The 141,277-nt window shown below is 37.9% G+C and overlaps 13 protein-coding genes across 20 annotated transcripts in view; 7 read left to right on the plus strand and 6 right to left on the minus strand.

The window, feature by feature from the left end:
• Positions 1-5,114: 5,114 nt before the first annotated feature.
• Positions 5,115-8,442, minus strand: ccdc86 (coiled-coil domain containing 86). The gene is made up of 4 exons (XM_053334061.1): positions 7,850-8,442; positions 6,527-6,656; positions 6,349-6,423; positions 5,115-5,636 (listed from the first exon to the last, which is right to left on the minus strand). Exons 1-4 carry the CDS (start codon positions 8,383-8,385, stop codon positions 5,490-5,492), a joined length of 888 nt encoding a protein of 295 aa, XP_053190036.1. The 5' UTR covers positions 8,386-8,442; the 3' UTR covers positions 5,115-5,489.
• Positions 8,443-10,024: 1,582 nt separating this feature from the next.
• On the plus strand, positions 10,025-19,645 carry glb1 (galactosidase, beta 1). Its single transcript, XM_053334133.1, has 16 exons — positions 10,025-10,202; positions 11,475-11,644; positions 12,284-12,434; positions 13,949-14,009; positions 14,612-14,706; positions 14,782-14,962; positions 15,350-15,408; positions 15,498-15,619; positions 15,909-15,949; positions 16,077-16,189; positions 16,680-16,754; positions 16,929-17,018; positions 17,109-17,222; positions 17,605-17,736; positions 17,964-18,203; positions 19,075-19,645. Exons 1-16 carry the CDS (start codon positions 10,149-10,151, stop codon positions 19,327-19,329), a joined length of 1,953 nt encoding a protein of 650 aa, XP_053190108.1. The 5' UTR covers positions 10,025-10,148; the 3' UTR covers positions 19,330-19,645.
• A 627-nt stretch (positions 19,646-20,272) lies between these two features.
• On the plus strand, positions 20,273-25,826 carry cldnd1b (claudin domain containing 1b). Of its 2 annotated transcripts, none has more exons than XM_053334090.1 (5): positions 20,273-20,351; positions 21,124-21,684; positions 22,445-22,570; positions 22,837-22,974; positions 24,304-25,826. In XM_053334090.1, exons 2-5 carry the CDS (start codon positions 21,393-21,395, stop codon positions 24,522-24,524), a joined length of 777 nt encoding a protein of 258 aa, XP_053190065.1. In that variant the 5' UTR covers positions 20,273-20,351; positions 21,124-21,392; the 3' UTR covers positions 24,525-25,826. The 2 variants fall into 2 exon arrangements, with proteins under 2 accessions (XP_053190065.1, XP_053190073.1); XM_053334098.1 differs by having other exon boundaries at positions 20,275-20,351; positions 21,296-21,684.
• A 120-nt stretch (positions 25,827-25,946) lies between these two features.
• On the minus strand, positions 25,947-30,473 carry LOC128373824 (N-acyl-aromatic-L-amino acid amidohydrolase (carboxylate-forming) B-like). Of its 4 annotated transcripts, none has more exons than XM_053334022.1 (7): positions 30,361-30,473; positions 29,369-29,595; positions 29,083-29,275; positions 27,790-27,883; positions 27,418-27,525; positions 27,089-27,201; positions 25,947-26,881 (listed from the first exon to the last, which is right to left on the minus strand). In XM_053334022.1, exons 1-7 carry the CDS (start codon positions 30,382-30,384, stop codon positions 26,687-26,689), a joined length of 954 nt encoding a protein of 317 aa, XP_053189997.1. In that variant the 5' UTR covers positions 30,385-30,473; the 3' UTR covers positions 25,947-26,686. The 4 variants fall into 4 exon arrangements, with proteins under 4 accessions (XP_053189997.1, XP_053190003.1, XP_053190016.1 ...); XM_053334028.1 differs by having other exon boundaries at positions 29,369-29,599; positions 30,361-30,392; XM_053334041.1 differs by lacking the exon at positions 30,361-30,473 and adding an exon at positions 30,238-30,318.
• A 5,365-nt stretch (positions 30,474-35,838) lies between these two features.
• Positions 35,839-40,072, plus strand: tacr3l (tachykinin receptor 3-like). Its single transcript, XM_053326283.1, has 5 exons — positions 35,839-36,206; positions 37,003-37,191; positions 37,321-37,471; positions 39,567-39,763; positions 39,853-40,072. Exons 1-5 carry the CDS (start codon positions 35,839-35,841, stop codon positions 40,070-40,072), a joined length of 1,125 nt encoding a protein of 374 aa, XP_053182258.1.
• A 2,323-nt stretch (positions 40,073-42,395) lies between these two features.
• Positions 42,396-45,070, minus strand: si:ch211-145b13.6 (T-cell ecto-ADP-ribosyltransferase 1). 2 transcript variants are annotated; one of them, XM_053334072.1, is made up of 4 exons: positions 44,864-45,070; positions 44,500-44,596; positions 43,545-44,215; positions 42,396-43,284 (listed from the first exon to the last, which is right to left on the minus strand). In XM_053334072.1, the coding sequence occupies exons 2-4, from the start codon at positions 44,557-44,559 to the stop codon at positions 43,209-43,211; spliced, it is 807 nt and encodes a 268-aa protein (XP_053190047.1). In that variant the 5' UTR covers positions 44,560-44,596; positions 44,864-45,070; the 3' UTR covers positions 42,396-43,208. The 2 variants fall into 2 exon arrangements, with proteins under 2 accessions (XP_053190047.1, XP_053190054.1); XM_053334079.1 differs by having other exon boundaries at positions 44,500-44,599.
• Positions 45,071-47,868: 2,798 nt separating this feature from the next.
• Positions 47,869-53,849, plus strand: primpol (primase and polymerase (DNA-directed)). Its single transcript, XM_053334143.1, has 14 exons — positions 47,869-47,920; positions 48,815-49,140; positions 50,022-50,116; positions 50,228-50,366; positions 50,706-50,853; positions 50,939-51,019; positions 51,124-51,270; positions 51,437-51,599; positions 51,674-51,771; positions 51,907-51,993; positions 52,543-52,651; positions 52,791-52,867; positions 53,438-53,484; positions 53,601-53,849. Exons 2-14 carry the CDS (start codon positions 48,967-48,969, stop codon positions 53,832-53,834), a joined length of 1,599 nt encoding a protein of 532 aa, XP_053190118.1. The 5' UTR covers positions 47,869-47,920; positions 48,815-48,966; the 3' UTR covers positions 53,835-53,849.
• Positions 53,850-53,938: 89 nt separating this feature from the next.
• Positions 53,939-74,428, minus strand: acsl1a (acyl-CoA synthetase long chain family member 1a). 2 transcript variants are annotated; one of them, XM_053333961.1, is made up of 21 exons: positions 74,350-74,428; positions 64,569-64,781; positions 63,009-63,123; positions 62,855-62,919; positions 62,658-62,759; positions 61,189-61,288; positions 60,889-61,064; positions 60,540-60,572; positions 60,267-60,318; positions 60,099-60,172; positions 59,015-59,092; positions 58,055-58,189; positions 57,736-57,870; positions 57,242-57,337; positions 57,066-57,138; positions 56,819-56,907; positions 56,364-56,480; positions 56,115-56,258; positions 55,906-56,007; positions 55,746-55,817; positions 53,939-55,186 (listed from the first exon to the last, which is right to left on the minus strand). In XM_053333961.1, the coding sequence occupies exons 2-21, from the start codon at positions 64,761-64,763 to the stop codon at positions 55,046-55,048; spliced, it is 2,094 nt and encodes a 697-aa protein (XP_053189936.1). In that variant the 5' UTR covers positions 64,764-64,781; positions 74,350-74,428; the 3' UTR covers positions 53,939-55,045. The 2 variants fall into 2 exon arrangements, with proteins under 2 accessions (XP_053189936.1, XP_053189929.1); XM_053333954.1 differs by lacking the exon at positions 74,350-74,428 and adding an exon at positions 67,127-67,216.
• Positions 74,429-81,691: 7,263 nt separating this feature from the next.
• helt (helt bHLH transcription factor) lies at positions 81,692-83,411 on the plus strand. Its single transcript, XM_053334109.1, has 4 exons — positions 81,692-81,718; positions 82,300-82,404; positions 82,580-82,676; positions 82,936-83,411. The coding sequence occupies exons 1-4, from the start codon at positions 81,692-81,694 to the stop codon at positions 83,409-83,411; spliced, it is 705 nt and encodes a 234-aa protein (XP_053190084.1).
• Positions 83,412-107,481: 24,070 nt separating this feature from the next.
• On the plus strand, positions 107,482-109,566 carry slc25a4 (solute carrier family 25 member 4). The gene is made up of 4 exons (XM_053334052.1): positions 107,482-107,692; positions 108,409-108,895; positions 108,993-109,133; positions 109,253-109,566. Exons 1-4 carry the CDS (start codon positions 107,582-107,584, stop codon positions 109,408-109,410), a joined length of 897 nt encoding a protein of 298 aa, XP_053190027.1. The 5' UTR covers positions 107,482-107,581; the 3' UTR covers positions 109,411-109,566.
• Positions 109,567-110,059: 493 nt separating this feature from the next.
• Positions 110,060-117,021, minus strand: cfap97 (cilia and flagella associated protein 97). 2 transcript variants are annotated; one of them, XM_053334005.1, is made up of 5 exons: positions 116,298-117,021; positions 115,724-116,004; positions 114,510-114,710; positions 111,676-111,838; positions 110,060-110,329 (listed from the first exon to the last, which is right to left on the minus strand). In XM_053334005.1, exons 1-5 carry the CDS (start codon positions 117,013-117,015, stop codon positions 110,205-110,207), a joined length of 1,488 nt encoding a protein of 495 aa, XP_053189980.1. In that variant the 5' UTR covers positions 117,016-117,021; the 3' UTR covers positions 110,060-110,204. The 2 variants fall into 2 exon arrangements, with proteins under 2 accessions (XP_053189980.1, XP_053189970.1); XM_053333995.1 differs by having other exon boundaries at positions 110,060-110,332.
• Positions 117,022-120,001: 2,980 nt separating this feature from the next.
• ufsp2 (ufm1-specific peptidase 2) lies at positions 120,002-125,807 on the minus strand. Its single transcript, XM_053334018.1, has 12 exons — positions 125,707-125,807; positions 125,386-125,473; positions 123,965-124,121; positions 123,824-123,884; positions 123,251-123,405; positions 122,971-123,163; positions 122,526-122,672; positions 121,634-121,798; positions 121,406-121,530; positions 121,237-121,313; positions 120,605-120,729; positions 120,002-120,520 (listed from the first exon to the last, which is right to left on the minus strand). The coding sequence occupies exons 1-12, from the start codon at positions 125,707-125,709 to the stop codon at positions 120,434-120,436; spliced, it is 1,383 nt and encodes a 460-aa protein (XP_053189993.1). The 5' UTR covers positions 125,710-125,807; the 3' UTR covers positions 120,002-120,433.
• An 8,512-nt stretch (positions 125,808-134,319) lies between these two features.
• gucy1a1 (guanylate cyclase 1 soluble subunit alpha 1) overlaps positions 134,320-141,277 on the plus strand; it is a 7,915-nt gene continuing 957 nt past the window's right edge. Inside the window, exons 1-6 of the mRNA XM_053333972.1 lie at positions 134,320-134,559; positions 134,794-134,861; positions 135,534-135,622; positions 135,734-136,449; positions 138,361-138,846; positions 140,395-140,538. Coding sequence (XP_053189947.1) covers positions 134,320-134,559; positions 134,794-134,861; positions 135,534-135,622; positions 135,734-136,449; positions 138,361-138,846; positions 140,395-140,538 — 1,743 coding nt within the window. The remainder of the gene's footprint in view (positions 134,560-134,793; positions 134,862-135,533; positions 135,623-135,733; positions 136,450-138,360; positions 138,847-140,394; positions 140,539-141,277) is intronic.

Below are 141,277 nucleotides of genomic sequence, written 5' to 3' on the forward strand. Positions count from 1 at the left end.
ATGTATGGGATGTCCCTGCTGTATGCCACTGTGCAGCTACATGATATAAAAACAAAAGATAAACAGGCTTTTTTGGGTGTGCTTGTTCACACAATGTCACCGGACGATGGGTTGTACTGACACACCTGTGCAGGTACTTTCACACTGATGCATGCATTGACATGTCCTATACAACTGCCATGTGATTTAAGACCCACATGTGACCTTCAGTATGTACTCTCATGTCATTTTGTACAGACTATACTTGTGTCTCTGTGTTTCTCCTTCGCTGCTGCAGGAAAACGCCCTTTATGAACAAATGAACTGATTGATTGATGTCAGAAGCCAGTTTGCTGCCTATGTAAAGGCAGTAAGTATTGCATAGAATAACCACAAACTAAGTGACACAAGAAACATCAGGCTCAGTAACATTGTTGTGAAGGTGTACTGGTTTGTTTCTGGAGCTCAAGACAAAATATAACAACAGCCAAGTTTTTGTTCCAGCCATGCTAGTCTTGACCTTACACAATTCTTTAAAGGTGACTTTGTTCCATTTGTAATGTAGGCACCTGATGTGAGTCTGTGTATAAAGAAATATTTGATTTGTGTTTTCATTTTATATTTATAAAATGATTTGTTTAATATAATTGAATTTGAGTCACAGGGAAGAATAATAAATTATTGTCTCCAGCCGTTTATTTTGTGTGGGTGAGGCCTGTTTTTTGACACTTTGGTAACTTGTCTCATTCAACAAGTCATTTGGATGTACGGAGACACACCCAGGACACATTTAAGGCCATTAATTAGAAACATTGCTCACTGCATAATAGAAATACACAGCAGAAAGAACTTATTCATTTTGTAGGATTACAAAATTAAACTGACTGAAAATCAGGATGGTTACAAGTTCAAAAGCTATTTTCAAGATTATTAAACAGTCTATGAAGGCATTCATTATCTTTTTCTATTTTGGCTGAGGCATTTATGTTTGGAAAAGTCCATATCATGGCCTTTAATTAAAAGTTGATTATTTATTAACGTTTTCAGCTTTATTCCAAGGAAGACCAGCTGTTCACTTTACACAAGATATGGAGAGTTCGAAGCTTCACTCAGATATCCCCTAAAAGATTTAAATTGCTGGTAAGTTTAAGTTTAGCTTTCTTGAAGTAAAATGGGAAATATATAATTTTAACATAATTTATAAGACAAACAATGACTTTGATGAATGACAAAAACTTTATTTAACAATAACAATAAATAGTGGAAAGGTAAAGACATAAATCAAGATATGTTGAGTACTCACAAACTTTTATTATCACATTTGAACACACTGTATCATCTAGATTATTTTAAACCTATCAGCAGCAGTATTACTGTGTGTTTACCATGAATGCCATGCTAAGAATGCTTAAGCATGGCTAAAATGAGTGCAGACATTAAAATAAATAGACAAAAGCAACATGGTGAGGTTACACGCTCAGGAACTTGAAGAGAACTACACTGAAGTGACACATAATAACCAGACAGTTTGTGTATGCGATCCCAGCGTTTGCAGCATTGTTAGTGGTAGCTTTGGCAGTCGTGGCTTTGGCAGTCGTGGCTTTGGCTGCAGTGGTTTTGGCAGCGGTGGTTTTGGCAGCGGTGGCTTTGGCAGTCGTGGCTTTGGCAGTGGTGGCTTTGGCAGTAGTAGCTTTGGCAGTAGTAGCTTTGGCAGTAGTAGCTCCGGCAGTAGTGACAGCATTGGCAATCGCAATTGATGCTATAAAGCAGCAATATATATGGATTGATTAGATGACTGTATTTCTTTTCCAAAAATTGCATCATTCTTGTTTCATTCTTGAAAACTCTTGAAAAACACACTTACCGATGATCAGGAAAGGTATCAGGATTTTCAGATGCATTTTGATTGCTGTTTGAATCTCTATTTAAAAAGAACATTTTTTAAATTAATTTGATCACATAGTACAGTTCCTTCCATTTAACATTAAAGTTAAAGATCAACACAGTCTATGAAAACTTTCTGACAGCTGTATTTAAACACATGAAATTATGAAAATACAAATAATAATAATAATAATTTAAATCAGTAAAGTGTATAAAACAATACTCTGGATAGGAAAAGATTTTACTTACAGAGTGTGTTTGAATTTTGGAGAGTTGAGCTGTGATGCTGCTGTTTCTTCTTGTCTCTTGTCTTCAGTGATTTCAACCTCAGGTGTGCTTGTTTAACTCAGTTTGTCACAGCCTTTAAATAGTCAACACCAGACAAGAACTAATGATGTCAGATTTACAAGTGTTCCACCTTTGTCACTTAAGTGTAACACATAATTTATCTTTGCATTTTTGAGATGCCATGTGAGTTTGCTTTTGTCAGTCTTGAAAGAAAACAATCAGGTTGGTGACGAACTCAAGGTGTTGTCCTCTTACGTGACACAAAGACAACAGTGTGTGACTGAGTTGTACATCAATTGTGTGTGGGCTCTACATCAACAGTGCATGTGTATTTTTTTTAAAGCATGGCATGAGACAAATGGGTAAGGGATAAGGGAGTCTCTGTATTGAACCTGTTTTTGGTGAACCCACATCATGATGTATTAGACTGAAACCACATCTTGTGATGTGTTTATGTACGTAGATGGAGTGTTTGTATCACACCAAAGTTATGTGACAGTGATGTAATTATTTTTTCTGGCAGTATACCCCTATACCCACCTATCAGCTAAAATCTATTGAAATACTGTATACAGGAGACTATATCCTGTTTCTTCTTAGTGATCTATTTATATACCTACCTCATCAACTGTCACTACAGCCCTGGTACAGTACCAGAATGTGGTTGCACTGGTCAATGAATGGTTGGTTAATGATGATATTAAAGCTTGAGTGATACTGATACTTTCAGTCAGGTTTTGCTTTGTTTGTTGTTGTTGTTGTTGTTTTTTTAAGCACAAGAGTTCATTCTTGACCACTTTCCTCTTTTTGTTTTCCAGTGCTTTCAACTACATCACATGGCCTTCATGGAGTTTGCTCTGCTGTCATGTAGATGGATATTTTATTCTTTATTTGGATCTCCAACAGAAACTTATTTTTTTCATGTAAATTTGAATTGATCCATACAACAAGAAAAGTAAAGCAAGCCAAATATTGAGATCACAGAAATAAGAAAATATAATAAAACAAGTGAAATACCTATGAGAAAATAAATACAACAAAACAACAACATTGTGAACATAAAAAGAAAAAAAGAAAGTGAAAAAAATAAATCTAAAAGGTTCCTGAACTGCAATAAAATGAACATCTATGTTTAAGTCTTTGTTATTCCAGCTCAGTAGCTGTTGGGAATTCATCCAATCAGCTTACACTAAATGTGGTGGATTTGCTTAAAAAATAAGGATGAAATTTCATCCTAGACCACTGGAAATATCAGGTTGTGTGACTTTTGTTTCACTTGATCTCTGAGTGTTGCCACACATGTAATCAGCTTAAATCAACAAAAAAACTATCCTCTGTTGTGATTTTCAAATGTAAGAAAATAATTTTTCACTGTTGCTGTAAAACAACAACTAGTGCTGAACTAACCAGTAGTTTTAAATCCTCCACAATTAGAAAACTATAAAAACAGGGGCTGCAATAAGACGATTCATTTTGGTTCATTGGGTGTGGATGTTAATGCCCTCAAATTACAACAGATTATCCACTGTTCTTGAGAACAGTGTCTAACCACCAAAAATGTAATTATGTCAGTGTCTGCATAATAAACACTTAGAACCGGTTGCCCCAGAAGACACTTGGTCCAATGTCAACAGCTTCTTGCACAACACATCTGAAAATGATGAGTACATGACTGACTTGTGATACAGACACCACACCTAAAACTCTTTACATCTGATCGTCATGATGATGACAAATATACGATATCTGGTCTGCTATAATGGTGGGTGAGGTCTTCCCTGACGTAAAGGCTTGGACGCAAAGGTAGTAATGGAATATACTAATTTTTAATAACAAATGATGCAGATACAATGACATAAACACTTATTGGTTTAGCTAAGACTCATTGAAAGCCAAAGAAAACAAGTGTGTTTTTAGATGCAAAATATTCAACGGTGGGGGCCACTCCAAAACTTTGGCACTGCCACAGAAAAAGCGCACCTTTATGCCTAAAACAACTACCTGGGATAGCAAGCAGCTGCAGCACCTTATCAGATGACTTCATGGTTGTAGGAAGACAGTGGGGGTATAAAAGGTCACTAAGATAATGATATGCCGGAGCTAACCCATTCAAAGCTTTAAAAACAAAAAGTTAAATCTTGTAGTCAGTAACCAGTGAATTGATTTTAAAATTGCAGTAGTGTGGCATAATTCTTTATTTAGTTAGCAAACGTGCTGTTGCATGTTGTACTAGCTGAGCATGTCAAAGTTGTAGTAACACACGACTGTGTAGTATAACATCAAAAACTGTAATCTCTCATATATATTCAAACCTTTTCAGTAACGCTTTGGCAACAGTTAGAGCTTTGAGTCTGCTTGAGTACATCTCTATAAGCTTTGCACTTCAGGATTTGGGCAGTTTATCCTCCAAGTGAAAACATGTTTTTAGACATTTTTGCAAATAAAAAAAAAATCCCTTAGAGCGAGAGATTAGAAGATTTCACAGATGTATTTTATCCTATCTGGTGAAGTTAGAGAGGACCTGTTGGGAACAATGATAAACTGCCAAAATCTGTGCAGCGCTTGTAGAGACTGAAGCTGTGACTGCTGCCAAAGGGGCTTCTACAAAATATTGAACTAAGGGTCTGGATATTAATGAGGGATTTCAGCTTTCAATTTTTTAAAGAAATGTACAAATATTTCTAAAAACGCTTTTTTAACTTTGTTGTTATGGGTTATTGAGTGTACATTGATGGCATCCATTTAAAATGAAATCTACACAACAATGAAATGTGCAAAAACCAGTTTCTGAATCCACTGTTTGAAGTTGAGTTATATAACATTTATAATTGAGGCTCATCATAGCAGAAAATCTGCTCCTACTCATCAGCTGTCCAGATATTTCTGTACAATTCCACCTCAGTATCATTGTTGTCTGATAATACATTTTTAACATACATTTTAACCTCAATTAATATGACAACTTGTTTTTTAGAAGATATTTTTATTCAATAGAAATCCTGTAAGTGAGACAAAGTTTCACTTATATATTTTGTTTTTACAGGCACACAAGCACCTTTCAGAAAACACATCAGGGCAATGCAGCAAATCATAACTATGATACGTACAATCTAAAAAAGGACAACATAGAGAGTTGAAGCTTAATGTTCACTGATGATGATACAATTTACCGTTAAACACTCCTTTATTAAAACATTTCATTGGGTTGGGTTCTTTTGTGAATAAATCCTCTATGATTAACTAGTCCTTCATGTTTTGCTTGTTGTGTTTTTAGATGTCACAACATGCAAACAAAGGACTGGGCAGATCCATTTTTAGTATCAGTCTTAAGTGAAATGTTAACTTTGGTCAGTCGTGTTGGTTTTTTGCGCTTTGGCTTTTGCCTTCTGCTTCTGAGATTTCTGCAGAAGTGCCAGAGTGTCTCTCTTCTCGATCTTCCTCAGTTGTTTCTTCTTCATCCTCTTGATCTTGGCTGTGTTACGGATCTGTGAAAGCGAAGGGGAAAAAAAGGTCAAATTAAGGGACATAAAAACTGCTTTTAAAAAACAAAACAAAAAAAAAGTTGATTTGGTTTGATTTTTACCGATTTACAAATGCCTGGGGCATTATTATCAGAACTTAAATGAAGGGTTTGTTGGTACATTTAATGCCTTACTTATTCAGTTAGATAATATTAGAGTTGAAACGATTAGTCAATCAACAGGAAATTAATTGGTTACTATTTCTTAATAATCAATATTTTTTTTGCCATTTTAAAAGGAAAAATGTCTTTTGCTGGTTGAAGCTTCTCAAATATGAAGATTTGAAGCTTGTGTGTCATGTGACAGTAAACTGAAAATCTTTGGATTTTGGCTGATCAGACATTTGAAGACAACAGCATGGTCTCTCAAATTATAACAGCATTTGTCATTATTTACATAACAAATGGTTATTTGATTGATTGAAAAAAAAGCAGATTAATCATTTATGGAAATAATAATGTTGCAGTACAACACAATATAGCCCATTATACTGACAATAAAGACTATTCTTGATAGATGATGGTGCAGAAGTCAATAGTTCTTTTACTTCCCTAATGTTTCTCTGTGCTTTGTCACATCAAAGAGCCACTGTGCAGCCTCACAGACTAACTTTTGTACAATAATGCAAGCATTTGTATTTAATTCGTATTTGTTATTAGTGTGACCAACAACTTACCACTTGCACAATCTCTGATTTGCGTTCGTTCTCCGCACGTCGTTTCAAGTTGTCTTCTCTCCTTTTCCTCTTGTCCTACTCAAGCAGAAAAAAAACAGATTTTGTTTAAGAAAAAAAGGGTGCAAATGATTCGATATTAAAAGCTCAAAATGACCTGCATGAGACAGTTTCAGCTCACCTCTTTCTGTTTGGCTTTCTCGTCTTTAAGCTGCAAACAATACTGTTTCACCAGGTCTTTCTCACGCTTGGCCTCCATCTTCTTTTCCCATGAAGAGCACACTGATTTATCTCTTACTACCGCAGAAAATCTGGGAAAACAAAAAACACAAATGGTAGGTTCATAGACGATCCAAGACACTTTATAACGGAGACACCATTCATAAAACACTGTATGCAGAGGTGAGTTTTATCATAAATGGTCATTACAAGTGCTAATATGTTATATCATTTCACCAAATCAGTTCTCTTCACCCACAACACTATACTTTGAAAAAAACTATTTATTAGCAATCCCTTGTTTTAGATTGTGGAGATTGTTAAAAAATGAGTTAGCAAAATTCCTTATACCAGGAATATGATAGTGTACTGTGTACCAAAAGCTGAGATTACCATCTGGTTGATATATTTCTAAACATGTTCTAATATCAGTTAATATATAATCAAAATAATTCAAGTATTTTGATAAATTAAGTGTACTGATGAAGCAGCTGACTTGAACAAAACTAAATAATACAAAAATAATGATTCTCAATCCTGACTAATATTTCAGCAGCAACCTTACAAATAACCTTGAATTTGTGCTTTTAGTCTTGCTACTGCCTGTCATGATGACCATCGTCTATAAGGTGACACATATTTCACTTTCAAAAGTCGCAACAATTTTCAAGCCCACTGCCAGAAACCTCAAATCATAAGTAGACTTGAAATGTCTATATGTAAACTCTAGACTTCTGTTCAAAGAGGAAAATTAGAAAGGGGAGGTTCACAATTTTTCAATCCATATGATCACTGAAAGAGGTTTTCTTCTCATCCCTCCTGTTCATACTGATCATTATAAGATCCCCTTCAATGCACTTTCAATGTAAGTGATGGGGCCAAAAATCCAGTGTCCCCAAATAGACATTTTGTGTTAATCTGAATCTTACAAGAGGCTTCAGCAGTCTGGTTTAGTCATAACAAATGGAGCTGCGGTGGAAGTATATTAACACAAAGAGGAACTTTGGCACAAGATTTACTTGATTTGACTCTTTTCTGTTAAACTTTTAAATTCATGTTTGCACAGGAGGAGGTGAGTTGTTGAGTTTGGCCTCCATCACTAAACATATTTAGTGGGATCTTCTAATGGTCAGTATGAACAGGAGGATTATGTTTCAAAGTACATTTGGGCACTTGACTTGTTTTAGGTCAGACTTGAACAATTGTGACGCTGTTCTTTAAAAGGTTTAGTCTAGTTTACACATGTTAAGATACTGGAGTGAATGATCCTAGTTCTGGTTTTCACCTCTGCTTGCTGCGGTCCTTCCACACTCTCCCTGATTTGGGTTTTCCGAGCGGAATAACTGGAGTTGGTTTTGGACCCAAGCGAGGCTTCTTGAGTGATGGAGGGTCGCTCTCTGAACTCGCGGGCGCCGTTTCGGCAGCTACAGGCTCGGATACATGACCGTCTCCGTTCCCGGTAACCGCACGGGATTTGACTGTGTTTGCTGGAGCCGAAGTGACTGGCTCCGGCTCCTGGTCGGCACACACGCTAGGCTTCTCCTCCACCGGTGTCAGCACTGGCTCCTCCACCGGTGTCAGCACTGGCTCCTCCGCCGCTGTCTCCTCCGCCGCCGGCACCTCCTGGATGACGGACCTCCTGGTCCTCCGGCTGGGGGTCCTCACCGGAGCTTCAGAGTCGAGCAGTGCGGCCGGAGTGCGCACTCTGCGGCCGCTGCGGGTCCGCCTGGTCTCCGGCGGTGGCTCCTGAATCTCCTCCTCTCCGTGTCCTTCATCACAAGCGACATTTTTATCTGCCATAGCTTTATCCCTCTTGGACATGGTTTCTAATTAAACCACATTGATAAACTTCTGGACCCACGTGTGACCAGTAGCAGCCAGTTCCGTCTTCAGTTTCTGAGGCGGATGTAAACAACTCACATGTGAAACACCGCCACCCAGGGGTCCGGAGTATGAACTGCAGGTATAAAAGTATAATAGATTCTTGTAACTTGTACATAATATAAAAACACATTTATGAAACTTAGAATATGATACAAGTTGATTTATTGAACATTCTGCACAAATCTAAACTCATTCAAAAGTTTGTCATCAGGAAAAATGTAATTAAAATTTAACTTCTTTTATTTGAAAAATATCTGGTACAAACTGGTGAACCTTTGTGTAGCTTCTTCTACACATCTAGTTTAAATACATTTATTTATAATACTTATAATTTCCTTTCTTTAAAACCTAAACTTGTGTCAAAAGTTTGTCATAAAAAATATTGTCCTTTAAATGTAAATGTTCACCAGTTTTTAGAGAAATATCTGGGGGAAAACAGGTGAAGCTTTGAGTGCCAATATTTTCAAAATGTACTTATAATCTCACATTAAAAAACCCTCAATAGATTACTTTTACGAAACCAACACGAATAACAAGTTAAATCTATTATGTTGGAAACGTATTGCAAAAATATATATTTAAAATTCGTCTTTAAATGCTCATACTTCCTGCTCAGTTTAATGGTCTATGGTTTAACTCAGATGTGCTGTTCCCAAAACTGTAAATCTATAAAGGCCTTGTGTACAATAACATAATGTGTCTCTTCAGCTTTTTGTAATGTGAGACATTCAGTTTCACCATTAAAATGTATGTGTTACTTGTCATTCTTATTATTTTTTTAATTTTATAATGAATCTTAATAAAATTCAATCATTGCTAACATGTTAAAGTGAAATAAATTATTGAATTGAAACACTTCCTCTGAAATTTAAAACTGGTCTCTGATTAATCTTTTCTGCTACTATTTACCGTATTTTCAGACATATTTTCATTTGTCAATTGCAACACATTGAAGCATGTGTATGTTTTAAAGTTTGTTTTGGGCAAACATCATATTCACACATTTAGTTATTTATTTATTTATTTATTTATGTTAATTTAGTTTGGTCATTAGATGTATGCTGAATGTTAAATCTAGATTTATTCAGTTTCTTCCACAATTTTATGCTGAACTTCAGGTACTATTCTGTCTTTAAAGTCTCTAAAAACAAAAACAAAAAGATATAAATCCATACATATTTCCAGAAACAGTGTGAACAGCACTGCCAGATGATTTAAGATGGTTTTCAACGTTGCTTATTTAATCATTAAGTTAGATTCATTTTCATCTCTTATTTTCTGTGTTTATCTTTTTACACTGTTTTTGTAATTATTGTATCTGTAATAATACCTGTACAGTTTATTGTATTATAACATTAATACATTAAATAATAATAATAATACAAAAAAAGGTCCATGTGTTGTCCCCATAAATGCATTATAAGCTCTTATAATACATCCATGGCTCCCCCTTTGCCTGTAAGCATATTCATTTTGCTTAGTCTCCATGAATAAAACGCGCAGTGCTGCCACCTGCTGGTTTAAAAGCGTAAATGTGAAATCACATGATTTTCACTTCCGCAACCCATGACGCCAGCCACAATCATTCAAAACATCTATGGGTGTTGAGGGAAGTAGCTGCCTGAGTGTTGCTGCTGAATTCTTCATGAAAAGTAACTTCAATTAGTGTTGATCTTGGAAAGGCAGCAGAAGACTCCGCCATGTCTCCGGTCAACGCTGGATGCTTCCTGCTGCTGCTGCTGTGTGCACAGTCAGTAAGTAGCTCAGTTTTTAAAGGGTTTTAATGAGGATACTAGCTGCAGCATTTTACACACATTAAAAACAGATCAAATCAGATGTTACAGTCGGATATATAATATTTTGCCACCATAATGCCACACATTTAGGACCTGCTGTCAAAATTAATAGTCAAATATACAGAAGTAATCTGGACACAAACTAAGATGGGTTGTTTATTGTTAACACTGGAGGCCAATATTTCCATTTATTCAGTCAGTTCAATGAAATAAAAGCTTGTTTTTCATCTAGAAGTTACATTTTTCAGTATATGAGCACCATAATAGTAATCTGATTAGACCTAGATTTTTGTTGTATGTTGTGGAGTGTCTTTATTTGTCTTATGTATTTTGATGTCTTGGAGAGGCTGAAGACACATTTCCATCACATTGTCCACAATAAAGTCTATCTATCTATCTATCTATCTATCTATCTATCTCATCGACGATCGACCAACTTTAACATACAAGGACTAACCATTGGGATCAAATAAACTACTTTACTATACAACCATCATCGAAAAATGTCTTATTAATGATGTATTTAATGTCATCTGAAAACCACCATTACTATTATTATTTGAAGCAAGTTATAGTTACTTTGCAGAATATGCACTTTTCTTTAACACAAATTGCAACTTTTATGTTAAATACAATCTTTCCACAAAGCCTTCAAATGACTCACAGAGGGCCCCATACTTCCCCTGATAGTGTGTGATTATTTAAATTAGGACCCATGGCAAACAGGAAGTTAAGAAATAGTTCAGTCTAGTAAAATTAAATAAAATTAAATAGACCAAAGTCCTCCAGGACCCCAATTAACTATTTTTTGTAAAAAGCATAGATGAATAGAAAATAATGATATGAATGAATTAGGAACACATTGACAAAATAATGAAAAATTGAAATGATAGAATAAAGCACCTGTGAGATGTGACAGTAAGTATACCTCTGGGGTCTGTAGGTACCCAGGTCAGTATGATTAAGGTTAAGAACACAACTGACAACTGAAAAAAACAAAAAATAACTGGTTGGATACAGTGTTCACATTGAAAGTATTATTCACAGCCCTGAGTAGACAGTCATGGTTGCCATGTCTGAATGACATGTCAGTCAGCTGAGATGTCAGCCCTGTGCCATAAAAAGATGAACCTTCAACCAAGCATATCTCTAATGTGAGGATCACTGCAACACTAAAAAAGTCAAAGTCAAATGGTGTGTTGTAACGGTTTGTGTTGTGTTGACCTTCAGCTCGGCGCACCTCCTTCGTTCAGTGTGGATTACAAGAACGACTGCTTTCGTAAAGATGGCGAACACTTTCGGTACATATCTGGAAGCATCCATTACAACAGAATCCCCAGAGTCTACTGGAAGGATCGTCTGCTCAAGATGTACATGGCAGGACTGAACGCCATCCAGACGTAGGTTTACCTCGTGTGCTTAGCTTTGGTTTGCTGTTTCAGCCACTGTGTCATTTTAAAAAAGCCTTCAATACAAACACTGAAACAGATTTTTATGTTTACATCAGTTCAAAGCTGTAAGGAGCCACATGTGGTGCAGTATGGTAGTGTTTGGAAGGTTTAAACACCTGCTGATATTTTGCTAGATTTATTGTAAATCCATCATGCTTCTTCCTGCTAGATTAAAAAAAAACACTGATGTGAGTAGGGCTGAAACAATAAGTCAATTAACCAATTAATCGTTGGACAGAAACATAATCACCAAATCATTTGATAATCGATTGTCTTTTTATGATGGAAAGCTACCAGATATTCTCTGCTTCTAGCTTCTCAAATATGAGGATTTGCTCATTTTCTCTGTTATTTATTTGGGGTTTTTGGCCAACTATTTGAGAGCATCCGTTTTGGCTCTAAGAAACTGTGAATGACGATGAGTTAAAAAAAAATAAAATAATTCAATACACCTGTTGATAAGTAATTGAATGATTGCATTCATATTCTATTGTGTTTATGGGCCAACCAAAAGATATAAGACCCTTCATAAAATAACCCAAGCACTAGCTGCGTTTGGACGACGCTGACACTTTGTTCATTTTGCAGGTACATTCCCTGGAACTACCACGAGGAGTCTCCAGGTCAGTACAATTTCAGTGGAGACAGGGATGTGGAGTACTTCCTTCAGCTGGCTCAGGATATTGGATTACTGGTCATCCTTCGGCCGGGACCCTATATATGTGGGGAGTGGGACATGGTGAGAAACACATTTTGTCTATGGGTATTCAGAGACACTTATTTGAAGTATTACTGCCCAGTTTTAACCCTTAGTGTATAATATAACAGACTTTAATTTACCTTTTTTAAAAAAAAAAAAAAAAAAAAAAGTTTATCAATGCTGTTGGATATTAGCCTGTATATGTGAGAGATCATACAATGCTAACAAACATACCTCTGCCTCTTCAGTGTTTTGTAATAGTCCCACACAGTTTCATACAAAGGGATGACTTGTATTACTTAAAGGATATGACTGCTGATTTCTCTATATTTTATTATTATCAGTAAATCTTGTGCAGAAACCAACAATGAGTCCATACTACTTACAAGTAATGTGTACAGTATGTATCCAAACCCTGATATATCTTATTTCTCTGTGCCTATTAAATACATGTAAATGAGCCACAACGCTACACTGGTTGACACATTCCTACATTATGAAGTGTTTGGGCAAGAAAAGAGCTCCAAAGACTAACAACAGCGATCATGTTTCAGCCTACGGAGGGATATTCTGTGTAAGGCAGAGACTGCTGTGCATGAACAACAGAAGTCTATGACACAGAGAAATAAGATATATGCATGCACACACCCGCAGGATCAAATCATTGTTGGTTTGGCTCTGTGCATGAGATTTGTTGACAATGAGTTAAATAGCCTTATCCTTTAAGGAAATGTTGATTCTTTCTCAGCCACTTTGGTCCATTGGCTCAAAACTTACTGTTGAGAAAACTATGAATCATGTGAGTCATGGTTAAAGTGATGGTGACTGTAAAATGTTTGCACTTTGGTCCTCTCTAAGGAAGTGTCAGTTAAAAATGGATTTATGTCACAGATGGAAAAAAGGAGCATCTATAAAAAGGCATAATCCACCCTTGATTGATTGATTGATTGATTGAAGGTTTTTTTTGACAGTATAAAAGATAGACAACAAATATGAATAGATAAATAAATAATATATGCACACAGCCTCAACCATGAACATATCATATCTTTGTACAGTAGTTATCACAAGCTCTCTGCTGTCTAGCTCTATGCTCTAAACAGCAATAGTTTGTTTTTTGTCTTTTGGGGGTTTTGGCGTTCTTGTTTGTTTGTTTGTTCCTAAAATATGGCAAAAACACTGTTTCCATGTTATGCTATTACTTGCCTCAAAGGAATTATGTTTTTAGCAACTTTTGAGAGGAAAATATGTTTGTGTTATGGATTTTGCTGCAGGATGGTTTTAGACATGATTTAAAAAAAAATCTGTATACAAACTTCTCACTATTGGAATCAATTGCAGCTGACATTTACACAAGATGACAGTAAAGCTCTGTTCTTTGTGAAGGACAAAACTACAAACATTTACTGCCACATTTCAGGTGTATCATGGATGTTTGATACTCTAAAAAAGTAGTTTAAATTCAGTTGTATTTAAATAGTATGTGGTTTGGTTTAATAGGTTAATAGTACTGTGTGTTATACTAAAAGACTTTGTATAATTCTGCCAACCAGGGTGGACTGCCTGCCTGGCTTCTCAACAAGAAAGACATTGTGCTGCGGTCTTCAGATCCAGGTGAGAGTCAAAGATGAAGAGGATGAGGGATGAAAAAATATGTATTACATGCTGCCGTATCACCAGTCAAACCCTTATTCAAGGGTTTTACTTTATTTTTTTTTTTTACTGTTTTCTACATTGTAGGACAATACTGAAGACACCAAAACTATAAAATAATACATATTGAATTATGTAGTAAACAAAAAAAGTTTTTCAAATTTTTTGACGTTCATGCTGTAAAGTAATAATGGACAGTCATTTCTCTTTATTTAGCTGACCAGTTCTAATAATAGGGATTCCTGCAGTTGTCTAACAGGGCTGTTTGCTTTGTTCCAACACTACCCCAGGACAACACAACTGATGATCTTAACTCATTAAGAAGGCAACAAATTCCACTAATTAACTTTTGACAAGGCACATCTGTTAATTGAAAACAATTCCAGGTCACTATCTTATGAAGCTGGTTAAGATATTGTCAGCAGAGTGCAAAGCTGCAATCAAATCAAACATATTTTGGTTTGTTAAACACTTATTAGTTTACAGCATAATTCTGTGTTCGTATGTGAATGAATGAGTGGCTATGTCTGGTACTGAACAACACTGTAATATGTGTGTTTCAGATTACATTGCAGCAGTAGATACATGGATGGGAAAGTTACTCCCGATGATGAAGCCTTATCTGTATCAGAACGGCGGTCCCATTATCACTGTACAGGTGAGTGTGAAGTTTCTGTGAACACTGCAGACAGTTTGATGCTGATCTCCCTCCTGACATGTCTGCATTCGGTAGGTGGAGAACGAATACGGAAGTTACTTCGCCTGTGATTACAACTACATGCGTCACCTGACCAAGCTGTTCCGCTCTCACCTGGGCGAGGAGGTGGTGCTTTTCACCACAGATGGTGCTGGGCTTAACTACCTCAAATGTGGCTCCATACAAGGTCTCTATGCCACAGTTGACTTTGGGCCAGGTAGGTATCAGACACAAGGTGTGAACTAAAGGGGAGCCAAAGGGGGCTAGATGAAAGGTGATCTGACATTTCGTTTAATGCCATCATCAGTTCAAAATTTGTCCAATATTTTGGATTATGACTACATTCCTGCAAAGACTTAAAAAACAGCATTCCCATCTGCCTCAGCCTACTCTGTGTTTAGTGCTAATTAGTAAAATATGGTGAATATGGTAATCCTAATTCCTGCTAAAAAATCAGCCTGTTATGTGATGTTAGCATTTCAAGTACAGCCTCACAGAGCTGTCAGTATGACTGAGGACTCTTGGGTTTCTCTATATCTACTCATTTTCACATTCTAAATTAGTCAGACGTCGAGTGTGTTTCTTTTATTTGTTGTTCTTTTAGGTTCAAATGTAACCGCTGCCTTTGCTGCACAGAGACATGCTGAACGACAAGGACCTTTGGCAAGTATTTCCCTCGACACAGTTTGCACTCTGATTTTAAAACCACATTTACTCTCTGACGTTTATCGGTTTTCCTCATGTATTAACAGGTGAACTCTGAATTTTACACCGGCTGGCTGGACCATTGGGGCTCCCCTCACTCTGTTGTGTCATCTGCAATAGTGGCCAAGACCCTCAACGAGATGCTGGCCCTGGGAGCAAATGTCAACATGTGAGTCCACTGAAAGGACATCTTTATACTGGGATGAGCAAAGTCATGCATTTCCTTGTTATATGTGTAGTTGAATTATATGCATTCGCTCTATTATCATGATTATTAGTTGCATGAGGCTTGCATGCTACACAATGAGTAACACAGTTCTAGTGATTTCCAGTCAACAAAATAACATACTGTACATTTGCAACAACAACAAAACATACATGACCTACAAGAGAGAACATGTTGAAGAGGGGAGGAGCTCATGTGGTTGTTAAAATGTCTACATTTCATTATTTTACAGGTACATGTTCATAGGAGGAACAAACTTTGGATACTGGAATGGTGAGGGCACTTTGATAAACCGGTTTGATGAGCTGACAAATTTCATGCATAGTGACTCCTAGCAAAGTGTGTCTGTCTCGTCTTAATGATAACCTGTGGAAAACACTCCTTCTGATTGTCTTGCCAGGCGCCAATTCACCGTACTGCCCACAGCCCACAAGCTACGACTACAATTCTCCACTCACGGAAGCAGGAGACCTCACAGAGAAATACTTTGTTATCCGAGAGGTGATCAAAATGGTACGCATGCAAGCAGGGGTGTCCTGCAGTCAAATGTTATGAGTATTGTATTGGTAAAAAATCTCCTTATGCCCATCTCCTGTTTTGTAGGACACATGTAAAATTTAGCGACTAATAATAGCAAAGCACAACAGGCTAACACAAATGTTAATTAGTTGTGGGCTACAATTAAAATCACTGATGCTGAAGTCACTTTAAATTGGGAAATTTTGAAGTTTAATTTACACTTTACAATTCATAAAATATATTATTAAGGTTAATTAAAAACACAAACACACCATCTAATGTAAAATATTTGACAGGACATGTGCCTTTAAATTGAATGGACACCACTCTGCTTCAAGTGAAGGGTGTGATACTAGCTAGGGGTGTTATTAGGGGGTATTAACATGCAGTAACAAAATAGACTTGTTTCCTTATTAAATGGGTATTTTTGAGTTTATGTAGAATATATGTTACCTGAAGGAACTTATGTATCTTCCCACAACAGTACCGTAAAATACCAGAGGGACCAATACCACCAACAACTCCAAAGTATGCATACGGAGCTGTCAAAATGAAGAAGGTAGGTACTGTAACTATAATCTCTTCTAGTCCAGTAATAGTCTAATAATCTAATATAATAAATCTTTACTTTGTAGCACTTGAGTAAAAAATGACACATTGTTTATTGCAACTTGTCTGAATATTGAAAACATTAGAAAGTTAAATACTAAAATGCTACTCTCTGCCATCGCAGCTCCAGACGGTATCAGATGCCTTAGATGAACTTTCCTTCTCTGGTCCAGTCAAAAGCTTGTATCCTCAGACCTTTACTGATCTCAAGCAGGTATCTTTTGATATTTTTCTGATATGATGAAAAAATATGACTTATATGTATTTATTTGTTTCAAAAGCATCTCTTCCTTCTGTCCTGCAGGCTTTTGGTTATGTGCTCTACAGGACTAAGCTGCCTGTAAACTGCAGCAAACCAACTCCACTGTCATCCCCTCTGAACGGGGTCCATGATAGAGCGTACGTGTCAGTGGATGGGGTGAGTCTGCAGATTTACATCTGACTGTATCTTATCGAATATCACACTCAAGTCTGCACACTGCGATGAAACAGATTTTATCATTGTTCATCACTAAATCAGAGAAAAGTAGAACTTTGAGTTGAACCTCAATATGTGTCTACGGTATATGAACATCATATTTTTGCTAATTTTAGAGGAATGTATTCACACTTGGAAGGCTGTTTGTGTGAAGACAATATTTGAGAAAAAATGTTTGATTTTGTCATTGGTATTGAAACTCAGGTAGCTTATGAACCTTAATATATTACATTTTTACATTTTTGCATCCCTCAGTGAAGTCTGATTATTTCAGAAATGAATGGAAAGTATACCCACATTACCCTGCTGATTTCTTTTCAAGGTGGCTGTTGGGATTCTTGAGAGAGATAAAGTCATAAGCATCAATGTGACTGGGAAGGCTGGCAGTCAGCTGGACTTAGTGGTGGAGAATTTGGGCCGAATCAACTATGGAAAATACATCAATGACTTCAAGGTTTTTATTGGCTAAATTTATAAGTTACTGCCTGTTGGTTGGTGTACAAATGCAAGTTGAAAAAAACTAACATTTGTTCCGTTTGTCCTTGTGATCTGTCTAGATTGTTGGATTATGTGACTAATGACTATATATATATATATTTTTATGAATGTGTACACTCCCGCTTCAACCAAATTTAATAATAATAAAGTTTAACTTAACCCATCTCTGTTTTCTTTGCACAGGGCTTGGTGTCCAACCTGACTTTGGGAAAGGACATGCTCAACAGCTGGACCATGTACAGTCTCAGTATTGATGAAGCGGTCAGTCAGGGCCTCCTCTGGGAAACAAAGCCCAGTCCAACAGATCCACCTAAGCCTGCTGCTCTCTTTCCTCCGACCTTCTACGGGGGAAGCTTCGTCATTCCCGACGGCATTCCTGACCTGCCCCAGGACACCTATATCAAACTGCCCAAATGGAGAAAGGTATGTCACTTATATGGGACATTTATATCACAAAAAACCTAATCAATGAACTGCTTACGTCATTAATCAAATAAAAGGGTCATACATTTGCTTCTCAAATAACAATAAATCCAGGCATTCAACTTGCACATAATGGTCGTTAAACAATAACCCTCTTACTTCAATAGTCTATTTTTTTTACTTTCCCATTCACTTAAGGAATTAGGCTACCATAAACTATAGTTTATATTAATTGTGATTAGTTTCAAAAATGCAATCAGTATGAGAAAACTATTACATACATTTCAAGATCTTTTAAATGAAAGATCATCTGCTTAAAAAGGGGACATTCTCACATAAAATGACCACTAACTAGAATCATAGTTAACATTTTCATGGTCCATCACTACCGAAAATTTACTGGAAATGACATACAGCCCTGCTTGACTCAAATCATACACTGACCTGTGAGCAAAAAACTTCAATTAAGGACTAGGATTGCACTGAAATTTGCAGACAGTAACTTAGTCAAGCGCAACTCTTAATTAATTTAATAGAAGAATTAACAGATGAATTGATAGATAATGAAAAAGAAATATCTTTAGCTGCACCTGCCTACTCTAAATGCAGACAATGTGCTGATAAAATACAAGCTATGTTTCATTTAGGCAACATATTCTCCAGCATGGAGTCATGCAGATAATCTCCTCTGTGAGTGTTTGACACTTTTTTGGCAGCTACATGCAGCCGAGTATCTGGTTACATCTTTTACATGTTGTCTTTTGTTGCATGCTTTGGTTGCAATTGCTTTGGGTGCAATTTGGTCATTTCATAAAAGATCTGAAGTCTATTGAAAACCACTAATCTGCTTTTGTAACCATATCATTTTCAGGGGCAGGTTTGGATTAATGGCTTCAATTTGGGACGTTATTGGCCAACTCGAGGCCCTCAGGTGACGCTTTTTGTTCCTGCCAGCATCCTCAGCACGGCCTCACCCAACAATGTGACGGTGCTGGAGCTGGAAGGAGCTCCCTGCAGCCCTGCGCCATGCACAGTGGAGTTTACAGCCACCCCGATCCTGAATGCAACAGTCCAGTCTGACTACAAACAGCACAGGAGAATCTTCTCTAGAGTGGATTTGTTGTGATGAAAAGGGAACTTGCTGCTGCACGATTTGCACTACTCATTGATATGCAAATATCAAATCATCACTGCTGTTAGAGATAAATATGTGACTGATTTTGCCAATTGAAGCACTGCCAAAACATGCAGCCTGTACTATCTGAGAGAATGTTTTATTTGTTTTTTTATGTGAAAACTAAAGAACACATCAGGGAAATAATGTATGACATGAGCATAAATGTATTGTGGGACTGCCACCTTCCTTAATGTCAAAATTATTTTGCATGCACTCAAAATCTGTGATCTTATAAAGCCTGTGCCTTTTTAAGTGAAGAATAAAAGCTGTGATTTGATAATACTTCAATTATCTCCTCCATCTTTGTGTCACAGCTTGTGTGACACTGGCCAGATGTGTTTATCACCATAGCATCATTTATCTGGATAAAGCTATATTTCATTTGTTGTAGTAAAGATGCAGAATCACCCCCCCCCCCCTCCCCCCCCCTTTTGACAATGTGGGCACAACATTCACAACTAATATTAAATGAAAAACAAAGAAGAGGAGGCAGGAGACAAACAAGCATATTATTAGACCTATAAGCTTTTTAATAAACATGAAAAACACATGTCACTGTCAGTAGATGATAGCAATACACTTTAGACATCCAGTCAAATGGAAGACTAAGTAATCATAATTTTGAATATAGAAACAGATGTAACAACTCCAATACTAGCACTGAATATGTGTGGAAAAGGCCCAAAAAACGTACGAAAGTGGAATAATAAGATAAATAATAACAGCCAGAAGTAATCCCACGATAGTATTAAAATTTATGCTGCAATTTATTCTTGGATTAGTGGTGTACATACACTTTGAAGCAGAGGGTGGCGGTAATGCGCCAAATACATGATTTCATAACGCCGTTAAACTAAGAGAGGAAGAAGAAAATTGACCAAAACCGTAGAAGAAGAGGTGTTAGCTCAGCTACACAATACTACACGGAGAAGAAAACACGCTTTTTTGGAGACATTTTGTTCAATTATGAGGTAAAAAAATCTAAATAAATACTATCGAATGCGAACTAATATGAAAATGAAAACATTAAAGTATATTAATTAACTATGATTAGCTTGAGCTAGCTGGCTTAGCTCAGTGAGATGCTAAAGGAAGCTGTGATATGAAACTTATATTTACGTTATTTACTTTTAAATATGTATGGCTTAGCAGATAAGGTGATCGGCCAACTTAACAAGATTTAAAAAACTTAATATGCATTTGCTAGACATTACAAAAGTCTGACTTAAAACAACAATCTAATCAGGAACCCAAATGAACATTAAATTAGTTTTCATGCTGCATTTATTCCTCCTTTTCATACTGACCATTTGAAGATCCTTTCATAATGCACTTATAATGTAAGTGACAGGCCTGATGATGTATTTAAAAGTTTATCTGGAACCAATATGAAGCTTGATTTATCTAAATGAGTCAAATCAACTAGATAGTTTTCAACATTACAGTCTTTTTAGTGACATGGTCACGGTTACTATACTTCCAAAACAGCTCATTGGGAAACACAAATCTTCAGATAAACTTTTAAATTATTTTTTTTGGCACAAAATGAAAGCATGGACACACTGTGGATGTTGGTCCCAATCACTTACATTAAAAGCACATTTGAATGAGGATATGTTATCATTAAGGATGCACAGGAGCAATCATTAAAGAGAGGAAAATCTCTTTCAGTAATCATTTGGGCACCTGACTGTTGTGAACCTATCCTTTTAACCTCTGTGTATGTTTTGTTCTCCTCTGCAGGTTTTGAACACTCCTCTGTTTGGGATAAAATCACTTAAAATGCAGCACAGAAGCTGTATGATTGAATAGATTTAAATGCCGACATAATCTGGCACTATTTTACAGACATGCCGTAGTGCTGAAACACCAAGTGGAAGTATATTCTGTAAACAGTCGAGGCTTCATCATACAGGAGCAGCGAAAGCCGAACTACATTTGTGGTTTTCATCAGAGAACAGTTTCTCCTCATAGACGGAAGCTCAAATTGAGCTGTCTTCATACAGACCATCATGGTAGATAATCGCTATGCCACAGCCCTGGTCATCGGCTCTGTGCTGAGCCTGCTGGCCACCGTGTACCTCTCTGTGGCTGTGGGAACGCAGCACTGGTACCAGTACAACAGTCCGTCAGTCAAACGTGATGGGGGCAACGTTACCGAGCTCAAAGAAGATTTCATCAATGGGGACTTTGATGAGAAGATGTATAGCAAGACCATGTTCCGCCTGAACGGCACCCTGGGTCTGTGGTGGAGGTGCATCTTGGTGCCGGTGCCCAGCCAGTCACACTGGTACCAAGAGCCAGGTATGAATTCCTGCTCTGAATATCACATACAGCTGCAGCACGGTGCTTTATTTTAACTAAGAAACTTTAAAAAAGCCATCTAATAACATTACATTCTATTTAATGTATGTAAAATGAGTGTTGTAAACTGTGTATAGCTTCAATATAACAAGATCAAACAGATAATCAGCTAATCATTGCAGCTCTATATAATAGTTATTGTTAAGTTGGTTACATAAGGTTTGAGTGAAGTAGATTATATGTATTTTTATATTGAAAAACTGATTTGTCTGGTAATATACACATAACATACACAGGATATAAAACAAAATGCATAGATAAAATAACCAGATGTTAAAGTTTTTCTTTGGGTAATCCAGTAAATTAATTCCACGTTTTTGTCAATATCATTATAAACTTACTTTCATTGTGTCATTTTGTCAATTTTTCCCTGGTGCATAATATTCTGCTAGTTGTGGCTATATTTCAGATAACACATCTGTGTTAGAATTAGGAGAGTTTATTTATCAGACTTGGTCAAATATTGCTATAAAGGGTTAGCTCATTGATATAATTACTTATCACTCAACCAGAGATATTAAAGGGATAACTACCTTTTGTATAAATGGCACAGCCAAATCTTTGATAGTGAAAATTCTCTCTTGTCTTATCATGGAGTACTTTATATCAGCAAACTGCACAACCTTAAATCATATCCTGTATATTTGTAAAATGATAGACGTTGATCATTTGAATTTCTCTTTCCCAACTCTGACTTTAGATCCCAAGACTTTCAATCCCAAGATGGAGACCAAGTGTGTGAGCTTCACTCTTCCTCAGCAGTTCATCCCAAAGTACAAAAACCACGAAAACATTGACAATGCTGAAGAGGATCTGCTGAGAACATGTGAGTCCAGTCTCAACGCCTCCTGAGAAAAATCTGTGACTCTGAGGATTAAAAACAAATAAATGTTTCCTTCTTTGTAAACGCTGAATTACTTTTTAGCATGCTTGTATTTTCTCAGCTGTTGTCATCAAGCTTGGAAGCCAATACAGCAGTTTTAATTTTATTGGTCACGAATATGAATTAACCGTACATTTTTTCTGCTGTAAACATTAAGTGGGGAAAGTATTTCAGACTTTTCCTGTTGTTATTATTGTATCTTTGTTCAGACTTGTGGAGGTGCCAGTTTCTCCTGCCTTTGGTCTCATTGGCCTTGGTGTTCCTCAGCGGCCTGATTGGGGTCTGCGCCTGCCTGTGCCGCAGCTTCACCCCCACCTTGGGTGTAGGAGTGCTCCATCTTCTTGCAGGTGAGACAAGTACATATAAACTCCCCATGGTCTAACTATAGACTGTACAATAAGGAGGCACATCTGTGACCTCACCACTATTGAGGCAGACACATAAAAAGAAAGCACTAATTTAGGCAAAAGTTGGGGGATACCTAAACGTCACCTGACTGCATCAAGTCTGTGGTAAAGGATGTAGTGTTGTCCAATCATGTGTCAAGTTCAAGTTTATTTATTTGTCATTCCAGCCATATCTATTAAATACATTAAGCGGAATGAAGTTGCGTTTCTCAGGACCAAAGTACAAGAAAAATAGAATAAATAACTAATCATAAGATCACATGAGAACAAGTAAAAGACAATAAGGTAGCAGCAGTTAAAAAAAGACCAGTGCATCTGGTGTTCGGCCGCCTTTAGACCAGCATGAACTCTGTGTGGGAACATAGCAACACAACACAGACCGACTTGAAGTTGAACATTAGGTCACTCAGCAGGGCACTGTGTTGGCCAGTCACAAACATCCAAGTGCTCATTGTGGGTGGATCATGTTGTAACATGAACACTGTTTCTGCTCTTGACTTCGCAATTGTTGCAATGAAAGATAAACTGTTTGCTGCTATGCGATATCTCTCCAGATTTGTGATGTTTTGGTATTTAAACCCATAAATCCAGTAACTTCAACTGGACGTCGAGGATCGTATTTCATTGTCCCACGTGTACGTTAAACAACACGTCCTCACCAATGCAGCCCCCTGCACTGTTTTAACACACAACTGTTTTCAGCACTTAGACCAGCAGTGCTTCTTGTGAAGTGAGTTTTTCTGAACATCTACTAACTGTGACTGATTTCCCCAACTTATAAAAGAATGATGATGATCTTTGCACCTAACATCACGACATGCTGCTGATTAATTACTGCAAACCAAATACGCAATGTAATCTATCAGTTATTTTCACCTGCTGAGCTGAATCAGACACATATATACTTATCAAAGCATGATCATATCATTGTTAGATGATGTAAAAAAATCACCTCACTCATTAAGTACGCTTTGTGTTGTAAGGCCTTGGTTTGTTTCTCCTCTGAAGATTATTGAAAAGGGATTCTTTTGATGTTAGTGGGAGCTGTCTTTATTTCAGAAAAGATATGGCGCTGCAATATGAAACTCTACTTTTGGGTTAAACTTCCAATGACACACTAAACCATTCTTGTGTCCACTTGTCAGAAGACCGGTAGTTTAGATTTTTTTAAGCTGTGGTGGTTTCTGGTTGGACCACAGTCTACTCCATTTACTGTCTTTACAGTCTTTTGTGGTGCTAATCGCTGATCATTTCTGCTCTGTTCATCAGGTCTGTGCACTCTGGGGTGTGTCTGCTGTTTCCTGGCCGGGGTGGACCTGCTCCACCAGATTTCGTCACCGCCCGAAGGAGTGGAGGGCTCACTGGGCTGGTCCCTCTACCTCGCCCTCATCTCCTTCCCTTTGCAAATGATGGCAGCTGCTTTATTCCTCTGGGCGGCCAGGAGTCACCGTAAAAACTACACCCGCATGACTGCTTACAGGGTAGCCTAAACAAGAGAGACTACTCTGAAAGCGTACCTTAAAGCCGTCTACTGCTATGAAGACTTCAAATGGTTTCAGATTGGATGACTGTAAGGGTTGTAACTTGTCACTCCCTCTACAGTAATCTTCAGATATAGAAACATTTTCCTATTATCACAGGTCACCTACACGCCTAAATGCAGGGATACACTAAACCAGTTTGTAGCTAATTATCATAAGTGCTAAATGAATAGAAGTTTATTATCTTCTAGTTGTGATATTTCATCTTAATTTTCTAGCATCCGTATCCTGTATTTTACCCAAAGCATGTTTCTTACTGTGATCATTTGTTACTTCTGGTGTGAACGGTGTTGTTATGCATTATTTGATTGCCTTCTTTTTTGGTTGCCATTGATTTTAAAGCCTCTCATCACCTTACCCTTAACTGAGTTATAGTTCATGAACTTGCACTGTAGCACATTTTAGACCTGCGGTTACCCAAGTAAGGGTAGCGTTACTCTAATGCTGCATGAAATATATCAAATAAGCCTGTTTTTCCTTATTTTCAGTTCTATTTTTACATAATCTGAAATATGGAGCATTTGCTGTGCATGCCTTTTTTTTAAGCTGACTTTTCAGTCATCTGTAGTACTTGTTGATTGAGTCTGTGGTATGTATTGACTAAATGTCACAAAATGTCTCACTAAAAATGTAACCACTCATACTCCATTGCTATCCATGTTTATACATGTAATATTTATTAAAGCAGTTAATTTGAATGCTAAAAACTGAATTGATTTGATTGCCACTTCAGAAAACCTGTGACCTTTTTCTAATATTTAAATTCTGATGTTTCAGTCCCAAATTACTACTGTACTACTGTGATTTGTTGAGATGAAAAACTACTTAAAATAGTTTTTCTTTGGCTGCAGTCTCCCTTTCTTTAAAGTGCAGTTTCATCAATTACTCAACTGACTGTTTTGACAACCAAATATAATTACATCAATTTAAGTCTTTTAAATGTTTGTTGTTGGTACTGCTGACGAATAATGGTGGATTTTTTTCAAGTGCAAATTAATATGATTTCACATTTGTGTGGAAAATTAATGAATTTCCCATTTGTGTGTGTGTGTGTCAAATTCTAATTCACTCAGATTGTGATGTTTTTTGTGTCACAACGTTTTGTTACATGTCTAATGTCTATACACTCTGGCTTTTGTATGTTTCTATGTATTCAGAAGCACAATGTACTTGTTTCTGTATGAATAAATTTGACTTTTTGCTCACTTTGGAAGATTGTGGCATTATCCTTGCAAGAGAATTGGTGAAACTACATCACCAGCTGTCATAGTACAGTTATTTAACTATTGCAAATATTGTTTATAAATACACATTATTTTAGCAGTATCAAGAGTTACAATAACAGCTGCTCACACTGACACCAGAAATCAGTTTAATCATAAAACCTTTTAATAAACTTCATTATTGATTGTATCATATCAATCATATGGTTATTTTAATACTCTTTGTCAACAATACCCTCTGGACATGTTTTAAGTTATTAAAACTGTTTAATTTATCCACCTGGATGAAGACAATGAGAAGCAATTATGTTGTGAATTTCATTCCTATACCAGACCTTAAGTCTTTCAATTGTTTTTTCCCCTCTGTCCTACATAAGCATACAATCACAAATCTGTTGGCAACTGTTTGCAATCTTTTGACCTTAAAAAAGATCCAATTCAGGTCAAAACACTCAAAGTGAACCATGTTTTCATTCATCATTGTTTTGCACCATTGATACAGTGCAAAAAGATCAGCGTCCTTAGGGTAATTGTTTCCACTTAATATACAGTCAGGAAGAGAAGGATTATAACTCCACCAACTGTGCAATATTATTAAGTAAAGTACAACATCATCATTTCACTATGAGCTCTCACAGAGGAGGCTTCAAACATATAGTGAGGTGGTACACAGTATAACGAGGTAATCATGTTATCATGCCCAGCACATGTAGAACATTTTATCATCATTGCATAGTGCTGTGTGTTTTCTCCTGAGAATAATATAATAATAATGTGATTCATTGTCATTTAAAGTGTGTTTATACATGGAGCAGCATACAAATCATTTCTGTACTTATAATATAAAGTCTCTCCAGTACATCTTGGTCTGATTCCATCTCTGTACTTTCAGTCCTTCTTCACACTGATGGATGGAATGGTCAGAGTTTTCTTCTGAGCTAAATGGAAAGCAATCTTCTTCTCATAGTAGGCGCACTCATTCACAAAGAAAGGGTAGAGTTCTTCACCCTCGTGTTTCACCGTCTCACCAGAAAATGACTTGAATATGGGGTCGCCCGGCTGGAGAAGCTCGAAGTCATTATCCTGGAGAAAGATGGAAGATGTTATAACGGGTGAATTATTATGCACCATGGCAGCTATTGAATGTAAATATGGCATTTACTGTTTGGCATGAGAGGAGTACTGAATAGGTTCTTTGCTTTATTGAATTCATTTATGTTAATGTAGGTCGTGCTGTTTAAGTGAAGACCTACAGCTTAATGTATGGATGCCTCTTGTGTTGTAATGTACCTGTAGGTCTGGATGTATGGCAGCAGTAATTTCACTGGTCGTAGGATCCCTCGGGTAGTCAATGCTCCTCACCAAACTGAATGCTTCCACCTTACCGCCTTCAAAAGTGGTTCCTGCAGGTACAGAAAGTAGTAGAAGAAGTATTCAGATCCTTTACTATACGATATTATGTATGGCATCATTAGATTATTAATACTGAAGCATCAGTGTGCAAGCAGCATGTTACTGTTATAGCTGCTGTAGGTGGAGCTAGTTTGAACTGCTTTATATACAGTTAGGTACTTAGTCCACTGGTTCTGGTTCTGTTTTTTTTTGGGGTTGTTTCTCACCAGAATGTAATTTTTGAAGCCACTCTAGTGTGAGGTCCACCGCTTCCTTCACAACGTTATAGATATCAGCTCTGAGCACTCCGTGGGGTTGAGGGCCGACTTCAATCGCTGCAGAGAACAAGAGAAACAGCTCTAATATTTATCGTTTCACTTAATTATGTTTATGCAATAAGTTATGCAGACACAGACAGAAATACACACACACACACACACACACACACACACACACACACACACACACACACACACACACACACACACACACACACACACACACACACACAACACAGTTTGGAGCCACAGGCCAAGCAGAGGTTCATAACAAGTCCTGACAAGTCAACCGTAGTTAACTTAACACACACACACACTTACCAAAGCCATGTTTGCCCACTGATTCTAGGGAGTAAGCCTCAGAAATTGGTATATCCAGCTGGATTGCTCTCACGGGGGCAGACGTCATCTTGCTCTGAAAAACAAACAAGTTTTTACAGCACAACCCTCGGATTCTTACACACAATGATGTGCACCTTAATTTAAGATTTAGATTCAGACCATGATTACATTTGAAAAATTGTTTCTGGAGTATATAAACAACATAAACACACAATAAAATTCAGACAATATGATAATACCTTGCAGGACTAAATTATAATAAAAGTTGAAACAGAAAGAGACAAAAACCACCTTGTTTAGATTTAGCTTTCTGACTGTAATAACTAAATCAACATACTGTATATGTATGATTAAGTAGTACTTTGACAAGCACATTTCCCTATTTTTACAACCCATTACAACTCAAAGATTTACTTTTAATACTTACATTGTAAAGTGATTGTCATTACAAAATGTACCCTTTGGCCCTGTTTATACCCAGTATAAACATGCATCCTGGGTAATCTGGTCACAAATGTACCGTTAAGACACATTGATGTCCCGAGGGCAAACAGCCCTGCTCACAGTTATTATGTCAGTCAGATTTGTTTTTAGTGTAGGCTACAGAGCTAAGAGTTAAAAACATTTTAAGAACTAATATTGGGGCTATTCCAACTGTTAATACCACCGCGTGAACGTATGTGCCTGTGCTTTCAACCTTTCACCAAAACAACTGTCCTTGCCAGCGACGCATCAGGACACGTTTGCATTTGTGCTACAAAAAATGTGTTCAAATGTGTCCCAGACCACTTTATGAAGCGGTTTGACTTGAATTTAGTGCTATCTACTTGTGATGTTAATGCCAGGTGTAAACAGAGTCACTGATTCCTAGCTTTTTGTGCTGTATGTATCTTTTCATGGTGTTTTTAATTGAATCTGTGTGTGGCATTTTTTAAAAATGCAGCATTTTCTATGATGTTAAACATAACTTAAGTGGAAGATTTTGCATTATGAGCATCTCAAATATTTTCTTTCTTATAATGGATCTTTGGCACCTTAAGAAAGTCATCTCAGGTCATGAAGTTACTGTTTTTGTATTTGTGTCTATGAATGTGAACGAATGGTTAAAATTCCCTTTGGTGAGCAGGTTGGCACCCTGCGTGGTAGCTCCTGCCATCAGTGTGTGAATGTGTGTGAATGGGTGAATGACATGTAATGTAAAGCACTTTGAGTGGTCGCAAAGACTAGAAAGGCGCTATATAAGTACAGTCCATGACTCCATAAAGCTCTTACCTGTATATATTTAAAAATGTGCAGGGTGATCCAGTCTAAGGAGTAAAAGATGAGGCACAGGCCCATGTTGGCAGTGGTGTTGTGAATATCGCAGACCAGATCCATAGCCTCTGAGCTTCCTTTAGGCCCAAGGAGAGCATTCAGCTCGTGGGCTCTTCTCAACTCAAGGGATGTGGAGTCTGTTATGGGGCCACTGGAGGCCAAAAGATGAGAAGAGTTTTCAGACACATAGCTTTGGTTCTTTAACAGTTTTACTCTCAGTTTTGGTACCATTTTTTCAACTTACCTCAGTAAGGCATTTGTGAAACAGCGGTTGAGATCTGTTTCTATGTATCTTCTGCAAGCATCGACAGCTGCTGGATTTGATAGGCAGGTGGTTACAGAAACAGATCCAGCAATATCCACCTTCTGTTTCTGCATTTCCCTCACCATATACACGCCTGACATCTCATTTCCGTGGGTGCCGCCACAAACGGCAATACGGGACAATGGTGGGACAGAGACGTGCTCCATCTGTCTCCAGGAAAAAAGAAGTTTGCTGTTAAAAAAGTTCTGTCCTTTGGTGTGCTCTATACTGCCTATATGCAACTTCTGAGCAAGCCAGCATGTTTGAAGGTAAAGGTAAACATTCACAGAGTCAACTGGAAACCTCTTTAAAATGTAAACATGCTCTACATAAACCAGTTAATCCAGAGTAATGTGTGACTGGATGGTGAGATTAGGTTTAGCCAGTAGTCAGAAACTGGGGTGAAAAGTACAAAGTCTGAAGGACAATCAATGAATGATTTCATGTAATAAGTGACAGACCCAGAAGAGATCAGTAGATTCCTTAATCTCTAAGTAAACAAATGTAAATAACATTAGAATATATACAGGCACTGTTTAAATATTTAAACATTGTTTTTATGTGAATGATTACATACAAGACTTCCTGAACGGCAAAACACTGTAAATGGCAAAGGTCTCTGCTTTTGTCAATAGGAAAGACTGCTCAGTATATGAGGGGATAACACACAAGAGCAAAGAGCTACTCTGCACAGATCAGGTTATATGATCAGCAGAGAAACATTAACATGTAAATGAATTCACAATTCCTCAAAAATTGCAAGAAATATATGAAGGAAACTACGTCCAAGGCTGTTTTAGTTGTCTTACCTTTCTGCAAAGCTCAGCCCTGTTTGGCACTCACTAAACTTTAGTAACCTTTGAACTTAAAGGGACGCAGCAATAGTAGTGCAGTATTTATAACTTGCAAGCAAAGCAATTCACATTGCTTACCTTCCAGTCAGGCCCATTAACCATTCACACGCACAGACATGAATGAATGATTGTCGAGTAGATAGCAGACCAGGTCCAGGTTGTCCCAGTCTACAGCCGTTCCTCTTGCCGACTTGTTTTTCTTTCCCATTCATGAGCCCCTCCTCTTTCTGTTGCTTCAGCTCAAATTTCAAGCAGTTAAATAGTTTTTGTGAAGTAGCAGGAACTCATTCTCTTAAAATGATATTTATAATAACAATCTCCATGTTAACATAAATGTGTGTTAGTTTCATTTAACATATGTAGGTTTTAATTGAAGAGTATTTTAAGTTATAGGTCACCATAGGCTCCTTCACTTCCACGTCATGCAACATTATGACACATTTGCACACTGATATGCACACTGATATGCACACTGATATATATTAGTTATAGCATTTAGATTGCAAGCATTGATTTTCTTCTATTGTTATTTTCTTATTCCTGAATTCATATTCATAATATATTTATGTAGGTCGCAAAGGTTGATGTGGATCTACATATTTTCACCTGACATTCATCTGGTTAAATCAAATTACTTTCTATGACTCCTTGTCTTTTATCATCTACTAAGTGTTAAAGTATTAATTACCTTAAATAGCCACGTCTTTCATTTATTTTCTTCCATAAAACCCTTGCAGTTTCTTCTATTGCTGTCTCTCTTTCTCCCTCTCCCTCTGCCTCTCTCGCTCTCAAGTCCTAAGCTCCATGAAGACATGTAATCCTGCCGGATCAGTCACTTCATCATAAGCTGCTTGCTTTCACTGTGTAACTCTGTCTTTCGTTCTTTCTTTCAGTTTAGTTTAGTAGTAAGCATCATCAAAAAAATAGGAGTGAGAAGCAACTGGAAGGGCACATTTCCTGTTTTTGTCCAGTTATAAAGTATAGTATATATATAGTTACATATAGTATATGTAACTATAACAAGTACAGTATAATAAATGCCTGCAGGTGTTATGATCAAACTACATTTTAAAGTTTTAGAGGAGAATCCAAATGCTGAGTTTAAGTGGTTAGTTAAAGGCTAAGTTCCATGTAAAAGTTTTGTTTTGTGTGTGCTCTGGATGTGTTTATATAAAGCTGGTAGGCACTTTACAGACACAAACACAGACAAACAACTGTGCCTTCTTGCTTTCTGCCAGAAGATGGCAGAAAAGCTTGCAAGTTCAACACTAAATGAACAGATTTTCACCAGTGGAAGAATTACAAAATCGACAGAGGAGGAACTAATGGCATGGCAGTTTATTTGTAACACTTGCTTCACATATTTTGTCTCTGGGTAATTTATCATTGGTACACGCTGAGGAATGAGAGGGAGAAAGTAGGTCAGGTGTGTTCTCTGAGAGCCATATTCACCTCAAAAGGGGCACATAGGACTAAACTATGACATTTAACATCTTTCTTAAGACCAAAAAAATTTTTTTTATGATCCAAACTGCCTTCATTATTATTGCATGTTTCTGGTGCCTCTAACAAACTATGAAATTTGTAATTAGTGCTGAGTTCCAGGTGTTATTGACGACTGCATACCAGGTATAATGGAAATCAATTTGGCCTATAGATTTCAATGTGTTTATAGATTGCTTACTTTCTAAAAATAGTATCCGTATTAACTCCAAGGTCAGATTCACAGACTGAGTCTTAATCATACAGCTTGCTGAATATTACACGTGATCATAGCGTCTTTCAAATTAAAGTCAATGATTGCTCTGATTTTTAGGGCTGATCCATATTATTTTGAAACTGACACAAGGGGGCACTTAACTTTGACATTTTTAAACTCTGCAGATGAATTGGCTATTTAAAGGACCAGTGTGTAAAATATAGTGGCATCTAGTGGAATAGACTTGGCAGAAATAGAATAAAATATTCACATGTGTTAATGAGTAAGAATTGTAATGTTGTCATTATCTCAGAATGAGTCCTTTATATCTATATAGGAAGCGGGTCCTTCTCCACGGAGACTTTGTGACTTTGTTTTTAAAAAGAAACACCTGTCACTTTTGTGGTATTATGGATTTAAATCATAGTATTCCATTTTTAAAGTATCTTTACTATCTAACCCTAACCCTCACACAACCTTGTAAAAATACATTTATATTGTGTGATCACTAGCATTTACAGCATTTATAACAGAATGCCTTGCGTTCTCTTTTCATCATGAAATTTGAAGGTAAAATTATCATTTTAGCAACAGTCATGAAAATGTGGCCTCTTCTCTGATGTGTAACAACATACACATAAACTATCAGACCTCAGAGGTTTGTGTGTTCAGCTCAGTGCCATCATATTGTAAACGTTTCAACACAGTTAGCCATCTTTTAAAGATATGAAATGATGTAAAACATCTCTATAAGTTTACTTTTCTGCACTGCTGTATCAAACTCTCCAGGTCATGTTTTACTGCTATTTGCTTTACACAGATTAAACTACATGACGCACAGATCAGACACCAGACAAAGTGTGACACTCATCTTTCCTGCTGTTTCCCCCTGTGTGATTAAATGATGCCTGAATTATTCATATAAAATAGAGGGGAAACAGTTTTTAATACAACTAATGATATTATCCACCATCACTTAATAGCCTGTGACCTTTTTAGCTTTAGGGACAGGAAGTGTTTAGAGGAGGTTTAAATGGTGACATTTGAGACAGGGAGTGGCCCAAAAAGAGTCCTCTGGGTAATGAGGTCTTACTGAGAGGAAACAGACTTTTTGACCTTCTTGTGGTCTTTCACCAGTGTGCACAACTTGTGTTTATGTGCTCTGCGGAGAATGACCCAAAGACCCGCTGATAAGACTTTGCGGTGTTGCCCTTTCCCTCAGAAAACAGTGAAGGGGAAGTAAAAGTTTATATAGTACACGTATGGAAATAAAACAACACATGAAACAATGCAACATATAAAAACAAGCTCAGCAGGTACACTTTCAGCTAATTGATAGTAATGTACACAGCGGGAGCAAGAGACACTATTTATTCATTGTTTTCTGAGACAGATATGTTCATCAGCTTGAATTTGGATTATAACAACGTTTAAAAAGTATCTGAACTTTTAATAAGGTGAATCTTGTGATGCTTTAAAATTTGAGGTTCAGTCAAGACATACAAATAATTATTCTAACAGCACCAAGGGTTGTCATGACTAAGAGTTACGTGTTGAATTTACACTTATCTTGGTTTGGTGGGTTTGGATATGTTAATTAATAGCTCAGGCAGATAATTGAAATTGTGGATCTAATTCAGATTAAACTTTTCATTGGACACAACAAACTTACAGCTATAGATGTGCTGAATGATAATGCACAGCACTGTTCTTAGGGATCTGATTGTTATACAGCAGTAGGGAATTAATTCAGTACTAACCTTTGTCATGGTTTGCATTATTTTAACTGCGATGAAAGAAACAATCATGGCTTATCTTAACATTTTGTTTTCTTTTTTTAGGTTAATTGGTGACTCTAAATTGCCCATGGGTGTGAGTATGAGTGTGAATGGTTGTCTGTCTCTATGTTAGCCCAGTTATAGACTAATGACCTCTACAGGTTGTGCCCTGCCTCTTACCCAATGTCAGCTGAGTTTGGCTCCAGCTTCCCTGTGACCCTTTGGTGTCTCTGGTCTCTGGTGAGTTTTAGCTACAGAGAACTGGAGGATAACTAGATTCAGCGTTGGAGGCAGGGCCAAGTTCATTCTCATGAAAAAGAAGTAAATGACACCAAAAAAGCCACTTCCCACGATAAAGACATTACCCAGATGACAACTGCATATGACTAACAATTTAATCTTGACTTTCCAAATGTTATCGGACTGAACGAATCACATACTGATCGTGAAATGAATCATTTCACAGGGATTGTGAGCCTTAAAGAAATGTATTAAACATTTTAAAGCCTTTCCTTTTCCAATGAAGTGTACAGGAAGAATGCGTTTTGGGCTGCTGGTGGACCCTGAAGTTGTAATTTCACAGTTTGGCCACTATGTCAAATTGGCTTCAAAGCCCAGCACATTTCTTGGGGGGCTGCTAATCCACAAACTATGTTTCTTTAAAAAAATGATTTAATGAATTGAGTGAACTCTCAGCAGTTCATTCATTCAACTTATCATTTCAAGTTAAAAAACGAAATGACAAATATGAGTTCTGAAATGGTATTTAATTTAAACTGTTTTAAATGATATATATATATATTATGATTATTATTATTACAAAATGTGGGGTGACTCCAGTAAATTACTGTATGATGTCTTACAGTGTGATGTGATGTGTGTGATGTGCCCATAATGATGTTTTGAAGAATCTGCATTTTCAGACTTTTAAACATAATAGTAATGTTACAAAATGTTTTATTTTCAAATTCATTTTTATTTTTGTGTCTCATGTTTTCAATGAGTTTGAGTGTGTATGTTCGTTCTAGACCTCCAGAATAGTCATCTGGCAAATTAATCTTAACTCCATTTACTACCTTTTTTATTTAATCTTTTAATTAATTTGACTGATCTCCAGTTGAACATGAATGCAATTTCGTGGGTTATTTCACTAAAACATTTTCTCTCTGTGCAGACTTCTCTTTTTATCCCAGATCATCTGCGCAACTGGCACAATTCTGACCCTCATGTCTGTCAGAACTAAGACCAGACTGAAAACAGACAAAAAAAACTGTAATCCATTTTATATGTAGAACGTTTATTTTTTTTATATGTTACACTGAGATACACTAACAGACTTCTCCATCACTTTATGGCCCTTACACTTGATCTGTTTTACTGAGCTTATAGTTGCATAATGCACGACCTTAAAATCCTGCAGCTATAAGCTTTGCTTTTGATGGCACTTCTATTAAGGATTAACTGTATCACACTCAGACTGATCCAAGGCTTCTGAGAGCTCTAATGCACCCTTTTTTGAATTAAATGACATTTATCAGAGATTTAACCAACATATTTGAATCATACTATAAGAGTAACAAATGTGAGCAGAATAAACACCTGTTGATTAGGTTTGGGTCATTAAAACATATCAGCTTAAAGGAGGACATTCAATGCACTTAATGTAAATTGCTTTGGACAAAACTACCAAATGGATCCATGTCACATAAAGCAAAGTTGTAAGCAAAGCAAAAATCATAAACCTGTGTAACAAACAGAAAAAGGTTGGATTTTGCTTCAAAATACCATGCAGATATTATTCATGTGGTCTTTGTTGGATTTATGTGGTAAGGACATTTCCCAGAAATTAAAAAAAAAAAAAAAAAAAAGCCTTATCTCTGTTGTGCTTTATTTATTAATTTATTTTATTCTCCCTGTGAGAGATAACACTGACTGGCTGCACAGTACCTCTCTCTCTCTCTGTCTCACTGGTCACATGTTAACACTCTTGCGCGTATGTTGGGCATCAGAGGTGCCAAAGTGATTTATGCCGCCTGTCAGCAGCGGCCTGAAGCAGATGTGACTGTAGATACTTGAGAAATGGCCTCTGAACGGGATGGATCCAACTCTACCAGAAATCTGACGAACCAGTTTGTGCAGCCGGCGTGGCGCATCGCGCTGTGGTCGGTTGCGTACAGCTATGTGCTCTCTGTGGCTGTTTTCGGGAACTTGATAGTGATTTGGATTATTCTGGCTCACAAGCGGATGAGGACCGTGACCAACTATTTCCTGCTCAATTTGGCTTTTTCTGATGTTTCGATGGCTGCTTTCAACACGCTCATCAACTTCATCTACGCGGCTCACGGAGAGTGGTACTTTGGAGAAGTGTACTGCAGGTTTCACAACTTCTTCCCGGTGACTGCGGTGTTCTCCAGCATCTACTCCATGACTGCCATCGCTATGGACAGGTGGAGACTCTGTGTGTGTGGGGGGGAAATGGGATCACACAGTTTACATACTAGAAGGCTTTATCACTGAGTTTCACATAAGAATTGAGAGATAATTGTTTCTTGCAATTATCTTTTTTCCACCATAAAATGATCAGTATAGATTCACACTATAGGTTAAGTAACAGACATTTGGGTCAGTTTACCTTTCCTTATTTAATATTTACAAGTTAAACATTTATGACCATTTTTGATTGTAAGCCATATTTAATTTAAATCTTTTTGCAGTGCTCTAGATTTCAGGATTTGTGACCTTCTGTGCAGCTTATATACACAATCAATTGCACATACACGGTTGTTCTTCTTTGCTTTAGATTTCAGTGTGTTAATCTCAATTTTTTTCAACTATTTGGTTCTTGGTAGTTATTAATTTCACTTTACTAACTTTACTGAAAAGTTCACATCATACTTGCCTGAGCACTAATACATATATTTGCCAAACTATCACTACAGAAGTGCAGCATTATTGCTTCTCTTTTCACTGCCTAAAGGTTGTGAGACATGTTGAATTGTTTCCTTAAGCAGCTTTAGACTTGTCTTTAAACAGATATGCATCACAGTGTTGTGACTCAAGTAATAACATGCATCACTGACGTGGTGAGTGAGTCATAGTAACCTATTCTGCAACATATCAACTGTGAATGTAATGACAGGACTGCACTAAACCCAGTGTACTGAAACTGTTATTTTTGTAATTTGTGAATTAACCATTAACAAATTCACAGTTTAAGACTATGTTGTGACCTCTGACCTGTAGATACGTGGCCATCATCCATCCACTGAAGCCTCGTCTGTCAGCGAAAGCCACAATGGGAATTATTGTGTGTATCTGGAGTCTGGCTGTGATTCTGGCCTTCCCTCTCTGCTATTTCTCCACAACCCGAGCCCTGCCCCACAGGACCCTCTGCTACGTGGCCTGGCCCCGTATGGCCGATGACTCCTTTAAGTGAGTGCACACATGACACATGGATACACACTAACTAACAACAGACACTCACAAACCTTGTTTTTTATCAGTATTCTCCTGACAAATGTTGGCTATAATCTTGTGTTTTGTATGTGTTTTGTTGTGCAGGTATCATATCATAGTGACAGTTCTGGTATATGTGCTGCCTTTAGTGGTGATGGGCATCACTTATACAATCATAGGTGTGACACTGTGGGGAGGGGAAATCCCAGGAGACTCATCTGATAAGTATCATGGACAACTCCGGGCTAAGAGGAAGGTAAAAAATGAGTTCTTTTACTGCATTGTTAGAAATAGTAGAGCAGAGACAGGGCTGATTCAGGCTGAAAAAAGTACTTTATTCTTTGTCTGAGCAGTAAAAACAAAGTCTTTAAAGACAGACATGCAGCAGATGTTGTGTGTAGAATATACCAGATAACAAAAGAAATAAAGAAATACAGCATGAAAAAACAGGATGACAGAATTGTAGATGGATTACATGATGACATGCATGGAAATATCTGATGAGGAGGATGTCGAGCAAGGTTGTCAAGGTGCCACCAAACATATTTGACCTTACAAAGTACCATGTTCACACTGTGTGTTCTACATTTCAACTGGCTGTAAGACAAATTTCCCCTCTGACAGGGAAGTTAACATTGAAGTTGCAAGTTTATTAAAGAAGGAACATAGCTGAAATATTATAGAAAACACTAACTTCAGTAGGCTGAATGTGATACAAATTAGGCTTATTATTTTTCAATTTTCAAGCCAGCTCCCTTTCTGCATAAAATAAAGAAATAATATCAACATAAAACCCAAAACATAACTATTACCTGCACTCTCAACAACTTAAATTAGGAAATAGTACAAAGTGCATTGATGTCGTGCTGTACTCAGTCAGTGTAGCTTCATGCAAACATGACTACTTCTTCAGTATCATCTGCAGCCCAGAAGAGGAGGAAAGAGACATCATCAGCCAAACAGCGCACTGAGTGGTTTGCAGCAGCTACTCAGAGGCTCGGGTTAAACGGGGATTAAGGTCATCACAGTTGTCATGACGAGCATCTATCAAGTCAGCTGCTGGATTAAAAGCAAAGAATACAATGTATTGATGAACATCACAAATACTGCAGGTTGACATGTTGGATTATTCAGAGAGATTTCACAAAGGCTAGGCTGTGGATGTATGTATATATGTATTTCCTCATCTGTGTATCAGCAACTTTTTTGTCATTGACCACTGATCAGTTTCTTCTTAATTAGGCTCATATTTATCTTGTAAACTGAGTGTAATGAAGTAAATAGCAATGCAAATTTCAAAATTGTACCTTGAAAATAGATTTATACTTATTCAGAGACAGTGACAGACACAGGTGCAGGCTCGCTCTTTACAATCTTTTAAAGAGCTTCATTGAAAAAAAAAATCATCAGTGGCTCAGATTGCTGGCAAAATTGAACTGTGGAAGATAAAAGAGATTTATAAATGTCAGGAAACAAAGCTACAAAACAATGTCAGACCTGATTCAAAGGACCACATTGACAAGATGCCATCTGGGGTGGCGATAAGAGGAAGTCGCTTTCATCTCTCTCGCATCTCGCAGATGAGCTTTGGCTGATGCTATAATAGCCGCCTCCTTTTAACCCCTCACAGCCCTGCATTGTGCTGTAAACATGTTGATGAGTTCTGTGGCGCTTCTATCCGCCCTACCTGGAACATGCTGGGTCCGATGCGTCATCACTGACCTTTCCGTCACTTCATATAGCAACCACTTTGAACTCAATGAATGGAGAAGACTGAAGAGAAACAGACAACACACTTTCCACTTCAGAGACAATGTGCATGTAAAAGAGCTGCCATGGCTTCAACCATTCAAAATCACAGTGAAATTAGATTTTTAAATTTCATCACTTGTCCCCGTCAATTCTGAACTGCTGAGCTTTTTAGCATCTTTCAGCTCTTTGTTTTCAGCCCTGCAACTTCACTGTTCAATCTCACTGCTTTTTTCAGTTTGGTTTGCTGCTGCATTATTTATTTTGTTAGCAAAAAGTTGAGTTATTGACCGGGTGTTGAACAAAGTTAAGCATTTACCAGCTAAAGAGACAAATATTTTTGACAGGAGCTATAAAAGGAGCCCCCCACTGGTTACAATGTAGGTAATGTAAGTAATAAAATGAATGATGAATCCCATTTAGCTGGTTCAGATTCAGGGTCCTGGTGTCGTGCATGTTGGCTCACTGTCACCCTGTCATGGTTTACTGGGACACTTGAATAACACTGGTTATGTTATTCGTAACACCTGTGCTCATCCTACTGTGATATGTTAAAAGGTACCTGTTGAAGGATTTTTGCATTTTTCTCGTTTCTCTCGCAGGTGGTGAAGATGATGATCATTGTAGTGGTGACCTTTGCCCTCTGCTGGCTGCCCTATCATGTCTACTTCATTGTGACGGGACTTAACAAGCGTCTGAGCAAGTGGAAGTACATCCAGCAGGTCTACCTGTCGGTGCTGTGGCTGGCCATGAGCTCCACCATGTACAACCCCATCATCTACTGCTGCCTCAACAGCAGGTGGGTACAACTAACACCACCTCACACACATGTAGGTCATGTATGTACATGACAGCAGGATGATATGTTGGTGAATGATTTGGGTGCAGGTTCCGGGCTGGCTTCAAGCGGGTTTTCTGCTGGTGTCCGTTTATCCGAGTGTCGACGTACGATGAGCTGGAGCTCAAAAACACAAGACTCCGTCCAGATCGCCAGAGCAGCATGTGCACCCTCTCTCGGGTTGACACCAGCATTCTCAGCAAAGACAAGAGTACTCACAGGTCAAGGTTCAACTCCGAGTCCATTAATAAAGACAGTTGTCAACAGTAGGTGCAGTTTTTTTCATAGTAGTTTTTTGGGTTGGAAAATGCATTTGAAATGAGTTTTTGTTCACTTGTAGTGCTGAGAAATACTAAATTAACTTCAATGGGTTTGGTCTATTTAAATCTGAGTACAATGTACACAGTACAAGTTCTGCACAGTTCACTTGAGCTCATTGTCTCTTTTTTGCCTCTGCAGTTGGGTAACGTTTCACTTTATCAAAATTCAAATTTAAATAGATCATTTTTGAGATTAATTCTTTTTTCATATGAAATGTATGGTTAGACTTTCATTTGTATTTAGTCATAAAATCCTGCTTTTCATTTTTTTGAAAATAGGTACATTTTGTAAATAAAAGTTTCAACCTTGTAAAATCTTTAAAAAAGTTTCATTCAGTTTGAGCTGATGAATACATATGTGGGTTTTAAAGAACATTTTCAGCACTTCATTGATACCAAGTAATTTTAAATTTTAAATATTGTATTTTTATTTTTATATTTTTTATCACATACTGTATCATTTATTCTAATATATTTTTATTTTACAATATACATGGCAACGGTCCTCAATCCAACAATGCTTCATATGGACTACCATATATTATATATAATATATGAGCTATAAGTGTAATCTCTCTGTAGCTTTCAGTTATCACACATCCCATGATTATTATAATACAGTTTTTAGATACCACAGGAAATATATTTCTTGAGTATGGTGAACAATATCTTTTAAGCTGCTTTTGACATTTTATTGTCACATTTGCATGAGAATGCAATTATATAACATAGCGTAATATACAGTACTGTATGATTTGATGAAATGCTTTACTCATGGTAGAAGTACAGTATTTTTAATCCTATCAGACCATTTAGACAGTGGGTGGTTCTTATCAACAATCACTGCAGCAACAGTATGAATATCACTCTACCCAACTTTAATACCCTAAATGTTTTTTTTATAGTGACACTGATGTTAATAAATTAATCTGTTTAGATGTTACCTGCATTTTATTTATTATTTTTTTAAGTGTGAATTCACAAGTGCTTGTTGGTGTAGTTTTAGTTAGCTGAAGAAAGCATGTGCCATTTTGAATTTGACTTTTGGGGGACTTTTTAAGGTACTGTATATGTAAGTATATATTTTTGTATATAATGAGTATATGTACAGTATGTGTTTGTGTATAAAGGATGTTCTGGTGCGTTCTCATACACCAGTAGACACACCAGCTGTTTGTGCTTCCCTATTAGTGAATATATTGTGTTGCTGCTTTAATGAACTGATTGGATTCAAGTAGTAAACACAGCAACTGCCTGTTACCCATGAAGTTAATACCTATCTGAAGTTCACATCCTTGGTTAGTAGAGCGAGGTATGTAAATGATGTATTTGACTGTGTGAAATGATATGTATGAGATGCTGTTGATAGCTATGTTGTACATGGTTTATTTTGTTAATTAGCCTGGTGAATGTAGAAGGGTTCTTGTTTTGTTTGTTTTATTTAAACCTATTCAGTGCAATGTGTTTTGCCTTGCTTTTATTATGTAGAGTACTTTTTAAATAATTTGAGGAAGCTAAAACTGTGATTATGTTTATTTCCACAGTGCTGAATAAAATAAAGAAGCTGCACCCCTCAGAGACTCTGCCTTGTTTTTCGTGAGGCCAAGGGCTGCTACACTATAAAAACTCAGATTGTGTGCCATGAACCGCTTTCTGTGAGCTGTCATCTTTCAGTGCTTTGAGTGATAATAAAAAATATTTAATCAAACACAAAAGTTAAAAAGTACACTTTCACTTTAAACAGCTTTTCACATACTGATCAAAAATCTTAGTGTCACATGAGATGATCAATTTCATTTCTATGGGTCAAACCTCTTGCATATTATTTCTATCAAACTAAATCAAAATTAAACTTTTTGCTTCATTACTCATTTAATATGATGTTTATTTAAGCTTAGCTTCACTGCATCACTGCTAATACACATTTAGGTTGCAGCATGTGTTTGAACTCTGTAACTGTTGTTGTCACATGAAAAGTTATTTGCTGGTTAGTCCTGAAATTAACACATTTAAATGAATGAAAGGATAGTTCAACCTGTTGTATTTGTGTTTTTATTTCAAAAGGAAAACGTATACATCTAAAAGCTGAAATTGTCATCAGAAATCCCAAATATAGTGAGATGATGATCTGATGAGTAACCCCAGCAAACTATCTTTCCAGCTCCGTACATACATCATAATATATTTAAAACTGGTTCAACTTAGAAGTTAGCAAGTTAAAATTAAAAAATACCTATTAAAATGTGAATTAACTCAACCTACTTCGAACAGTTGAATAAATTGCAGGTATTAAGTTGAATCAACAATTGTTGAGTCACATTGATGAAATGTCACTCTGTGCTCTCTTTAAATATTGTCAGTTTGAAGAGTCAGTTTTTCATTCAACACAAACTACTTAAAGCTCTTGTTGTCCATCATGTTTGCATTGTTTTCATTTTTAAAAAACTACCATGACTTATCTCAGCGTGTATTAAAGGCACCGAGCAGGTTTCCATCATGTATACTTTCTTTAAACTAAATCCAAAAGTTCTCTAGACAGTTTTTAACTCTCAAACAATTTATGCTGGAACATCTGCTAATATGCTGATCATGTTTCTTTAAAAACTTAACAAGTTGAGAGGACTCTCAGCTGTGTGTTTTTAAACTTATCATTTGAGGTCAAAATACTTCAGGTCAAGTGAGCTTAAGTTTATAAGTTCAAAAATGGTCTGAAAATGTAGACAAAACATTTTTAGCTGATATAAAACTTACATATTTAAGTAAATAACAAAATTTGAGTTGATTTGAGTAAATTCCTACATGTTTACAGTGCATGCAGTGTATAGTAGAGAGATAGTCTCAACATGATAGAGAATGTAAAATATACTGTAGATATACATAAAGACAAAAAACACCCTCAGTCTAAAATTCAGAAAATGTGATGAAGGTAAAAACAGTGATAGGACTATATTTATGCATCAGACTATAATAACACAGCAGTGGGAAAAGTATCACAGCAAGGCATCTTGTTCATTTTGCAGCCGTACTAAGGAGTGTGTGGTGTTGTGATAACTCCCAGAGCATTCTAAGACAATGAGTGGTGATGCTCAGCAGTTAAAGAAATAAAGAGAGAACACCACAAGCACCAACACAAGCCATTTAGTGGAGACGTCGGCTGGTGAGCTGCAGAGATGGAAACAGAGAGAGAACGAGGCATCAGTATCGTATTAGCTACAGTTGTAATAGCCTGTTAAAATATCTTGAAGTTTTTAAACAATAACCAATTTTACATATCGCTATAGTAACTAGGCAGAACTTTTCTGAGCTTTGCATCTATTTCAAACATATTTCACATTATTTTTCAACATTCATATATCACACACATGTATAGAGCCTCAAAACATGAGCAAATGTCATGTTGGTTATGAACATTTAAGCCTTACCGTGAGAACATGTAACAGTTGTGTGAGCTGGCCATTCTTGAGTGTTTCAAAATGATCTCATTGTATTCATCATGTTCTTTTGTATCTACCACTGTGAACTCTTCACTTGGAGATATGACAGCATGATCTTCATCCACGTTGCAAAAGCCTTCCAGGTTGACAAAGAAGCAAGTGGTAAATCTGAATAAAGTTCCCTCGTCAGGTTCTGTAAGCAGTGATGTGTCTGTATCAGCTAAGATGAATCTTCCAAATCTCACCTTTGAGTCAATTTTTGCTTCGTATTTATCGTCCGAGATAAAACCCATTTCTTTACACTCCTCTGGATTCTGCAACCTCATGGAGTCCGTGAGCAGGAAGTGAAGAGACTTGAATTGGAAATAGTTTTCATAGGTGCTAACATTTCCTCCCATTGTTTCCACTGCATTGTTAAAGTCTTCTATGTGTTTGCCTCCGTTTTGAAACACCAAAAGTGCATCAGTATGCTCCTGTACTCCTCCAGGGATCTGTTTTGAACATTTCTTCTTGCCCCACTCTGACTGGAGTCCCTCACTGCTGTTTAGCTCTTGTCGTAACAGGCCTGACTGAACCATCTCCAAGGCCTTTGTGTTGCATCCCTTGTACAGGTCGTCTACTGCTTCTGGGGCGATGGTCAGCATTTTTACTGCAGTCACCTTTAATTGAGTGTTGAATTTAAAATACAGCTTCAAGAGAAGATTTATGATTCAATATGCATTTTTATATACATAAAACCCTGAGGAAGGCAAGTGGTGTATTTTTTTTAATAATTTTCTATCTTACATTCATCAAAGCCTCTGTATTTTTAACCATCCACTTGAGTTACTGGATTTTTTTCTTCATACCACACCCCACCCATTGATCTGGACACATTTAATCCTTTTTAAAATTACATCACAACAAGTTTTGATTGGCTATTTGCAAGAGAAATAACACTTACTTTGTAGCAGAGAGCTGTGAAAATCACAACAGAAAGAAGTGTTTTTCTTCTGCACCACATTTTGAAACGGCTCTTCTCGTCTTCTTATCTGCACAGACTACTGCAACAGAATTAAAAGAAAAGCAGTGCAGGATCAGACATGAATAATGACTTCCATGAATAATGACTTCCATGACGTTATACAAGTTCAGAAATAAAATCTTCGGCATAACTTGGTCTCTTGCGCAAATACTTTGTTTAAACAAGCCCTCAATCTCCTCTTATCAGTTTTCTTCCTTGCCATGCAGGGCCTCTCAGACCATAAACACAAATATTCAACCATTAAAATGAAAAGCAAATGCTGTAGAAGTTGTGAGGCACATACCTTAAACAAGGAGTATTCATATATGTAAGCAAATCATGAAATCAAGTCTGTGTACATCAGACTGCAGGGGTGTGATCATTCTCCGCAGGACACTGTGAGAAGATAGAAAAAGCTTATCTCACACAGCACTCTTCCTGCGGGAGGAAATTGCACACCATTAGGGATCCTGATACTTGGTCATTTCTTGTGCCAGAGCGACTGAGTTACCGTAGCCTGTTTTGAATCTGTTGCTGATGTTTTGAGATATATGTCCCGCCCAGCAAAACTGTTAGTTGTCTTCATTGCCTGTTTAAGCACATGCTCTGTTTTTCTGTCTTCCTGGTAATTTTTGGGATACATTCAGAAACTGGCAGTTTTCCTTTGTTTTCTACTTAAAGAGGAGGTTCGTGGGCTGTCTTAAAACAATACTGATATATTCATATTTACACTGGAACAGTTTTTACTTGCTATAATAATGAATCCTGCTCAAACTGGCCATTGAAACACCCCTTGACAGCATGCTTCAGTGCAAATGCCTTCCATTGTTTATCTGAAGTCAAGATGAGGCTTCGGCAGTTTGACGTCATCAGATCAAGTGGATATTTTCAACAACTGCATGAAAGGAAATGCACTTGCAGAATGTAGTCTCATCTAAGTCAGACATGTTTTCAGACTGTGCATGATATGAATTTTGAATATGATTTTTAAAATATACAATACATTTATTTGTCACTTATGTGTATAAGTCAAATCAAGCAGAAACTTTTATGAAAAAGTACAAAGAAAATGCAGTTATCAACTCATTCCAAAAGTTTTTGTCATTTCATGACTTAATAGCTAGACTAGGCTGCAAGATGACTTATTTGAAACCCATTATTTCTATTGCATTCAGTATAGCATCATTGCACAAAACAATTGTTTAATGTAAAAGCAGAATAGAGCTGTAAAAAAAACATTTACTAAAGAAAAGTCTAGTAAATGCCCAATAGATGATACATAACATTTCCTCCTGCATAAATACATACCTGATGACCGTGTTCAGTGTTCAGTGTTTATGTTTTCTGTGCTTTTCCTTTGAGACGGATGTGAGCATTTTTCCACGGAAGGTTATGTTTCACAAGTTGACCCTCACTTCCTTCCTTTCCTACTTGCACAATATAATCCTGATGGGATGGGCTTGTAGAGCACGCTGATGCTGACTCACAATTCTTTTCTTCTTACGAATAACTGTTTTTTCTGTGTGGGAGGAGTGTCTGATGGACAACATCCCATCCTGTCCAAGGAGTGCCAGGCTGTAATGCAGTATGAGAGAATAAATGTATGGAGTCTTGTGAGTTTTCAGCAGTTAATTATAATTAATTAAGTACTTTTTTTAAAAAGCAGTCTATAAAACGAATAATCAAATTTACTTATATATTGTGGCATAGCCTACATTAGACTCTAAAGTTGAAAAAGATCATGGACATTACAGAATCCAGTCAGCATTTCTGTTTAATTCTGTCTTACATAAATGATATATTCATGACATTGTTTAAATACATTTTAAAGGCTTTAAAATGTTACTTTTTGTTGCAGCAATAATAATTAAAATAATAATAATAATTTATGAGTTGTCCACCACTAAATGCAGATGCGTGAATGTGCATCCGTAAATTAGTGATGGAAACAGAACAGTCACATGAACCGGGATGTGGGCTACATAAGAACTGCAGACGTTTGCAATTTTTTATTTGCATTTGGACTTGATACAGGTTGACCTGATGCAAAACCTGTCTGCTAGAAACTGCATACCTGATCACCTGGGAAACATCTGTTGACAATGAGCTGTGGTATACCTAAAGAAGAAGAAACCAAGAGGACAACCTTATTGTAAAAGTGGCCTTCTGCTGAAGAAATGGCTTCTAGTGGACCACCTGTGGAGAAGCACTGAGTCAAACGGTGGATCAACTACTATACAGGTGACACATCTTTTAGTATGATGCCTAATATGTTAATTATTCTCACTGATACCCTTAAAAAGTGTTTCAGTACATTATGACTTTATTCATATAAATTGTTGAAGTTAAAAATGTACAATTCATTCACCTCTTTGAAAAAACACAGATTTCTCTGTTTAAAATGAATATTAAGTGGTAGGAGTGTGCTGATTTTCCCTGGATAGGTGTGGAATGCGTTAATACAGGTGTAGTGATTTGAATTAATAACTATTTAAAATTGTAGCATTGCTTATTTTACTGAATTAATAGATCTGAATACTTCTTCCACCACTGCAGTTAAGACAACCAGGTCTGATAACCAGGTTAATTTGTAAATTGAGACAATTTACACAGTTTATTGTTAACCAGGGAGCATTGGAGACAGTGACAGGTCTGGCAAAGTACATTATGCGCATGAATGTTCAAACTTTTACGCACAGATGGTGTGAGACTCTCTGACAAATCCCTTAGTGCTGAAAACAGTCCTGAAAGAATTTTTGAAAATCAAAATAAAGTCTTTAGACTCACTCACACACTCACATTTGTTTTGACAAACTCTATTTTTAAAAAGCTACTATCTCAATCTGCAATCACAAGACATACCTCGTTCTATTCTGTTCCCATGGCTCTTCATTTTCTTTTGACTAGCATTTTCGTCCTGTCCTGTCCTGTCCCATCCTATCATATCCTATCCTATCCTTTACTGTTCTCTGCTATTATTTCATTTGACCACCTGGGCTGCTGCTGTTCACTCTGGATGAAAAGGTGATTCTGAGCTTTATACATTTAGTTTATTTAATATAAGTGATTTAATCATTAAAGTTTGCCTCACTAACATTTTTTATCCTTGTTTTCTCTTATCCTACTCTTAAACAGGTTTCGGCAGGATGATTTTTATTGGTTAGAGCCAGGGTGAGAATATCAGGATAAACCAATCAGAGGCAGAGGAGGGCGGGTCATGACACCGGAAATACATGATAGGCGCGCCAAAAAGAAAACAAGACGAGTGTAACCACTGTCAGAGTCTCCAGCCGGAATATTTAACATTAACACAGATTAACGTCCGTTACAGCACTGTTTCACCATGGAACAATAACTAAGGGTGAGGTTTCACTCGTACGTCATTACAAAAACGGAAACATTGTCAGATAATTTAGGTTAATTTACGCATAAATACGGCTTTGACGCTCAAGTGCTGCTGTTTACAGTGTTACACTTCAGAAGTAAAGCAATGTAATGTCACAGTGTCAGTATATTGTTTTAGCTGTTGGTGGGAGAAGTATCCTGACCTTACCTTACTTTACTTTCGAATTCACTGAATGTCTTTTACAGCTTTATTAAGTTAATTCTGAGGTTAAACATACTGATAAATAAACTGAAAATATAAAAAATACTGCAATTTAAATTTTTACAACAAATTCAACCCTAACAGTTACAATATTTAAAGTTTACAGTAGCTTCACTGCGATGATCCACATAACATGCTCTTAGCACCAGCAATAATAATCCAGTTATCTGTAATAATATAACACTGACAGGCCTCTCTGCAGTCAGTACTTTTTTCTTTTGATGCAAAGTGGAAAAGTAACACATTGAATACAGGATGTACTTAAACTGAGTCATTGTGATGAGTACAAGTAGCTATTCTGCAGTATAATTATACTGAACATCTAATGAGTGAAATTGAATTGAATTCAAAATATTGTCAGTATCAAAAGTAAAAGTACTCGTTATGCAGATTAACTCCTTTAAATTGTATTATTGTATAATTATTATTGATGTCAACAAAGTGTGAATGTTAAAATTAAGTTGAAAATATTTTGGGATGTTTAATAATCTATAAAGATGCATTAAATGTAATCATATTTTACTGATACTGATCATATGTTGGTATGTAAAAGTTGGGTCTTCAATAATATAGTTTAGCTACTCCCCACTTGTGTCCCATCAATCAATTAATCAACGTTATTGATTTTTACTGTTCAATGGATGACAGAAGGACTGAAGTGCCCCCGAAAACGACATTTCTACCAGCTCCAGGACGCTGCACTTACTGATTATCTCACTAAGGAGGTGAACAAAGGATGAACAAGCTTGGCTGTGGCTGCAGTAAAGGCTTGAATAGAAGAAGTCAGTAAGCACCTGAGGATGAAGAAGTGGGGAGACCGACTGAAGAAGGTTGAGCAGCTGGCTCAGTCGTTTCAGCAGAATCCTCTGGCCACACGCTACAAACCTCGACTGTGGCCATGTCAGCCTTCCTCCATCTGGAAGCTCTTCCCTCGTCAAAGTTTGGCTATCAGCTTCGCTCAGAGCTGCAAAGAGGTACAAAAATACTTTGCTGACGCTGATCTGCCCATGTTATCTGTAGGGTTTGAAAAGTCTTGAGGAGCACTGAATTGGAACGTATTAAAATGTCTTTATGGCTGCAGCTAATGATTATTTTTTATTCTCAATTAATCTCATTTTCTCAGTGAATCGATCAGTCGTTTGGGCTATAACATATCAACAAATGGTGAAAAATGTCAACCACTGTTTTCCAAAAGCCCAAGGTCAACCTTAAATATCTTGTCTTGCCCCGATGAACAATTCACAACCCAAAGATACTCATTAACTATCACAGATGACCAATGAAACCAGAAAATACTTATTTACATTACATTTTAGAAGCTGGAACAAGATCATTTTTGTATCTTTTCTTACAAAATGACTCATAACAATAAATTGTTCATCATAATTGTTGCAGATTAAATATCTGTCTGTTGACTTATTCATTCATTGACTAATCACTGCAGCTATAAATGTCTTAAAGTTCATGTATAAAAATCTGAAATGTTTTTTGTGGCATTTTCAGTCAGATCTGTAGCAAACTTTGTCACTGCTGCCAGCTACAGTGAGCAAAAGGAAAGTGTTGATTTTTAGTAAATGTCATAAGCTTTTAATTAATATATCATCAATAATTATTGTTGTATACATTTGTGAATTAGTAAAAAAAATGACATAATAATAGATTATTTTCAGCCACATTGTCCTTAATGGTTTTCCATCATACTTTCTTTCGTTGGTCGATGTGACTGTGAAGGAAACTAAACTTGGAGAATCCTGCAGAAATGATGTCTCTCTTCAGTTTGCACCTTAGATTTTCTTTTTATCACCTGTGTGAGTTAAAAAAAAAAATCTGACTCTTGTACTCTAACATTTTTTAGGCTGTTCATGTTTTTGCGCTTGAAAAAGAAATGTCACCACAGGGTCAGAGGATCTTCCTGGTTACCAGTTACACCGAGCTGTGGCATTATTACAGGTGAAGACCCCCCGGACTACTTTGTAAAATTATGAACATCTATTATTGTATTTATGAATAGATGTGATGATGTGTTGTCATAGTGATCCATTCCTTGTTTTTAATTCTCAGGACCTACACTCAGACCTTGATGCACTGCTATGAGGTGATACCAGAGGGCACTGTCTGTAAGCTTTACTTTGACTTGGAGTTCCACAAGCCGTCAAACAAAGAGGCTGATGGGAAAAACATGGTGTCGTCACTTATCCAGGTTTTGTTCATTTTTTGCAGCTTCACTGTCGATATATTTTATTTGTTTCTGTCTCATCATGTTTTTATAGAGCAGCTTGATTCACACAATGATGAACAGCTTTGAAATATTAAAAATGTAAAAACTGTTAAGATTGTCTTGTTATTCCAAGCTGTAGGGTAAATTCCTTATTAGTTTTCAAATTCTATCATTGAGACTTTTTTTTTTTTAGCATATTGAATTTAAATAAAGACCATCTGGCCACATGTTAAGAGTTTGGTCTGTAGTTCTCTTCCATTATACTGCATGCATATCTTAATTTTTTTTCTCCCTTTCTGTGTTTTGTTTTTGCATTGACAGTATGTTTGTGAAAAGCTGATGGACATTTATGGGATTGAATGCTCTGCAAAAAACATCCTCAATCTTGATTCCAGCACAGAAGAGAAGTTCAGTCGTCATCTTATCTTCAATCTCCCAAATGCGGCTTTCAAAGACAACATACATGTTGGTAGGTTAAATGTGGAATAGAAGCCTGTTACATTTTATTTAATATGTAATATATTAATATTTGGTCTGATTTTTTTCCTTTTTAGGAGCATTTATTCATGCAATTCTTCAGCAAGTCTTGAGCATAACCAAAAGTGGTAGTTGGATTAATTCAACAGCACAAAACAGTGAAACAGGGTTTGTCTTTTTAATCCTGTGAAATAAAATTGTCTTATTTACTCTGCAGTCATCACTATGTGTAACTGTTCTCAATGATATTCTGACAACAGAGCAAATGCTGATTGTGAAGTGAAACCAGCAAAGACAGATGAGGAGGCTGAAAGTCCGCAGACCAAAAAGCGTAAACAGGAAGAGAGAGACCTCAGCTTCCTTCGGGTGAAAAACAAAGATGGCCAAGATTGTCTCTTTGTTGATCTGGGTAAGACAAATTTCAAGTTGGTGTTTTTCCTTTTTTTACCCTTAGACAAATGCAGTTACATAGCATAATTCCTATCCTTTAGCCCATTTTCACGTATACTCTCCTCCTGTATGAACCTGTGGATTACAATTATAACAGTAACATTATAACATTATTACACACACAGGAGTTTACACCAAGAACAGAAATTTCCGCCTTTACAAGTCATCAAAAGTGGGAAAGAACGCTGCCTTCATTGTGGCAGACGACAACAAGTTCATTACCAAACCTGAGCAGGGTGTCTCTGCAGAAGAAAGCGTATTCTTGGCATCAATAGTGTGTAATGTGAGGTATGTTGATAACAACTGAATATTTTTCTGTGTGTTGTTAATATCATTTCTACCAAACTGATTTCTGTTTTCAGCTTCACAGGTCAGAGGATTCTTACGTGGGACATCCCACAAACAAAGGGCAGTAAAAGCACAGGGCCTCATTGCCAGCAGGAAGCAGTGATACATCCAGGTAACAAAGAAACTGCTCTCTGTAGTGTGTATAATAATCAGACAGCATATGATCATAAATATTATAGATACTTGTAGCTTGATATGTTCAATCGTTTTCATGTATGAACCCCTCCCCCACCCCCGGTATTGGCAGGCACAATCTCTGGCTGCCTGTCGTCTCCTCACCAAGAAGTCGATGACTTTGTGTTAACTGTGGTTAAAAAGGACGGCATACAAGGAAGTAAGTGCTTGAGCGGATACAGAATGCCCTCCAGTAGAAGATCTGTCAATTATAAAGCATTTCACAAGACGACATCCACGTTATAGCTGGGCATTATACCAATATAGTATGAATATCATGATGGGAGACTAGATATCATCTCAAATCTTGGTTATCTGTGTTGATTCCTCATTAGAATTGTGAAATAGCTTGAATTTATGTTTTTATCTGTTATAAGCTACTTTAAAGTCAAATGTCAGATGTTTTTTTTAGCATATGATCACTGTAGGTGAGAGAAATTAACAATTGATATTCCTACTTATTTGATCATCCCATACACAACTGATTCTTTAAGAAAAATCATATGTACAAATCAGCTTGTTATGTATGTCAAAAACATGTTATAAGGTCAAAAATATTGTGATGTTTAATTTATCACACACACCTTTTGTGTAAGAACACCTTGCAAAAAGTATTTAGTATTTGTCCCCAGAAGATGTAAAGACTGATGTGTGTGTAAGTGTGTCAGTGACATCAGGACAGTCGTGTCTCTTATGTTCACATCAACAGGCATCAGACGATGGAACTACTTTGCTGCTGAACAACTGCTCGTCTACGACATCGTCAAATACCGCTGGTGTGAAAATGTGGGCCGCTTCCATAAAAGCAACAACATTATGTATGAATGCTTTTTAATGTTGTGTAGTTTATCATCTGTGTGTGTGTGTGTGTGTGTGTGTGTGTGTGTGTGTGTGTGTGTGTGTGTGTGTGTGTGTGCGTGCGCCGTCTGTTTGACTTGGTCTCATCTTCTTCTGCAGGATTGTTGTGGATCTCAAAGAAGAAGCTTGGTACCAGAAGTGTCACGATCCTGAATGCAAGAACTTCAGATCCTCAAGTATGTCACCGTATTTCAAAGAAAAAATATAGTAAAGCTTTATTTTACAGGCCTCTTCATTTTATACTCATTTCTTGGATATAAATCTGAAGTGGATCATGGAATAAATTGCCGGTTTTAGAGGTTAATTTGTATTACATTTTACACAGATGGTTGTGCAGTTTGGTACAAATCATGAGAAAAAAGAAAAAAACTGTTGATTTGGTTTAGTTGGTAAGAACTTATTCATTTTTCTTCACACATAGTTGTGAAATTAAGAAATTATTTCCCATGTGTAGTTTTCTGTGTAAAATGATAAGTCAGCATATTAGGACATTTCTTTGAAAGGGTATTTGGTAATATATGAAAAAATGTGCTTATTACAGAGTTTTTAAGAAACAACCTAATATGTAGTTTGAATATTTTCTGTCAATTGAAGAATTGTAAAGAATCTAATTTATTGAGAGTTTTTGAAAATTAACAACTATTAACCCAAAATATAAAGAGTGGATACTGATATTTTGATAATTAATTTGATACATTACAGATGGTGACACACCTAAGCTGAGCTCAACTATTTTCATGTTACAGGTCACCCGCTGCCACAGGAGATCTGCGTCAGCTACATCATGACACTGGTTAATTCATTTTATTTCTGCCATTTTTTATGACTGAGAAAGTCAAAAAGTCTACATCCTGCAGTGTTCCTCACAACATACAGCAGACTGTAATCGTGTGTTGTATTCACTGACAGGATGAGGAGGACCAGGCGTACTTAATGGATGATGCTGGCAACATTGAACCCAGCCAGACACTAAAGCAGGTGTCACTGAGCAGAGTGTGTCCAGAGGAGGAACCTGCTGATGCGTGGGGAAGTGGACAGGAAGACCAGGACTACTTAGAAAGCCTCGAGGACTTTGAACAGAACGGCGGGGAGATCTCAGATCAGCTTCTGCTCAACTGCATGGCAGACTTTGATTCCCATTAGAAGGTGATGTTATTTTGCACAAGACCATTGAATATACTTATTAATGCCTTTTATCGAACCATTGTTAATATCAACCACAACAACATATATTAATTTTACGGCACAGCGTCTGAAGAAAATGTTTATTTGGTACAGTCGACAAATATAGATACTCCAGCACAAAACTGCACCTTTGCCCTTTTCTTACTGTAAGTTTCCTTAAAAAAACTCGAACAATATGGCTTTAGCTGTTAAGGAGGCCTCAACATGATTACATGTGCACATCGATCATAATTCAGCCCAAACATCTGAATTAACAACAAACGTTTTTTTTGTCCAACAGCTGAAATGCTGCTCCGTTTAACACAAATCTGCAGCATTATTGACCATCAGTGACTTCTTAAAATTAACTGTGATATCATCGTTGGCAGATATTTATGCTGATTACTTGTTCATCACACAAATGGCAGTGTGCAGTTTCATCCTGCAGCCTGTGGCACTGAAAATTGAAAAGACGTCTAAGAGAAGAAACACGTAGTAACATTCAATATTTCCCATGCATTGTTAACAGAAGAAAACCCCAAAAGCCCACCAAAAAAAAGAGACATAAAATCTGTCAGACAACATGGTTCCCAACAGGCTGCTCACTACATTGTGTTCTTAAACAGGCTCATTGGCCGTCCTGTCCTGAAACATGGGAATGCAGGGAATTAATAACACAGAATACACAAGATACACACATAACTTCTCAGTAAATACACTATTTACAGGTGTTATGATTACATTAAATATCAGCTTAAATAGATTACCAAAACATTAGTCTGATATATAAATAGTTAATATGTGTCACTGTTGGAAAAGCATGTTTAAAATCTCCCAGCTCCCAAGAATGGAAAAATAATCAGAAATGTGTTCAGAGGCCGGACGTTTCTGACCATGAAGTAGTAGGTTTTTGGCATTTAAGGCATAAGCAAGTCACATCTCCCCTTTGCATGTTTTTATCTTTATCCTTGAATAAATAATACCAGCAACATGAACACGACATGTTCTGAAGGGAAAATCTAGTGGTACAATAACAAGATGAAGTCAGAACTGAGATTTGTTACACAGTTTGTTCAAAAACAGTCTCTACAAACGTGTCATTGGCAGAGAGTCGGGAGGGGGGACGATGTCCTCTTCAGTTAACTATTTGGTTCTGGCTGTGTGCTCTACATGATTGTCACCTTCCCAGCTCACATCTTGATTTTGGCATAAAGTTCATCAATCTGCTCTCTGAAGCAGCTCCGGAGCTCATTCCTCTTGGCTTTCAGGGTGGGGGTCAGCAGGCCATTCTGGACAGAAAACATCTCAGGATGTAACGCGATGTCTCTCACCTGTAGAGGGAGAACAGAGAATGAATGAATGACAGAAAGAACAACTACTTCATTACTGATTAATCCATTTGATATGTTCCTTATTAAAGCATAAGACTAGACTTTCATATATTTTTCTTATGGTCAACAAATCTCATGATCGCTGTGATTAGTCTTTGGAACCGATACTAAAACTCCCGTAGCCTCCAGAGTGAAGAAACACGTCAGCAGGTGCAATAATGTGGCTAATTAATGTGTGTTTAGTAGCTTTTGGGCAACGATGGAGGTGTCCGACACAGACTCGTTATTTGAGATTTGTTGACAATAGCAGAAAATGGTCTGTACCACAATTTTCAAAAACTTAATGTGACGTCTTTCCAGTTAAAAACCCTTCTTTTTGTTAGCTGGTGATCTAGTTTCTATAAATTATTTCATCTCTACTTTGAAGAAAATGAAGAAATGATTACTGAATCAAATATGTTGCACTTTAAAAAGGTTTCTAGTGATGCAGTAGATGAATCAGAGTGAAAAAAACTTGATGGTATTTTGATGCATTAAACTGAAATATGGTAACAATTACCTGTTCAAAAGACTTGAGTCCTGCTTCTCTGCCTAACCTCAGGATGTCCTCCAGAATGGCAGTCTTCACATCCTAGAAACAGTCAGAAAAATGTTAGCATGCATAGAAAGTTAGGCTGCATCTTTTTTTTTTTTTGGACTTCTACTGTAACAGATCTCACCTTGTTATTGCACAGATCAGAGTAGGATCCTTGAATGCCTTTGTTCTTGGCCCAAATCGGTAAAAAGTCAGGATCGGGTACCACGACTCCCACCAGACATGCCTTTAAAATACAACAACACATAACATGAAGATCAAACAAATGTCAGTGTAGATACAAATGATGAAAAAACAAAGAAAAGTGAGACTGATTAAGACTGAATTACTCACCTGTAAGCTATCACCATGAACAAATATCTGAGCCACTGGATCACTACGATTATAGACTGTTTCTATTTTCTCGGGGGCGATGTATTCTCCTTGTGCCAGCTTGAAAATGTGTTTCTTTCTGTCGATGACCTTCAGAGTGCCGTTCTGCAAAGAACCAGATGGGAAACACAGTGATTTGAAGCCACTTGACATCATGTGTTCAGTACAATAATCAGAGATCATCAGGGCCACTCAGCCCATTATGCTTACAGGAAGCCATTTCCCAACGTCCCCTGTGTGCAGCCATCCATCCTTGTCTATTGCCTCAGCTGTCCTATCAGGGTCATCCAGGTATCCCTGAAATACATTTGGTCCTTTGACACACACCTGGTGAGAGAGATAGAAAGAAAAAAAATAGATTTACAGAACTTTATTTTTCTGGTATTTTCTCATTCAATATTGCACATTTTTATTTGATATTTTATGATTTTATCTGCCTGCTTTATTTTGCTCTGCAACATGGTTCTGTAGCATGCTTTTAATAGTTTTTGGACCCAAGTGAAGTTGTATGGTAGCACCGGTATATTTAAATTTAGTTTTTGGTCTTTGCAGGGCAATTGTTGATGATAAGTTAAATGGAAAGTCTAAATATTTCTGTTTGCAAAATAAAAAGTCACGTAAAAAGTGGGTTTGTATTTGATTGCCACTTAAGCAGCACTCCTCACCTCTCCCTCTCCGTTGGCTGCCAGGTAATTCATTTCTGCCACATCCACCAGTTTGATACTGTTGCAGGGCAGAGGAGGCCCGACGTGGCCTGGACACACACACAGAGTATTTTAATATTATTATCCAAGCAGTCTTCAACGTGTAGCGTCACATTCTCTCTTTCTGAATATTTCTACTAGAACAGACGTAATTGTGTACATTGCACTTATTGCCTACAACACATCAGAATGAAGAATAAAATTTTACCTGCTGTCCAGTCTCCAGGCATAGACATGGAGCACCCAGCTGTGCATTCAGTCTGGCCGTAACCTTCATAAAACTGTGGAGTGCAGGGCAGATTTTAGTGACATTTGTATTAAAAATGTAAAAGCTACTGATTAAAATGCCTAGTTGGAAAAGAGTGACGTCAGTATTTTGGTCACCTGACAGCCCAGAGCAGCTCGTAGGAATGTCAGGATAGTTGGGGACACGGGTGCTGCGCCTGTAATCATGAGCCTCACACGTCCACCCAGACCGGCCTGCAGAGTGTGAAATAAACAGGAAGACAATTCAAGATGGTTGGGTGTATAACAATGTTTGTCGAGTGAGGGTTAAAAATACTTTGCATTGACAATTTAACACCATGTCCACTGAATGTAGGTTTCATTTCCTTGTACGACAGACTTTGGCTGATGTGGTGTGTCTTATTTGTTTTGTGGCTCTTCCATATTATGAAGTGCCAAGTTGGACATATCAGAGCTTTTGGAAAAATCCAATTTTGTTTTTCAGTTGTAATTGCAACTTAAATGCATATATTGTGCCATAGTCATAAACTTGTAATTAAATGAGTAGTTTCTTGAAACCTTATAGTAGATACACTATAGTATAGTAAGTTTTAGAATGGAGCCAAACCTTTTAAGGATCATGTCAGTGTTACCTGCACTTTTTTGAAGATGAGTTTGTCCCACATGCTATCTCTTCTGATCACACCGCTACGAAGCTCTGCCTCCTTCCTCCTAAAAGCAAACTCAAGCAGCCATCTCTTCAGCGGCGTGTTGGCTTGACCAAACACCTGTAGAGAAATGGAAAACCTTTATTGTACAAGCATCAAAGGATCATCACAAAAGTAGGCAACTGCTGACCATTAATACCATAATTAATGTCAAAATAGTGAATGTAAAGCACCTTTAAACATTTTTTATTGGCCTCACAAAGTGTCTGTGTCAATGGACAACATGACCAGATTTTAGTCTGACCTTATCAAACATGCGATTAAGGAGACGCGGGACCACCGGGAACACTGTTGGCTGCAACGTCTTCAAATCATCCATCAAAAGCCGAATGTCTCCTTGGAAATATCCGATACGAGCCCCGTGGATGAGGATGACACCCTGATGGAAATAGAGCTGCTTATTAATTACTCTGCAAGGCAGTATTTTAGCCACATGGTGGCACTGTTGTGGAGATTTTGTTCACACACATTCAATGCTTGTTATTCAAACATTCTGCCATATTTTTCATATTGAGAAGCAGCTGTCTGCTCTGCTGTGTTACCTTGAAAGTAAACATTCTTGGACAAATTAATAAAAGCAGATAAAGGAGGACACAAGCATGCGTGTTATAGTTTCATAACACCACACACATATTCACTCACTTCATTTAAAGCTTAATTTTGGCACCTGCACTGATATTATAGTTGCGCTCCAGTAGATACCACAGTGCTACTTTTTTGAGGATTATAAACACGTTTTTTCCCATAAAACCCTTAAAGAAATTAACAAAATGAGCCAAACTTCACCAGAATCTGCATTTAGTTTTGTCTTTCATACAAAGCACAATTTATTATCATTTAAATTGAGATATCTGATCAAAGAGTATGTAAACAGAGTTTTCTATACGTTGTGGTATGGACACATATTTCAGTCGATGCTCAAAAAATATTGATATTCTAATCTATACCCAGTCATAAGTGTGTAAAAGTATCAAGAAAATTGCTATTATGTACCACTATGTAAAAAATATCATATAATATGGATTTAAAACTTTACTAATTCATTTAAAAGAACCACAGACACAACTATAAGCAGTCAAATAAAGCCATAAGAGACCTGGCACTACTTGCTTCTCAACTATTCTGACAGTGATCCTTTAACTCTTTAGACTTTAAACTCCACTTATGATTTCATGATACAATGGTAAACAAACCCAAGACATACCTGCACAACCCTCTCAAACATATGAGCTAGGGGGAGATAGGATACATGAATGTCATGAAGACTCAGCATGCAGTGTACCTGCAAAGGACACACAAAACACATGCGCGTATGCAGGTCAAGCATGGCGTACTGTACCTCCACCACCCTCTCAAACATATGGGCCAAAGGGAGGAAGGAGATGAGCACATCTTTAGTGCTGGGCTTCAATAAGCCCTGGATGTCGTACACAGAGGAAGTAGAGATGTAAGAGGAAGAACAGGAAAATAAAGGAAGACAAGGAGGGTCAACCTGGGTCACACAAGGATTTTAGATTATAGGCTTACAGTTAAATGCTCTGATTTTATTTGATCCAGATGTAATATATGTTTAATTTATATACCATTAACATTTATCTACCAAACATCAAATCCTTATTATTTTTGTGCTTTCTGTAATATTTGTAGTTTAACAAAGTTGAAATGTCCTGTGTAAATAGCTTTGATAGAATACTGTCTTTGCATCTTTATCCCAAAGAACTTTTTGTCTTATCTTCAATGTTCAATTCTTTCGTCTTTTTGGAGAAATAAAAACATAGATTTTTTTCCTCCCGTCATGCCAGCAGTGTGGCTCTGGGGATGGCAATGTCAGTCGATTGGCCCGCCACTTTGGTCAAGACTGAAATATCTTGATAACTCTTGAATCACTATTAAATCCTATACAGACATTCAAGGTTCCCTTTGTGAACCAAAACTTGGTTGATATTTGATGATAGGAGTGTATCAACATTTTTTCCAACTCCTTCCTTATCTCATCTGGATATAGTGACAACTACTAAGTGAGATGTTTAATTTTCTTAATGATTAAATTAGACCTTAAGAGTTGAAAGAGAAAACAAGGATTTTGAATAGTGAGCAGCCCGTGACACCAGTGGACATTACACCCTTATATTAGTGAATAAAAAGTCTAATAAAATATATTTGTTTGAAGACAGAAACAGAAGTATCTGTCTTAAAGCAAGAGGGAAAGAATCAAATATACATTATTAAACAATGAAGTTTATGTCAAGACTGGAACTGTATCAAGTTTAGCTGTTGTGTTTGTTTACCTGTGTTACTCTAATGAAAGCTGCAGTGTTGGAGATGACATTTCCATGAGTAAGCATTGCACCTTTTGGGTTTCCTGAAAGGAAAATTATGATAATGATAGTACAAAAAACATAACAACAAATAACATTAAAACAAAACATTAAAGCTGCAATCATTTCAGTACTTACCTGTGGTTCCAGATGTAAAGCAGATAAGTGCAAGGTCATCTGGTGTAGGAGGCTGTAATCAGATCACAGATGTACATTAAAGCATATGAAGCCTGAATTGCTGTTGCCTTAAAATGTACATAATGCCAGATTTATGTTTTCCTTTGACAGAATCCTACTGGTTGCAAATAAATGATAATGATAATGATAATGATAAATGATAAATGATAAATGAAGCTGAAGGGGGCCTGTTTTTATGCCAAAGGTCAAACAAAGTGTGCTATTTCTACTCACCACTGGTTTCTTGCGGTTTGCTTTACCTAAGGCCTGGAGAAAAAAAATACAAAATATACAATGAGATAAAGTTTGCCTCTTCAGGAAGTGCTGATAACAACTACGCTTTCAAACACACACCACCTAATTTCCATCCAGATCTAATCAGACATAGCTGAAGGGCAGAGTGACTCATACAGCAACAACTGCAGGTTCAGTTCATTTTTCGGATCATTTGCTGATGGTTGCTCGATCAAACGAGTCGATGCATGTTGTATAAAAAGCACCGAAGGAATTATAATGTAGTAGAACTGTAAAAACATGTTTGAACACCTCACTTGAATAAAATCTTTAAGGGTGTTACTCTCACCTCAAACTCCTTCAGACTCAGTATATCAACACCACACTCCTTTCCGCGAGTCACCAGGTCACTGTCGAAGGCCTCCATTACCACAATTGTCTTCACTGTTCGCCCTTTTCTACCTACGCACTCCAGAATCATTTGAGCCTTTTCGGGTACGTCACAGATCACTGATGAGATGGCGGCTGAAAAAACACACCGCAACAAATTAACCACTTAGTTTGTGCCAATATCAGTGTCCTTTATCTAAAACTGCGATAGCGTAGAAGATGGTGTGAGATTAGTGTGTGAAGGTGCTCTTTTGTGTACCTTTGTCAATTATGTAGGAGATGGCCTCTGTGCCAAGTGTGTCATACAGCGGAACTGCCACGAGGGAATATGTGTAACAAGCCAGCTCTGAAGTGGTCCACTGAAAGATCAAATAATAATAATGATACACTTTATTGCAGACTCAGGTCCATATAACACAACATACAGTAAAAAAATAGTATAAAAGAGAGATTCAGTAAGAATACAAAAAATATGCATATTATAAGTAATACAAGCTATTGTACCAATGCTGTCTTAGCCTAGACGTGAATCTATAACAAAAACATGCACAAACACCAATTTATAGTTTATAACAAATATCCAAATACTGCAATTTTGAGTTTAGTCATCAACACATTCCAGATAATAATCTTTAGAACATTTTACACTGAATAACTGACCACTATTTTTATTTTACTTGCACTAATAATGCTGAAGATACTGTGCTGAAGACTAAATGCCAACTCAAATGGCAAACCGACTGCTCATTATTTTTCCAAACTTGTGGCAATGCTTCATTTATACAAACACACTGACAAAAATGTGTTGTTTCAATAGATGTGCAGCAAGAAGAATCACAATAACACTGTCCCCTCACTTTTAATTGAATAGATTCATCACTGTAAACTGCCAGGTTACTAGAGGTTTAAACAAATTACATTTTTATGATTTGTTTCAATCTATTGACACATTAGGGGAGAAGTGCAATAGATTACATTATTCTGAATAGAGGGCCATAACATGTTGTGGTATACGATGATCACAATGAACTGCAATTTAGTTTCACTTTTTCTTTTGGAACCACTGAAAAACGCAAGCAGGAAACAGGTTTTATCCTGTATGGTGCAAAAGGCACTTATGATGTTTAGATTCTTATCTATAATACAATACCATCAGGATGGCGTCTGGTCTGATGACAACAATCACAAAGATAGAGCCAGAGCCACAAAGAACTATCTTCAGCAACAAGAAGAAGAATGAGTCTGCCCCCTATAGAGCCCTGATCTCAACATCATGGTCTCAGTCTAGTTAATTAATAAACAAAAACAATTTATAGCAACATTTTATAAGCATCTGCACTTTACTTTTTAGTACCTAAAACTTTTGCACAATATCGTCTTATTTTCAGGAAAAATATGAAACCCTAGTGCGCATGCGTGACCAAGTGTACCGGGCTCAAGCACACCTCTTCCAACTGTACTGGGCCAGTGAAGTGTACTGTACTCAAGCACGGTACACTTGCACTCACACTAGCCAAATAATCCGGACTTTAGGGGGCAAACGTGTTTGGGCACGGTACGATTGCCTAGTGCGCCCTTAGTTGACACTGACATTTGGACAACAATGTAGGACTAATATATCTTTGCTTAAGCAACCGTGCAACAGAAGTGCAGAGGCTGATGAGAAAAAGACAGGAATTAGAAAAATATCTATAAATTTAACAAAATGCAATAATGCATTTGTTTAACCTCTGGTCTGTTCTGGGAAAAGATGCCAACGAACTTGTCTCCTGTGTGCGAGTGTCCTCTGTGAAGTAGAGCAGAGCCAATGTGCTCTGCCCTGTCTGCCACCTGTGCAAAGCAAAACAAAACAAAAACAGACAAGTGACTCAGGTGATCATGTTGTTAAAAATAGATTTTTTCATGTCTCGTAATCCACATCTCACCTGTCGGTATGACTGCCACTCGTAAGGTTGGTTTGGTTTTCTTGATCCTAAACAGGGTCCATCATCTGTGAGAGAAAGTTAGAAAGTTACATCTTCTCACACTGGAAGCATTGTAAAAAAAAATAAATCACGTACTACAGAGAGCCGCACTCACTTGATACTCGGAGCCCTCGTAGAAACACCTCGTACATCGTGCGTCCATCATCATAGAAGTGTGTCATGGGCTCATCGCTGTTGTTTAGTATGGACCTTCTGATACGTTCTTCACCCTAAAAGAAAACAACATGAATGTTATGACTGGCGCTGGCTGAATCTTCCACACCTCTACATGATGACGCGTTATGTTTCTCTGATCGTCTGCAACCGTCAGCTGTTCAAAAGACTGAACAACTGAACAAATGTTGGAAGATTTTCAGTTTATTGTGTGGTACGCCTGTGCTCAGGAGGAACGGGTTTCTGACAACATGAATCCTGTATACTAGCAGATCCCAAACTTTATTATTGGACATTCAGCCCTAATAATGAACTTGTATAATCAATGTTTAGTACACAGCAAGAGGGTTCTGGGTTTGAACTTGGGGCCCTTCTGTGTGGAGTCTTCATGTTCTCTTTGTGTGGGTTTTCTCCGGGGGGCTTTGGCTTCCTCCCACAGACCAAAAACATGCAGCTTAGGTTACGTGGTGGATCTAAATCGTTTGTAGGTGTGAATGTGAGTGTGAATTGTTGTCTGTCTCTATTGTGTTAACTCTGTGATTGACTAACTAAGGTGTGCCACGCCTCTTTCCCAATGTAAGCTGAGATTGGCTCCAGCTCCCCCACAACCCTCTAGAGTCTAGAGGATAAGCAGTAAAGAAAATGAATGGACTGATGAATGAATGAATGAATGAATGAATGAGCTGCTCCATAATCCATGTACAGCCTGACAACAGCAGAGGTACTCCTGTTTGGAAGTCAGTGCCCAATACAAAGCAGCAGTTGTGGATAGTGCTGAAATATTCATACAACAGTATACAGTTAACTCATTTTAACACAGATGTGTAAAATGTATGCAACTGTGCAGATGTTACAGTCTACCAAGTGAAATATTTAAGGACTATGCTACTTTATTATGGGCTCTAATATAATCATAATATTGCAAATTGGGGTCATCTGAGGGAAATTCCAGTCTTTTATTAACAAACACACACAGCACTGTAGCAGCATGACTATCATAAATCTTCCTGATCTCAAATTGTTGCTGTTACAAAATGACTGTATAGTGTGTCTCAGTGTTTAGACAATGACATATTTATAATACTCACTACAGCCTCGTTATTATGACGCTGTAGTGATTATTTCCACTTCACCAGCAGAGCCAGCTTTAACTAGTCTGAGATAAACCTTTTATCACTTCAAATGTGACAAGGAGTGAGGAAATGAGGGCTTGTAATTTGCAGAGCTGCAACGAGGTCAGCTGTGATTAAAGCTGCTGGAGGGGATCCCATTAACATTCCTGCTGAATGAGGCCTGCTGTCTCACTTTGTTTTGCATTCCAGTCGTTGGATCATTTTTTCCAAAGTTGTAGGATCTATTGTGCAGGAAAGAATCTCTCCTGTTTCTTTTTTTAAATATCACTGTAACTCATAAAAGTTTGAAAAAGAAATTCAATGCCATAAAAATACACACTCCACAGAGTATAACTGGAAAAGAAAGGACAAGAAACAAGATCCCTTACTGGTATTTCCACTGACTGTGCGCCAAGGTCACAAGGTGGCTTGAGGGCTTTTGGCCGGCTGGCGAACCAGTAGGTGGTGAGGGCAGCGAAGGCACCCATGCCCATGAGCGCATTGGTGGGCAATCCGCGCAAATACTGCCGGACTTCATCCAGCTCGGGAATCCGCAGCTGTCTCAGGACTTCCTGAGCCTGCATGGCTGTTGTGCACTGACCCTGCAGGAAAACAGAGAGGGGAACATTCAATTAGGAAATGTTCAGTCCTGATTCTGCACTTATTCTCCTGACTGGATTCAAGCCTGTATTATCATTTGTTCTGGAACTCTTTTTAGTGTTTCATGCCATTAAAAACATTTCTCATTGTTTCAAAAGGAAATGATCTTCCTGGTGAAGGGTCTTTCTGGTTATGTCTGTACTACAGGATATGGTGATGCAGCAGAAAGTAGTATTTTATCTTTTTATGAATGGGTCTATTGTTTTACACCATTACATAACAAGAGGGCATGCTTAAAGTTAAATACCTTTTACTATGTCTTTGTCTACATTTGAACAAATGCTTGCAATACTTTATGTTGTTAGATTTTTCTTTTCTTTTTTATATTAGTACAGATTTGTTTTTTGTATTCATTTTTGAGGTCAGCACTGAATGTTCAGACAATAAACACAAAGAGTGGAGAGCTGAATCAGATATATATGTTGCAGTTATATGGTACGTGGCTTAACCATTAGGGCACCAGGATCACCAATTTTACTTTTCTAAACTGTTAAAATCTAATATTTATGGCAACCAACAGCTGCTCAAACTAAAAACCACAACAAAGAAACAATTTGGATCAAACAAATGTGATATTTCCTTTCTACGCCTTCTATTTCTTCTTGGGTATCTGACAGAAAGCAGATTTTAGTATAACACAGCTTTGATATGAGCACATGTTTCTGGTGCAGTGATGTAATGGTATCAGAAACATACAGAATAAATCCAAATAAAGCTTCAAGGACAGATCCTGGTTGAATCACACAGAGCAGGGTGATGCAGCAGCAGCAGCAACAGCAGCAGCAGTGTTCAGCCTTGTGAAGTCAGAGATGATCCATCACTTCAGACTTACTGTGCTGGATTATTTGGCTCGGGCGATTATTAGATCTGCCTCACAGATATGGAGTCTTTTTTTTATTTTTATATTAACAACACATTTGAAGTAGTTAAATTTGCCCCCCCTCACTGCAGAAATCTTAGCTGTAAAGATCTAATATTTAATACACTATTTAACTATCAATATGTGTGGTCAGAAATCTTTATTTGTGTTTCCCATTTTATGTTCAGCTACTGTTGTTTTATTTTTATCTTTTTAAAGTAGTCAATATAAAGTATCATTAAAGACGCCATTAAATAAGTGATATACAAATAAAGATGATCATATAAGGTGAATCAGAGCAACTACTTGCTGTAATAAAACGTTTAAAAAGAAGAAATTTAAGACCTTGAATGAGACGAGAACATTTTTATCGACTGCAACCTCTATTTTTAGAGATATTGAATAAGCTATATAATCAATAAAACTACAAAAAGAGATGAAGATCAATCAAAAATACACGCAAAACACAAATTCAAGCAGTTCAGAAATATGTTGCTGAAAAAACTGCATTTTTACATCTGCTATGCTCTTTTTTTTCCTGCATTTTGATAAATGCTTTATTTAAAAAAAATGTAGATGTGCTAACCTATCCTAACAGCTGTGCACTCGGAAAACAAAGACACAGGAAGGAAATATGACTGGCCGCACATTTTCAAAATCACAAGCCTCCGCAGAGATATAAAAGACCAACCCACAGCCACTGTCCACTCGGCGCCAAACAATACACCCCTCATATTTGAAGGGAAGGGAAGCTTAGCGGTCAGGATGCTTCAGAAATGAGATCACTGGGCTGAAAGCACGAACCTCAAACTCCCTAAAATATATGTTGCTACTCTACTACTCTAACCAGAACTGTATTCTAATTACATTTTAATGTAAAATACAAATATATATATTGAATTAATTTGACCCTCAGAGAGGAAGGTGACAGCCCTCTAAGTAAATGAACAAGTGAATAACCACCACAGAGGTAACAATTGACTTATAACCTACTTCTATTATTAACACCGAGCCCATGACAAATGGGATTGGTGCCAAGTGGGGCAAAAGTACTTTATAAAAGCTGCCATACAAGTTTTTTTCTTCTTAAAATGACGTGGAGATTATACAGCAATCATACTCTAAGTGCAGTAACTTAATGAAAGTGTTGAAATGAAATCAATGACAATCCCTAATTCTTCCTTTAGAGCATCACTCAGAAAAGTGTCAGCATTATGTTTCTATTTATCCCCTTCAGAGAGATATCTAAATTAAATCTCACAAATGTAGCACTTAGTCTCGCAGGTGTCGCCATTAACTTCAATGAAAGGCGAGTAGGGATCACTGCTAAGTCAGCTCCAGGATGATTTTAAACCCAGCGAAATGTATTTTGATGTTGTAAAAGTTCAGCATTGAGGGTTAAGACAAAATTAAATCAGGTGTACTCACAGCCGCACAATGTGTTTAAAACCAGATGTAGGAGCTCCGTCCAGAAGAGGAGCGGTGTAGTTTATGTTTAAGGCCCTTGGTCGCAGAAGTTGCTATTAGAAGGGACACGCCGTGACTTCTAATAGACCTCTGAGGTTCTCACAACTATGAATAGCAGAAACACGCCCCTTCCAAACAGAAACACAGACGCATGAGGCAGGCGTCACTGAGAGCCTCTAACTGGAGCGTAATTCAAATAGCAGCTTGATGTTAAAGCATAAGATAGGCCGTTGCTTTTATCTCATTTCAAACAGTATCTAGCTGCTAAGACTGATTTATCCAACAAAGGAACAAGTGGACAACAACCAGATGACAGCTGTTCATGTTTCTGTGCAACAGCGGATGGGAATTTAATCAGGACTGTAAAGACTGATTCAGAATGATCCAACTGAACTGAGAGATTTTAGTATTTTCAGTAACATTGATTGAATCATTGATACCTTATCAAACTTTATCCGAGCGCTCTGTGTGTGCAATTCTTGTGTTGCTTGTTAGCGTCCAAATGATTAAAACAGAATTACACCGCAAATACAGGAAAGTTGATGTATTCCCCTGTACTAATATTGACATGGAGTGTTTGCTGAGGGAACATGCGCCTCATTTTTAGGTATTTTACACTTCACGAGACAAGTGAGAACTGTGGACAATATTGATGTTGACACTAATATTTCACACATGGATTTTTACATTTCCTGCTGGCACTGTCAGCTAAAGCAAGGACAGGGTAAATACTTTTAAGTTTTAGATTGAGCTGTGACTATAGCAAAACAAGATTGTTTGTATCAGAAAGATGTATTACAATAATGAAACAGATCAACACACAGATGAAACCCTCTCTCACGATATGCAAGTTAAGTCATGATTATTGATCATGATTTAGTAGTTTCTGGATACAATAATCTGGCATGAATTTAAGTTCTTGGTTCATCAAGTGAATTAAACACCTGATAAATCATGATATGTTATCATACCACCAGTCCACATTGAAACAAGTCAAAGAAAATTTGACATAAATCATTGAAGTCATATATTAAATAACACATTAGCTACTTTTAGAAACATCAGGACATGCTCACTTTTGTCTGATATCATTGCAAATTGACTTTTCTTACTTTCTAATGTAGAAACTGTAATACATGATTTTGATCTTTGAAAATATGTTTTTGTCATCATTCAAAATATACATTTTAACAGACTAAACAATCAATCGAATGAAAAATCTGATTGATATGAACAGGATAACAGGTTTTAGCTGCAGCCCTCGATGTCTGTGTATGTGTGTGTGTGTGTCTTTATGTCAGTTGACCAACAGCAGGCACATGCCATTGGTGTCATGCTTGGCTGACAGTCGTTGGAGGCAAAAGGTACTCCAACGCCCCCACCACCACCCTCTAAACACTACCTCCACTCTCCATACTTGGCCTGAGAGAATGACAAGCCAATGGCAGAGCCAGCTCACTAGTCACCCCACACCCTAGCAAACACAAGACACTGGAAAAAAAGGGTGGAGGGGGTGGAGGAGGAGAGGGGGGCAGCTGGCTCATCTGACACATAACAGAACATCAAGACTAGTTCCCTGAAGCTCAAGAGGAGACTACAGCTGCATTTTCAATAAAGAGTAGTCCCAAACCGCAGCCAGGAAGTGTCTCTCTCTCTCACACACACACACACACACACACACACACACACACACACACACTTGAAATGCTCAGAATTCTGACGGTCCTCCTTGTAGACCAGTGCACTGAGAGAGGATGTTGAGCATTAGGTCAACTGATTTAAGCTCATTATTATGACCTTATCACTGAAGGATTAGCACACAGAGCCTTTAAACACACAGTACGTAATCCCATTTTCACAAGACGGCGACTTACAAATCTGGGGAGCGACTTTCTCTGGATCTGCCTAATATGACACACAGTATGTCACGCGGAGCTGAACCGATTAGAGGATTAATCGACTGACAGAAAATTCAAAAGGCAAATACTTTGATAATGGATATTGTTTCAGTCATTTATCAACAACGTCTGGTCACAGCCTCTCATCTCTGAGGATGATCTGTTGCTTTTCTTTGTCTGATGGGATGATAATCTGAGAATATTAAGGCATGGATTAACAAAATAAACATAATAAAATCATATAAACCAGGCGTAGATCTGGAAGTTTCCTTTTGTAAAGACAACCTATCATGTTATAAAAAGAAATGTGTCTTGCTTTAACAAGATTTTGTGTAATAATGGGAAAGTGTTTCTCTTGTAAAATCATGAAATAATTTAATGAGAAAATGAGCAATACTCTTCCAATACTCCTCTTCCATGATGAGCCTCAATGATTGTTTCATTAAAAAAAAAGGAACAGGACTTCTTTTGTAGACTTGAAACCAAAAATGTGGTACCAGACTTCTGCATGACGGGTAAAAAAAACAACCCAGACACATTACAACATGCCCGTGCAGTCTAAACTCTCAAATTCTTCAAACTTGACTGCAGCTTCCTCATTTTCAGACCAGACGATGCACACTCACTATAGATTTTGATCTAAAAATGCAAAATGTTGACATGTGAAATTCATGAGTTATTGACTTATTGGATCCTGTTGCTGCTGTTGGTCAGTTACTGCCAATAACTCATTGATAATTCAACAGTTTTACAAATAGTCCGGCACATCACAAGGGAGGAAATGTAAATAGCAGGATGAGTCAATAAGTGCATGAATCCATTTACACACTTGACACATTTCTTGTTATGACATGACTACTGAAAGTTGTTTTTATACGAGGAAAAACGAGTCGACGCCTAAAGATAAGATATCGTAACGAAGATCGTCTAGAAAACCTGACAGTGGCCATGATTAAGTGTCATTTTGTGTTTGGATGTCCAAAACATGATCCATCCTTTACTGAACAGGAAGAAGCAGACTAGAAAGCCTCTCACTGTTTACCGCTGGACAGCTGCTAGATGGTTGTTTATGCTCAGGCGGCTTCAGTGTGACACCTTTCATCTGCTTCTTCCTTCTGCCTGCCGACCTGACTTGAGTCCATCCTCTTCTAGTCATGCAGGTTTTAAGGACACAAAGACTGACCTCGCAAAAGACAACCACACTCAGGACTGCAGGTCCTGACCTTGACGATGGAATCACATACACTCCCCGGTCACATGGTGGCAAAGTGGAGAAATGTCAGAGGGGGGGAGGGTGGAGGATGGGATTTGTGAACTGGAACAAAGGTCAATCGTCACCAGCTAGTGGTGCAGCATCAGGACACATGACCTCTAACAGCAGGTCACAGAAAACATTTTCTAATTATTGTAAACAAGACTCAAAGTGAAGTGCTTTTGGCTCTTCCTCTAAAGTGACTTTTAGAAACTGAAGAATACGATCATCTTCATCGTCAATTAATCTGATGATTATTTACTTAATTAATCTTTTAATTATTTTAATTAATAAAACTTTCATTTCTAAAACATCTGAAAATACCAATCACTCTACACTGAAGTAGCGGACTGCACTGGGTTTGGGATCCTGCGGGCCCGTCGAGGCCCAACACAAATCTCACGGGAGCAGGCGGTCAAAAAATAAACTGTGGGTCTCAGGATACGAAGTGACTCATTATATATTTCCTGCATTTAATTCATGGACTTTGAAACTTTGTGGCAGTGCGGTCAACTCGGTTTTCAGTTGCGTGTAATGATGATGCACAAAGGAACGATAATGAAAGACATAGAGAAACTAAACAAAAACCCCAGAATAACTGTACTTACTCATACCTGAACTAGAAATAATCACCCTATGTTATCACCAACATCATTATCACCAGTATGCATCTCTTTATTAAAATAGAGTGAGAAGACACTAAATCACATTGCAGGGGTGGGCGTTAATGATCAGAACTCCAGCAGGAGTGGAATTAAGGCACAAGTCCAGCGCAGATCTTTACCATGAACCAATGAAATCTTTGTATCAAGTGTCCGAAAAACTAAAATATTCTGTTTATCTTCACACAACGCAAAAAAGCTGCTGCAACTCCACAACTCAGAAACTTGAATGAGAAAATATATTGGCTTGAAAAATGACAGTTATCCGATTATCAAAACAGTCAAACATTGATTGATGGACTTATGTTTTAGCACCTGTCATCTGCTCAGTCAGTCTGTTACAGTCAGTGAAGTAGGAAACAGGACACTACACAGTTGACTGAAACGAGCAAAACGAGGCCAGCTTCCCATCATCATGCTCCTGTTTTAATCATTATTTTTAAAAACTGAATGATATTTTCCAAGAATGGGATGATTTATGTGTAACTCTCTGATATTTTCCAAGAAGTAACATGGGGGAAATCATTCAGCACAAACAGTACTCACAGTAATTCGGTCTTCTCTTAACACTCCATACAGGAGCGTGATCATTTGAGGCCGGCTCGTTAAACCAGATCCTCAACTTGCTGACTCACATGATTGTTTTAAATTCGATTTAGCCGGTTTATGACATCATGAAACATCATGGTTGGGTTAGTTTTCTTGATCAAACCCCCGAAGCACTGAAGTCCCTGCTTTTAAAAAAGGCCTCAATTCAGAGCTGGCGTCGAGTGTTGTGTAAACATCAGCTAGCTTGGTATTTCGCACGCTATCCAACCCCAAAACAGACAGGATGGGTTGATGCTGGTACTCTCAAATGACTGAAGCAGGGTGACGGCAGGGTGGCAGTCTATTTCTGAGTCACAAAAACACAAAGTGTCTTTCTGTTTCCTCTAATGAAAGCTGCTCCTGTAAGTCAGGGGCAAGAAAAACACATGATTGCACGGTCACTTTTCTGTGATCCCATGTAGTGTAGTGTAACTGCACTGCACGGCTAAACACGCATTACCTAATCTTTTAAAAATGTTGTCTAAAAAAAAAAAAAAAAAAGAGGGGTGAGGAAAATGAAAAACTCCACACCACATTCCTCAGATTCCTGATAGAGGAAGTTTGCTATAAAACTCCTCCGGTGCCAAGCTAAAATCCTCTCTGAAGAAGAACATCCACTCATCATCCACTCATTTTTAGCTGTCGTTTACACATTTCTCCGTCAGTCAGAGCTTTCATTCATAGATTTAAAGTGCCAACAAACACAGATACAATCAACCAACAATAAAAGTTACATAAAGAAGGAAAGTGTTCAGTTGTGATCTGTTTTAACTTCACTATAGGGCAAAGGCTCCTAAATTTGATCAAAATACAAATATAGTGTCTGTCTGTCTTTTACATGCAAAAACAGACAGCCTGTCCAAATAACTGCTGTTTTACAGCTTCAGTGTAGAACATGGGTGTCAAACTCATTTTCGTTCAAGAGCCACATACAGCCAAATTTGATCTAATGTGGGCCGGACCAATAAAAAGATGGAAGGATGGAAGGAAACAAGGATGGAAAGAAGGGAAAGGTGATAGGGAGGAAGGAAAGACGGAAGGAAGGAAGGAAGGAAAAGGGATTAGAAAGGAAAGGAAGGAAGGAAGGAAGGAAAGACAAAAGGAACGATGGAAGGAAGGAAGGAAAAGGGATTAGGAAGGAAAGGAAGGAGGGAAGGAAAGGAAGAAAGGAAAAGAAGACAAGGAAGGAAAGAAAGGAAGAAAGGAAAAGAAGATGAAGGAAAGATGGAAGGAAGGAGGGACGGAGGGAAGGAAACAAGTAAGAAAGGGAGGAAGGAAGGAAGGAAGGAAGGAAGGAAGGAAGGAAGGAAAGAAAGAAAAGGGATTAGGAAGGAAAGGAAGAAAGGAAAAGAAGATGAAGGAAAGATGGAAGGAAGGAAGGACAGATGACAGGATGGTAGGAAGGAAAAGAAGACAGGAAGGAACGTGGGCCGGATTGGAAGCCATGGCGGGCCAGTTCTGGCCCACGGGCCGCATGTTTGACATCCCTGGTGTAGAAGAACCACTCAAATGTGTTAGTGTATGTTTTAGTTCCTCACCTACAAATCATCTATTATATACTTATACTATTATACACTGTTGTATGTTTAAATGCATGTTAAGAGAGTTATGGATTAACTGCAGGTTACTGTTCAGGCACCCACTGGTTTCCATTCATTTCCAGATCATTGAATCCTGTAATCCATCACAGTTACCATCTAATAAGTATTAATTTCCCCATGTGTTACATTATCTTTGTGGAGCAACACAAACTGAAGCCTCACCAACAAATCGCTCTGGCTGATAATATCTGTAGATATGTCAGTATCAGTAGAAGTAACAACAAATTGAATCACTGATATACCAAAAACAAAGGCGGGGCTTCTCAATCTCTCCTGTCATTTCTCCATGGTCAACTCTTTAATAAATGCAAGAAAATGCTCCAAAAAGTCAAAAAAGATCATTTAGAAGAAGTGTCTCCATCATATGTGTCCATCAGAAAGCATTGACAACTTGGTCATTTGGGACAACTCTTTTATTGCTCAGTTAATATGAAGCGGTCTCAAGAAGACATTACCATAGTTTAGCATAAAAACTGAAAACATGACAAACATCAAATGGGGTGTTCACTGTGATAGATAGCCTAACATCAACCCAGACACCTTTCAAGAGATTAGATTGGATTAGATTATGAGCTCATACATGAGAAGGAAATAAAAGCACCAGCATGGTTTTAGCGCTAATCTAACTTCCTCATTTAAGAGTGCTGAACGACATGCTCTTGATAATACTGTCATTTTTTCCTTTTTAAACTTGCTATGGCCTTATTTTATTGAGGCTAACTGTACTGGCGTCATCGTGCAGGCCAGGTATGTAGATTAAATGGAGATTAAACTTTGAGTGTCAAAAACACTACGTATCATTTGAGACAGTAGCATCGCTGATGCTGGTGTGCATATCTCTTATTGTAACGCAGTTTAAGAGGACGTTCACACGGCTTCATCAGCCACAGATAAGAGTGATGAACACATTATTCTGAGGATGCAAACTGGACATGCTATCGATGTGAACACTATGAGCATCATTAGGAAGATATGATGAAGCTACGTAGGAGGAAAAACAAAGATACAAAACGTGGCTTGACTCTGGTCTATTTTAAGGCAACAATTAAAAAAAGCGAACAGCAGCTGGATTCAAACAGCTCGTCAAGGAACCCCACTACTAAAATAACTCTTTAAATAATTATCAGTCAACAGTAACGCACTTAATATTTGAGTTTTTAAGTGTCAAAATGCGTCCACAAACCTGCGAAGTGCTGCAAATCCGGAGACTTCAAAACTGACTCTTCAAGAAGCAACAGCACCAGCAGCGTTACGTTACGTTCAGCTGGTGCGGCTCAGCCAATCACAGGCGGCCTTACGTGTTGTTTGGCCAAATGTTTGAAAGGAGTGCTGTGATTTGTCTATGTGTCGTGACGACGCTGTATGTGTATATTTCACATATAATGAGGGTTTACGTGTTGGTTAACAACCACATCCTGGTGAAAAGTCACGTGCTGCCACATACTGTAGAGTAGTAGAGAAAGACAACCCGACGCTATACATTTTACATGTGACATTGGGCTGCTATGAGTCAATAAAAATACACAGGGGAGGTTAATAACAAGATGAAATAAGATAATATAAAACTTTATTGATGCCAAAATTCATTGCTACAGCAAAAGTATAGTGATATGAGAAAAAAACTAATGTATACAACAATAAAATGGAGGACAGTTTGGCCAAAACCCTCCTCTCTCCCATCACCCCTATGGAGTCCTGGGTTCAGCCATACTGAGCTAGCTCTTTTCATCAGTCTGTTGAGTATGTTCTTGTCCCACACAGAACATCCCCCTACCCAACACACCACTGCATAAGAGAGTATGTAGTAATATAATAATAATTATAACAACAATGATAATAATATCAGCAGGGTTGCGAAGGTTAGTTTGGAAATGTAATTGGCTACAAATTACCCTATTTAAATTGTAATAAGTAATGCAACTATTTCTCTTACTTACACTACTTAATCAAAGTAATGTAACTTATTACATTTGATTACTAATTTTCTAACAAATGTTTTCAGCTGTACATATTATTTTCAGCTGTACAAAAGTGTACCCATTAAGACCACCAAAATCTAAGTCCAGGTGTTTAATATATATATATATATATGAAAAAAGTCAAAAGTCTGGCATTGGGATTGATTGGTGACACCATTTAAGCCCACATCATGATTTATTTACAAATTTAAAAATATATTGTTTTCAAATAATTAAAAACTGCAGTTTCTATATTCAGTAGCATGTTAAATAGTGAAAAAATAGGAAAAAACTCTCTTCCTGAGCAAAAACTTAAAGGTCTGACTTCAGATGTAACCCCCTTTGTAATCATCAACATTTTCATAAGTAACTGTCATTTAATTACACATTTTTCCTCAGTCATTGTAACGGATTAGTGACATTTATTTTGTAATTAAATTACATATTGTATTACATGCAACTAGTTACTCCCCAATACTGAATATCAGCCAAAGATGGGTCAGAAAAAAGTTATTTTGTGACTATAAAATCTGCATATCGCACAGCTTTTGAGAGGTTGTATAAATATTGCCCACCAGACTGCTAAAAGCACAACAAGAACAAGGACAAAAAACAAACAACAAACAACAAAACAAACAAACAAACAAACACACAATAACACTGCATGGTGTTGCTCACTAAAAGCACCACACAGTTGTGTAAAAAAAACACTGCAGCAAAACAAACTGTCACAGTCACATAAAAGAGCACAATGTTGCTCACTATAACACAACATAACACAACACAACAAATAACTGCCAAATATTAGTATGTAGTATAGTATCATTGGGGGGTTTGTGTGTGTGTGTGTGTGTGTTTCTATAGTGTAGGATATTGTGTACAGTCGTGTGTGTGTGTATACCAATGATGTAAACTGGTTTTAGTTGAATTGTACCAGGTTTTGTAGTCTTTTAACTGGGTGGGGTGGGGGTGGGATTAAGGATTTATAATGACACTATATTTGTGTATGCATTTATGTTATAGTGTAATTGGTTGTATTCATTTAACATGGACCCCAGGAAGAGTAGCTGTTGCCTTGGTAACAGCTAATGGGGATCCAAATAAACTAAACTAAACTAAACTAAAAATAACATATAACATCACATCACATATGACAACATAACATAAAACATAACGGCATAACATCACATTACAGCCACAAGAACATGTAAAATGACTCCAACAAAACAAACAATCAAATAAATAAAAAGTATAAAGCACACTATAGTGGTTAAAAAACAACTCATTGCATACTTAAAAAACAGCAAAAGACATCAAATTAGAAAACTGTGGACCAAGTAGATTTTTTGTTTTAACAGATAATTGCACTTGGGTTATTTTTGGCAACCTAACACAGTGCCATCAGTCCCACATTAATCTATCTTGACAGTATAATTTCCTAATTATTTGGGCAATTATATTTATTTTTTCCTTTCTTTTATAATTATTCTTAACTTGACTGCATACAGAGATGCATTGGTCCTGATCAAAACCTGTGATCAGCAAAGAAATTGTTGTTTGTCTGGAGGATTAAACCAGCCAACACTAGGGTCTTTTTCTGTGAAATTGGGTTTTTTAGAAATGAAGGGGTAGTTATGTTCTCCTGTGGCAGGTATGAAAGTATTTAGGCTAATTCCAGTATTTTAAGATTATGTATTTGACAACTTTCAGGCCAAGAAAATAAATAAAGGACTCAGTATTTCTCCTGGTCAGGGCTTGGGAAAAGCATTTAGGCCTTTATATTGGTTCATTTCACAGGTCTGTATTCTCTTATTATTTCTTAGAAGAAGCAATGTCACCTGGTCCTGAGACTCTAACTAGTAAGTCCAGTCAGAATGTAGCTTGCTGTGTTGAGTTTATGAGTCCAAACTCAAAGAGTAAAACTTGCAGAAAATATGAGTGAAAATGTATGTCAGTAAAGAACATAAAACAAATACAATATAATTTGTAATATTTTATAATATACTATTTCTGTATGGTCTCATGTTTGATTTATGACAAGTATTTCTAAAATCCTGGCTGCATCTCTTTTGCCCAACAGTATAAAGTGAAACCAGCCCAACTTCACTTACTTCTAAAACACAGCTGATCAGCACAGAGAGAGAGAAAAACAGAATGAGGATCCGAGTACAGTGCCACCACTGAGCCAAAGTGGCAGAAGCATCACGTTTGTAAAACATTAATAATGTCCTTTATATTTTAATTCTTAGGAGAAGCTATACATTTTAGTTTAAGTGAAACAAACATGTTATTGCTGACACATGTCAGCAATAACCTGTAGGTCTACTGGAAGCTGATCTGAATTTAGACCATTATGATAGTGAGATTATTGTGAGCTACAAACTTTTAATACAAGCCATAAATACGGACCAGACTATTGTTTTTATATCTTATGGTTTATTTGTAGTATGAATCGATCTCATAATGCTCAATTGTGAGTTTCTATCATCCTGATCATTTTAAATCTATGATATGAAATTTTATGTTTTAACTGTCTGACACTTGAGCATCATGCTCTAATTACTGCATAAATGATGAGAAATAGACTTTATATTGTGTTTTTAAGACAGAAACTACAGTTTGTTTAAGTCTCTGTAGAAAACTATAAGAAGTTTTGCATCTTACCTCTAAAATATCTTCTAGTTGACAGGTCACTATATACCAAAGTACACCACAGGAGGGAGCAGTTCTACACTTGATTGTAGTCCTTTAGCTTCAGTATTTGATTGAAACACATACTTGTTTAAATTAAAAATAAAAACATTTCTACCTAACTGCTATAGTGCTCCAACTACACACCAGTTTATCATGAGTCAGAGATAAAATAGTAACTAAATACATCTTCATGTTGTTTCATAAGATAAATTATTATTTCAATGTCTTCGTGAAAAAAACAACTAATCTCCCCAAATGTAATATCATAGTGTTATTTCTGTAAGGATTTAAGGAGTCGAAAGAGATTTAAATGAGTTTTAACTTGATGACATTCGCTGTGATATTATAATATTACAGAACATTTCGTGAGAAGAACTGAATAGATATACTTTTGTTCCCATTTTTACAACATCTAATCAGTACAACCTAGAAAGCTGCTGTGTTTGTTTTTCAAAGGAGCCCATGATGCCTGAATTCAGCCTTAGATCATCTCCCCGGGCTCAATGGGGACCGTGTGAACTGCTGCAGTTCAGGCTGAGGGTGGCGCACCAAGCCAAAGGATTGTGTCGGGGACCCTCAAAGGTCACCACGGGTCAGAGCGCAGCGCCTGACAACACGGAGTCCTCACAGGCTGCTGCTGCTGCTGCTGCACACAGCTCTGTCACACATTAGGCTTGACTGGAGACGTGTTTATGTTTTCCTGCAGAGCTGCTGTACAGATAGTGAGACCTCTGGATAATACAAGAATAAAGATACAAATGAAGGCTGGAATCAACACATATTGAGACACAATTAAGTCCATAGTCTAATTCTGACATCAATTATTTGTTTTTTAGGGATTAAGAGCATGCAATAGGCTGCAATAGGCTATTACATTATTATTATCATGCACAACCAAAAGCTTCTGTGTTACACCAATCATGAAGGATTAATCTACAACGTCACTGTAATAAAAACATGCGCAAAATGTTAATTCACTAATACTGTGAATTATTTTCATACCGCAAGAATGCAATGAGACTATTATTGAGGGCACTTTAGTGGTCTATTGTGTTCAATAGTGCTGATACTTTATCTGTTGCCACCATTGATTTCAATGTATTTCTGACTTTAATGCATCTGCAGTTTCTACTATATTTTGTATGCAATATATAAATATTACATGCAAAATAGCAACATGTGGATTAAACATTAAGTTGACACTGTATTTATGTTGCAGACAATAGTTTACAGTGACATTATCCTACAGTAGGTTAAGCGCATCTGCCTGACTGTGCAGCTGTACAGTATGTAATATTGCATAGCATTAGTGCGTCAAAACGCCAGATTCTTAAGTAAAAATTATCACTGAAGCCTAATTGTCAGCTAGGTGCTGTGAACAGTAGGTCTGTCTACGGGAGATCCAAAAAAAAAAAGTTATTTTTATATTATTAATATTACCACCCAGCCCACTTAATAGTCTAAAGTCCTCAAAGTTCGTTTATTTCCTATGACATCACTGAATTATGTTTCCAACAGTGACAATTTGTTGGTGTGTTTCAGTGTTGTATCTTTATTTACAAATGACTGCAGTTCTATCGTCTTTTTTTTGCCAATTTGAATGTACAGCAGTGAGCCAACGTGCATTTAAATAATCTACCTATCGCATATTAGTGTCTAGAAGGACCAATATGACAAATACAATCAAAACGCTGTCATACATTCAAAACGAATCCAAAACGAATACGTTAATGTGTCCATTAATGCCTAGAGAATGCAGCTATTCTGAATAATGTAAGCAAACTAGAGCCGTAATTGTATGATATCTGAGGAATAATGCTCCTGCTAAAACATCTCCACCACAACCATTAACAGTTTGTTTAAATTATAACATGTCACCGAGTCAGAAAGGTTGCCAAATATTCCGATTATGGTGTGGTATAAATGTGGAAACCCAATGACTACACAAATCATTTTGTCAGAAGAGCCCCGGCTAAATACTGTGCATGTTCATGTATTAAATCAGACAGGTGTCAAACCAGTTAACAAATAATTTGAACACGGAAATAAAAATTTCACATCAAAGTAACACAAAAACTATGATGAAGTAAAATCCTGACGCATCGTTTGACTTCGTACTGACGCAACACTGGGCTTTAAAAAGTCGGTCAGCAAAAACTTCCAGTCTTTAATTCAGTTTTAAAAAAAAGTAACAACACAGATGTCCCTCCATATTTCAAAGGACAAACACATAAAAAGTGTTAAAATCTGCACAGTCAAGTAATTGGATTTTATGCCCTCGTCCCACTCGCTCGCGCTTTTCTCTCCATGGTGCTCTAAAAACTCTCCAAACGCTTCAGATGTCTTGTGAGCCTTTCTTTCACAATCCGCTGCTTTTTTTTATTCTTCGACACTGCTCACAGGATCAAATATATCCAAGCACGGTGAAACTTTCGAGATTAAAACGTTCTCAGTGAAAAAAAGAAGAATCGGAGCAAACTGTTTTGGCGCATGAGAGCAGTTTGAAGCTGAGAAGGAGCGCACACAATAAACCTGTTGTTAACCTTGCTGTGAAAATATGTTTGAAGAAAACAGCCAATTGTTGTATGAAATGTATTCAAGTATAAAATAATGCCCTTTGTTTGGGGGGAAAAACTTGAGCAATGTGAGGGTACAAAAGTCCCCTGTGGCATTTACTAGCACCCTTTGTGCAGTTTGCGCTTTGGCGTCTCCACTTGGCGCATTACCCAGGCCCCTTTAAACGCGATTGTTTCTTTCTTTCTAATGACATTTACCGGATCAAAACATGCTGTTAATTCGATCAGAAAGCTTCACCCTTCATAACAATGGCAGTATAATTTCTCCCAAAGTTTGTTAAGTTGACCGAAATTAGGCAAATGAATAGGGGTCTCCAGGCTATCCATCTTGCAGGTGACGGGGAATAATGCGCGTTCACACCAGCTGCATTCTTCTTTATTTCTCCCTTTCTTTCACAGCATTATTAAAATTTAGGCCAATGAAACTATTCATTCGACTGAATAGACATTTTCTTATAGGATAATAGGATACAAATTGAGCCTCTCCAAAGAGTCTCCAGTGGTGGGTAACCCTCGTGTGCCAGAGGCTGCTGGAGACGCTGGCCTTGACGCAGACGACGCTCGTGTGCCAGGGCTAATCACACACCTGCCGAGGAGTCCAACAAAATAAAGAATGTAAACAAAAAGCTTGCCATCTCTCATAAAAGATGGACGTGTCACCAAGTCGTGTGAGAAACGCCGAGAACAAACGGGGGGACTCCGTCTCCAAAAGATCTCCCCTGAACTTGGCGGAACAGCCTATTAAAGGCTTACTTAATTACTCTAATGACACTGGACAGGCCTTAAAACTCGGACCGGGCTTGGACGAGAGTTAAGATCGCTTGCTGGGATTTGTAAACAGGCGATCGTGTGAGAAACGCGAGTTGGAAGAAAGAGGGTTTCTTTTTTCGCCGGCTTTGTTTTCAGTGCGCACAGTGCGCCCCGCCGGATCAGGCGATCCCAACGCTCAGTTCTTATTTCCCGCCTGGGTTGTTACTATGCAAATAATATTCCAAAAGTAATCACGTGTCTTTTGAACAGCCACGTGGATTAACAAAGCAGGTTTGCCCCCCTGCTAGCCCATGGCTTTAGATTTTTACTATTTCTTTAACTGATCCTAAATGCACACATTTACCCAATGCATGGCTCTAATCCCATGGAATAATTTACACCATGAATGCAGGAGTCCCTTGGATGATCCCCTTATAAGGACCAGCTTTCCCCTCAAACCTCAGTCTGCTTCATCTTCTACCAGAGCAACACATCTCTCCAACCACCAGCTGAAGTGATTTTTAAGAAGTTTGTCAGAAATTCGTCGATGGCATCCAAAATGAAAGATCGGAAGGTATGCGCTCCTTGTGCGCTCTGTGTGAGGACTGAAATATTTTGGAAACATGCCATTTTTAACACTTTTCAATCACTTTATGGAATTTTGTTCTTCATTATTGACATCGAATATTGTTTAACTACCACTTGGAGGTATTTTATGGTAGAAGAAGGGAAATCTATCGTGTACCTCCTGTGTGGCACGCATTACAGGATAACTACGGCGCACTACCGGTGTAAAAGAGCCTTTCTGACACTTATGCATATATGGCAATAATGCACTTAATTATGTATCAAACGCTTGGAATGCATTCAATTCACTGTGTTAAGTTTGCTGAAAGATGTGTTAAGCATCTCTAATGAGGCCTCTGAGATATAGAAACTGTCTGGAGCGCAGCTGCTTGCCGCGCGCCCTAGAGCTGCGCGCAGCGCGCCAAACTCTCCAAGAGCTATAGGTCTCATGATCAAGTTTCCAAAATATTTCGTCGCTGGATAAGTTTAATATACAACTGTTTTTCGTATTTCTGACACATACAAAAACTGTAAATGTGATGTATTATTTTTGGTGTGCTCATGTTCGTTCTCTCCTTGCTTTTACAGAGAACTCCCATCTCTCACAAAGTTATTGAGAAACGAAGACGGGACCGCATTAATCGTTGCCTAAACGAATTAGGAAAAACAGTTCCAATGGCGCTGGCAAAACAGGTATTGTACATTTAGTCATGTATATTCAGAAAAACTGATTATTACTATGATTATTGCTTTTCATACAGTACTGATCTTTGGTAATGGGCTGTAAATCGTATTTACAAGTTTATGTGATCATGGTGAATATTTGCAATCAAACAGTTTCTAATGTTATTTTTTTATGATTTGCCAGAACTCTGGAAAACTGGAGAAGGCTGAAATCTTGGAGATGACGGTTCAATATCTGCGAGCGCTCCACTCAGCGGATTTCCCCCGTGGGAGAGAAAAAGGTGGGAAAACTTAACGCGCAGGAGTTATACTTTACGCATCCCAACACCACAGCTCTGCCAGAGATATTACACGCATTTTATACAGCGATGATTTGGGATAAATATGGATTATTTGAAAATGTTTGTTGTTTTTAGTTCAACCCTAACTTCTGTTTAGACATTTCACCGCAAGTTCACTTTTACGCACCGGAATCGGGCTTGTAAATCATCATTTTGTGTCATCAGGAGATTAAATGGAGTTTACTTTTATTCATTTCAGGTGAACTGCTAGCTGAGTTTGCAAACTACTTCCACTACGGATACCATGAGTGTATGAAGAACCTGGTGCACTACCTGACCACAGAGGATAGGGCTGAAACCAAAGACATCAAGTACGCACGGATCCTCGCCTTCTTACAGTCCAAATCTCGTGCGGTCACCGAGCCAGTGTTCGGCTCAGTCGGCTCGATGCCAGAACCATCTGACTACCTCGGTCAGCTGCACTCATCACCGGAGCACCAAAGCCACAGCCCCACTGACGCCGTGTACCAGCAGAGCCCACCGGGACACTTCTCGTGGCACAGCACGGCCCGAAGCCCGGGCATCTCGTACCCAACAGTGCCGCTCTCTGCGCACACACAACAGCACGGTGGATACTTGTCACCGGTGCAGGGACTCGATCACCACTATTTCAACTTTATCGGTCACACGCACGCAAACACGTTCAGTTTGCACAGTGCGCAACATGCCATGTAAATAATTGTGCCTTGTTTTTTGTTTTTATTTATATAACTGTGAATGATGGAGACAGACTTTGTACATGATGTGAATAAATATTTCTGATGAAAATTCAGCCTCTTTGACATCATTTACACTGATTTTGAGGTGTTCAAGTGACGCTTTGTTGCGTAATTAGAGATCATCAAAATTATAAGAAATTACAACTCAAATATCTTCCTGTAAACATAGTTGGAAAGGCAGTAAAAACAGAAAAGAGGAGAGAAATTGTCTTCCAGGGCAACTTTGTGAAAATTATTTCATAATGTTTTTAACCTTCAGCAAATTATTAGTGATTTTGCCATATTTATAAAAGTAAAAGGAAACATGCTACTACATAGACTAGATAGCCTTTTACATTTATTATATGAAGTAAAATAAGATCAGTACAGGATTTGGAGTAATTTTTTATAAGTAGTAGTAATTTGGACAAGACATGCTACTCAAAGGTTATTTAAAAAAATCAAAAAGTCTCCCTATTTGGTGTAGTCCTTCCTATTTCAGAAGAATTCAGACACAAATATAAATAGCCTCTTTTATCCCCAGAGAGTCTGTTCATGGACTGATCCTTGGGTTTAGTGGTTAATGCAACAGCAGGTTCCAGGGGGCAGACATGAGCCTGATTCCCCCAGGACCACCACACTCCTGACTTAAACAAACCTGCACTTAACACAACCACTGATGCAATCAACATCCAAGCCTCCTTAAAATTTAAATCCGTCCTTTCAACTCTGAAACTTTTTTGAATCCAATAAGCAAAATAACAAAGAAAACAAAAGTAATTGTGACGTGTTTTGCACAAAGTGTTACATTTCTAGAATCTCAAAGATGATTTCAAGAAGAAAAGGGCGGAAATTTGCCCCCTCTGAACTTCAATCAAAATGTAACATTCCCACATATGAAAGCAAAATAGACTGACTATTCATTAGGATTAAAGAGGGATGTTTTGCAGGGGACAAAAAATTGGTGCTTATTTACATTATAAAATGTACAATTCTTTGGTGAAACGCAAGCCACAGAGCAGAATTACTTCCATATGTATCATTTGCTCAACAAGAAAATAAATCTGTAGGATTTACATGCAAAAAAGTAACTTGCTTCTAAGTCTTTTAAACTTTCTCTTAATTTGTGAAGAGAAGCCATATTGGGACCAGTTACTGGCAGAAGGGGCTCTTGCCCTTCTAAGAATAAGGAATTACTCCGATCAAAAGAGAATTGTTTTTGCCAAGCTTGTGTCTCCAATATGTGACCACAGTGTCTCAATAAATGCATTAAACTCCTTCCAGGCCTCTTCTGTCCTCCTTTAAGTAAGTTGTATAGTGTTAGATTGTAAAAGAGAGGTTCAAAAAAGAGAGAGCGAAAGGGAGGAAACTCTTTTTTTTTTTAACCAAGGAGCCCCATTGTGGTGCATCTGAAAAGGGAACAATCTCTGCGTCCTTGTGCTTCATCCTTGAGTGATTACGAAGAAAAATAATCAACACCATGAAATCAAAGTTTCTCTCTGAGAAGAGTGCAAGAAAACCCTTTTTTCCCCTCACAGTTTTACTTTAGAAGTAAGGTTGAAATTAGTACATATCTCTCTCCTGTATCAATTTAAGCCACTCTACCTGAGAATATTACTAAAGGACAAACAGAAGGTGTGTTGTACATACAGATATGATGGATGGAAGACTCATTTCTTGGTGGATGGGTCGATGACGGCTGCGTGGATAAACCCGCATTAATCGCCTGGATGGTTGGATAAACCCACATTAACCAGCCCCTGACTAGAAAAGACGAGGAACGAAAGAGCAAATGAAAGAAATGAAAGACAGTGGCCATGCAGATGGAAAAGTGACAATACGATAAAAGAGAAAATGCTCTGAGGGAATACTTGGATCCCTGCAGCTCCAATATTGGTTTAAATCCTGACTCTAAACACAAAGTTTAGCAGGAAAAAAGACTCATGTTCAGCCAGATGAAAAAGATTTAGCCTCAGCACATCACATGAATAATAATAAATTGAGCAAGGATAAAAAAAGGACTCTAAGGACATTTATTGTCATGTAAACTGAGCTGCGGTGGAAAAGCTTAAGTTGGAGAATGTTTATCTTTTACGTCACATGCTGAACATTAACAATCCGCTCTTTTGAGAAATTATTCGTCAAAGAAAAACACATTCATGCTCAGAATTGAGACTTTGATAAGCATGAAGTCAGAGAAGTTTATAAGAAAAAAAAAAGTTCTCACCCAGTTGAAACATCATGAATATTGATGGGAATAAGTCTAGGATTTTGTCATTATTTGACAAGGTCTGACAAGTGTTTATTTCATACATGTGTTAGAATTTTGACATTAAACCAAAAGTGAAAAGTAGCTATGTTAAATTAGTTGTATAACTTTGAGAGGCTTTGTGTATGAAGCCATTTACTGTTTTTAAAACGGTTTTCATATTAAAGAGTTGATTCATTATGATATGATTGTTGCAATTAAATTGAATTCATTTTGTACATAATAATAATGTATATTGTATTCTAGGTTTTTAAGGTACTTGTCATCTCTTGTACTTCTGATACTTGAATTTTTCTGTGTGGGCTCAAAAATAGTTTAGTAGTAATAGTAATAGTTTATTTTTTTGGATAGGGACAGTGCATATTAATGAACATAAATGTTAGACATCTTTGTAAATATGCCGGATTATAGCAAGTTGAGAGATAGCAAATAAATAGATAGATAAGATAAGATACAAATAGATAAGATACAAATAAAACATACACAGTACAATATAATACACAGTCAAGAGGATGTCAGATTCAGACAGAATACAGCAATTAAATAAAAGAGTTCAGTCGGTGTTAAGTCCAGTTAATGGTCGCATTTTTGATTATTTTTCAGCCATTGTTTTAGTTGTCCTTTAAAAGAAGAGCATGTAGGGCATTCCCTTATTGTGGAGGGAAGACTATTCCAGATGCCCCCCACCACAGACAACACATTCCTCCCAAACGTGGTGCGTCTGCGGGGAATCTCACAATCACCTCTAGCACATGCCCTGGTGCTCAAACCTCCAACAGTCCTTTTCTGTATGAAGTCATTCAGTGGTGGTGGAGCAAGACCATGGAGACATTTGTACACAAAACACGCAAATCTGAAAGTTTTAAAATTTTGAAAACTTAAAAAAATACGTTTTTCCATTTAGAGGCAAAATTCATTTTGTAAACATCATTGTAAACATTTCTTTCTCACATCATTTCTGCTTGTCGCTCGAGTCCTTAAAGATTTTAAAGAGGAAAACGGACTCTTTCTTTTGTCAAGGCATGGATACTTTAACCTCTTCCTGCCTCTTAAATACTTCAAATGGAACAATCTGAAAAAAACTGCTCATAACCCATTTTCATACTGATGTATTGACCCGTGATTGGACGGTCCCAAGGGCACATGGTATCATTATGAAAGAATAGTTCAACATTTTGTGAAATGCTCTCTAATTAATTAATTAATTTTCTTGCTGAGAGCTTGATGAAAAGATCAACACCACTCTCTTGTTTGTCCATTAGATACCACCCTAAGTGTAGCATGTAGCTAGTTTAGCTTACCATAGAAGCCAGATACCATGCATTTATTAGAACAGGACATGGCACACCCACTCATCCTTGTTGACAGCAATCCTCTGCAGCCCAAAACAGAGTAAATGATTACTCTCAGGAAACACTATTGCACATATTCAGTGGCTTATGCACCAGGCAAGAAGTTTTCATTCAAATGAATGGGTGCCATCCTGTTCTTATAACACATCCATAGTGAAAATGGGGGGGGGGGGGGAGTAACCAACACATAAACCCCAGGAAAACAACACAGATGATAGGTGGATTTTGTTCTATATGGACATAGCTGTGCTAGCTGTTTCCCCCCTGTTTTCAGTCTTTATGCTCAGCTAAGCTAATGTTGGCTGTAGCTTCATATCTAACAGGCAGATATGACATGGGTATCAGTCAAATCAATATATTTTCAAAAACTGTTCCTTTACAAGAGCTGTAGCCTTAAGAAGGACACATAAGTATTGATCTACCCTGTAAGTGTAAATGCTTCTGTTTTGATCTTTGCACCCATATGAGCACCAAAGTCAGGCTTAGACAGTTAGATAAGCTTCTGAGAGTACAACAGAAAATCTCCTTTCTTTTACCATAGTGTAGTGTGTTTGTGTTGCCTCTGTGTGTGTGTGTGTGTGTGTGTGTGTGTGTGTGTGTGTGTGTGTGTGTGTGTGTGTGTGTGTTCGTGTGAAGGGGGGGGGTACAGTTGAGCTTTTGGGAGCAAAGCCAAAGAAGTACACAAGCTGTGAGAAATCCAACAGTCAGTCCTGGTTGGTAATCAAAGTGCTCCAGTGGCATCGGGGCTCCGCCGGCTCACCTCAGGATGGTTGTCTGATCTACAGCATGAAAAGACAGAGACAGAGAGCAGGGGGGAGGAGGGAGGGAGGAGGGGAGGGATAGAGGGAGAGAGTGAGAGAAACAGAAACAGCGAGAGAGAGAGAGGGAGTGTTAAGAAAAGGAGATCATTCCCACAACAGATACCACTATCTCACAGGGTTTAAAGGGCCCCCTTTCCGTACACCTCCCCCGTTCCCCTCTCCTCCTCCTCCTCCTCCTCCTCCTCCTCCTCCTCCTTCTCTTCTTCTCCCCTCACCAATAATGCCAAAACTTGGCAGCCAACGCAGCACATGAGCAACAGTTTCCCATCAGAGAGAAGCAGCCATCCTACTGCCTTGGCACCAGTGATGTCTGAAGAATGACAGGCACTGTAAGAAGGAGCAGACATGAATGGAGTCTGTTAGGAAAGGAAAAAAAACAACAACACATATCAATGCCTTTTGATTGTTTGGGAGTATATCATTGTGTTGACATAAAGTGTAACTTAGAACATAAAGAGGGAAAAAAATACTTGACCTAATATATTAATAGAAGGGTGTTTGTTAGGATAACCGCAGAAAAAAAACATGTTAATTATAATTTTACAGGCAAACATTTTTTAATATTTTGTCCAGACAAGCTGAAGAAAAAGGACTTACAGTGTATTTTTTATAGTCATCTCTGCCCCCCTGCCAAAAGATGACGGTTTCACCTTTTTGCACTTGGCACAGCCCTCAATGTGCTCACCAGCAATCCAACCCCAATGCCATCAGATTATGCAAATCCGTGGAGATGTCCTATTCAACTCCACCTCCATTTAAGACTGAGATAGTCGAGCCAAAAATGAATAGAGTGATAAAGGAGGCAGTGTTTTAAAGAAAGCAGAGCAGCAAAGGGTCAGAGACATCTCTAATATAAATTAAAACATAATGAATACTGTACAGAATACCCCACTGTGGACCATCATTTCAGTCGTGCCCTTGCCTTTTCTTCTTCTTTTGTCTTTTTTTGTTGTTTTTGTTTGGTTTTTCTTGTGTTATTCTCCTTCTTTGACATGGACAATCTGAGAAATATGGCACCGTAGAGAAGAGCATGGCATGGGAACAGCCCAACAAGCGTGCAACGACACGCTATAGAAAAAGAGCTACGAGTTAAAGAAACAAAAACAAAAAGAAACATAATTGGAACCCAAACTCTTTGTTATTCATGGGAAAAAAAGAGCAAGCTTGTTAACTTGCACAATTAAGGCATCATTTGCCAAGAGAAAGTGCAGTTCTCTGTTCGCCTTTGTTTTTGGGGACAAAAGGTTGAAAAAGCATGTTTCACGTTGGTCCTGTGAGTTTCATGCGGGTGGGTTTGGTTATCTGCTGTGCCACAACAAGGGGCACTTTTGTCATAAGCACAGACAGTGTGACATCGGAAAGTGTTGAGATAAATCAGGTAATTTTGCATGGTAGTTAGACAAAGAGCACCATACATTCCAGTTCCTGTGTGTGTTTATAAAAGGAGTATGTGTTAAAAGGGAGGCAAATATAACACCGTGTGAGTCATTTCACAAGATGTCTCCAATAGAACAGCATAAATCTATAAATTAAGTCCTTTTTGTTAAAGCCTAATGGCATTAAGTTTGACAACATCAATAAATTATTCATATTTGAAAAAATATGTGAGATTAGAGAACCCAAATAGAGATATTACTCTACAATTGCATTCCTTCAGATGACAATTTGTCATTTGAAGACAAATAATTACAATAACAGCAGAACTACTTTTGTTTTAAAATATTTCTGGGGACATTTTGTTTTAGTTGGATGTCAGAAAGATTCAGACTCCTCATATCTTTACTCCACTTTGATGTCACTTTGCTCTCTGCCAACTTTTTCTCAGTGAGCAGTTTTTATTGGAACAGAAATAGATAGATAGTGAAGTGTGTGGATTATCAAGAGGGACAACGTTTCTCAATGCTGTGAACACCACATATCACCCCCATTGATTCAGGACAGAAGCAGAAATCTACTAAATTCATTTACTCCAGCCTTAAAGTCCCAGTTCACTAAAAAAAAACAGTTTTCCTTCTTCTCTTTCTTCTTCTCTTCTTCTCTTCTTCTGCAGAATGATCAGATTTTGTTTAAACATTGATCTGTGGGCTCACTAAAAATCTGAGTTTTAGGTGTGTGATATGAAAACATGAAGCCTCCTTGGCACATACACAGATAATTGACTTTTTTTAGTGAAGTCGTAGACAGCTTGTATTCAGCAGTTAGAATTTTAAATGCACAATATTTGTAGATAGATTGTGGATTTTGGATTTAATGAGGCAGAGGGAATAGATGTTACATTAAGGATATTTAACAATGTCATCAAGGTAACTGTCATTTTTTTGAGGGGAAAAAACATTTATCAGAATTTATCATACCAAGCTGAGGATTTCGCGTTTGATCACTTAAAACATGATTGGGAGGAATCTTTATGAGCAGTTTTGAGGTTATAAAAAACTATATATATTCTTCTTCTTCTTCTTATTATTATTATTACCATAATGTGTGTAGAGCAGTTAAATTAAGACCAAATTAAATAGGAAACGATGTTAAAATGCTGATTAGATGTAAACATATCTGTAATTAGAATCCACTAATGAAATATAGGCTATAGCATGCACATTCTGCTCATATGTTATACTTGAAATACTTTATATTATTCTGATCATTCTACTTAATTTTCATGTAGGACTAAACTTCTAACAGAGTATTTTTACATTGTGTTGTTACTTGATACTCCTACTTCAGTGAAGGATCTAAGTTTTTCTTCCACCACTGGAGACAGATATCTCAACCTGAGTAGATAAAATCAAAATGACTAGGTATCAGGAGCGTGATAAAATGGGCTTCTTTGTAATTTGGGTGAACTACTCCTTTAAATTTTGTGTTCATAAAAATAGTTTTTCGGCTCATGGTTGAGCAAGGCAAGGCTTTCCTAAAAACAGCTTTTCTGTGTTTCTAAAAGGAAATAATTCAATTAGCCTTAATGAATTGAGTGGTAAACTGCTCTTGCTGTTAATTTCAGTGCATCAATCACTCAGTTAACTCGCCTCTTGCTGCTTCTATTCTACAAGTAGAGCTCAAGATCTCCAGCAGCAGGCTACAGGAATCTCCGTCTTGGGATTCAATGAGGAGAGCCGTCCTTTCAGCTTCAATCACACTCGTGCTTGTGGGATTGCATTCACGTGTGAAGGTTTTCTTTAAGAAAGACTTTAAGTTGTAACTGGGGCTGGTTTACTCCTGCCAGAAATCTTTCTCAAACATAATACGCTTCAGTGGCGAGTAGAGAATATGAAATCCGACAACGTGAATCAGGAGAATGCAACATGAAGGTCTTTGGTTGACTGAAAAGCTGTGTGTGATGTGGTCAGACGGTCACAGCTGAGGCACCTGACAAACTTGACGCCCCAGTCGACTCTTTGCAGGGCTAAAAAGAAAGGGTAAATAAAACCCAGAGGTCCTAATGTGCTCCCTGTGCGCTTGGCTGGACTCATGAGGGGCGAGCATGGTATGTTCACCCTTTTGTCCAGTGAGATGACGGCCGCTCCTCTGTATTTAGCTGTGTCCGGGGCCAGCGTAGGGCCAACAAGGGGGCGCCCCAGGGTTTCACAGGTCACCCTCTGAGGTCACGATCTGAGTAACCAATCCAGAGAAAGAAATAAAACAGAAATGAGATTGGCAGCCAGTGAGGGTGAACGGTCTGTCGAAGACTTCATCTTAAGTAACTGAATGAATGAATGAATGAATGAATGACGAGATCCAGCTAATATATTATTATGTGAGTGTTGATGTGAAGTGTGACTGAATGCTTTTATTGTAAATGGTAAAAGGAGTTTTTTTTGTTTTTTGTTTTTTGTGGGGGGGTGGGGGGCATTCACACGCTGAGGGGAGACACAGGGACAATGACAGCAGTGTTAAAAAAAACACCAAACAACATTGTACATTTAAAGAATGTTTCCTTCAGTTTTTAGTGTTTTAACAGTCTGGCTGGTCATCTGGCAGTGGTCATCGTGATGGTGGGCGAAGCGGTCATAGCCTCTCTGACCTTCCTGTGACCTTCACAGCAGGGCACCCATGTCGGACACCAAGAACATGATACAACATAACACGGACTACAGAACAACAACTAGCCTACATATGGCATTCATGCAGTTAGACACAATGAGCTACCAGACAATAATCTACTTTATATTTCTACAGAGTGATATGTCTCTATAAAACATAACTGCAACTACAGCTCCATGAGGACATATGAGTAAGTATTTTGGGATCATTTTGTGCCTTTATTAGATGTCAAAATTGTCTCTGGCTGGTCTCACACTGGGGACATTATCATGACATGCCCAGCTTCTTAAAACTCTTGGTTTCCAGGATACCAGCATCTTTTCAGACTTTGATAATATTCAAAATCTGCAATGTATTATTCTTTATTCCTGGTCACAGAATACAGACATCATCAGAAATGGTTGATGCATTATATCACCAGGAAATAATATGTTGATACACATCAGTCTTTTTTTGATGTTGCTTAATACAAGAGCTCTAATATAACTTCTTTCACTTCTTTTCAAGTATCTACGAGGAAACATATCGGTTGTATTTTGATATAAAAGGTTTGGAGGGATGCTTCTTTCTTGTAGGATTTTTTTGTCTTGAATATTTTTTATTATTATTTAATTTTTTCTTTGTTCCAGTGTTTATTTTTTGATGATTATTGGATTTTCTTTAATACAGAAAAATAACACATATCATTCTTATATAGATACCGATTTTCCAATAAGACAAGATTTTTTAGTTTGAAAGCAACCTGTTCAGGCAGCTGATTAACAGTCAGTGTAACAACTTTAAAGCTAAACATTGAAACATCCCATGACAATTTTCGTGATCTTAAATATGACTTGATTTACTTTTTGCTTATATATTGTTACCAGTAACCTCGCAAAAATATCTGCAGAAAGTCCTGGGAAGAGAAAATGATCTGTATGAACTGCATTCATTAAAACTCTTTTTCATATACGAGCGTGAAAGTTCACTCTTGACCACGGAAACATAAGTTTGAAAAAATAAATTCTAAATCAAGATCATCTTGTTTATTTGACATTGTGCAGGCTCTCCTGCTGCTGCCTCTGAACTCTCTCTATCAGCACAGTGCCAACATACACAGAAAGGAGTGTGTTTTTAATACCCAACATTAATACCCATTAGCAAAACAAACAAGGGCTTGTGAGCGCATCATTCAGAGATATCTGCTGCACTCAGAGTTGGCAGCTCTCCTTGCCAACATGCCAACACTGGGGGTGACTCTCAGGCTTTACCGAGACCGGCTGGGATCCATTCAAAGCGAAGACCAAACTGATTGTTTGAACAGAGATGAAATTTAACTTGTTTGGTGTCAGACGTAAATCTAGACAAACAAATCTTCACCGTAAAATTATATATGTAGGTAGGGACATTGTACTTGCAGGAATTACTTCTCTAATCTGTGTGTTTTTCCTGTTTATTTTTCAGAAAGTCTCTTGTTAGTATTACCAGTATTATTATTCTACAGATATACAGAGATATGCTTGACTTGAACACATTATTGCAGGTAAGTGATGCTGCTGCTCTTATAGGTGGACAGGAAGAAAAATAAGAAGTTCATTTTTTGTCTAGAAATCTATAAAAGGAAAAGATTGCTAGGAGAATGTGTCATAAAATTGATGTTACTTTTACATACAGTATATGATTTCAGAATGATCATTACGTTAAAGCAAACTAAAACTTTTCAATCCTATGATGAGCAGGAAGTGCCAAGAAGTTTCTCTTTTAATTAAAAAATCAGGGAGATCAGGAGATCAGCAGGGAGATGCACAAAGTCCATTTGAAGCTGCAGAGCTGAACTAAAATGCCAATGGGAAACCTTGTGGATAAACAGCAAACAACAGGAGACAAAAAAAGTTTCCAGCCTTAGTTTCAGTTGCACATTCTCTGCTAAAATCCAGCAGAAGAGAGAGAGAGAGAGAGAGAGAGAGAGAGAGAGAGAGAGAGAGAGAGAGAGAGAGAGAGAGAGAGAATAAATAGGAGGATTAAAACAGCCACAGAAACAAGCCATTGCTTGTGGGGAGAAGACACCCACAGATAACTTTCTGAATGGCCGCTTACGCGTCTCCTTTTCTCTCCCCATCATAAGATAGGAGAGGAGAGAAAATGGACTAACAAGATGCACATTTTACATTGAAAACTGTTATTGTTCCACTCCTAATCTGGCCCACCATCTGAGAGAGGAGGGCTGCGCTAAAGAGCAGGGGGCTTTAATGGGAGGACGAGAGCCAACTCAGGGACGAGGGGAGGAGAGGAGAGAAAGGGGGGAGGTGGGGGTGGGTTGGTCTTTGGCTTTAAGGAGGGGATCAGTTGGGAAGTGTAGAATGGATGTTTCTTTTTCTCTATGGGGGGAACTTTGTATTTGACTGTTGTTTGTATCTGTCTTTCAGTGGCCTGATCCCCGTGGGCCTGGACAGAGAGATGCTTCTATATGTGTTTGCATGTGTGGTGCAGTGTGTATGTCTATGTGTGTGTGTGTGAGGCAGAGAGAGAGGGTGATGGTGGGATCTACCCCTCTTCTTTCCTACAGCTGCAGCTCAGCGGATTAGCCGTCATCCACAAGGCAACATTACACAAGTAGCCTTTGAACAAAAGTCATGGATACTATTAATGATATGGTAATCCGTAATGGAGCTACCTCCCAGTAGTGATTATACTGACATGGGAAGAATGTCCAAGAGTCCTGGACGCAACTACCCAAACAACACTGTGGCTATTGTTGCCAGGCCTGGTCTGAGGCCTGCACCTACATCCACTGGCATCAGCCGACTAACAATCCCTTCCTGCTACACACACACACACACACACACACACACACACACACACACACACACACACACACACACACTAAACTGCCCCCTGCTTTCTTGACACCCTTCCCTCCACCCCGATCACCCTATGAATAAAAATGAAAACCCAAAAATGGATGCGGAGAAAGAGAGGGAGGGAATGGGGTGGGAGTGGAGGGGAGAAAAACAAAGTGTCTTGGCCAGGATCAGCCAGGGATTTCTCCCTATGTGGTTCCCACACACTGACTCGAGCTGGATCCCTCATCTCTCTCTCTCTCTCTCTTTCTCTCTCTCTCTTTCTCTCTCTGTCGCTACCCGATCCATCCTTTCTCCCCGTGGCCAGGGAGGACCACACAAACACTAAATGATTTCACATTTTAATCTCGGATAGTGGTGGAGAGGATGAGAGTTGAGTCAGTGCGCTCCTTTTCATTCCTAGTGTGCTACAAGCTTCGATAGTGGGTGTGTGCGTTGGGGTGGGGAGGGGGTGGGGGTGGGGAGAGAGGACACTGTTTGCTGGGGTAAATGTTCTCTGTTGGACAGGCCGGGTCACAGCAGGGGTATTTAACCCTAAAAACTCCAGTTATGAAGGTGAACACACAAGTCATAATTGTGTATGATGTTATAACAACTGCAAAGCTGTGATCAATTTAATAAATACACTGAAACATAATGCAGCATGTAATAAATTATTAAATTAACATATTAGAGTGAATACATCGTAATAACTTGCTATAACAGTCCATAAAAAAATGTAAATATAAATATGTATGCCTCCTTAAGAACCCAGGTCCTCTTTAACAGCTCAAAAAAAAATCATGTTTAACATTGTTTCATCAGTTAAATAAAGTTTATAAAGTTTGACACAAGAAGGCTTTTCATCTGCTGAACGGGGAAAATTTCTCTGTACTCAACAAAAAAAAGAGTTTAAGGTGTGCACTTAAGATTTATGACATATGACTAGATTGGAGCCTGTCGAGGACGAGTAAGCAAGGTACAAAGGTGATGAGAAAACTTGAAGCCTGCAGTGCACATACATTGAGACTGCACTTTACAGTGAAGTAAGAGATTTTTTAAAACCTACCATTTTTTTTTTTTTTTTTTTTTACAATTTTCATGTTTTTTCAAAATCAGGTTTCATGTATATTTGAATGGGAAATGGTTTGTGAGACATTCGTCTGACCGTCCCTCAGGGGTTTACGTATTTATGTGTGAACGTGTGTGGCATTTGGGAGGCATAATATCTGCATAATTAATCTCAGTGAGCTGCACTCAGATGTTGTGATTTCTGCAATTCTTTACAAGACGTTGTCACACTGGACTTGTCAGAGACTGATTTCCACACTTTAAACAATTAAAGTTATTGTCCAAAATCATTTTTGCTCTATGTTACAATTGAAACTTTTGTAAATCTTCATGTTACTGATGTGGAAGTCCTCTTTCTTTCAGCTTAATCTCTGGTTCAGCCTGTTTAAAATTACAAAAGTTTGTTAAGATCATGTTAAAGGGGCAGTCCACCAATTTTATACATAAAGATCAGTGAACTAGTCATGCAGAGCATTAACTCAAGTTGTAAAAAAAAAAAAAAAAAAAAAAGTTTGATGTGAGGCTGTGAAGGAGCTTTGTCAAGTCTGAGAAAATAACTGGTGATGTCATCACTGTTATCTCATCTTGAGCTCAGAGACTGCAGCTGTGTAACAGAAAGATGTGAGCATTAACAGGCAGGGATGCTCTAATACAAATATTCTCTTGGGCTTTTGCATTATTGGAAATGTAGGATCCTGTATTTTTGTGAAATTTGTAAAAAAAAAATTAAATAAGACAGAAGAAATGGGAGAATAATAATAACAGTGTTATGTCAGGTGTGAATTAGTTTATTTACAGTTTATTCACCTGTGTGAATGTGTGTTCAGTAACTATTCCCTCAACATTTTACACGTTTTTAACCAGAAAAGGCTACATTTTCCGTTGAAAATTGTAGGAGTGAACAGTGTGAACACATTAAAATGTCTTAAAATGTTATGTACCAGTTGCAGTTGACGCTGAAGTAGTTGAGGTGTCAGCTGAGGTTGAAGCACTGAAAGGTGTCTGCTGAAGTTCAAGAAGTGAACAGTTTTATTATCTGTTAAAGTTTAGGAATGATAGCCATTGAAGTTTTTGACTGACCACCGCTCAGTGTAGCTTGAATAGTGATGTAGAGCTAAGCAGCCATAGGCAGCTGCTGGCACAGAGAGTTTGTTGGAGCTTTGATGGTCACTAGAAGCACGTTCATGCCTGTGTGGTACCTCTGTTGTAGCTGAGCTAGTAGCTCTACTACAAGTGGCTCTCCAGTGTGTGTGTGTGTGTGTGTGTGTGTGTGTGTCTGTGGGGGAGTGTCAGTACATACCCATATCCTTATTGTTTATCTCAGTTAACATTACGTCAGCCTGAAAATAGCACAGTTATCAGTGTTGTGTTTACACCACAGGAAATAAATAAATCTCCCATTTATGTATGATGTCGCCTCTCTGCCATTTCTTATCAGCAGCTGTGTGTGAGAGCAAGGATGTATGAATGTAAAAGCTTGATACTGGACTCAAACATGGTGCCTATTCAGTATTAGTAAAAGATTTTACATTGTGGTGACGTCACACAGATTTTTAAATAGCTTTTCTTGAATTGAGGAACCATCATGGATCAAAAATGAATAGTAGAAAGATTCATAATCAACCTCATGTGTAGTTCCAAGTGCTCTGACAACAATTTCACAGACGTCTATTTTGTAATAGTGGTATATGAGGAAAATGTTTTGGCCAATAGGGGAATTTTTCACTGCAATACTGTGACTGACTACTGGGAAAAAGGCGGAAAAAAAGGCACGGCGGTGGCGCCACATCCATCTCTTATGATACATCCACGTGTGAGAGGCACATACTAAGGACACAGTTAGCCAGTGTTCTGATATTTATACTTAGTGAAGCAGCCGATATATGAAGTGGACCTCAGAGTTTTGCCTGTTATGTCACTAGGAGGGACAGATCATTTGGCTGAACTGAATTTTTCAATCCAAGCATAAATAAGATAAGTTTGAACAGAAAAGGTTTTTTTACACAATACGTGTATTAGGCCTATATATTAATCATCATTATCATATGCCAACATAATCCTCTGTGATTATGTGTACAGTGTAAAAAAAGTGATTTAGAGTGTAGTGTATTGTTAATAGTCAAAGTGTCAGTTGCTATGTAAACAGTATCAGTGGTTGAATTTACTATAATAAATTATTAATATATTTTATCAAGTATTTCCCAATATCATATTACTGTTTAAATATTTATGCAGTGTTTTATATTATAAGCTGCTCCACACTCTGTACACTTTGTAATGAAGTCATGCATGATGTAATAATACTGTTGGAGAAACTACAAATCATAATAAGGCCAAGCCAAACCACTTTACTGTATCAAAGTATGATGCTGCAGGTTTTCAGGCTCTCAAAATTTGAGCATATATGATATGTTGCTGAGGTGATTTGCGGCAATGTGTTTCAAGAGGGTCTCTTAATTAATGCAAATTTACAAACAACATTTAAAATGCCACTTCTTAACCATTAGGCTGCCTCTGGATCAGTCCTCTTTGTAACAGCTCTGTCCTTGCTTGACTGATATGTCAAAGTTGAGGACGCTGCGGAAAGCAGAGAATGAAAATGCCACACAAGCACTGACACAGGGATCAATCCGATTGGAATGATTTAGCATTTCTACGTTTTGAATAAAAATGAGTGCGCTAGACGGTGGAGCAGTTTGATTAGTGGGATCCCTAAGTCCTTCGAAGCCTTCATGGCCCTTTCTCTCTTCCTTCACTGCTAGAAGAAAAGTCTTCTTTCTCTCTTTTCAGAAGTCCCTTGGTACCCCGGCTTTTTCCTCAATGTTGGTATTACAAAATCCCCATTCAAAACAACCCTTGTCACCTGTCAACTAAGCCCGGCTGGTTTGCTAGGTCTTTATCCTCAGCACATACACTCACACGTACACAGAGACTGACTCCCAGCCCCCAACCCCATTTATGCACATATCCCCTACATTCATACAGATACATAGACACAGACACAACTGCAAATCCCAACCGCACACACACACACGCTCACACACTAAAACCACATGTCTGAGAGCTGTTACTATAGCAATTTAAAATTCATTACCCTGTTCACTTTAACAAACGTCCACACTGGGATCTTTCAGCTGGGCTTTCGCTCACCGTGATGAGACCCGAGATTTCACGTGCACCAAGAGACAACCCTGATGCATTGAGAGCCAAATCTGCTGACCATTTCTGATGAATTTACACAAACAGGAAATGTTTAGACATTAAAAGGAAAGGATTAAGAGCACAGTTTGAATTCATGTTGGCTGCAGAAAATTAAGACTTAAACGTCAAAGTATTTTTGTTTGTTGTTGTTGTGGTGTATTTACTTCTGTTAGTTAATCAAACACTATATTCTCACTCGGATCTCACGTGTTATGATCTTTGATTATTCTCTTCATATTTTATCTAAATCATTACAATCTTTTAAATTTTTTCTACATCAGAGACGTCGTTCTTCAAAGGTATGTCTTTTTTTGTATTTTACATTTGAAACCATCAAATTGTCTGCATTACAACATTTTGTTCCATCTTCCAAAAGATAGCGATTTTATACTAAAGTATAATATTCACAGTGATTCTATTGATGTACATGCATATTATAATATGTCACTTGTGTGTGCCTGCTGTGTTGGGAGGGGTCCCAAACTGCCATTACGATGAGGTGGTGAAAATTTCCGTTGTTGAGCAGTGAAAGCTTGAGCAGCAGCTGTACAAACCTGAGCTTAAGTAGGCTTCAGTCTAGGAGGGGGGGAGGAAGGAAGAGAGAGGAGAAGGATGGGTGTTGTGTGGCAGTGGAGGTGGAGGGATGTGTAACTGATGGCCGTAGAGAGGCATAAGGGTCAGAGCAGAGGGTGGTCATCCGGCTCGGTCACTTAGCCGGGGCCTAGCGCGCCCCGAGCAGCCGTCGCTCATTAACCCGCTGACAGGAGCTCCGGACACCCAAGCGCAGTTGCCCCACACAGGAAGGTCACGGGGTCAATCAGCCCTCTCTCCGGCCATCAAATCAAGATGGACACACAAGCAGCGACTTATCCCTCAATCAAAGGGTCAGTGACGCATTGTCAGACACACTTAAACACAAACACAACACACAAACACACACACACACACACACACACACACACACACACACACACACACACACACACAGAAACGCACATCAAAACAAATTGATTTATCAAAGGTGTTAAGGCTTTTTCATACTAATCTACTTTTAAGGTTTTCAGATAACCGCAAATCATGTTTCAACAAAGATGAACAGAGTATGAAGATGTTCGGCTTGTTTTGGCTAAACTTTTGTGACAGTTAGAGGGTGTTTTAGCATTTAAATGATTTATTAGCAGAAGGTGTAAATATGAGGGATAGAATAGAATAGAAATGCATTGACAAAGATTTCACTCACCTTAGCTGTGGTGAAAATATATCAGAACCAAAATCACATCTCTGTTTAATGTGTAGTAGTAGTGTTTGGTGAAATTATACAAACTCTTCCAAAATGGGTCTGCATCTTACTCAAATAATAAAATACAATTCACATAATACAAGATCTCAAAGAGGATGTCTTCAAATTGCTCAATTTGTCAAACAAGATATCTAATTTATGATTATTGATGTCCGAAATTATTGCTGAAAAATTTTCTATCAACTTAATAATTAATTAGACAACTAATTCCGCAATAAATTAATCTTAACCCATCCTTTTAATTACTTTTAGATTGCATCTTTTGGAACAACATATATGTTAGTTTTAGGCTTTTCTGCTTTACACTGTAGCTGCCAATCTGAAGTAGAACTGGCCATAAAGCAACTCCTTTCTTATTTGTCGATTTCCCCTGCTTGCCTTTCCACAAGTCATACATGCTACTGAAGCTTCAATTCAACTGTTTTTGTGGCTGTAACGGGTTCTGATTATTTTGTCCATCATGTACTTGTAGCGTCCAAATCTGGGCTGGATTATCTGCACTTCATGCTGTGGTCATGCCCACATTATATTCAAAAGACTTATCAAGTACCATTATAGTGTAATGATGACATGAATGATAATTTCAGAGTAATATGTGTGCAGTAAAGCTAAGCACACTTGGAGAGACATTCCCCAAAGCCTTCCTATCTATAAATAGGATGACGTAATCCTTTTTTTTTCTTGTTTGAAAGTTTTTACTCTGAATTCAAGAGGAACATAAAAGATGTTCTTAGCACAAGGAAGGAGCAGAACCTCTCTACAACATAATGTCCATAATAAAAACCAATACATTTACATACCCGCACATTTGCACAATAGAGCTACTGCAGGTTAAACCCTTGACATGCTGTGTGACAGTCTTCCTCATTACACACTCATTCCAGATGAGATTATTTCACAGCTAAAATGACCCACACTAATTTGGGACTAAGGGCTGTTAAGAGGGTTCAGAATCTGTCTTAAATGGCCTTGAGTTTTGAAGAGGTTGTTGTCTTTGTGGGGAGGAATGAAGAATGGATGAATGTAGTTCACACACTCGTGTAGGATGGGACCATCATCTTAAGGGTGCTACAAATATATTACTCCTCTGAATTGATTAGTTTGTCTTGAGCGACCGCCGGTTCGAGTGGAATTCTTTCTTTGTGAGCGAGAGATGAGTGCTGCCATTTAAGATTTTCTACACTTTGGTGTAAAGAAAACAGGGTAGTGGAAGGTAAAAGGGACTGAAACGTCATAGCAGAGAAATTAGAGTTTTTGTTCTGGCCCCTACGTTGTATTGTGGGGGTTGTTGCATCCAAAGGTTGCAAATCCAAGGGATAACCATGAAACACAAGAACTACATTATTTAATTGGTGGAATTTAACAATATTGTGATATTTTGTTAGCAAAAAAACTGATTCTTCATGTGTATCATGCATTTTAGACAGACTGTGATAGTGTGATAACTCTGTTTTAATAATGACCTGCATTGGAGGAATGAAGAAATTGGAGAAATGAATGGGAGACAGAGAAAACAACAAAGCAACACAACAAAAAACAAAGACTTTATCCAGGATAATGACTCACATCCAGCAGTGAACATTCAAGAAAAGTCGAATTTTCCCTCATCAGGCTGTTTTATGACATTAATTACTTTATAATGAAAAAACAGGAATAACTAATGAAGATACCATGTCTACATACATTTACTCATACAAACACTCCCCCTCTCTCTTGTGCTGGGACTGATCCTGATCATTCTCATTCTTAAGCCCTGAAAATGGACTTTGAGCAAAGTTTACTTTGTCTAATTCATCCAATTTGGGGAAGTTAATCTGTGGAGTTTCTGCCTGCACTGGTGCTTCTCATTCTCAGCTTCACAGTTCAAGTATAAACAGTGTGACACTTTTGAACCCTGCAAACTTTTATCACAAAAGCAACTACAACACTTACTGTAAGTCAAATGCAATGCTGTGTTGACTAAGCGTAATTAAGTAAGTGAATGAAAAAAATGCAATTTTGTTTTGATTAGGATCCCCATTAGCTGTTGCTGGTTGTCCTGGAACCCACATTTAACACAAATCATAAGACATATTAGAGAATAACATTAATACGAATGAGTCAGACTTACGCTGCAAAAAACAACAAATTTCATGTATATCATCCTTAAAATGGGAAGGATGCTGTAACTTAGTGTTAAAGAATTCCATGTTTTCAATGCTCCATATACTGCTGTCTGTTTGAGGAAATTAGTATTCGTACGGGGGAGTAAAAACCAGCCCTCTCTTGCCTGTCTGGTGGCATGTATGACTCTAAACCATCGTTCATTGACTGAACTGATATGACGGATTGTAAGTATTGTAAAACTTTCCATGCTCAGAGTATAAGCGCAGCAGTCAACCTGTCTTCAAGTTGTAGCCAGTAGATACGGAGATTCGTGCTATCGAGCAATCAGTCTGGGTTTACACAATATGATGCATTATACAACAGTGGTCCAGCACACACACACACACACACCCACGCACACACACGCACACACACGCACACACACGCACACACACGCACACACACACACACACACACATACACACACAGAAACACACACTAAGATTTGTGCTTGGATAAAAAAAAAAGTATTTTTATAGTTAAAAAGATTTTGAAGGATTTAATAGCACCACTGTGTGGAGACTAATGAATATCAGTATTGTCACTTGCAGCTTTCCAACCTCACATTCAGACTATCATACTCTGGCAAGTCTCACCGACCACATGAATGATCACAAGATATTTTTAGATGATAACCATACATGGACAACAGATAGTGAGCTTTAGAAACAGTCCTGTCTGTCAGGCATTAGCAAAGCCAAAGAGTTTGAACCTCAGATTTTCTAGTCGGCCTCTCTTTCTACCTCCATCTTTCCACCTCAGCACCAGTTCTGCTCTCACACTCCTTCTCTCCCGTTCTTACTTACACCCCACCCCTATTTCTCATGGACTTTTCTTTCTGCTTCTCTCCCTTAGCCCCAGTGTCTCTCACCCTCCACCCCCACTTCTGCCATGTCCATCCCTCCGTCTCCCACTGACTGTGTGTCTCCAGGTCTTCCTGATTGGTCATGGGGATTTCTCAGTGTGCGTGTGTGTGTGTGTGTCCACTTTGGCTACTCTGCCATGGGCACTGCCCCGACTGCGGGGTGAGCAACATCAGCTACATGATGCTGTCTCTCTCTCTCTTTTTACACACACATGTGCCTTTGATACATATTGTCTCCAGTCAGCTTTTTTAACGTTCATAGAAATAGGCCAACAGCCAAGAAATGGCACCAAAGAGAAGAGGGTGAACTTAAATAATCTCTTTCACCCTGAGCTCAGTCTCTGTGTCTGCTCAGGAGAGCCCAGTGTGCATCCCAGCCTGATGGATTTGAAGCCACAGGATTGTATTAGCAGCACGACTTTCAACAGGAGACTCATGGGAACGCACATTGTTCGGGAATAAACAACCAACATGATTGTCTCTTAAATAGGAGCGGGCTGAGCTTTTGTTGACTCTGTGTTATTCTGTGTAAAACCTGCTGGATAATGCTGCTGGTTGTATATTATATTCAGGCTGCAACAAACAACATTTTTATTGTCCAATTATCTGCTAATTACTGCCTCACTTAATCGTATAATCAACAAAATATCAGAAAGTAGTAAAAAGCACATTATAATGAGCTCATGAGGACATCTTTAAATTTCTTTTGTCTGACCAACAATTGACATATAAACAATATAATTTAAGCAAATTAAAATAAATAGTAACTATGATCACAAAATATCTAGTTAACTATCATGACACAAAACAGCAAGAAATACTGACATTTGAGCAGCTGGCAATAGAAAATGTTTGGCATTTTTGCTTGGAAAAATTATTTGAATGATTCAAAAATTATCACAATTGTTGCCAATGGACTTCAAACATTACAGAGAGGCAATATTTTAAATTATGGAGAGACTGATCTCTGAGCAGATTCATAAACTAGAGTCAAAAGCAGCCACTGGTCCCATGCTGGTGAGTTTTGACCCTAATATCTGTGGTTTTAACCCTGTCTGACATTCATAATCTCTATTATCTTTGAGCCTCTACTGGTCTAGGATAGACAGTAGGGGATCAGACGAATTAGAAAGATGCTTGTCACAGTTGTTTCTTAACAGATATTATCAGTGACTGTATTGGCGCAGGACGAGCTGTGCGCCAACGGCTTTGTGTGTGTATGTGTGTGTATGTGTGCATGCATGTTTATGTGTGTGTCGGGGGCGGGCTCTAACTGTCTGACACCTGCAGCTCTTCATACTCAAAATGCAAATCCAAGCACACACACCCCCTTCCCCCCCAACCCTTCCACAACCCCTCCCTCCATCTCCGAGATCCAAGGTTACTGAGCAACGACTTTTCCCAAATCTAAATCAGATTTAAATAATCATGCAAGAAGAGTTTAGGCGGCATTAAACACAAGAATTAAAGCCTGTCTGGAAATCATAAGAAAAGCTAATTTTCTGATCTAAAGCACGTGTAGACCAACAAAATGTTAAGTTTACTATAACTATAGGTGGGTGACTGTTGGTGAGCTATACAATAAGTCACTCTAAATTAAATCTTTTTGGAAATAAGTAAATGAAAAACTCTCGGTCAAAATCATTTAAATTATAGCAACAAACTAGTTGATTATTTTGCAGATACTAATTATGTATATATATATATATATATATACATATATATAATATTACATAAACAATCCAGGGAGTTTGAGTTGCACATGATTTTAACTTCACTGATGGAGGAATGTCTATGACTACCTGATCTACCTGTACACCTAAATACCTGACATCTCAGAATGAAAGAGTTTTAGAAGAGTAAGATGTGAGTTTAACCCAAGTGTTTCTCTATGTGCTCTGAAACTGGAAAAAAGTATGACCTTTTCTTGCAAAAAAAGCAGGTGCAAGCCTCTGTGTCAGCAAGCATTTGTCTTTACCAAAGATCTCTAACCAGCTACCAAGGCTCAGCAGCTGAGTCCGACCTCTGACCTCGTTGGTGGGAGCTACTTAAGTGTATTTCCCTGTGGAGAACAAGTAAAGTGGTGTGTTATTTGTGTTATTGTGTGTGGAGTGTGGAGTAAATGAGGAGAAAGCACCTGTTTCACTGGGTACCATGTGTGTCAGTGTGAGGATGTTGAGGCAGCTCTTGAATGTAACCCAGCTCTTTAGTGCCACCCACTGACTGGTCTAGAAAACACAACACAGCAGCAGGGAGATAGGAAAGTGGAACCACAGTCTAAGTAGCCTCCAACATGCCACCATAGAGATACAATTGTATAACTGGAAATGTCAGTGTTTTTTTTCCCATCCTGGAAATCACATTGGTCTATACACTAGTTACATATTACTAGCGTTATTAACTCTAACATGCTGTTTGGGACCCATTTTGGCATTTGAAAGCAGTAAAGACATTTTAATAATATTATTTAAACCTGAAATGTACAGAACCAGTCAAAAGTTTGGACACACTTTCTCATTGATGTGAATAGCAAAAACTGTATATCTTTACATTATATTTGTACATAGAGGGTGTTCTGAGTTAAACCCCATTTATTAATGACTGATATATGAACGCAAATACATATTTGGTAGGCCTATAGGGAATAATTATATAGGGATACTTAAGCCAGATCAAAAATGACCCACTGCGTACTATGATCAGAAAATGACCAGTATGTAGTTAGGGGTTAATAATCTTTAGGAACAAATTAAACTATTATTTAGTAAGAGTTCGTGAGATGACAACACAGCAACACCCTTGGATTTAGCGTAATACCTGTTTTTCCCTGTATTATAATCAGTACTATTGTCAATGCTAGTGTTGTTAGTAAAGTTATCAATATTGCTATAGAGATTTTATCATTACTAGTTTGATATAATCACGTTAGGACATCTCAACAACGTTAGTCGTAACTCCACACAGTCGAGGAGCGCCGACAAGTGGTCGTAAAGTGGAAGTTTTAGTCTTGGAAAGAGGACAGAGTGTTAAACTTCAAAAACACAACGCTGTACATTATGTTCAGAGTCAGATAGACTATGTATAAAGATCTGACCTCTTCACTGCATTAGAAAGAAGCCAAGTTGGCCCGTTTACCAGTTTGGATCGTGTTGCGTTTTCCAGTCAGAGCAGCGAAGCGTTACGTCCTTACCCGCGTCAATGTCAAGCTAGAATAAGCTTTCCGATGCGATATTTCACAATAAACTCCACTCACACACGGTTGTTGCCATGTGGTGTAGTAACGGACTGTTTGTTGTGAAGGACACACAGCCGTTTCCGTTCACCCTGTGTCGCATCGTGTTCTTGTGTGGGCTTGACGCATGTTTCCAACAGGTGCTAAAAATGAATGTGCAGCAAAACTGTCCGCGTGGAAAAGGCCAGTCTAAAAAGAAATACAGTAACAGTTTAATAGTATCAATGAGCTGTATTTCATTCACTTCAAAATGACATTTTCCCCTCTAATAATAATAATAACAATAATAATAATAATAATAATAATGATTATGATAATAATAAAAATAATGATGATTTTAATAATAATAAACAATGTATAGGCTACTTATGATTGTACCTTTCCTAGTAGCATTTGTTTTTGGAAATACTGAGATCAATGAAGTCCCTGTATGTGCTTCTCTCCGTGTGTGTGCGTGAGTGTGTTCATGTAGGTTAAAAGGGTCATCTTAAACACACTTAAGCTCTGAGATGTTGAAAGTGGCCTATAAAGATGGTCTGGCCTATTATAAACGCATCCTACTTGTAGAATTCCTGCTTTCATTTTAACTTGACTTTTGTAAACTGAGTTGATCTATAAATCCAGGCTGTGTTATGGCTGGATTTCAGATGAGGAGGCTGCTTTACAGCAGGATTTCAGGTAAAGGTTTTTACCATGCTGAGGATTGGAGCAGGTTCGAAATTAAAGTGTGTTTTTATTACAATCAAATAACATAGATTGTGTCCTTTAAACGTCCCCGGCTTGGACGACTCTTTCCTTGAGGAACATGGCGCACTTCTTGAACTTTAACCTCGGATATTTATCCAACCTCGTTTATCTGTTTGACAAGCTCCAAATCCATCACTCAAAATTCTCGCGATAAATGACCCCCATATATTAGGGCAGATGGGGTGGCCTCGTCCACTTGAAGGAGCGTCGGGTTTCCTTGAGGACCGTGGTTAGGTTTTTAGAACAGTCAGGGGTCTCACATCCCGCACAAGAAAGATCCAACCATGTCGGACGCGGTGATTAGTTTTATGAAGGACTTTTTGGCTGGTGGCGTTGCCGCTGCCATCTCCAAAACAGCTGTCGCTCCCATTGAGAGAGTCAAGTTGTTGCTCCAGGTAAATACCAGAACCAACTTTTCCCCCCACAGCTTGGCTGCATATTCATTATTTTGTGCGTAAAGTGTGCGTAAATGTTGGATAACTGGTAAATCATACGTTAAAACTGTGAAACTGCAATATTTTTAATGGAAGAAAAGTGCCACTGTGCTACTGGGTTCATATGGTCTGTGCGTAATGTCAAGGAGCACGTGAGAGGTCCTTCGTCAATGAGGAGATAGTTTTACGCACTGGCTCTGCAATGTTGGTGATGATGGCAAGACTGCCAGACAGTATACAGTGTGTGCTTCAATAAAACGGCCATAATACCCATTTTTGAGCTATTACTACGTTTAATAAGTTAATTATTATTACAGTTTAACGGATGACCGCAGTAATATTCAGTGAAAGTTAATTGCTAAATTTAACTTCAAGTATGTAATCTAATCCACAGCGGATTCTCAAGTGACAGGAGTGTGCCTGTAGATGGCAAGGCCTACAACTAATTCACAACTCCTGGCTGAAGAATATTAAATACTGGCTAAGATGTTGTAAATACAAATAAATATGTAGTTACAAGTATCACAATTACAATTTCACAAAAACAATATTCAACTGCTCAGAGGATAGGTGCCCTGGCCCAGTTACTTTCCATCAAGTTTTTCAACAGGATTCGTCACATTTGTTGGGAGGAAGAATGTCACTTTTCATGATATTTTTTCTGGTCTTGCTTGCAGGTCCAGCATGCCAGCAAACAGATCACAGTCGACAAACAGTACAAGGGAATCATGGACTGTGTGGTCAGGATCCCAAAAGAACAGGGATTTATTTCCTTCTGGAGAGGCAACCTGGCCAACGTGATCCGTTACTTCCCCACCCAAGCCCTCAACTTCGCCTTCAAAGACAAGTACAAGAAGATCTTCCTCGGTGGTGTGGATCAAAAAACACAGTTCTGGCGTTACTTCGCTGGCAACCTGGCATCTGGCGGTGCCGCCGGTGCGACTTCTCTCTGCTTCGTCTATCCTCTTGACTTCGCCAGAACAAGACTCGCCGCCGACATCGGCAAGGGCTCAGCTGAGAGAGAGTTCACCGGTCTTGCAAACTGCATCAGCAAGATCTTCAAAACCGATGGCCTCAAGGGTCTTTACCTTGGATTCAACGTGTCAGTCCAGGGTATTATCATCTACAGAGCAGCCTACTTCGGATGCTTCGACACAGCTAAAGGTGCGCACATCTGTTCGACTCGACCTTTAACCTTTTTTATCCTCCTATAGGTGTATTTTCTTGTGACTTTCGTGTGACTATACTCCTCTTCCAACAGGTATGCTCCCAGATCCCAAGAACACACACATCGTCGTCACCTGGATGATTGCCCAGACTGTCACCGCCGTAGCTGGTCTTATCTCATACCCCTTCGACACCGTCAGACGTCGTATGATGATGCAGTCTGGACGTAAAGGAGGTGAGTGTCACTAAGCTTGTGAATGATGTCATTACAGTGACGGATTTTGGCGCTATTGCGCGCTTTAGGCATGCATTTATGAACATTGCGCATCACTATCCATGTCTCCATTTCCACAGCTGACATCATGTACAAGGGCACAATGGACTGCTGGAAGAAGATCATGAAGGATGAGGGATCAAAAGCATTCTTCAAGGGTGCCTGGTCCAACGTGATCAGAGGCATGGGTGGTGCCTTTGTGCTGGTGCTGTACGACGAGATCAAGAAGTACACATAGGCTACTAATGTCTGTAATCCACCAATCCCTAAAGAAACCCTCCACCTCGTTTAAGTCTTAGTTTTTGTTATGAAGGGATAACAGCTCGTGTTACAGCGCGGGGAAAGTAGGTATATTTGATGTGTCTCCTCAGAAATCTGTATATATATCCCTTCTACACTGCATGGCCAGTCTTTTCAGTGCGGCAGTCAAGCTGGTGGTTCAGTGGAGTTGTGCTGATGAGGATGTCACTACCTTTTATACGCTGAGGCCCATGTGTTGTTACGTTGTGACCATTCTGACTCTGTATCCCACCTCATACCTTATTTTAATAAGAATAAAGATTTCTTATTTCTCTTTATGTGATGCCAATGGTCTGTTGTCATGGCGATCTGTCGTCTCTTTTCAGACTTTGAAAGAAAAAAGTCAAATGCATTTTTTTGTTTTTGTTGCGGACAAAAGATATCCATCATAAACACACAGAGACCTGCAGTACAGAGGTTGTGACGAAACCTCTAAAATGATCAATATTCAAGGTCAGTTTCACAGGATTCAAGTAATAGAGTAATTTTTGGTAAAACATGCTCAGACAGTGTTTTATCTGTACACTATTCCCCTATTTGAAAGTGAAAAATTACCAAAATGCCAAGTGATAAAATAAGCAGCTTTATTTAGCAAGAAGCAATATATAGAAAGCAAGAAAAATATTTCAAATGCATTTCTAAATGTGTAAAAACTATTCTCAAGTGCAACAAATATCGGATGTCATCAATGGGAGGCAGTGATGTGCTGCTTTGTAGATCAGATGACTGTTGTTAGCACCAAGCGGGTCGGGCTGAGCTGAGTTTTTTTGACATGGGTACAGATGTGCTGCTGAAGTCACTGGTGATGGAGGCTGCTCTGCTGTGGTGGGCAGCACTGGCCGACCTGGAACCCTTACCTGCTGGTGTGGACAACAGAGAGAGGTTTTCTGGTTACAGCTTAACTGTCACATACTCAAATCAAAAAACAAACTTTTAACTTTTTTTTTTTACTCCAAATGTCCACTGAGAAAGAAAATAAAAATTGACATTTAATACGTAAACTTGATCAAAACATGTACCAGCAATGACTTTAAGTTTATACAATATGATGATATATAATGACGAAAAATGTCACACAGTTTTTTTTTAGCACTCATCAACAATAGCCCAATTTGAATTGGCTTTGATATAAAGTTTAATGGATTTGGAGCAGTAACATTAGTCTCTACTGATCGATGAATGAATGGGTGAGTCTTACCAGTAACTGTCATCCACAGCCGTCTTACACTGTTTAAAACTCTTCGCCTTCAGTTAACTGAGTCTCTGCAGCCATCTGGAGGCGGCGGGTCATATATGTGTGATAAATCTGCAGCCTCCAGTTTGACAAGTGGCGCATCACAGCACAGTGCCCTTACACACGCTGAGCCACCTTGTTTAAATCATGATGCACAAATGACATCAGTCTGCTACAAAACACAGACATGATGTAACTTGGTGTATTACGGACCAGTTTACCCAGGACTCCTGGGTTACGCAGGACATCCCGAGACACTGGATTACTGAGTCTTACTGGTGTGTCTCTGCAACGTCACCGTGTTGCAAAATAAAACCGGCGACATTAGCAGAACACACGTCTTGATTGGATTATAAGCACCCGTGCACAAGAGATTCAATATTTCTGTTCTGTAAAAATTACAGATTATTTCAGATATGCGACTTAAAGCTTGTATAAGACTCACATTTAGGAGGTGCTGTTTAGCAAAACGAGTACACCAAATGACAATCGTTCGACGTGGGGATAATAATTTTACAGACAAACAAACACACACATACATCAACCTGCTCATGTGGAGTCAGATCATTCACTGAAGGTTAGGTGTATACAGCAGATGCTTTCTCACAGGTGGTCTATTTGAAATGTGACAAACCACATTTCCTCGATGGTTCTCCTCATATATCTTCATATGATTGAGAAGCAAGTTTAATAGTACGTACCTGGTATGAACAGGTCACCATACTGTCATACTGTCTGAGGTACATAAATTATGTAATATTTAAGCATTTTTAAGCACAGTAACACTCAGACCTTAACAGTTTGTAAGTAATTTGACCTGATATGGTATTAGAGAGTGCCAAAGTGTCAGATTGTATATGATACATTAATTTAGCATATTAGTCTCATTTACAATCTTATCACATCTGTTCGTTCTGAATGAGAAACGCTCGTTTAAAACATGTTTTGATGTAGATATGAGTCAACTACCTGAGGCCATCCTGCTGGTGGACCTCTCTTTACTTGTGGTGGATGTATAGATGGGGGGCTGAGGACCTCCTGGGTATCCACTTAGGCGTTGATAGTCTGCCAGTTGTTCTGAACGCTTCAGTCCAGGTGAAGCCTTGACGGACTCCAACCTCTTCAGGAAAGCCTGAAAAAAAAAAAAAGAAAAAGCAAATCCGTACATAATTAAAACCATAAATGCAAATGTCCTGACATGTGGAAAGATGTGGGTATATAAAATGTTTGAGGTCAATGTCAATAGCTCTTGTGGGTAAGCTATCAATCATTTTGAACATAAAGTGCTTCATTATACTGTATATGCTCCTACAGGAAGTCTTCAGTGCCTCCAAGTGTGTATAACAGCAGAATTAAATATGCAACAGGAGTTTTTTGTGAATGAAAAAGGTTTTTCTAGCCTTTGATTCAAAGAGCCGTTTACTGTTAGTAGATAATCTTTGTTCTGGCTGTTGACCAACAAATTATAACAAACCACATCATATTTATAAAGTGTTAATCATTCATAAAGTGAATGCATATTTGACTCAGAAATGAAGCACACAATTCTAATTTTACAAATCCCAATTAAAGTATAAAAATAGACTAAATGAGGCGCTTCACAACAAACACAACCAAACTGCACGAGGCTGAACAGTGAAGACGAGTTGCTGAATGTGAGACATGCAGTCACACTCCCACATGCATGCTGTGCACAAGTCGCTCACTAATCAAAAGTCCCACGTAATGCAAAACAACTGGAAAAAATCCCCACAGTCGATAGCAATTCCCCTAAAGTGCACAAGTTCCTCAGTGATCACAAAAAGACATTAGTGGCTCATAGCTGGGAAGAGCCTAGTCACCTACTGCATTTCCAGTGTATGAGCAGCTAGATCTAAATCACTTTTTTGGCAGAAAATTAAGCATATTGTGTAATTTACCAATTTTTAAATATATAGAAGTAGTTCTACTTGTGCAGGACAAACGAGGTGTCTTTTATGTGATGTGTGGGGAGGTTATACTGACTACACAGCATATTCAGTTACTTCACTCTAAGAATAGAGAGGGCAAAAAGCATCCATGACAACGCAGGGAGTTGGACTAAGGATAGGGGACAGTCTGTCCTGAAATGATTTGAGACACATTTCTTGCTAACAACAACACTAAAGATCTTAAAATCAGTGATAATGAGAAACATTAGTGACAGTAATGTTGAAGAAACAAATGTTTTCTGGTTTCACTTTACAACACCTGTCTGAGGAGGAAGCGGCATGCTGCTGTTGGCCAGTGACTAATCTAATGATCGTTTCCTGATTAATTTTAAAGGAAGTGCCACTTGTCGAGTCCTGGGTTTCTATCATTAGTGGTCAGGTGAGGTTAATGTATGGGGTGAGAGGCTTAAACTTAAGAGGTCTTATAATGTCACTACGTGGCGCTGCCTGGAGGCTGCCACCTGCTGCCATCTGTCCAAATCCATGCGTGTCTGCTTTCAGGGGAGGCTCTCTCAGACTGCCAGCACCTACAGGACCTAACAAGTATCTTTACATATATAAACACTTAAGGAAGCAAATACATGATAAAATAATAAGTAATATAACTGCCCAAAATCACAGTTATGTACACACAGAGTAAAATATGACTGTGATTAGTTTAACTACCTAAACTGCGAACATGTTTTCTTTTGGTATCTACAATAGCTGATTAAAACCAATTACAGAACATTTCATTAAAAACACGTCAGCATATGAAACTCAGACATGTTTTAGAGGAAATCACTTAACGGATCATTTACAGCCCTGTTTGAGAAGGTGGTTACACTGCCACAATTAGTTGATTAATTGATTGAGTGCCTGGACCAGGCACCATTAATTCATTAGTTGTCAGAATTAAATCTGTAATCATTTTGATCATCAAATAATAATTTTAGTCAAACTTTTTTGTGTCATAAATGATAATAAAATGGATATCTTTGGATTTTGAACTGCTGGTCCAAACAAACTTTGAGCTTTAAGAAATTATCAAGGGCATTATTCTCTACTTTCTGACATTTTATAGTCAACACAATTAACTTATGTTGCAGCCATAGCCACAATTAAAATACATTTGCAAACAACATATTTTCACTGACAAATCAAGGATGAGAACTTACGTTTAAAGAAGCAACAGCAGCTACATATTTTAGTGTCTGTTTAGATACAAATAATTACGCAAATAAGAAACCCTGAATCTTCCTTCTTGAGACCAAACGTCACCGATATCACCCAACGATCACATCATTTTATTTAAATAACTGAAAAGCCACCAGTGTGAATGCAACTAACAATTATTTTCATTATCAATTAATCACTTGCCTATAAAATGTCAGTAAAGAAAGAAAAATACCTGTCACATTTTCCCATAATTCAATAAGATGTCCTCAAGTGTCTTATTTTGTTTACAATGACAAAAGAAAGCAGCATCCTCTTTTTTAGAGAGCTAGAAATAGTTATTTAAAAAAGGACATCAATTATTTATCAATTATCAAAATAGCTGCGGTTTCATTTTCTATTCATCAACTTATCGATTAATCAAATAAATTACCGGGCTATATACCTGCAACCAGGTCCAAATCAGCTTCCCAAGATCTTGTACTACTACATGGTGATCCAAGGAAACATAATTCTGATGTACAGTGGATTTAATGAGAGTAACTGACACTGTTTAGCTACAGCGAATTAACCATTAACGTGAAGCACAAGAAACATTTTGCTCTGTGCAACTTTACTTCGTTTTAAAGAGCACTGAAGAAAATGGTTTGAAGTTCCCACACTGGAAGGCAAACTCACCAGGTTGTCCCTCTCGATGCGTCGCTGTTCCCGCTGCCTTTTGATTCCCTTGCTGGTGGTCCTCTCTTTATTTGTGGTGGATGTATAGATGGGGGGTGGAGGACCTACTGGATATTCACTTAGGCGTTGATAGTCTGCCAGTTGTTCTGAGCGCTTCAGTCCAGGTGAAGCCTTGACGGACTCCAACCTCTTCAGGAAATCCTGTAAAAAAAGAAAAAAAAAAACCCAAATACATAATTAAAACCATAAATGCAAATGTCCTGACATGTTCACCTTGGAATGATGTGGGTATATTAAGTATATGAGGTCAATGTCAATAGCTTTCGTGGGGAAGCTATCAATCACTTTGAATATAAAGTGCTTCATTATACTGTATGCTCCTACAGGAATCTTTCAGTGTAATTAAGTGTTAATCATTCATAAAATGAGCGCGTATTTGACTCAGAACTGAAACACACAATTTTAATTTTACAAATCCCAATTAAAGTATAAAAATAGACTAAATGAGGCGCTTCACAGCAAACAAAACCAAACTGCACGAGGCTGAACAGTGAAGACGAGTCGCTGAATGTGAGACATGCAGTCCCACTCCCACATGCATGCTGTGCACAAGTCGCTCACTAATCAAAAGCCCCACATAATGCAAAACAACTGGAAAAAATCCCCACAGTCGATAGCAATTCCCCTAAATTGCACAAGTCTGTCAGTGATCACAAAAAGATAGTGGCTCATAGCTGGGAAGAGCCTAGTCACCTACTGCGTTTCCAGTGTATGAGCACTTTGAAATCTCTTCAAACTAAATCTAAAATCACTTTTTTTGGCAGAAAATTAAGCGTATTGTGTAATTTACCAATTTTTAAAAACATAGAAGTAGTTCTACTTGTGCAGGACAAACGAGGTGTCTTTTATGTGGTGTGTGGGGAGGTTATACTGACTACACAGCATATTCAGGTACTTCACTCTAAGAATAGAGAGGCCTTTGCTACATGGTGGTCCAAGGAAACACAGATTTGATATAGATTTGAAGAGCTGCAGTATTGTTGACATTGTCAATGAGATTAAGCTACAGCTAATGAGATAAAAACTTAAAGCAAAAGCCTTCTTCAATTTTAAAGAGAGAAGAAAGTGAAAAAAGTAAATATGCCAAAGAATGGATTTTCTAACCTCCAGTCAATATTTAATAAATATCTAATAAATTCCCACACAAGACTCACCAGGTTGTCCCTCTCAATGCGTTGCTGTTCTTGTTGCCTTTGGAGCGCGCTGTGAGAGTGTTGAACGACAGGCAAGTCGTTCCCTGTGTGGGATTTCCTTCCCGCTGCACTTCCCGGTCTGGATGTTGGAGAAATGCGCGACAGCTTGCGAAGAAGGCGCTGGTTCTCCCGATCTATGCGCCTGACGTCATCGTTGGTGAACGAGAAGTTCTTCCTGTTTCTCCTTCCTGGACAGCTAAAGACCACTTTACCTCCGAGCTGAATCTCTGAGATGAGAGAGCCTGATTTATGGAAAGGGAAGTTGTTAGTTTAATTGGTCTTTAAAAGGTAGTTACTGCATTTTATGTGATACACAAATGGCTCTTTGACTTGAGGACAAATGGTCAAGTACGGTTTTGTTTCTTCCCATCAAATACATCCAGAATACATGGGAAATATGTACAAGAATAAAAAAAAGTCTATTTCCCTTTAAATGCCTTTAATTTTGCCTTTAAATGCTTTCATTTTAATAGCATATATGATATACATCATCGTAAATGTAACTGACAGACGACAATGGCAAAGTTTTACTCACACTCCTCCACATCCGGATCTGAGTCCTCATCGTGATGTCTGTTACTAAGGCCAGTGGAGGGCACACTCTCCTGCTGCTGCTTTTTACGGCTCCTGTCTTTGACCCCTGTGTGATTCAGGTCCAAATATTGGCGAGGGCTGATGTCAGGAGTTGAGAGGGGGCTCACATCTGTCACTGAACCGTCTGACTCCACTGTGCGAACTCTGGTTCTTCTCACTCGAGGGGATAAAGAAGGCGACCTTCCTGAGTTCGTGTCCGTACTGACCTCACTTGAAATGGGAGACGGACTTCGGCGGTGTTGTGTGGGGGATTTCTTATTCCTCTCCTTTGAGTGTTTGGGATTGGATGGTAACACTGCTTCAGTCTCATTGGCATCAGCCAACAGAGCCATAAATGTTCCACTAGACTTTCTTGAGTTCAAATTAGAGTCATTCCCACAGTTACCAGTGTTATTGATTACTTTATGTGATTTAGACAACACGCTGGACCTCTGCGACATGCTCCTCACGTCTTCCTTCAAATGACTGTTGTCCTGCTTTTGGTACTTTTTGGTCCCACCGGTCCTCGGGGACAACCCACCTGCTGTCTTGCATGTATTCTCAGTCTTCGAGCCTCTATCCATCTTTTTCCCTCCATCTCTGCTGGCATGGCTGTCATCACAGTCACTGTCGAAAAACGAGTGATCCACCTCACCTTCTAGCTCACTGGGGTTAAACATGGCAGTCTGTGTGTCTGTCAAGTTAACACTGGACCTGTTGTGTAAGATTGAAGTATAGTTAATTTAAAGTGTATAAAGCGAACATGCCACCAAATCACATGTACATGTACACATTACATGCAAATCTGATGTTTTAAAGAAAATTAATGTCACTCCACACATTCGCTGGTTTCTATTTGTTTCCATAAAACATACAAATCAATTACCAAAGTATATAATCCATCACAACAACAAAGTAGTAATAATAATGATAATAATAATAGTAATAATGATAATAATAACTTTATTTGTATAGCACCTTTCATACAGTAAATGCAGCTCAAAGTGCTTTACAACTAAATAAATTACATACACCAAGTGGTTTCGCATAAAAGGAACATAAAACAATGTTAAAAAGAACAGAAAAGAAAGAGAAAATAAATAAAAACATGAATGGAATATAAGATGGTATATAAGAGTAAAATAACAATATAAATAGTACATAGTAAAAGTAGCTAAACATTTTAATAAAAACTACATAAAATCAAGTAAAATGCAACTATTAAGAGAAGTGCAGTAGTAAGTGATAGAAGAGATAATATAAAGCTACGTATTTAGCTCTCTTAAAAATACTTAATGAAAGTCTGAGACAATCTTTGACTAAATTACTTTAATCTGCCGATTTGAAAGAGAGAAAAGCAACAACTCTTCACAAATGTGAAGCTGGAACTGAAGGACAATTGTGTGAGAAATGACTGAAATGACTGAAATGATTATGTGATATGTGTTATGGTTAAGTTGACAATTAATTTTCTGTCAATCGACTAATCAATTAACTGACTAATCATTGCAGCTCTAAATTGCATACTACCAGACAATTTGTACAATTGCTGTTCACTGTGATCCATGGAAAGGTCAAGCAGGGTTCAATTATCTGTGAATTGTTTTTTAAACTACACATAAATTAATGGAAATCAATGGCTTCTTCAACAGGAAGACAAGTACATCTGAATCATACATGGTTACTTTACTCTTGTAGGTATATGCATTATAAATTAATCTATGGTTTTATTTTATGGTTATTGGTTTCTTAATTTAATCAGCACGTTGATTAGGATGCTGTGATTTTATGGGAATGAGTTTACATGTTCACGGCCTGCATTTGATGACAGAAAAAAAAGTGTGTGACATCATTTTATTTAAGGAGCTAAAACATGTACAAATACGAATTTATAATAATAATAATATAACTACTGTTACATTATTGTTAAGTTATCTCATAACAAAGTTGGTTCACCTTTACTATCATGTCTGCAGCTTATTGACAGCACATACATTAAGGTATTTGGCATGGTATTTGGATATTTAGGGCAACGTTAATGCCATGACAACACTTTCCACATAAAGTACTTTAAAACATGAATACTCACGATGCTTGTGAAGGTAAAGCACCGTTTAAAAGTGTCATAATATCACTTAAACCTTGATAGCATCAAGTTAACTAGCATTGCTAAATTTGCTAACGTTAGTTCAGTGCGGATATAGCTTTAGCTAAAGCATTAGCTGTACGATAACGACATCTCACCTGGAAAAAGACCGCACCATAAACAGTCTGTCACGTTTACATTTGCATTTTCCGCTGCATGCTGTCCTTTAGGGGATGTTTTATTCCATCGAGCAGACAAATAAATTAAACGTAAAGCTGCATTGAAAACAACTTGCTGGCGTTGTCTCTAGGCAACGTCACTTCCTGACAACGGTCAGCAAGCTGATTTATTTTTGCTAGGCCGCTTTACACTTTTGATAAGTGTTGCTCCACAGAAATTACACATTTCTTAATTATATATATATATATATGTTTGGTATGCTGTTTGGTGAGTCCCCTGAATGAGTATAATGTTTTTATTTTTTTTTATTTTTAAATGAATTTCTGTATCTTTATATTTTCAGTAAGTGACGTGAATCAATGTATTAAGATATTTCAACTGAGCAGCTCAACAGCAAACACTTTCTGTCTCAACTTTACAGAGAAGCCTACAGAGAGTTTACACTACAGTGATTTGCCCTTGCAGTCAAAATCTTAAATAAAAAAATACAACATCTGATCAGGGAACAGAACCTGTGGAGGAATAGAGGAGAGGTCATTTGCTTTTTCCTTGGGGATCTATTATGCCAAAGTAACTGCTCTCCCTGGTGCATCTCCCATCAACAGAAAGGGGATTATCTGTAGGCGCGTCCCCTGAAATTACAATTTGTCACGGGTTTTCTTTTAATAACATAGTTAGACCTAGAAGTGACACACACTAATGAAATACCAATGTCCTGGGACAATAGCACTTGGGGGAATATATCGTAAAACCTGTGTCTGGTCACTGTCATATAATTTACATGCCAATGCAGGATGGGTAGAGATGAGGATTGAATGGGGGGGATTTCTGTTGCAGTCCCATAGTTACACAATCAACCACAGGGCAACAAATCACAAAGAGTGACAATAAGGCATCTGCAAAATGTCCTGTCGGTATAAGCTTTAAAGATTTTTAAAGAAAATTCACATTTCTCTAATCTTTATGGCAACTCGTGAGAAGAGAAAGCTTCCATTTTGACTCTGACAATTGACTGGTTGTGAAAACTCAATTACAGAGCGTGATTGTTTTCCAATAATGGGCTGTGTCAGAGGGATCAGTGCAGTTCAGGTCGCATTCAGAAGCAGCTTCTTCTACATTAGTAGTTCTCAGAGTGAGACCAAAAGCGCCCGGAGGTCCTTTAAATGTTTCCTGGGGGTCTGCAGCAAAATTAGGATTATTTCACTTTCACTCTCTACGTATAAATATAACACATAATACATTTAAAAAAAAAAGTTTAGTCTAGTGAAAGTTTGGAGCTTGTGTCATTTGATTGACATTAAAACATTTGTAGCCCTGAACCAATAACTCCAATAAATCAAATTTATCAATTAATTGAGAAAATAACTGTCAGAGTAAGCAGTAATGACTGACTAACATCATTTGTTGCAGCCCAAAACATTTTAACAGAGGCAGGAAGATTTAGTACATAACAGATACTTTATAATTTAATTATTTGTAAAATCTGACATTTTGTACAGTAGAAAGTTGCCTTCTACAACATCAGGCCACATCATCCAGCAGTAGATCAGAGCCTACACCGTACATGTTACTGACATTTTTCAAATTATATTATAACAATTACAGGAAGTGTATAATCAGTTTCTCTTTTCAATAGGAAAATTACATTAATTTGTGACTGTGCCTTTGTTTTATGAACAATTATTGATAAAAGGCTGGACTAAAACTATTTGGGTTAAATACAAAAATTTAACATCATTACAGAAATTATACCAATTTCAAAAGTTGGACATGTTCCTGTGTTTTTAATGTTGTACCGATGCCAAATGATGTCACACTGACAGACTGAGAGCTCAGATGACCTTTGGCCTTTGAGGCAGACACAGATTATAATACGCAGTTTGATCCCAAAACTCTGGTCCTTTCCAGCCACACCAACCCTGAGAAGGATACACAACATGGTCAACACCTTCAACATTTTATACATCAACTTATATTATACAGTGAGATAATATCCAGCTAACCTTGTCTGTGATGACCTGTAAGTCCTCTGCTCCTGTGTAATGTGGATCTAGGATCAGATAGCGGATCTGCCCGGTGGTCTCACTCCATGCCACACCCAGGATAGTGTGAGCCAAAACCCCCCCCCCTGCAACAAAGAGCAGACGAAAATCAAAAAGTAATTTATCTACATTATTCAAATCTTGTAAAAGGGAAATAAGATTTGTTTGTCTTTTCAAGCCATAACTATAAGGGCCTTTGGAAATGTTGAACACCTCCTTTACCAAATCTGCAATACAGAATATATAAACATATACAGTATAAGTATAGATATGCTGTATATTCACATAAAAAGCAGAATCAAAGCACAAAACTTATTTAAAAAATAACTGAACTGGCGTGCAGGTGGTCGAGTGGTTAGAGTGCATGATAATTGAGGTATGAAAGAGTTATTTCACATATGTTTACAAATACTGCTGGTTAAAAAAAAACCTTTCACTACATCAGAAAACATTAATAACTTAGATTAAGATGATGGTGTTCTCTTCAAATATATTTTAAACAATGTACAAAATTACAATTTTTGTAGGGTGTTAAGCTCAAAGTTAATTAAACCTTTAACCCCAGAATGGTTGTAAAAGTGATTTCAGCTCACCAATCATGATGGGAGTCCCTTCAGTCAGGAAGTGGTTGGCCAGTTCTCTGCCTTTAGACGCCAACTCCGACCCCTGACTAAAGAGTACAAACATCTGTCATCAGATAAATCTATAAAACAATAATCCACATCATGCACACAAAGTGCAAAGCATGATCACACAACACACCTCACAAACATGATCTTGGAAGTGACCCCAAACAGCTCGTTCAGAACAGCTTGAACCTCAATAGATCCAATCCACTGACGTGATCCCACAAAGGAAGATTGTTTGTCTCCGACGTTCACTAAAGCCTGAAGAGAAATGAGCCATATAAAAACAGCTGTCTTTGAGAGAAGCACAAATAATACCAAGCAGTGATTTTTATGCAGTGTATTATATCTACAGGGTCACTACCTGCTGGATGTCCTTGTGAGTGGGTACAGACCGCTCTATGTAGCCTTGCTGCTGAAACCAGGAGCAGATGGTCTGGAGGGAGCGGTAAGCGCAGCCCCAGCCATTGTCATCCATACGGTCCTGCATGTAGTGGTGATAGCTGTAGATCCCTTGGACCAAGTACACCTGAAAAACACAAAAAGACAAATCAAGTTTAAAATTTCTTGGACAGTATGTTTCATTACCTATCTTAAAAAGAGGAGACAGACTTTGATGTCTTTAAAAAAGGTATAATACGTAACTTTTCTGAATTGAAATGTGTAACAATGCCTAACCCTAACCCTAACCCAAACCCAATGTTATACATTGTGTTGAGTGCGATTATCCCAAATGTTTCCACAATTTTCAAACCCAGTCACCTGTTAGTAGTGTCATATCTCCTTTGCACTTGCTTAAGCATTGTGCTTGTCTCCAGAAATGGTAAAAATTGAACTTTTAATCCAGTACAACTTTTAGATCTTGATCATTTTTAACTATATCTTTAAACCCGGACCAAGGATTTTAGTAATCGGGCAGCTTAAGTTATTAAAGAAACAAGCTTTTTAATATGCAACTGCCTTATTCAGTGTTATTCCCGGTTTTAATAACTGTGTTCATTTGTTTTGGAGAAGAGACCTCTGTGGATACTTTGGCTCCAAGTAAAAACCTTTTGAACCATGAACACTGTGGGAACCCTAACTAGGAGAAACTGACTGCAATGAAAAAGACAACAACTCCCACAATCCTACGCTACTTCACAATGTCATCAGACTCCATCTTTTGTTATTGTTTTGAATAAGAGACTCCTAGTGGCAGAAATGTACTTATTTTGTGATTAGTATGTTAAATCATATGAATATTTGAATGATTTTACCTTTCCATTGTCCAGGGTGGGATGTGTGAGGACTTGATGGGGGTTTCGGAGGTATCCATCTTTGTAGGGTTCATTGGGAAAGTGGTAAGCATTGGCTCTTCTAAAATAAGGCTTGTCTTCTGGGAGCTCAAAGCGTTGATGTAATTCCTACTCAGAAAGAGATTAGTGCAAAATGAAATGAAAAAAGGAAGTTGCTGCAGCAAATGTTTCTGCTTAACAAAATGACAAAAACAATTAAGTTATCAAAACAGTTGCTGATTAATCAAGTAACCAATTAATCAAAACAGCCCTAAACTGCATGAACAGTTAGATTTTCTGTATTTCAATACTCATATCTCTTCTATATGTTGTTTGAATGAAAAAGATGCTCACGCAGAAACAGGAACTACAATACATGCCACCTGTTGATGGGGGATTTTAAAGAAGTTCACTCTGTGGTTCTTACCCTGCGCTGTGTCTCTAGTTGGCTGTCAAGCACTCCTGCTGGATATACCACAGTCACCAGTCCTTTTGGCTCTGGGAGGAGGAAGTGGAGCGGTTCAGGGACCAGCAGTGTGGTTCCTTTCATGTGATCCAGGGTTACTTTCTCCATCTCGCACAGCTGATGAGTTAGCGCCTCCACCAGGCACTCAAGGGCTCTGCAACACCACAACACAACGCTTCATGACAAACTTACTTATACTGACACACTAAGCTTTTTCATATCATTTAAGGGTGAAACATACTTTTTTGTGGAGTCACTGCAGCTGGTGCGGACGACACAGTCCATGGGAAGAGTTGTAGACAGAAAGTATGTATTCTGGGCTGTTCTACTGAGGATCGGTGCTGAGGCGGGGCCTTGTGTTGTCATGTCCATCATCAGGCGAAGGTTTATGACATTCTGAATGTGCATTTACATAAACACATAAACACACACCATAGAGACAACAGGTTATATGTGAGTATGCTCAAGTTTAATTCAATTCAAAGCAGTTAAATTCAGTTTTGTTATCTCAAAGCACTTTTCACATTCAGCAGGACTAAACGACACTCTTTAATTTAATTTTAAGACACTCAACATTCCCCCATAAGCAAGCACTTGATGATAGTGGCAAGAGAAAACTACCCTTTTATAGCATACTGTAGCAGTTATAAATTAAGTTATAGCAGTGTATGTAATTCTTCTAATATGCCATAGCAGATCTACTGACTGGTTAAAGAATTGTGCTGTGTTTCGGGGGTTAGTATTTTCCTACGCAGACAGAATACTGCAAATATTACAATATCCATCTATCTTCATTTTAAAAATATCAACATACCACTGCTGAGCTCTTCTTGTTTTTCTTTTTTGAAGATCTCTTGCTCTCTTGTTCATCTGTCCTGAAATAAACATTTGGAATTAATGGAAAAAAGGCAACAGATTCCAAACAAGAAGAGAAGGACTTAAAAGGAGAACTTACTGTATCCACTGATGTAAATCTTCACACGGTGCATTACCACTTTTGTTTGGCCAAATAATAACAGGACTGTCACAGATGGTGAGAACACAGGACTCAGATTTCACTTTGGAACGGAGGGTCTCAAATGTTCTTGAGATGACTTTTTGCATGAGCAGCGCTGAAAGAAAACATTTGTTATCATTCTAACTTTTATTTAACCAGGTGAATCCCATTGAGATTACAAGATCTCTTTTTCAAGGGAGCTTTGGCCAAGATAGCAGACATAGCAGACAGTGTTTCAAACAACATACAAGCAAATATTTAAAAACACATGAAACAAAACATACACAAAACATACACAAAACATACACTAGTATACATTACTACACTGTTATGATTGTTATTTTTGTCTTCTGTTCCTGTTTCCTTTTAAGCACAATGTAGCACTGAAGAGCCAGGAACCATTTGAGCATTTTTGTACAAAATGAATGTTTGGACACACTGTGGATTTTGTCTTCCATCACTTAAACTGAGCGTGCATTGGGAGTGGATGTTGTAATAGCCAGTATGGACCAAAGGAATGTGTACAGTGAGGAAAACCACTTTCAGTGTTTATATGGATCCCTGATATGGATCAGCGGCCCTACTGGCCCGAGGCAGGAAGCTAAAACTGCTATTTTAGTGTAAGGTCAGGTTTATGAATATTATTTGCTCCTGTTTTGTCTAACTCACTGCAGCATCCAAGAAGGAGATAGGAGTATGGAGAGGGAAAATGATGCCAGTGACATTAAACTGCATTGGTGGAGAGTAACTAAGTACATTTACTCAAGAACTATATTTTAGTAAGACTCTTAAGTATGTATGCTTTGCTAAAGTATTTCCATTTGATGCCACTGTATACTTCTACTCCACTACATTTCAGAGGGAAATATTGTACTTTCTACTACATGACATTTAGAGAGCTTTAATTATTTTTCAGATGAAGATTTGACACACTTTGAAATACAACACAATGTTAAAAATGAAACCAGTTGGTTCCAGTCTTTTGGCGTCTTACAAAAAGCAGTGTGTAGTCATGGTCACATCTCAGATGTCTATGAGTTGTTAACTCCACCAAATAGTGATTTTCCCTCCAAACATCTCTCATATTTTCATTTGTTGATGCAAAATGCTGCTGACACAATGATCAATAATCTAATGATATCATAGAAAATATGTCAGTCAAAGGGAAGAACCAGTATTTTTACATTAATACTTTAAGTACATTTTGATGCTAATATTTATGTACTTTTACTTAATTAGGATTTTTCATGCAGGACTAGCAGGAATACTTCTTCCACCACTGTTAAACTGTTGCTTGTGGCCCACTGAAGCATATCGGGTACAGTTCTGGGAAACATTATGATTAAATGCATTGTGGTTAGAAAGTCCATGAATGTTACCATCTGTGCTGTCCAGCTGACATCTGAAATCCAGCAGCCCTCTGACACGAAGGATGGTGACAGTGTCGGAGGGATGTGAGTCCACAACCTGAGATAACAAAAAAAAACACAAAAAAAAAAACAAGTCAGAAGGTGCCTGGAAAAGGAGTTAGAAGAGTTTATAACCTTAGAAATATCTCTGTTGTCAAATGGCAACAACAAACTACAGCTCTGTGTCATCCAGCTGGAGCTTTTCTATGGTCCAGCAGCAGGTTGAGAATACATTCAAGCTACAAAAAGCGACATAGACATTTCCCTTCACTAATTAATCAATTAACTTACCATTGTGGAGTTCAGTTCAGTAATTTAAGATCACAAAGCTAAGCTATCTGTGGTGCTCTCTGTACCGGAGGCTGTCATGTCTGTTGTAGGAAACGTGTCTCTCTCTGCTTCATTCTATTGGACCACGCTGATCCCGCCCACTACTGTGGCGTTCAGGGTAGCTCGTAATTTGTGTAACTTTTAAAAATAACTCGAGAGCCTTAACTCAGATCACTTTATAAAAAGGCTGTATTTCTTTTTTAATTGTTTTGTTTTATGGTAAACGGTAAACACATACAACCTTTTTTTTTTTTTTTTTACAAACCTTTACTTCAGTATTTTTTATAATACAAGTTAATCCAAATGGTGTAATGAATGATCCATACAGTCCTTCATGATAAATGGATCAATCAGATATAGTGTATAAACGTCACTACTGGTAATATCCAAATAAATTGCCTGCATTGAGTGCTGCAGTGTGTGGACTCTTCTCTTGTTCTTCACAGAGAAACTTTCCACTTTCATCAGATGAATATGAAAACAGTTTTCAAATTTTAAACTCAGTACATACATTATTGTGCACAGTGAGGCTCAAACATCAAACTGAAGAAACAAGAAAACAAAATACCTTTTTGAGTGGATGGGGACACTTTTACTGATCTGTTAATCGAACTAAACCTCATGGATTGAATTTTATGTATCAGAAGCAGGATTTGAAAATGCCCCCTGTACTATAGCAGCTAGTGGAGTTGTCTCCAGTGTGGTTGTCTTTCTTGCATCTGAAATATGTCCCTGAGTTGTTTCAGCTGTATTAAGCTGAGCATCTGCAGTGAGGAATCATGTAGTGTTTGTGATTGTATTTAAATGTACAGATAAGTTCATTAATCATGGGTTTCCATATTAACAAAGGGATAGTACAGACTTCCCCTAATATTTTATTTATATTTTTTAATACACAGTTAACCAATGTTAAATTTAAATCTAGTAATTACCACACGCATAATTCACTGATAGGTTACCCTGATTTTATAATATTATACCAATCTGTAATATGATTTTGAGGAGACAAAGAAACAAATAATAAGAGGAAAAATGTGAGGAAGTGTTTGATTATTCATCCTAAATTTTTGGAAAAATTAATTTTGAAAAAAAAAAAGCAATCGTGACTGCATTGTTTAACACCTATCTGGAGACTAAGTTACCCTACCAATTTTGTATTTTCTGATGAACTGATGAAATGTAGTTTATGTATGATAGCATGCTGAACTAATGAACTATATTTATAAATCTACATCTATATAGCCTTGCAGACAGTCTCAAAGTAGATACATTACACCCACTATAGCTCCAAAAATCCTCTAGTTGTACACTTTAAACTCTTCTGTAGTGGTGCTATTTATATCAAGTATGTCTCTAATGCTGGTTTAGTGTCTACTAGGATGGAGTGAAGCATACTATATATCTAATTATTCCAGCATCAGTGCCCATGTCACCCGTCTTATGCAACATTTGAAATCATGCGTGAACTTTCTTATATTCTTATCCTTTTGTTCCACCATATACTTGTAATTTTTACTGACCTTTTTTTCAAGGAGGTAAAAATAATGCAACTAGACACAATTAAATACACAGTAGAGCAATGAATGGATTTTCTTTGTGCATTGCCTGTTTGCCTCAGGTCATGACATGGCAGCAATGTGTGATAGACCAGGCAGAGTGACACTGTATAGTTGTTATGTATGTAGAAGTGGTAGCTTTATAACTATAATTGGTTAAAGCAAACATCACATCAAACCTCAACAGCTTCAGAGGAATAAATCATCCTCAAAGCTTCATTTGGAGCAACAAGATAAATCAGGTAACTGTGTGTATTTACCTGACTTTTCTCAGCATATGAATTAGGGGTAAACCATGTCTTGCTTGGCATGATTCACATTTACAGCTAATATGTTTGAACTTATTAACTATTCTTTGTTGTTATGGCAAAGTCGAATAATCACAAAAGAGGCCGAGCTGAAAATGAGGCCAGCTTTCGATCAGTTATGTTTTGCTCTAACATTGCCTCTGGATAAAATCATGAAGGGTTTGTTAAGATTACTGGGAAAAGGAGCTGAGATGGTCCTTTTCATACACGCATTCAAAAATAAATCCTCTGAGTGTAGCAGACTGTCAGGAAAAAATTAAATAAACACACTTGATATCTCCAATGTTCAAGGCTGGACTGGAGTTTTAACACTACACAGGCAGATTAAATGATTGTGTTGTACAATTCCTCAACTTTAATAACATTTTTGCAAAGACAGAAAACATAATGTTTTATAATGTAAAAATGAAAGATGAGTTTGTGCTGATCCAAACCTCAGCTGATGTGTTTACTACTATTCAAAGATCCACTGTTAAATGGAGAACAGAACAGCACCAAAGATGAACTGCAAGTATCTTTAAAAGGCCTTCATCTGCCTGAATGTTGCTATCTGCCTGAAAAAAGCCTTCTTTTTTTAGATTGAGTGCAGCTATACTTATACTGAAGTCGCTACTGTTGAGCTATGTGGACTTTGTTTGCTAAGCTTGATTTGTGATGAGATTCGCTATCTCACTGCATATCATAAACAGAGTATCAGGATCTCTGGGAGAGTGTGTGCAGGGAGTGAATATATGGCACACGCTATGGAAACTTGCATTAGAAAATGTACATTCATCATATGGACGTCAGCAAAGGTTATCTTTGGACACATCTGTGACAAAGTGACAGATGGCGGGATGTAACAACAGCGATGAGACAAATAATTTGTGTACCTGCCATGAGACTGCAGATGGAAATGAGCTAATAGTGAAATCTGTCATAGATCATCTTGAGATTTCCCCCAGTATAGACACATTTATTTAGCAGTAGACAGACAGAGAACATGGGAGAAAGAGGGGGGTGTGACATGCAGCAATGGACCTCCTGCCGGGAACCAGGGGTCGGCTGTGTATACGTGGCATACACTCTAACCACTCAACCACCTGCACACCACGAGACTAATATTTTTTTGTGCATGCTCCTTGTTTAATAAAGACTGAAGACGTTAGTGGAATAATCAACTTCATCTCTCTGCTTCAACTGTTTTTTTTCAGGAATGTTCAAATGCTTTTTCCCAAGATAATACACTATACTGGAAATTCTCTGTGCAGCAAAAGTGACACACTGTGTTCAGGTAGCTGCATTGTATGTGTGCTGCAACAGGGGCTGAAAATAACCAAAAATAATGTAAAACTAACCATAAAGCTTCTATTTCATCTGTTGTTTCCAGTGACATTTGATTTTTATTAAACTTTCTGTTATTTTTGGTTATATTGCACTGGGCTCATTATTATATATTATCACCTTAACATTGTCATAAGCACCATGGTTGCTCAAGTGAAACATTTTTATCATGTTGTGCTCAGGGGATGCACTGGTAAAGCAAGATGCTGTTGGTCTGTGTGTGTATGTGTGTGTGTCTGTGTGTGTGTGTGTGTGTGTGTGTGTATTGTGCTTTCCAAGGCTAAAAGAAGAATCTAGTTCATACTAATGAAATTCTGCATCTATGTCAGCCAATTGCCATCAAGTGAAAACATTGTCTCTCCAGTTTTGGTGAGGACTACATGTTCCTTCATGGGTTTAGACTATCTGATGCACTTGGCCCCTAAAACTACTTCAAAGCCCATCAGATCATGTTAGAATGTATTTTTTCCCCCAAGTTTTTTTCAAGTTCCTGAAGTTGCCATTTTTGGAGAAATATGACAACCCTTCAACAGCTACTTCATGCAATCCAGCTGTTGAGGTTTAATATTTTTTAAATTATATCATCTCCACGAACAGTACGAATCTTTGAGAGATAACAACTGCAAAACAGGTTAGTCCATGGAAATATCTTGATGCAGCATGCAGCACAGACATCTTTTGCCTCTGGATATCCAATGACCTTAGCTTCACATCATTGGTCCTCTACTGAGCCATGATTCTCTGAATCCTGGTCCTGAGTCATCCTCCACTGCTAATGGGTTTACCCGTGGACATCACCATCTAAGAGATGAACAGATGAAACAAATGTTCAACATCACGCTTGATTCCATGGGAGTTTAGCTGAGTGCATTTACTCAAGTACTATACATAAATACAATCTCCTGGAACTTTTAGTTGCACATTAAACTATTTTATACCACTATACTGTTCTACATTTCAGATGGGAACATTTATTATTTTTACTTCACTGCATTTATTGGACAGCTACAGTTACTTGTTACTTTGCAGATTAAGGTAATACAAAATGTGATCAGTGCTGCTACAGATAACATTTCCAAAGAGTACAAAGGGCAGCTTCACATCTGCAAGCTACAAAATAAAAATGCTCTGTACACGCCAGTGCATCAGTAATAAATATTTAGTCATATAATTTATAATAATAAAACAATGACAAGGGTAATCCTGTTGGATTATTTGCTTCTTCTCTGGCATCTGGTCCACACTGCCTCTATCCTTTTTTGTCTGAACCACAACCTCTTCATGATTCCTTGTAGCCTTGGATGAGGACGTCCATCTTCTTGTAGATGAGGAGAATCAGTGGGGCAAATATGAACCACATTTTCTGCCTTCCCCATTTAGGAGCATGTTCTATGTGGACTGAGAAAAAAAAAAAGAACCAAGAGAAGTGGCCTGATGCCCAGTCCTGCCTGCAGTGTGATCGTTGCTCTCATTTTGTTGGACGGATGCTTCGGGACTCGACTCGGGCTGTCTTCTTCACCTCCGAGATCTCACTCTCTTGGCAAAGGTCAGAGGGGGCATGTTGTAGATAATAAAGATTTGTTCATGCCCATACAGCTAGTGTTACCTCCTCTGGGCCCCAACAACAGCTGTTTCCTCTGTGGTGGCAGATGGGTCACTAATACTCGAGGACATCCTGCAAGATCCGCTTCAAGATGTCACTGAAGTGCATTTGCATCTGCATTTTCATCTTGAACAGAAAGGGCTAACAGAGGCAATTTTGAGTATGTCTGTCATGTAGAAGAAAGAAGCATGTCAGTGTTAAAGTATAACATATTGCAATGCTGTGACTTCAGTGTGCTGAAGGGGTCCTTGAGGAGCTTTCAGGGAGTTCCTCAGCAAAAAGGGGAATCATTTATTTTCACTATTATTCCATCCATAAGTAACATGTCATCTTCATGGGTTGCATATAGACCTTCTGTAAAGACTTTTCTGTAGTGTAAGTGTGTAAGTGTAATTCTGTAAAGTGGGGGTCTGTGTGAGTTTATGACTCTTTGATGTGAAAAAATTGAACCACTACTCTAGAAACTTTTTTTTTTAAATTCCATATTAAATTCAGCTTGTTGTTTTTAATAATCTTGTTTCAATTTGATACAACTCCCAAATAAGCAAAAAAGACACTGTGATTTAATTCACTTAATTTTCATTAGATCCTCATCATAATACAAAGTTGATTTCCCTCGATAAGATCATGTGAGATGTTTAACCACTTTAATCTGTTATTTGGCCTCCAAAAGTGTTTGACAGCCACCCCTTTCCATCCAGCACATTCTCATAATGAAACAACCACATAGCTTGATTGTAGTATTCACTCCAGAACTAACCATAGGAGTGTTTTCTAATAGGGCACTTTCCAAAACCATTTCAAATCAGTTAAAAAATAATGGAACTATACAAAATATTTGTCTTTGCTGATTTGATAGGTCAAACAATCCAAGATCAATGACATAAACTGCACTCTTTATAATAGAGAGTTTAATGAATTATCTGCACTGAGGAACTTGGCCACCCTGAAGCCGGCTGAAAGGATCCCCCTTTAATCTCTAACCTATGAACTTTTTGTTGTCACATGGGAGCAACATCAACATCCCAGGCCTCGTTTTGAACCACAGCCAGCATAAACAGCGAGCTTCTCCAGAGCTGTCCTGCGAGAGACGTAAAATCTCCCAAGGGACGATGCTGTTTATTATTTAAGATCTGATATGGATTTATTATGTTAGACAACGAGAATACTCCTTTCATACCAAACAAGGCCAACAAGCAGCGCTACAGCCTCAGTATGGCACATGGATTTTTATAAATTATCACCAAACATATCTAATCATCACTGAACATTTTTCTCACCACTTTTAAATAAAACTAATTATGCACTTCATATTGTACTTAAACAAAAAATTGTTTTAGTATGTATTTATGTGACATATGGAAATAACTCAAAAGAGCCACTGTGAGTGTGGAAAATATTCTAATGTTGTAGTAAATTTTATTTATTTATTTATACGTAGTAGGCATACTATAATCGTTATTTCTCTACATGTGCCAGCTGGTGTTAGCTGGCTGGCTCAGCTCTCAACTGTGGTCCTTTGGCAAAATGTTCTCATACCAGTGAAGTGACAACTTAAGAAATACAAACACAGGACAGTAAGATGCCAAAGTGATGATAGTAACAAGATCACAAGATACAAACCACACAGAGCATCAAGAAGCAGCAATTAGATAGATAGATAGATAGATAGATAGATAGATAGATAGATAGATAGATAGATAGATAGATAGATAGATAGATAGATAGATAGATAGATAGATAGACAGATAGACAGACAGACAGACAGACAGACAGACAGACAGACAGACAGACAGACAGACAGACTAAAGTTTTGTGAAATTATACTAACTTCCATGCCAGTGTTAATTTAGAATTGCAACAAATAAAGGGGCAATAATTACCAGCAGCATGACAATAAGACTAACATGAGGGTAAAAAGTAGATGAGACATGACAACCTGTAAAAACTGATTGTACTAACTGTACATGAACGTGCAGAAGAAAATGTGAAAATGTGCAATAGAGAGAGAGAGAGAGAGAGAGAGAGAGAGAGAGAGAGAGAGAGAGAGAGAGAGAGAGAGAGAGAGAGAGAGAGAGAGAGAGAGAGAGAGAGAGAGAGAGAGAGAGAGAGAGAGAGAGAGAGAGAGAGAGAGAGAGAGAGAGAGAGTATAAAATAATAGGAATTAATACATCAATGGATCAACATTTTAGTGAATATAGCACCAGTTAACTAAAGGCTGTCACAAATGTATTGTTTCTTGTACAAAGGATGTACATATGTCAATCAAAAGACAAACAAGTTATTAATCATTAATAAAACTGCAACATTTAAGCAAATTTTAAAAGAGCTGACAAGTTTATAACAAGCTTCAAATAACCCAACAGTAAATAAAAAATTACCATAACAACCCCTTATCTTGAGTAGCTTTCTGTGTTGGTGCTATATTGACCCAAATTGGATACATTTTGTCAGTGATTTTCAGTGATAAAAGATACATATGTTTAATCAAGTATTGTCCTACCTTAAGAACAGTTTTGAGGCAATTGTATTTCCATTTTGTGCTATTATACTTCTACCGTACTACCTTTCAGAGGGAAATATTGTACTTTTTACTTTTCATGCAAAATACATAATTCATATGATCAGTTAGTCATACAGTATATGTTATGTTATACTGTATATTTGACTACCCAACAGTAAAGGTGTTTCACCTTGACAACAATAAAATAAAGTTTCGGCCTGTATTAAAACAAAAGTTGCCCAAATGAAGACTGAAATAGGTTTTTCCTCCTGTTCATACTGGCCATTTAAAGATCCACAGTCCTCCTTCTGTGCAAAGATATGTTTAAAAGTTTATCTGAAGCTAATATGAATCTTCAGCCGTCCAAATTAGTCAAATCAAGTAGATATCTTTAGTGTTGAAGTCACTCACTTGTTACAATAGTCTGCTCAGACGGGAAACACTGTCCGAATAAACATTAAGAGTGAATGTGATGCTAAAAAGACTGTAATTGTGGCAGATATCCACTTGATATGACTAACTCAGACTGCTGAAAACCCATAAAAGCTTCAGATAAACGTTTGAATACATTTTTGCACAAAATGACACACTGTGGATTTTGTCCATTTGCTTACATTGAAAGCACATTTTAAAGTGATCATTTAATAGTCAGTATGAACAGAACAGGAGGAATGATTGCAGAGAGGGAAAACCTCCGTCAGTGTTTATATGGTCACCTGACTGCTGTTTAAAACAGATTTGAAAAATTGTGAACCCATCCTTTAAGATTACACTGAGGTCCATGTGTATTTAACAGTGATGCTATGTGGGGACCAGTTTCATATGATGGGACCCAGTCCAGAGGCTGATTTGAGTAAATAAAAAAGTCCATTGCATGCGAGGAGTCGGCTGGAAATAATTTCTCTTTGCTGATAGGTTGCTCAACCACACCAGCCCCACTTGCGCATGGATTGGTCTGCTGCTCTTTTTCTCCAGTTTCTCATTGGCTTTTGGTTTATGGTTCCTTGCCATTATTTGGCCATGCAGGTTTCAGTGAATATTGTATGTGGTCTGTGGCTTTTGTGCTGATCATTTATATCAGCTACTCGCAGAGAGGAAGGTAAATCCTGGATGAGCACACCAGATGATGGAATTTCCCGGAGACCGCAGCTGCTCGACCAGGACTGTCTGCCTCCGAAATCAGATAAATAAATAAAAACAAGACACAGAGAGAGAGAGAGTGAGAGAGAGAGAGAGAGAGAGAGAGAGAGAGAGAAGCCTGGAGATCACAGCAAAGCGAAGATGTTCTGCGCCAAGCTGAAAGAACTGAAGATATCAGGAGAGTGTCCATTCTCCAGCAGCGCTAAAAATAATGAGCTGGGAGACTTTGAGGAGCGCTCAAGTGACGCTGCGGATTTATTGCCTATTTCTAAGGACGTGTACGGGAAAATAGGTGAGGCTCTACCTCGGCAGAAGACAAGCAGAGGCAAAGTTAATCTGCATACACTTGGGGAGAGCATCCGAAAATTGGCATGCCCGGAGGTGAGTTAAAATGTATTATTATTCAGGATGCAACTATGTTTTACATATGAAAAAAACATGTCTCATGAGTCTCGCCTGCATTAAGGCACACGCATCACGCATGTTTAACCATGTGAGATAAATCAAATGTTTTCCTTTAATCTAACCTTTTAATCCTGCTTTTTTTTAATTGATTGGTGCTTTTAAGTCCTGTCTGACCATGACCTTTAACTTGCTGGACACTTTGTCACACAGTTTCAAAGGCTGCATACTGCCGTCCAACGAATGATGAGGCTATCAGTTCAAACCAGGGACTCTGAAAGGTAAGATGTGGCTTTTCCTTTAACGCAGATGCCATCAAGATTTCAATAACAGCTCCACCGCTGCTTGACAGCTACAAATACCATTATTGAACCTCTGCAACAAGGGCATGTACCCATGATAACCAAATCTCATTGTTGGCCTACTGTTTAGCTCAAAGATACGTCAACATCCCTTACAAATTTCTCTGCTGAAAAACATATGACTAGCCTACAGCAAACAATAAAACATTCTGTATACTTTTCTCTAAATATGGTCTGATCTGAAGCTGCAGTCAAATATTTGGTAGACTAATTAATTGGCCACACACTGCTTTGATAATTAATTAATCATTTCAGTATTTTTTCAAGTATAACTGGCAAACCTGTGCTGGTGGCAGCTTCTCAACTCTGAGCTGCTTCTTTGGCACATATGATAATAAACTGAATATCTTTGAGTTTTTTGGATGGTTGGGCGGACAGAACAAGAGAGTTTAAAATGTCGCCTTGGACTCTGTAGAATAATAACAAGAGCTTTTTCACTTCTTCCAGACAAAATTATTCATGTATTAATTTTAACAAATGTGGCAGAATATTTGATCATGAAAATAATGATTAATAAAAGTCTCATGTAGGCCAATTGTCTTGAAATTTGGTCTGGTTTATGTGTCTGACTTTGCTTTGTTGTCTCTGCAGCCCAGTAATTTGTTGCACGGACTGTCAGAGTAGCAACGATGAAGCAGAACATTTCGTGGACATGATGAACATTTACTCAACCAAAACAGGTAATATTAAATCTGAAAATAATCCTGTAAAATATGTCATGTGTATTGTTAAGTCCTTATAGGCCATGTATGCTTCACATCTTCACCTGTTTCCCTTCATACGCCCGACAGCAATCCCTATGGAGGCTTTGAAAGTTTCTCTTGGCGAGGAGCTCTTTAACATGTGTTACGAGGAGGACGGACACATTTTGAGGGTGGTGGGGGGAGCTCTTCATGATTTCCTCAACAGCTTCAATGTCTTGTTGAAACAGAGCAGCATGCCACCCAACCCGGACAGAGAGGATTGTGTAAACGAACCTTCGGTGCTGTGCTTAGACAAGGATCCGGGTCTGCTTACTGTCTACTTCTTCAACCCTCGGCCGACCACTGAGCTCTTTTTCCCTGGAGTTATCAAAGCAGCTGCCCGCCTGCTGTATCACACCACTGTGGATGTGTTGATGGATCCTCCCAGTGCTAAAGACAGCATCTTGCAATCCAGCCCGCAGCCCAGTCTTCTGTACACAGTTGTAGTTAAGGATGCTAAAAATCTGAGCCCCAGTCCGCTGCGGGCGACCTCAGCTGGGACCCTTCCTACCTCTCTGTTCTCCACTATCTTCCCTTTCCATTTGATCCTGGACCAAGACCTAGTTCTGGTGCAAATAGGACATGGGCTCAGGAAGAGACTGACCAGAAAGGATGTACTGAGACGGTCTGCTACCTTCCAAGAACACTTCTCTATTGTCGCCCCCCAGATCAAATGTACCTTTCAGGGTATTCTGACCATGCTGAACACACAGTTCATCATTAGGATCAAGCACGGAGTGTCCGCCACAGATAACCCAGGGAAGGTATGTCGGCATATATGTGAGATATAAGTGACTGATGAGGTGGAAAAAATCTTCCAGTCATTGTTTTTTTTTATATTAAAAGAAAAAAGAATCAGGCTGTTTATAAGCAGTCCAGCTTATTAGGGGTGTACTTGTGTGCACTTGGCCTGAGGTAGAGATCAACAGTAAACCCCCAGCGGAGATCAGAAGCAAATGTCAAACCATTTTATGCATCAAAGGCACAGCCATGCTCATGCCATTTATGTAAGGGTGCAAAGCAACTGGTCGCCATGACAAGAAAATGAAAGTCTCAGTGAGCAAACATGACAGTGGTATAATGACCAACGATATTCAGTCAGAGATGATTCGACTTTATATAGACACCAGTTGTACAGAGAGAGGTGCACCTTTAGTGGCTGTAGTCCAAATAATGGGTGAGCAATAAGCAGAGGCTCAGTGATGTAGAAATTAATGAATTACTCAGCATTACAAGTCTGCTGTGAACAAATGCGACTGATGTGTCAACAGAAGTGTCTGACATGTCACACGAGACTAGTGTTGGTTTAACAGTCAGCAAATGACGACAAAGTGACGTCAGCAGTTGAGCTTGAAAATGTGTTGCTGATCTCTAGCTGTTGTGATGACGTAAATGTAATAATTTGCCAGAGGGTGAATCTGAAGAATCAGAACTTAAAGTATGACGTCAGAAATTGTTGAGATGCTTTGACACAGACATGTCTAGGGCTGCAACTAATGGTTATTTTCCTTATTGATTAATCTAGTCTTTTTTATTTTTATTAATCAATTAGTTGTTTGGTCCATAAGATATCATAAAATGGTGAAAAATGTTATTCACTTTTTCCCAGAGACCAAGGTGACATCCTCACATGTCCTGTTTTGTACACAACAGTCTACAACCCAAAGATATCCAGTTTACTATCACAGATGCCTAAAAAAACCCATAAAATATTCACATTTGAGAAGCTGGAATCTGAGAATTTGGACGTTTTCTCTCTCGAAAAAAAGAAAAGAAAAAGCTATTAATTGATTATTAAAATAATTGACAATTAAATTAATAGTTGCAAAATAATCTATTAATTGAGCAATTGTTGCAGCTCCAGATACATACTTTTTACACCTCAGTGAATCCAAATGTGGTGTCAGTTATTAAATGAGAGGTTGTTGTTGTTCTTTTATCATCTATAATTCAATATTTCAGTTAAGCATATGAACATAATTATCTAAAATGCAAAGTGGCATTACACATAATATGCTGCTGAGATGTATGTGAATGTCATATATTTGGTCATAAACCAAAGTATTGGACACATTTTGAACTAACAATGGAGCGAAAATCAGGAGATCATTAAACTCATATATCCTATGGGGACCAATAATGTTTGTATCAAGGTTCATGACAATTTGTATAATATTTGTGGAGGTATTTCACTCTGGACCTAAGCTGTGCACAAATCAATCAACATTGCTTTACTGCTTAGTGTGGGAAATAAAATGGTACTTGGGTTGGATGGGAATTAGTTTTTTTCCCTGTCCAAATAAATCTTCTGGCATCCTTTGCTACTATGGATGAGCGACATAGCTGCCATTTTATGAATACTATGCAAACAATAAATTTGTTTTTCCATTTTCTCAAATGTTTACATTTCTATGAATATCTTCAAGAAGTAAACATTGTATGTTTTCCATAATGCACAGACACAGGCAACCTAGTTTTAAAAAAAATCTTGTTTTTTCTGTGGGAAATTTGAACTTAAAGAAAATAATTTGGGACTGCTGCTGCATTCATCTTCATCAATCTACCTTAAAAAACAGTCATTACGCAACAAGAGCAGTTAATACATACATAATTACATGATTCCTACTAACTTCCAACTAAATTAACTCTTCTCATCAACTGATTTTTCCTTTCAGCTCATGGACCTGAAAGGCCAGATGATCTATGTTTCCGAGTCAAACGTCATCTTGTTCTTGGGTTCACCGTGTGTGGACAAGCTGGAGGAGCTAACAGGCCGCGGCCTCTACCTGTCAGACATTCCCATTCATAATGCTCTGCGTGACGTAGTCCTGGTCGGGGAACAGGCCAAAGCACAGGATGGTTTGAAGAAGCGTCTGGGGAAGGCCAAAGCAGCTTTGGAGCATGCTCACCAAGCACTAGAGGAGGAGAAGAAGAAGACAGTGGACCTCCTCTTTTCTATCTTCCCTGGCACTGTGGCGCAGCAGCTCTGGCAGGGTCAAACGGTCCAGGCCAAAAAGTTTGACCGAGTCACAATGCTATTTTCTGACCTCGTGGGCTTCACAGCTGTTTGCTCACGCTGTACGCCAATGCAAGTGATCACCATGCTCAATGAGCTGTACACCAGGTTTGACCACCATTGTGGAGACCTTGATGTTTATAAGGTATGTTAATGGTACGTAAGAGCATTTGTAGAGCTGATGCCAGAACCTTTTTTTAGCAGCTGTTGAGCATCTGACAAATTTCAGATAAGTAGCTGACATTAGATTGTTACACTTCACAAGATGGAAAAACGTAAACAAAACATTTAGGTGTCAGTAGCAAAGGTCCTTTAAATTGGGCAAAAAACAGCAGAAATCAGCAAGTGAACAGTCTTCAGAATGATGTACACTGTAGTGTAAAACTACGTCATTTCAAATTCAAATTTACAAGAGAGAGTCACTATGTTTGTATATTTTATCCATTTTACAGCATTACAATATGTTTTTTAATCCTTGTAATAGTTACTGCTGAAAAATCTTATGTTTTAATTGAATTTTGATCAAATCTTGTATGAACTTTGGTTTCCCAAAATGTTGTTTCAAATCCATCTCTGCACTTGCAGATATGTAATTGTGGAGGAAAATATGAGGTCTCTTTTATGTTTATTCAAAGCCTAAAACAGTCAAGTTTTAAGATATTAGCCTAAACATCAGAATGAGCGTGTGTATACTTGTCTTCATGTCATTAACACCTTAAACCGTAACCAGAAATATTACCAAAGACATGACCTCAGTGTCCTCAGTGGTAGCTCCAGCCGTGCCTGTAGCTCACTACAAATGCCTAAATTTGCTTTTAAATTAATAATTTTTGATGCTGTCAAAAATGAAAAAATAAACAAAAAGCTGAGATTTTCAAAAGTAGATTACTACAGTGTCTAAAAATTCCAAACACAGAGATGCATGTTTTCTTTTTTGACACCAGTTTAATAATTCATCAGGTAGCAGCATAAGGTTCAGGAGCCGGCCAAGTCGTTTACAACAAATTCCTTTATTAATTAAAAAATTTTGAACAGGAAAATGATACAGCGTTCCTCCAGAAATTCAAAAGACAAACTGTGACTGCAGCTCAAACAACTACCTTTGTGTCTGCCAAAGGCTCCTAATCTGCAGGGAGGTTGGATAATGTAATCAAAGTGTCACAGAAGCATAACAGAGAGAGCAGCATGTTTGACAAATATCTCGTAAAATGCTAGGAAGTCAGAGGTTCCTTCAGGACCCTGTTTCCACTCCACATGTATGCACCTAAAAATAGTTCCACTTTGTCTCTGCCACATTGCTGTTGAGTACTCTCTGGTCCAGATTTACATGAAAGAAGAAGAAAGGACTTTTTAATATGGCAAGGGATGAAGTACTATCACAATTTAAGTTTTATTACTCCTTGATTTTTCTGCTCTCTGTCACCTACTGAAAGATGGAGAACAAGTCAGATCATTAAGAAGTTTTGATAAATATCCACTTAACATTTGACATTTTGTTCACGGTGGATTATCTTCATGGCGCAATACATATTAAATATAGGTTTAGCTTTCTGGTTGAGGACAGTATGTGAGCTTAGATTCACTGCCAGGAAAGCCTTTGACTTTGTGTTGGAGGGGCAACAAACAGCCTCTGAAAAGTGTTTTTTTCATGTTCATGTTAGATATAATTTTAATGATAACCCACTGTATTCAGGTGGAGACCATTGGTGACGCATATTGTGTAGCTGGTGGCTTACACAAGGAGAGTGAGACTCACGCTGTTCAAATAGCACTCATGGCCTTAAAGATGATGGAGCTCTCAGACGAAGTTATGACGCCAACTGGAGAACCAATACAGGTGAGGGTCAAGCACTGCTTACTGTTGTACTGCTCATTCAAATTGATGATATAACTTTCAATGATGCAATTTCAAAATGTGCCACATCAAAATGTGCCACATCAAGAGTTTTCATACGATAGGAAATTATGAAAATAAATGATGCCAACTCTAAACGAAGGGTTGCTGTCATATAGTGTAAGTAAAATGTAAATTTTAGACATAAAGATGTCCTCAGACCTTTGCCAATAAAGTAATCATGGTTTTGACTTAATTGTTCACACAATTGTGCACATTTTTATCTGATGCAAATGTGTAGCCATAAAAAATCATGCTGTTATGGTTTTATATATTTGTCCAAAATAATGATATTTAACATGTATGATGGAAAAAAAATGTTTGTATCTATAAATCTATTAATGAAGTTTTAGGGAAACTTTCAGAGCTGCGTTCACTGTTATTTAACTGGTACATTTAAACCAGACCAAACAACCTCAAAATACTAAATGTTAAGAGTTTAAAGGATGGGATAGTCTATATTTTATTCATGTCTACAAATCCCATAAAAAAACCAAAACCAACCATGCATGAGTGTGTTGGTCTTTCTCTTAATACTTTCCAGTTTCTTTGCCCCATCTGTGTCTCTTAACCCCAAGACCATTAGCTCCTACTGAAGACAGAATTTTAGAATATACACTTTAATTTTTGAGAAAGACTTCTAAAACAACTTGGCACTGTCGTTTATAGCAAAAATGTTACT

This window comes from Scomber japonicus, chromosome 2 (genome assembly GCF_027409825.1).
Source record: "Scomber japonicus isolate fScoJap1 chromosome 2, fScoJap1.pri, whole genome shotgun sequence".
NCBI lineage: Eukaryota > Metazoa > Chordata > Actinopteri > Scombriformes > Scombridae > Scomber > Scomber japonicus.

What these genes read in the sequence shown, in the direction of transcription:
- ccdc86 (XM_053334061.1), bottom strand. Translation starts at nt 8,385, where the DNA reads ATGTCCAAGAGGGATAAAGCTATGGCAGATAAAAATGTCGCTTGTGAT. An exon ending in AGAAAGCCAAACAGAAAGAG is followed by an intron (nt 6,424 to 6,526) that starts GTGAGCTGAAAC and finishes CTGCTTGAGTAG; the next exon opens with GACAAGAGGAAAAGGAGAGA. An exon ending in AATCAGAGATTGTGCAAGTG is followed by an intron (nt 5,637 to 6,348) that starts GTAAGTTGTTGG and finishes TCGCTTTCACAG; the next exon opens with ATCCGTAACACAGCCAAGAT.
- glb1 (XM_053334133.1), top strand. Translation starts at nt 10,149, where the DNA reads ATGTCTCCGGTCAACGCTGGATGCTTCCTGCTGCTGCTGCTGTGTGCA. An exon ending in GCTGCGGTCTTCAGATCCAG is followed by an intron (nt 14,010 to 14,611) that starts GTGAGAGTCAAA and finishes TGTGTGTTTCAG; the next exon opens with ATTACATTGCAGCAGTAGAT. An exon ending in CCTTTACTGATCTCAAGCAG is followed by an intron (nt 17,019 to 17,108) that starts GTATCTTTTGAT and finishes TCTGTCCTGCAG; the next exon opens with GCTTTTGGTTATGTGCTCTA.
- cldnd1b (XM_053334090.1), top strand. Translation starts at nt 21,393, where the DNA reads ATGGTAGATAATCGCTATGCCACAGCCCTGGTCATCGGCTCTGTGCTG. An exon ending in ACACTGGTACCAAGAGCCAG is followed by an intron (nt 21,685 to 22,444) that starts GTATGAATTCCT and finishes CTCTGACTTTAG; the next exon opens with ATCCCAAGACTTTCAATCCC. An exon ending in AGAGGATCTGCTGAGAACAT is followed by an intron (nt 22,571 to 22,836) that starts GTGAGTCCAGTC and finishes ATCTTTGTTCAG; the next exon opens with ACTTGTGGAGGTGCCAGTTT.
- LOC128373824 (XM_053334022.1), bottom strand. Translation starts at nt 30,384, where the DNA reads ATGGTTAATGGGCCTGACTGGAAG. An exon ending in ACATTTTTAAATATATACAG is followed by an intron (nt 27,884 to 29,082) that starts GTAAGAGCTTTA and finishes TTTGTTTTTCAG; the next exon opens with AGCAAGATGACGTCTGCCCC. An exon ending in CCATACATCCAGACCTACAG is followed by an intron (nt 26,882 to 27,088) that starts GTACATTACAAC and finishes ATCTTTCTCCAG; the next exon opens with GATAATGACTTCGAGCTTCT.
- tacr3l (XM_053326283.1), top strand. Translation starts at nt 35,839, where the DNA reads ATGGCCTCTGAACGGGATGGATCCAACTCTACCAGAAATCTGACGAAC. An exon ending in ACTGCCATCGCTATGGACAG is followed by an intron (nt 36,207 to 37,002) that starts GTGGAGACTCTG and finishes TCTGACCTGTAG; the next exon opens with ATACGTGGCCATCATCCATC. An exon ending in AACTCCGGGCTAAGAGGAAG is followed by an intron (nt 37,472 to 39,566) that starts GTAAAAAATGAG and finishes TTTCTCTCGCAG; the next exon opens with GTGGTGAAGATGATGATCAT.
- si:ch211-145b13.6 (XM_053334072.1), bottom strand. Translation starts at nt 44,559, where the DNA reads ATGTGGTGCAGAAGAAAAACACTTCTTTCTGTTGTGATTTTCACAGCT. An exon ending in TCACAGCTCTCTGCTACAAA is followed by an intron (nt 44,216 to 44,499) that starts GTAAGTGTTATT and finishes ACTCAATTAAAG; the next exon opens with GTGACTGCAGTAAAAATGCT. An exon ending in AACTGTTACATGTTCTCACG is followed by an intron (nt 43,285 to 43,544) that starts GTAAGGCTTAAA and finishes CCATCTCTGCAG; the next exon opens with CTCACCAGCCGACGTCTCCA.
- primpol (XM_053334143.1), top strand. Translation starts at nt 48,967, where the DNA reads ATGAAGAAGTGGGGAGACCGACTGAAGAAGGTTGAGCAGCTGGCTCAG. An exon ending in CAAAGACAACATACATGTTG is followed by an intron (nt 50,854 to 50,938) that starts GTAGGTTAAATG and finishes TTTCCTTTTTAG; the next exon opens with GAGCATTTATTCATGCAATT. An exon ending in TCAATAGTGTGTAATGTGAG is followed by an intron (nt 51,600 to 51,673) that starts GTATGTTGATAA and finishes TTCTGTTTTCAG; the next exon opens with CTTCACAGGTCAGAGGATTC.
- acsl1a (XM_053333961.1), bottom strand. Translation starts at nt 64,763, where the DNA reads ATGCAGGCTCAGGAAGTCCTGAGACAGCTGCGGATTCCCGAGCTGGAT. An exon ending in TTAATCGCATGTTTGATAAG is followed by an intron (nt 57,871 to 58,054) that starts GTCAGACTAAAA and finishes ATTTCTCTACAG; the next exon opens with GTGTTTGGTCAAGCCAACAC. An exon ending in GAGCTGCTCTGGGCTGTCAG is followed by an intron (nt 57,139 to 57,241) that starts GTGACCAAAATA and finishes TGCACTCCACAG; the next exon opens with TTTTATGAAGGTTACGGCCA.
- helt (XM_053334109.1), top strand. Translation starts at nt 81,692, where the DNA reads ATGGCATCCAAAATGAAAGATCGGAAG. An exon ending in CCAAAATGAAAGATCGGAAG is followed by an intron (nt 81,719 to 82,299) that starts GTATGCGCTCCT and finishes TTGCTTTTACAG; the next exon opens with AGAACTCCCATCTCTCACAA. An exon ending in CAATGGCGCTGGCAAAACAG is followed by an intron (nt 82,405 to 82,579) that starts GTATTGTACATT and finishes ATGATTTGCCAG; the next exon opens with AACTCTGGAAAACTGGAGAA.
- slc25a4 (XM_053334052.1), top strand. Translation starts at nt 107,582, where the DNA reads ATGTCGGACGCGGTGATTAGTTTTATGAAGGACTTTTTGGCTGGTGGC. An exon ending in GAGTCAAGTTGTTGCTCCAG is followed by an intron (nt 107,693 to 108,408) that starts GTAAATACCAGA and finishes TCTTGCTTGCAG; the next exon opens with GTCCAGCATGCCAGCAAACA. An exon ending in ATGCTTCGACACAGCTAAAG is followed by an intron (nt 108,896 to 108,992) that starts GTGCGCACATCT and finishes CTCTTCCAACAG; the next exon opens with GTATGCTCCCAGATCCCAAG.
- cfap97 (XM_053333995.1), bottom strand. Translation starts at nt 117,015, where the DNA reads ATGTTTAACCCCAGTGAGCTAGAAGGTGAGGTGGATCACTCGTTTTTC. An exon ending in GCATTGAGAGGGACAACCTG is followed by an intron (nt 114,711 to 115,723) that starts GTGAGTCTTGTG and finishes CTTTTTTTACAG; the next exon opens with GATTTCCTGAAGAGGTTGGA. An exon ending in GCATCGAGAGGGACAACCTG is followed by an intron (nt 111,839 to 114,509) that starts GTGAGTTTGCCT and finishes TTTTTTTTTCAG; the next exon opens with GCTTTCCTGAAGAGGTTGGA.
- ufsp2 (XM_053334018.1), bottom strand. An exon ending in ACAAGAAGAGCTCAGCAGTG is followed by an intron (nt 123,406 to 123,823) that starts GTATGTTGATAT and finishes ATGCACATTCAG; the next exon opens with AATGTCATAAACCTTCGCCT. An exon ending in AGGGACTCCCATCATGATTG is followed by an intron (nt 120,730 to 121,236) that starts GTGAGCTGAAAT and finishes TCTTTGTTGCAG; the next exon opens with GGGGGGGGGTTTTGGCTCAC.